General features: G+C 40.7%; 3 protein-coding genes, 1 non-coding gene and 1 pseudogene across 6 annotated transcripts; 1 reads left to right on the top strand and 4 right to left on the bottom strand.

Annotated features, from left to right (window-relative positions):
- Positions 1 to 11,065: 11,065 nt before the first annotated feature.
- LOC118906719 lies at positions 11,066 to 15,967 on the bottom strand (annotated as a pseudogene).
- Positions 15,968 to 32,583: 16,616 nt separating this feature from the next.
- Positions 32,584 to 32,690, bottom strand: LOC118880424. The gene has a single exon (XR_005016296.1). It is a non-coding gene; the product is annotated as a U6 spliceosomal RNA (small nuclear RNA).
- Positions 32,691 to 45,052: 12,362 nt separating this feature from the next.
- Positions 45,053 to 48,059, bottom strand: LOC118880178 (basic proline-rich protein-like). Of its 2 annotated transcripts, none has more exons than XM_036823674.1 (3): positions 46,638 to 48,059; positions 45,433 to 45,639; positions 45,053 to 45,171 (listed from the first exon to the last, which is right to left on the bottom strand). In XM_036823674.1, exon 1 carries the CDS (start codon positions 48,025 to 48,027, stop codon positions 47,242 to 47,244), a length of 786 nt encoding a protein of 261 aa, XP_036679569.1. In that variant the 5' UTR covers positions 48,028 to 48,059; the 3' UTR covers positions 45,053 to 45,171; positions 45,433 to 45,639; positions 46,638 to 47,241. The 2 variants fall into 2 exon arrangements, with proteins under 2 accessions (XP_036679569.1, XP_036679571.1); XM_036823676.1 differs by having other exon boundaries at positions 47,142 to 48,059.
- A 156-nt stretch (positions 48,060 to 48,215) lies between these two features.
- On the top strand, positions 48,216 to 114,241 carry B4GALT6 (beta-1,4-galactosyltransferase 6). Of its 2 annotated transcripts, XM_036823672.1 has the most exons (9): positions 48,228 to 48,806; positions 66,717 to 66,833; positions 74,147 to 74,260; positions 91,371 to 91,495; positions 99,772 to 99,888; positions 106,334 to 106,521; positions 109,723 to 109,845; positions 110,137 to 110,238; positions 110,763 to 114,241. In XM_036823672.1, exons 1-9 carry the CDS (start codon positions 48,692 to 48,694, stop codon positions 110,908 to 110,910), a joined length of 1,149 nt encoding a protein of 382 aa, XP_036679567.1. In that variant the 5' UTR covers positions 48,228 to 48,691; the 3' UTR covers positions 110,911 to 114,241. The 2 variants fall into 2 exon arrangements, with proteins under 2 accessions (XP_036679568.1, XP_036679567.1); XM_036823673.1 differs by lacking the exon at positions 66,717 to 66,833 and having other exon boundaries at positions 48,216 to 48,806.
- A 13,824-nt stretch (positions 114,242 to 128,065) lies between these two features.
- Positions 128,066 to 136,971, bottom strand: TTR (transthyretin). Its single transcript, XM_036823494.1, has 4 exons — positions 136,856 to 136,971; positions 135,712 to 135,842; positions 129,598 to 129,733; positions 128,066 to 128,328 (listed from the first exon to the last, which is right to left on the bottom strand). The coding sequence occupies exons 1-4, from the start codon at positions 136,922 to 136,924 to the stop codon at positions 128,221 to 128,223; spliced, it is 444 nt and encodes a 147-aa protein (XP_036679389.1). The 5' UTR covers positions 136,925 to 136,971; the 3' UTR covers positions 128,066 to 128,220.
- Between the last annotated feature and the right edge of the window lie 1,565 nt (positions 136,972 to 138,536).

Raw genomic sequence — 138,536 nt, 5'->3', positions numbered from 1 at the left:
CTCTTTGGTCATCAGTCTGCTCCCAAAAATAGCTGGATGAAGCAAGTTGAGAATAATACAGCAGTGTGAATTTGAGGGCCAATGCTACATTTGATAAGTAAACATGGGACTGGATTTTTAGTTCCTATTTTTAAAGGATTGGAAAGTTAGACATGTCCTGGCAACTCAGGCCCTGAATGCCTGGCCTGTCTACTTCTGATCACATCCAGCTGTCCCCATAAAGAAAGAAAGCTCAGTGGCTTGTCTTTCTGGGACAGCCTGTGGTAATAAGACATGGCCCTAGTATGTGCTGTCTTCAGATCTCACCTTTTGAAGAACCTGAGCCTGCTTATAAGCAAAACAGAAAAAGAGATCAAAGGGCTATTTTTAATAATGATGTTATGAACAAGACTATCTGTTGTCAGTAATGAACAGAATCTAAGCCCTCTTTTTGAGGCCAAATTCACTAACAGTTTCAAATCCGCCTGTCCCACGACTTTCACTAGCTTGCACTGCCCCCAGGCAGCGTCTGCAGGCACGAGCCCTTCCATGTGAATTCCAGGTTTGGGGATATAAGCCTTTCCCAGGCTCGAACACGCTCAGGTGGTCTGCAGCGTGCCTTCTGACCCAAGGCCTCTCTATGCCTTCCAGGGCAGCTCCTTCCAGAAGTTCTCAAGGTGTATGAAAATGAAGCCTGACATTTCTTTCCTGCTCTGGCCAGTAACTAGTTCTTTGAATTGAGAATGAGTCACTAGCAATGAAACTATCTGATCAGGAGACTTATGTTCTAAAAACTGCTGTCTGGGGAAAAATGGCCGTGTTAATACACAAGCAAACAAACGTCTTCCCCACAATCACTGAAAATACCCCAAAGAAGCAATAACAGAGCAGAAAATTATAGCAGGGCTGAAGCTAACAAAGACTCAACTGCGGACGATAAACTACAAAGAGGATCTTCCAGGTGAAGCACAATTTGAACTAAAATGAACGAAGACTCTGGGGGTACATTGCTGTGTGATAGACGGTAAGTGGGTGTGATACAGAAGCACCAGCTGATTCCTCACAGCTTAGAGAGCAAGGGCTGGATGCATAGATGGGTTTCAGCAAAGATGGGAAATTCCCTGAAGTCTTCTTCATGAAGGGTTGCCAGGAGTGGCAGAGCTGGAGGGTAAAAAATTTCCCTCAGTTTTACTGAGGCATAATTGACAAATAAAATTGCAATATATTCAGTGTGTACCATGTGATGATTTGACATACATGTACATTGTTAAAGGATTTGGAGGATACATTTATTCACCAAACAGTGTTGGCAGTAAAAAGGGCTCTTCAGCCAAGCAGGGTCAATTTTTTTCTCCTTTCAACCAAGAGAGCAGATAGAAAGAAATGCCCAAAACTTCAGGAATACCAACCAAGGCTTATCGGGTACACGCAGCGCAGAGAACTCTCGGGGGCAGTTCTCTACAGAGGAGAGATGGAGGGAGAATAGGAAGGAGCAAGGCTTCGTGCAGGAAACTCTGATGTATGTGATGTCTGAGCAATGCCTGACCAGCTGCCAATTCCCATGGTCCTCTTTTGGTGGCTCTCAAATTCTGCGGCACAGAAGAATCATCTGGAGAAACTGTTTAAATACACGTTCCTGGCCCCCATCCCAAGAGGATCTTGAAAAAGCCTTAAAAATATGCTTTTTAAAAAAACCTAGTGCCTGATATTCCACCAGCCACATTTGGGAAGCACTCGATTGCTATTTATTCAATTGGGCAATAAATGAAAAATAATGAGATACTTGAGCCAGACTAGCAATCAGAGAGCCAGAAAATTAGAGCAAATGACCACCAAAGAACCAATTTCAGAATCTAGCAAATGAACAACAACCCCAAACCACTAAAAAGTACATTTTAAATGGTAAGTAAAAATTTATTAACTAAGAAGCAAAGCTCTGTGCATGTGAGCGTATGCCTGAAAACACACACACACACTATAGAACTATAAAACCATGGGTTTAATGATATTTAAGCAATAGGCAGGCACCATACTAAGAGCTTTATATGCATTAACTCATTTAATTGTCATCACATCCTATGAGGAAAATTCTTTTGTTACCTCAATATTATAGATGAGGAGTGGAGATTTGAGAGGTGAGATCATTTGTTCAAGGTTATAAAGCTAGAAAGTGCTGGGGCCAGAATTCCAAGCAGATTCAGGGCCTGTTCTAACCACCGCATTATTCTTTGCACCACAGTGTACTTTGAAGAGATCAATTAGAGAGTATAACAAATCTGACTAAGAAAAGAGAGAAGACATCATATTAAGAATGGCAAACTAAAAAAAAAAAAAAAAAGAATGGCAAACTAATTCATTCATTCCTTGAAATCATATATTTATTGTTCTGTGTCTCCTATGCATCTACCATGTGCCATGCCGGGCACCTGGGGTTTCAGCAGGGAAGATGAGGAACAAATCCCTTGCCCCTGTGAGTCTTACATTCTAGTTGAAGAAGCAGAAAAGAAGCAAACAAACATATCTTTCAGGTAAATATATATTTTAAAGAAAAATAAAGCAGAGCAAGGGTGTTGGATGGGAGCCTATTTGAAGTTGGGTTCTCAGCTATGGTGTCATCGGGGGAGGACAAATGTAGCTGTGGGGAGAGTCTAGCAAAAATCTTGGGAAGTGTATTCCGGACAATGGGGGCACACAAAGGTGGACCTGACCTTGGTGTTTTCAAGAAACGCGGTCAGGCTGGAGCAAAGGGGCAAGAGGAGTAACATTAGAAACCGACTTTGGATACAGATCATTGTCTACACTATTCCAATTCTAAGTCTGACCTCAGTGTACCCAATTCCAGGAAAATGGCCCCTCCTGCAAACAGCTGAAAATACACATATTAGTGAAGATGGATATTATATAATAGTTCAAGTGTGCATTGCCTCCAATGGATTTTTAAACATTAACATGATTCATTTATTTGGGCTCAACTATCAGCTGATTACACTCCAAGTGTTCCTTTCTAAATCAGTTAAGCATGCATTTTCCAACAGCCACAGTGCTTATGTAGTAGTGTAATTTTCTAGAATGACCCTTAAAGTCCTATTTAGCACCTCTGTACTTAATTACGGTATTAATAATAGTACATAGCCAGGATGATAGCATTATTTCTGTGAGGAAGTCAATTCTGGGTTCCACTCAGTGGGGTCAGTTCACATCTCCCCACTCTCCAGTTCCCATACAGCCCACTCTGGTTCTGCTGCTTTATAGCCTCAGAAGCAGCGGTTAGCAGTGAGGTTTCTAGGATTCTTGTGGCATCAGAGGGAGTCCTGGGCCATTAAAGAGGGCTCTGATGATCAAAGTGGCAGTAGGGAATCACACAGGCATCCCGAGAAGCAACAGGAGGGGCGAAGATCGCACTTGTCCTCAGCAGTGGAAGGAAATGGGAAGTAAAGGTGATGGGAAAGCAGGCAGCAGAGAAGAGGCTAGAATCCCAGGTGATTCCAGCGCAATAGGGAGAAGACATCCAGTTAGTACCACTCTGTTGCCAACACTAGGGGGCGCCGTTGTCATTGAAGGGGTGCCCCTCACACTGACTTCAATAACCTTGGAGTTGTACAATGGGGAGGCTCTGTTTTCAGCAGGATATTGGAGGAAGTGAACTCCTGAATGAGACATCGTGTCTAGGTAAGAGATGGTTATATGTCAGGCATTTGTAAGTTGAAAACGACCTTACAAACTTTTATTTATATGTTATAAAGTTCTCCATATATTAAAAAAGTATAAATTTAATAAACCAGGAGATACAGTAGGATTATATGGCTTCATGCTTTTTCATAGACCAAGTTGTGTGACCTCAACTGATAATTTCTCTCCAGAAGTGCATTTCGAACGCATCCTTCCGACAGCATTGTGGATGAATGCAGAGAAAGCTAAGAATGAATACAGGAAGGATAATTAGGAAGTGATTTGAAACAATGCAGGTAAGAGATGTTCAGAGCCTAATCTTGGGCAGGAGATTGAGAACACTTAGGCTGTAAAATTGGACAGGCTTGAGAAATCTGACATGAAGGCAAGGAGGGAGAATAGCAAAGGGTGCTCACTGGTTCCTGATTGACTAAGCAGGTGCCAGTGAACGCTGATGAAGGAATAGTTTTGGGGGAACGATGGTGAGTTCACTATTAGACACATTGAGTTAGATGCACCCAGGGAATATACGTATGGAAAGATCCAGCAAGCCTGGTTCAATGGGGAGTCCAGTGTTGGAGATAGTGATCCAGGTGTCACCGGCCTGCAAGTGACAAGTAAACCAGGAGAATGCAAGGAAATGGTGCTAAGAGCTCATAGAGGACACAGGTCCAGGAAAGAATCTTGAGGATCAACAGCATTTAATGGTCAGAGAGAGGAGAGGTCCTGGTAAGAGTTTATATTCTGGAAAATCAAAGGGTGTATCTTTAACTGGGTTTACAAAGCACCTAAACCAACCTATCTGCTCCCTGGCTACTTAATACTGTTCAATGATGATTGTTAAGAACACGTACAATGAACATAAAATAAGTGGCTCCTTCCTCCTTTAAACTCTTACTGAAATATATCATGTAATAATTTGCAAAGAATTTAACATTGATTAAAACAGGGTTAAATAAACAGTCTTTGGTGATATTTTATCTTTTTATTATTTTATTTATTTATTTATTTATTTATTTATTTATTTATTTATTTATTTATTTATTTATTTATTTATTTATGGCTGCGTTGGGTCTTCGTTTCTGTGCGAGGGCTTTCTCCAGTTGCGGCAAGCGGGGGCCACTCTTCATCGCGGTGCGAGGGCCTCTCACTGTCGCGGCCTCTCTTGTTGTGGAGCACAGTCTCCAGACGCGCAGGCTCAGTAGTTGTGGCTCACGGGCCTAGTTGCTCCGCGGCATGTGGGATCTTCCCAGACCACCGTGTCCCCTGCATTAGGGGGCAGATTCTCAGCCACTGCGCCACCAGGGAAGCCCTTTGGTGATCTTTTAGAGGAGACTTTTACAGGTTATAAATATGTGCGTTGACTTGAAAATTTTTATTACAGAACAATAAACTTATTTCTGCCAATTTCATATTGGTTTGGTTAGCCCTAATAACATCGTTAAAGTTTTCATATTTTAACACTGTCAATAATGATTATGTCATCATTTTCTAATTGGAAAATACATCTTAGGTTTTTTTAGGAAGAAATTAGAAGCAAATATGAAAAATATTAACAATGACTGTGTGATGGTAGAAGTATATTGTTGTTATAACACATATTTAAACTTCAAAAGATTAAATAGTTTTAAAAATCCGTTTATTTTCCATACTTTCCAGCTGCAGCCTGCAGTGAGAACATGTGATTACAAAGTTCTTTTTATACATGTTGAGTGTGCCAGGATTTAAAATCTGACCTCACGATTTATTATGTAAGGCATTTTTTATGTAAAAGGCTACATTCATAAATAGAAAAGTCATTCTACGGTTTTATTTTCTAGTTTTATATTTTTGACCATAATAAAGAAGTATCAGTATTTCATTAGTGACTGAAGACCTGCCCTCATTTCTGTTTCAACATGTGTGATTCTAAGAGATTTCAGTAGAGCTATGGTTTTAATCAAGTTCTGATTCCTTCCACTCTAATAGCCATTGACACCACCGTTACAGGCACCACTGCGGCCAGCTGAAATGAAGGCATTGCAGCCAGAGGAAAACCATCCTGTAAGCAGCCATTGCAGGCCTGTGCCCCAGACAGTAACGGTTTTGTCAAGTTCTTCTCAAGGCAGCCTCTAGAGGGCAGAGAAATCACAAGCCCGTGAGCAGTTCTGTGCAGCTACCCAGTATTCTGCACCCCTTCTTTAACAATGTTATGTGGTGTGCTTTTTAAATTTCATTTCAAATTGATTTGTTTTCATAATATATTTGACCAAATTTCAAAGTTATGAAAGAATATTCTTGTTCCCCAGAAACAACCAATACTACCCAACATCACCAATTCCTTATATGTCTTTTCAGAGACAGTGGGGTGTGTGTGTGTGTGTGTGTGTGTGTGTGTGTATCACCCTATCTTCTCCCTTATTTTTATACAAATGGTAGCATCCATACACCTTATTCCATGTCTTGCTTTTTTCACTTAATATTGCTTTGGGTAAAATTCAAAGTAAGGATATAGAGAGCTTTCTTGTTTATGGTTGCAAATGCTAGCTATGGGTGTGCCATAATTTTCCAACTAATAGTTCAGTGAAGGGCATTTAGTTGTTTCTGCAGTACTACTGAGCCTTGGACATGCATAATTTCATTTACACATTGAGTACATCTGTAGCTTAAAAACAGGGAATTGCTTCACACAATTATGGGGGCTGGCGAGTCTGGTGTCTGTAAGGTAGGCTAGCAGGCTGGAAACTCAGGCAACAGGTGATGTTGTAGTCTTGAGTCTGAGCTTCGTAGAGCAGGCCAGCAGGCTGGGAACTCAGAAAGGATTTTTTTTTTTTTTAATTTATGTGGTTAATTCATTCATACTTTCGCTTTGAATTCAGCCAACGAATATTTAATATGTTCCATGCTCTGCACTAGGCATAGGGTACATAATGTGAGCAAACACCATTCTTGAGGTGTTTTCACATGCTTGTGACAAATCTGTCACATTTCTGGCAGTTGCCATATTTTCCCTGCCAGAACCAAGGAGACACTTGCTTCCTCTCTCTTCATCCTCCCCCAAATTGTTTCCCACTGCCCTGCTCCTGCCTGCCAACCTGTTTTGAATGGCTTAGGTGTATCTGTCCCCCTCCACCCCCAAAACACACACACACACACACACACACACACACACACACACACACACATACTTTCATAGATGGGCAGAGCTGCTGGCCAGAATCTCTGCCCAGGCTCTTCTGCAAGCAGGAACACAGTCTGCATAGATCTGAGGTTGTTGTAAGTCCTCTTCTCCTTCTCCATCTCTATCTGATACCCAGTGGTTGAGGCCCACAGATTTCCCCCTGTGATCCCCATGAGGAGAGACCCAAGTGGGCCTCCTGAGAAGTGTCTGAAATGCTGGGGAAGCTGGAGGTCCACCTTGGGCTCTCTTTTTCCCTCTGGGGAAACCATAGACCAAGGGGGGGACCTCTTGGTGCAGTGCTGTGCTGGCCTAGGGGAGGGGCAACAAGCTCCAAGTGAAACTTCTCTTACCCGTCAAAAGTGGTCCTTCTCCATCTCTGTGGTCCAGGGTGAGGCTTAAGCCTCACCTCCTGTCTCCACCCCGGGTTCTGGGATTTTCACAATGGTGTCTCCTCTCTGGATAGTTGCTAGCTGGTCTTCCTTTGAGGGGGCTGAAGTCAGGAATGACCTATGGTGCCATCTTCATGACGTCACCCTCCAGAATGGATTTCTATTTCACCATATTGGAGCAGAACTCCTTTTATTCTTTCTCTCTCTCTTTTTTTTTTTTTTTTTTTTTGCTCTTAAGGTCTTCAACTGATTGGATGGGCTGCACCCACATCACTGAGGGTCATCTCCTTTACTCCTTTAAAGTCAACCAATTGTAGTTGTTAATCATGTCTATAAAATCCTTCACAGCAACATCTAGACTAGTGTTTGATCAGACAAATGGGCACCATAGCCTAACCAAGTTAACACAAAACATTTAACCGTCATATCTAGTTACTCTCTACAGAGGCTGTACCGATTTACTCTCTTACCTAGAACATTTGAGAAGGGCATGCCCAAGGTAGCATTAGAGGATAGTTATCAAAGCATTTTGAAAGAGGTTCTTGTTTACCTCTGTAAACCATCTTATACTATTACACTAGTAATAGCAATAACTCCACTTGAATTATCTCTTACAATGTTTTGGAGGCTGTTCTTAATTTTGCTGGGGAAGGTGGGGAAAATGATATTGAACTGGATTTTTAAAAAATTCTCCTTTAATCTTTAAATTCCCTCTGTAAACAAAGTCTTTCCAAAGAAAATCTCTCTCTCCCCCTAGGACACTGATTCCTCTGCAGGCTTCTCAAAAAGAGTGCTGAGAATCATCCTTGCTCTTGTGTGTCTCTTCCAGGTCATTTCATCTCCTCCCCAAAGCACCCACTCTTGAATCTCAAGTCACCAGGCTTTTCAACCACTTCTCTTCATTGCTGGTGTTCTCCACCAACTCCCAGATCACATTCCTTTGTTTCTCTCTCTCTCTTTTTTCTTTTAGTTCCTGGATCACTGTTATTCTCTTCAACTCTATTTCTGTTCCAATGATTGGCTATTTGAGTATCTACACAGGTGAAGCTTTCACATTCTGCTCTGGTTGAACTGGATTTTTAAGGATGAGTAAAGATCTAGGCAAACAAGGTGCGAAAGGGCTAAAATTAAGGTTTTGTGAATAGGGAACTACAGAGTGAGATTCAAATTAAGTTGGGGCAAGATCATGGCCATATATAATTTTCTTTCTTTCCTCCCTCCCTTCCTCCCTTCCTTCCTTTCTTCCTCCCTTCCTTTCAACTGAAGTATAATCGACATACATTATGTTAGTTTGGGGTGTACAACATAATGATTTGGCATTTGTATGCATTGCAAAATAATTTATTTAGACTCTAGTGAGTATATGATGAAAGTCATGAATATTTTAATTGTAGGAGTAACAGGCTAAAATTTGTGAATGTAAAGATACCTTGGATTGTAATGTAGAAGATCAGTTGGAGAGAATTGTTGCCAGGGATTCTACCAGGCTAAAGAGGTGTGTCTCTTGGTGTCATATTATTTCTTAGGTGATATTTTTGTTCATTTTGCCACATCCTGGATTTCGGAGGCCAAGGTAAATATATCCTGATTGGCAATGTCACCCCGTCACCCGGCTAGAGTTGGGCTCACTGGTGAAACATCTTCAGGGTACCCAAAAGAAGTTAGGTACTTGGGATACCATAGCCTTATTGGTCCTGTCCTTTAAGCTGAGTAGGACAAGGGGGGGATTTTACTTTAATTTCTCTGAAGATGGATGGGAGTAGAAAAATGTAATTTAGTGGATAAGTGTGTAATTTTGGAGCCAGGAAACCTGGGGTCGAATCTAAGGTCTGTTTTGCAATTGGTTATGTGATCTAGAGAGGCCACTTAATCCCTAAATGCCCTTTTCCTTACATAAAATGTAGCAATGAAAATAAAAATAGTACCTTTGCCACAGAATTATCATCCAAAGTACACATAGGGCAGTGCCTAGCACATACTAAATCTTAATAAATGTTAACTATTATTGTATTTGTTTATATTACTTTGTAGCAAGCTAACTCTTTGGGAAAAGTCCTTTATTTAGCGTTTCAAACTCCCATTTGCAAAGCAGGGGTAAAGAAATAATCTTAGTAGGTTAGAGACACATAGAATATAATGTTGCAATTAAATAATCATAAAATCACATTTATATTAGCTTTGTTGCTTTTTAACTGTATCATATGGAGTAAGGGTATTACTTGATAAAATGTTATTTGTGTCAATATGTGTGCTGTGTGTGTGTGTACTGGATCACCATGTAAAATGTATTTTTACTCTAGCTCACAATAAAAATATTTTTAACAGTTTGAAAAGAAGCAGTGAGGCTAGAGCCCTGAGGCACTGTCAAGACCTGAGACCCCCAAATGTTGCAATTGTTCTACCCTAGGAAGAGGAAAATTCAAAACACCTAAGCTTCTACCATGTTCCTGTAGGACCTTCCTGGGATCCTTGGTTGGTAAGAGAATGCAAAGGGGAGATCCTTAGCTTATTACTGTCTGCCCTTCTAGACACGCCTGGATTCCCAAGATCCAGCAGAGGTCCAAGTTGCACTATTAAACAAAACAAAAACAAAAACAGAAGCACAAAATGAAAAAAAGCCCTATATAATATATCCTTCACTCTAGCCAGTGTTTGCCTCTTTTCTTCTGGGTCCCTGGGAAGCCTGAGAACTGCCTGAAAGGGTGGTCAACCTCCTGGTATATAAATGGGTGGGAAGTAGCACCAGGCTACTGTGAAAGGGCACCAGAAACCTGCTATCTATTGAATATCTATTGAGAACTATTGAGAAGTTCAATACCACCAGGAGGCATGTGGCATGGTAGAAATTCCATACTATAATAAAGTGTGAATAATGAATAAGACTTTCTAGAAAATTGTCTTGTGGCCCAAAAATAATGTAGGAGGTTGAGAAGAAAATTTCCATTCTCTCCTTTTAGCACTTTGACCCTTTCTGCTGCTGCATGCCCCTGTTTTTTCAACTTGGCCATATAAAGATGGAAAAAAGGATTTGGGGGAAGAGTATAAAAATTAAGAATTTAAATAAATAAGTCTAATAGATATTATGACAATAAATAAAAATTTAAAATAGATTTAAAAACTGAAAGCCTAACAGGTAAAAGATAAAAGGTAGAACTAGAAAGATAAATTTTAAGATGAAAGCACAGCCTGTGAGATTATAAAGTTAAAAAAGTAAGGTGACCAAGGTTAAGAACAGGAAAAAAGAAAAGAAATACAGGACAAGAATTTTTTTTTTTTATCATAGTAAGTCAGTGCAATTTATTATTGTAGTTAGAAGCATAGCCTACCATGTTCTCATAAAACAGAGTACTAGTGAAGTACGAGAAAACAGTTCACAGAGATGATAGCCCTTTAGTCTTTTGTGACTTCAGAACTTAAAAAGACAAAGGCCAACTAGACTTCTATTTGACATTCAGATAGTTACTTGCTCAACACAAACTGAGTTAGGAGATAGCTAAACATCTCATTCTTATCTACTTATGGTGTTCTCAGAAAGTTCCTATTTGGACATGGATAGTTCTCAACTGGCTGCACATCGGAGTTTTATCTAAGAAGCTTTAAAAAATTACCAAATGCCCAGACCAATTAAATCTGGAGGGTGGAGCCCAGAACATTAGTCTTTATGTTTTCCCAGGTGATTCCAACTTGCAGCCAGGCTGCACACCACTGATGTATTCCTTTCAGAAAGCCGTTGCATGAAAGCCATGTCGTATCTAGATAGTACTGTTTATTCTAAATTTCACCAGGAAAATGGACTTTTAGAAGAAGACCCAGCTGCGCTTCTACTAAAGGCGCAGCTTCCTGTTTCAGAAGCGCTGGTCCTTGGAGGTTATCTGGAGCGCTGCTTGAAGAGGAGGGAGCCCTAGTCTTGGCAGAGGAGGCAGACTTTCAGGCTCCGGCAGAAACGAAGAATGTCCAGACACCCATGAGCACCAGGATGATGTATGCAGACACCAGCTTTAATCCACAACGAGGATTTATGAAGCTCAGGGCTGACATCAGCAGATAGGGGAGAAGAACTACAAGGAGGGCGGACCACTTTGTCTTCTCACAGGCATCCAAACACACAGTGCCCCAGAACACGTGCAGCAATATGATCACCAGCGTCATGAAAGCTGAATTTAGGAAGCACTGGGGAGGGTCTCCATGAATGCCCACCGTGCCCGGCCCCAAAGAGTCTGACAGGGTATTTACAAAGGAAAATTCCACTCATGATTCCAAAGCTCAAGCCAGAAACATAAGCCATTAATCCCACAGAGGGTGCTGTCCCACCTGGGTTTATACTCTTCAAGCCCACACGGGCTTTAAAAAAAAAAAAGTTTATAATATGCAAAACGGCACATTTCTTGGATAAGGACTGAGACTAACTCTCCAAAGATGAGCAGATATTTCTGTATTGGTCCATCTTAGGACAAGAATTTTTCATTGGTAAGATTTTGTGTGGTTTTTTTTAATTAAAACATTTTCTAGAGTTGTTTTATTCCTTTCAAACTAACCATTTTAAAACAAAAGCTTTAATTGTGTGTGTGTGTGTACATGCGTGTGAGTGTATAAAACAAAAGAAAGACACGGGGGATGAGCGCTACCAGCTCCCTCCTCTGGCTTCTGGCTAAAGTCAGAGTTACTCCTTCCGACAAAGCCCAGACACAAGTGGGGACATCTCATTCTGATTCAGTTTCTGAGGAAACCCCGAAAAGGTGCAACACATTTACAAACCACTGCTCAGATATGGAAGCAAACGTAGGCTTCTCAAATATTCAATCACGGACTTAACGGAAAGTGGGCAGGGGGACACACGCATGTCAGTTCACTGATTTCAGTCCTTTTCAATTCAAATCGTCTCTTTCAACTCCATCTTCAAATTTCTTCTTCTCTCCCCATCTCCAAGATGGCATCTATGGGGTTGGGTTGGGGGAGCTTTAAGGGTTCTCATGGTGACAAGGAATTGAGGGACTTCTTATCCACATAGGAGAGGAACAGTCCTTCTGAGCCCTCTCTGGTTCCTGCTCTGGGGTTTGGTGTCCTCTGAAGGGTTAGTGGCTGGTGATACCTGGTGGTGTTTGGTACTGTGATGGTGTCCATAGCCAAAGCCCACCATTTGCCCATCAGTTTTGAAATGCTTGACATCTCTCTATCCCGGGCCTCAGAAAGTCCACTGGTCATCTCAGTGTTTCTTTGCGACTTCCTAGGGCACACACGAGTGTCTGGAGGCACTGCACCCTCCACTCAGGCATGGGCAACCAGGCGTGGTATTTCAGCTTCATCTACCTGTTCTCTTCCTGTCACATATGATACAACCTCTTCTTGGAGGCTCTCAGCTTTCCCAGGTTCTGTATGGTGAAGGAAGCAACTAGCTCCAAGTTTCCCTCATATTTGTCTAGATACATCTACTTCTTTGTTCCCTCTGGAACTTGGTCTGGAGCAAGTTGCCAGAACACATATATCTTTTGCTCCCCTTTTCTCCTTTCCCTTTCCACCTTCTCTGGGAATGAAAAGTATAGTCTTTAACCTTCCTTTTCCCATGGCAGGGATCCCCCTTACAGCATAGCCTTGCTTCTCCCTATCCCTGGCTTAATGGTAAAGTCGGCCAAGTCTGAATCTTGATGTACTAACTGAAGCTTAAAGAATTTAGAAAACCATTTCTCTTCCAATAAACCTTATCTTAGTAATCTCTTGCTAGGGACTCAAAAAAAGGTACTTTGGTCATCAAAAGCCCAACATCTAGCTCTATCTTCTGGGAAGCCATTGGTTATGAGGGTCCACAGGGAGGTTACAACTGATCTCCCCCATAAGCAGTGCATTCCCACAGGCAGGAATGGAGAGGAGCAGAGTGGAAGGTCACACCCACCCTCCTGGCCATTCACCTCTATCTAGGAGGATTCTGCCTGTACAGCTGTGCTCTCCTGACTTGGAAGTTAGGGTTGCCTCTCAGTGGTTTTGCAAGGCTGATTCTACAAGCATCACCCTTCCAGCTCTGTGGAGGCCACGGGGTTAGGTGCAGTACGATGCTGGTTCCCACAGGGATATATGGAGATGTGAATGTGAGGCAACTTCCGAACAGTTTGAAATAGTTCCTTGAGATTTCTGATGTGGGCTAATCATAAGACATTAAGTCAACACAGCATCTTTTCACTACTTCTTTCTTACAAATAGGTCCTGTCTTATTTCCATCTAGGTCAGAGTTTCTCAGTCTCAGCACTATTAACATTTTAGGTCAGATGGTTCTTTTCTGTGAGAGGCTGTCCTGTGCGTTGTAAGATATTAAGCAGTGTCTCTGGCCTCTATCCGCTGTTCGCCAATATCAGTTCTTACCAGTTGTGACGACCAGGAATGTCTGCAGACATTGCTGAATGTGCCCTGGCGAAGCAAAGCAGCCCTGTTGAGAAACACTAATTTAAACCTTGGTCTTATTTTGATGTTGTTGCGATGTTTTGATTGTGTGCTTTTAAAAAATGTAGAAATATTTTACTTATTTCTGATTCCTGAAGTAGTAAAACTCATCATAAAATATTTTCCACATTAGTTTTAACATTTTGACAGTTTCATCCATGCGTGGCTTTTCCCCCCCCATTTGTACCCATACAAATGTTTAAATAATTTTCTTTATAAAAATGGCATTTGCCATTCTGTTTTGAATTTTTCTTTTTTATTTAGTAATACTTGTGTTTCTTATTTTTGACTTGCCTGTTCATATCCTTTGACTTTTTTATGTTGAGGTGTTATATGTTTCTTATTAACTTGTAAAATATATGTGTGTGGCTAAAGAATATCAACTTTTGTTTGTTATGTATGTTTCAAATGTTTCCCAGAATTTAATTTATGTTTTTCTCATATACATAAATTTTAATTTTAATATAATCAAATTCATTGATACTTTCCTTATTGTTTTAACTTTTTTGGGGACATGTTTAGGAAAACCTTTCTGATCCCAAGATTCTAAAAATATTCACCTATATTTTCCTCTATCTCCATTTTAGTGTGTTTAAATTTTTTTGATTATTATTTTATTCTCCTTTAAATTTTTCTTCATTTCTGTAAATTTTTTGTCTTCTGCTTCTTCTAGCTCATTTTTTATTAAATTATGGTAATTAATTTATTTATTAAATTATTTTACATCTCTGAGCTTTTGCAGTTTCTGCTTTGTAGTGTTTCTTCATAGAGGCGCTTCTCTAAGTTTAAAAATTCATGTTAAATGTTTGCTCACAAATTTCAAGTGCTTCATAGTCATAGTTTTCTGACAAGTGCACTCATCTATTATTGTTTTGTTGTTGTTTTTCACAATTTTTTTCCTGTATTAGCTTTGTGTCAATGCTGTGCCCATCCTTCACCCAATAAAAATGGGCTATTTTAGGGCTTCCCTGGTGGCACAGTGGTTAAAAATCCGCCTGCCAATGCAGGGAACACGCATTCGAGCCCTGGTCCAGGAGGATGCCACATGCCGCAGAGCAACCGAGCCTGTGCACCACAACTACTGAGCCTGTGCTCTAGAGCCCGTGAGCCACAACTACTGAAGCCCGCGCGCCTAGAGCTCGTGCTCCACAACAGGAGAAGCCACCGCAATGAGAAGCCCGTGCACCACAAGGAAGAGTAGCCTCCGCTTGCTGCAGCTAGAGAAAGCCCGCGCACAGCACCGAAGACCCAACGCAGCCATAAATAAATAAATAAATAAATAAAATTTATTACAAAACAAACAAAACAACAAAAAAAGGGTTATTTTATGACCCATCAGTAAATGATTTGAGTTTTCCTAGAAGAGAAGTTCCTGGGGGGTAGAGATTGGGCAGAAAGATCAGGCTAGTTGAAGGACTTCTTTGCAGCCTCAGAGAGAGTCCACCTCCTGTAGAGGGGGCCTGTGTGCCCCCATTTGCTGTGCAGCCCTACCCCCTTTCCTTCTTTGGACGAGACATGGTTCAGGGAGACTCGTCTGCCCCCTTACCCCATCCTCCCCCTTTCTCAACCCATTTCTTCCACTTGTTGATGCATGGGCTTTTGCCTCTAAGAGGAACTCCCCATTTTCAAGAAACGTGTTTTTGCTATGCCCTGTAGCATTCTCCATGCTCTCTTCCCCAACACAGGCATGAGTTCTGACTGATCTCTGTTGATTTTGGCAGATCTTATATGTTTTAGAGTCTGCATAGTATATCTGACTCCTGGTTTTGCTGAAAATGGAGTTTGTGGAATTTTATTCATTCTCCTTTTTGCTTTCATGTGACTTCCACAAAGTGAACAGGGAAAAAGCCTAACTTAGGTAGCTATGTTTATCCTGGAAGTCCTGAGTTTAGTTTCTGGCAATTTTAAAAAGCTGTTATTCAGTCTAGTAGTTGTTAGTACTACTTCCAGATTTTAGAGGAAGCAGTATGTCATCTGCAAATAAAGATAATTTTTTTTTAATCAGAATTTTTTCTTTGGAGTATAGTTGCTTTACAATGTTGTGTTAGTTTCTGCTGTACTGCAAATCATTTTTGTCACTGCCTCTTCAATGTTTATAGCACTTAATTCTTTTCCTTGGTCTGTTGTTTGGCCAAAACATTTTGGAAAATATTGAGCAGTATTGGTGATAATTTCCTTCTTTTTCTTATTCCTCACTATAAAAAGAATGCCTTGGGATTTCACCATTAAGTGCATGTTATGTACTAGATGCTTTGTTACCTTCATGTTTGACCTTATTCTGCGTTCCAGCTCTCTCCCCTCCACAACCATGACAGAGGCACTCATCCATCATGGCACTCATTCCTGCTGAACCTGATGGGACTTCATATGTGACACAAAATCTGTTTGCCATCCTTGTTCTAAACAATAAGGCATTTGCATTTCATTTGAAGTAGGTCACCTGACTAAGACAAGGTTCATGCTTCTAGAAGAAATAACAGTTGGCGAGAAGACTATTACAGCCAATCCCAACACGTATATTCTTCTTCATCAGCATAGAGTTGGTATCATGACAGTAGACAAAATCACACTGGGCAGTGATTTTTATAAAGAGAGAAGTAAGTATTAAAGCTTGGGAGAAAATAAGTAAGCATGAGTTGTGCCAACCTAAAGACTAGCATTTATCTCCAGCAATTATTGGGGCATCTATGCCCAGAGGTTTCTTAGAAGCCCTCCCTCCTTGCCCTTCTGCCTCAGTTCCTGATGCCTACCTCCCATGGCAGGCTATGTCCTCTGTCAGTCCTGTAGGTCTGACCTCTCGCCTGCCTGAGCACACGCTCTGTTACCTGGCAGCTTTGACTGCCACCCCTGAGACTAGCTGGTGACCAGTCGTCGGCATCATTATTATTCTTGGCACAATATCAGAATGGACATAGAGGGAAATTGTCCTCAAAAGAGATAACACATTCGTTATTTTCTTTCATCTCCCGTTTATGCTGATTTAGCGGTAGGAACACATATTTGTTGTTTAAATGTTTTATTTTGGTAAGTGTACATTTGCTCATGTAATATGGATCTGGAAATGAGTCTGGAAATAACCTCTGAAGCTATCTGATCTCTAACCCTTTGATTTCCATGGAAGACTACTGTTAAATCAACTAGCACATAAGCTCATGGACCTATTTTTACCAACTCTGATGGCTTATTAAAAGAAGAGCATGATGTTTTAAGCCTCAGTCAAAACAGAGAAAATAAGTTTTAAGTTGTTCTCCCTGTTTTTGGAGGAGGTCATTGAGAGGACATGACCATCGGTTGACTGGCAAGCTGGACCTGGGCAATCAGAGGCTTCTCACCCCCTCCCCATCTTTGGAATGAATGTTCAGCACACTGTTCCCACAGGGGTAGCTGTTCTGAGGGCACAAATGTGAGAGAGGAAGGTGTTGTTGAGACCATGTGGATGGTATACATCACAGAACCCCATAAAGCCCGCTACATAAACTTCTAAGATTCTGGTGGGCAGGTGTGGAGATCTACTCATCTTGCAGTGCCCAAGACAGGCCACATCAGTAAGTTCCCTTGCTTATGAAACCTGCCACCTGCCAGTCTGGATGGTCTGTCTCTCCTTGCCCTCTGTGTACGGGGGCCAGTTTGCAAGCCAACACTTGTCAGGTGCAGAAAACGATGCTTTTAGGCTTCTTGTGCCTCAAACTCTTGGCATGCTTAGAAATTCTCAATCTCATCACCGTGAGGGAGTGAAAAAGAAAGCTGATTGCAAATCTAAGTATGTGGTGCCTTTTGCCATGTGCAGTATCCATAGTATTATATATAATTCAGGAGCACTGTTTGAGTGCTTTGGAGGTTAATAGAGAAAGGCACTTCCAAAATGATTCTATGTCTGAGCTTTTCTCATGAGGGTCACATGTCTATAATAATAACTCATTCACTCTGCTACAACCTAATAAGGATGAATTGTTTAGTTATTAAGAATATTAATTGAGTTACAACATGGTCCTGAGCGTATGATCTCATCCCATGCTTGGTGTACTGATGGAGCACGATATCCAGCCTTACGTGTCTGTAGTGGGGACCTTTCAATCAAGTGTCAGTATTCAGGGATATTACAAGATTCAGTATATTAATAGCTCATAGAAAAGATTAAACACGAGGCATGTACTAAAATGGATAGATGCTGCTTCAACTCCTCTAATTCTTTTGGAAGTTCACTTTACCAATTGTATTTCTTAGAACTGAATGGATCTCTTCTGGTAGCACATTAATGTTGGATGTCATTGTGGATGTGTGATGACTTGCGGTACCTCCAAGGAATCGTTCTCAACGGCAGAGAGCTCAAGGAGATGCTCTGGAAGCAGCTCAGTTTCCGCCATCCCCTCTGCGCATTTATTGGGGATGGGGCAGTTATCTCTCCTATGTTGCCTAAGAGCCTAGGTTCATGGTGTCTCTCTACTTCCTCTCCTTCCCCAGTGGTAACCCCTCTCTGACCCTGTTTATGGCAGTGCAGCCCATAGGGTCAGATCAGGTGCAGAGCTAATCATTACGTTACTGTGAGGAAATTCTAGGGTATGAACTAGGTGGCTGAGGTTAATTACAAGCTGAGTATCTCATTACTCAGTTCAACAATGGTACTGAGCATAAAACATTCTTTCAGGCATTCTCTGTAATCACTCTCATTACTAGTCCCAAAGCCAATTTCTAGACCATTTTGATTGTTTTACCCAGTTCTGAATTCTCTCTGAGACCCCTAGATTCCTGGAGACTTGGGACCTTTTGAACTCTGGGTCCCAGGTCTGCCCCTTCAGCCTCCTAGTTGACTGGTGGTTAAGAGAACTGTGAGTTAACAGTGGTAACTGGTTAGTTAGCCATACTTTTGATGAAACGTTTTCAGAAGCTTCTGTCTGAATTCCTTTCTCTCTCCGTGTCTTGTATTATTCCCACCCCCTTTCACTCACAGCACTGATGAGTTGAATGAGCGTTGAAATTGGACCCAGAAGACTTGAGGTTGGGTCCTAGGTTTGCCATTTACTAGCAGTTGTGCCTGGGAAATTTCTTTAAGTCTCTGAGCGTCAGTTTTCTCATTGACAAAATGGAGAAACTTTTGCCTTTCTTACTTTACAGGGCTGTTGTGAGGTCAGATTAGCATAATGAAGGCCACAGTCATGTGTAGTTTGATATTTCACCATAGGAGGCTGTGATTCCATTAAAAAGACAGTTCTAAACATGACAGAGATTTGGCTAAGAAACGAAACACTACTGAGGGTCAAGTGAATTGACTATGATTAATGGTTCCTATATCTGAGTGACTTAGAATTAGTGGGGTCAGAAAAACAGTATTTTTATAAGAGTGCCATAGGATTTCCAGATAAAACACGCAATGCATGGCACATGGGACATCCTTATACTAAAAAGTTGGTCATTGTTTATCTGAATCTCAATTTAACTGGGGATCTTGTATTTTACTTGCTAAAGCTGGTGATCCTACACGGGTAATTCTCATGAGCAAGCTGCTTTTGAAACTACTGACCCACATCCTGCGTAGGGCTTGATTGAAAGCGAGGGAAATGAGCTGACTGCCTCCATGGAGGATTTCAGATGCTCCCTGGAGAAGATCATGGTCTTTTCTCATGAGAATAAAAAATCCTGCCTCACCACCTCCTCTAGGCTTGACATTTTATTCTTAGAATTGTGTACATTGCAAATGTAACTATCCGAGGGAAGGGGAGAAACTTCAGGTAAGTATCCATTATTTACATGTTACTGTAGTTGAACAACCTAAAAATAATTTTTGAGAGTAAGTGAAGAATATGAGGCCCTGAATTTCTCTGGAAAGGGGAGGATGGTGGCCTGATTTTAGTCCCAGAACCGGGATGTGGGAAAGACTAAAGACACACATTGCCTAATCCCCAGGCCTGCCCTGGATCTGACTTGTTCTCAGTTACAGTGAAGCCCAGCCTCGTAGGTGGCCTGTGTGACCTCTCTCCGTTCAGGCGGAAGGCAAGTGGCAGGAATGGCCTTGGGGGAGCAGTAACTTAAGCATTGTAGTACCAGTGGGAAGATCCTGACAGAGGACAGAAAAACAGCTCGGGTTTTCTTCTTGCTCTAGTTCAGTGTTGTCCAATAGAACTTTCTGCAATGAGGAAAATGTTCTGCACTGTCTGTTACTGTAAGCACAAGCCACAGGTCACTACTGAACACCAGAAATGTTGCTAGTGTCACCGAAGAACTGGATTTTAAATTTTATTTAATTAAAATTAAAATAGTTGTAGGTGGCTAGTGGCTACCATATTGGACATGTGGTTTATGGGTCAATATCAGTCTACATTAGAGTCACTCCTTGGCCGGCAACTTGTGGGCTGTGTAGACACAGTTTGCACAGTTAGAAAAACAAACTAACCTGATTTAGTTGCCAACATTTAATAATTAGAACATTTCCAATGAAAAACTTAATTTCTGGCTTCTTTGGAAAATATCAGGATATCTGAAAACACCAAGCCAACAGTCCTTTAAGGCACCAATTAACTTGAGCTTATCAGCGTTATTTTGTTTTGCTTTGTTTTATTTTACACCCCACCTGTTTTCCTCTTTTATTTTATCTGCCTGGCTGCCACAGGAATTTGATTTGGGGATCCCTGTTTGAGAAACAACATTTCAGTTTCACTTTTATGAAAACGAGTTAATTAAACGCCTAATTTTGAGGTGCCTTTTACAAATATCAATTAGAAGCTGCCTCTCTCAGACTGACTAAAAAAGGGGCCCACGTACAGGAAAGCAGTAGCTTCAAGCTCCGTCAGAGCAGGATTGCAAGCTGGATTCATCATGTTCTAAGTGGACAACTTTGTGACAGTCCTTTTGCCTCTCAGAAACTCAGTTTCTCCCTCTATAACATGAAGCCAATAATGGTAGCTACCTCATAGTGTTGTTATGAGGATTTTCTGCAGTGAGGTGTATAAAGCACTTAATATCCATGATCAGTAATACGCTTAAAATTTAGAAAGTAACATTTTCATTTGAGTTATAATTTTTATACTTAGATAACATCAATTTTGGAAGAAACTGGTGAGAACTAAACAGTGCTTGGGAAAAAATGCACTTTTTTGTTAATAAATGAAAAAATACAGTGCTGCAGCCTACACAGAGGAAATAAAATGTTCTTTTCATACGTTTCCTGGGTTAAACTCATTGTCATAATCTAATATATCCCACAAGAAAGTAACTGCATTTTGAGCCTGTCAAGATAAAATTGGCTTATTAACACACTTTTCCTTGCTTAGTGGCATTGTTAATTTGGAATTCGAAAGGAACCAAAAAATAGAAAAAGAAATCGAATTCAGGTGGATTTCAACGTCACCAAAAGCCCTTAAACATGGGACAATGAATATAAATGTGAGCACAACAAAGGAATTTAGGAAGGAAGAAGTGAAAATGGTCTTCCCGAAAGATACTATGTGAGGAAAGCAAAAGGAAAGAACATGTATCAATAGAGGAGCAAAAAACAATGACAACCACAAACTTTTGCAGAAATCCAGTGGTAAATAAGAAAAAGACTGTATGTTATAGACTAGTGTCTACACCATCAGGAGAAGCAATGGTCAGCAGAACTTTTCAAACTTTTAAGGTTACTGATGTTTGGAAAATGGCAGGAATCTAAACTTAAGTGACTATAATCCTCTCAGGATATTTGGTTATTAAAAATTACTCAGGAAACAAACATTTGAGCATGAGCTGAATGCAGGGCGGTGGGAACAACCAGTCAGGGCTCTGCTGTCAAAGAGTTATCATCAAGTTGGGAGAGGTAGGAGAGAACAGAGGCTAGTATATGGGAGATAGAGGATGACTGGTGAATTCAGAGGGGCATTGCATAGTCTTTACTTTTTAATAATCCCATGTCTTTCATTTTGAAATGGGGTTTGAAAGATGAATAGATGAGTAAGAGTTTACCAGGTGGACAATGGGAGAAAGTGATCCCAAGCATAGGGACCAGCATGTTCAAAGGCTCAGAGACTTAAAATACTGAATAAAACATGGAGAAAATTTTATTCTCCATAATATGGTGCACAGAGAAGGTTGGTGGGATGGCTTACATTACTAGCAAAATCGTGTGTAAGGATTTTGGGATTTTGGAAAGGAGAGGGGACCATGAAGGGAAAACTGAGCATGATGTTGAAATTGTGTGGTATGTGATGTAGTTTTTCCTCTGTGCTACCCCCAATCTAGTAATCCTAGTAGGCTTAAGAGATGCTTGATGTTTGGGAATTATTTGTGGATACCAGTCTTGGGAAAGAGCCAAGGTCATGGGACCAGGGGCAAGAGGGCAGACACAAAGAACCACCAAGACCACTGCTGATGTTATGTCATTCTTGTGCAAATTTTACAAAGAAACCTCTTTGGGACTGGGTGGTGGCTTTGTGCAAAAATAAGGCATTTGCAGCCCCACAGCACGTGCACAGCTTTGAGGGAAAATCGCCAATGTATTGCAGTTCCCACTCATCTCCCTGGTTGCACACCCTTCTGCAGTGCACAGCCTGCTCAACCCTATGTGGCAAGCCCCATCATGAGAAAGTATGCATAGGGGAGGGTTTTTGACTGTCACAGGTCATGGAAGTGGGGTTTAGGCCAAGGTCACCTAATCCCTAACATGTGCACGTGTACAATTTGTTCAGGGAACTCTGAGCAGATCAGTATTTTTGGAAACTGTTTTTAAAGGAGTGTATTTGTTTCTTGGGGCTGCCGTGACATGTTACCAAACCTGGATGGTTTAAAAAAACAAAAATTAATTCTGTCACAGTTCTGGAGGCCATAAATCCAGAAGTCTGAAATCAAGGTATCAGCAGGGTTGGTTTCCCCGGTGGCTCTAAGGGAGTTTTCATTCCATGTCTCTCTCCTGGCTCTGGTGGGTACGGGCAATCCTTGGCGATCCTCAGCTTATAGATGCCATTCAATCTGTGCCTCTGTCTTCACATCATCTGTTCCTCTGTTATAAGGACACTTATCATTGGATTTAGGGCTATGCCTATTACATTTCCAAAGACCTTTTAGCACATTAGGTCACAATCACAAGTCCTGGGTGGACTTATCTTTTGGGGTCCACCATTCAACACACTACAAGGGGAGTCATGGGAAGCCATTAGGCCAGCAAACAGGCAGAAATCTCCCATCTGATATTGTGTGATCACCGCATCGCTTATTCATACAGTAAGTCCCCTACATATGAACGAGTACCTTTCCGAGAGCACGTTCGTTAAGTCCAATTTGTTTGTTAAGTCCAGCAAAGTTAGCCTAGGTACCCAACTAACACAATCAGCTATGTAGTACTGTCTGTAATAGGTTTATAATACTTTTCACACAAATAATACATAAAAACAAACACAAAAAATAAAGAAAACATTTTTAATCTTACAGTACAGTACCTTGAAAAGTACAGTAGTACAGTACAACAGCTGGCATACAGGGGCACGTTTGCATCTTTGAAAGCTCTCAACTAGAAGGTTCATATGTAGGGGACTTACTGTATCAGCTTATGTCTCACTGATATTAAAATATTTGTCACTTACTTGATGTTTATTTCAGCCTAGGCCGTCTTTCTTCATTTTATACTGTGTGGCTTGGTTTTACCCTGACAAGGCAATTGTTTCAATCAGAAAAACATAGTTTACATTTTTGCATTTCTTATTTCTGAAAGATGAAAACTCTCTGAGTTGTTGCTGGGTAGTCTTTGAGTTTAAGCCTAAATTTTCTATTTGCCTAGATCTTGTTTTAAATTGTTGGTATCCTAGAGACATCATTTCCCTACTTATTAGTCTTTGTGGATTGATTTCCATTGAAGTATTAAAACTTTCCCACAATTGATGAATTCTCTTTGGCCCTCTGTGTTTCAGAATGCTCATAGTCACATGAGCATTCTGAAACACAGAGGCCCATGGGTTTTAAAATTGGAATAAAGAAAAGGCTCTTTTTCTGAAATGGGTTTAATCGCAAAACAAAATAAATTCCTCTCTCATGGAATTAAAGAACGTTAGACGCAAAAGGTGCTTGTAGATTAATCTAATCTAGCTCACACATTTTACAGACAAAGAAACTGATGCAAGAGAGCTTGGCTTGTCAAAGATCACACAGCCAGAGGGTGAAAGAGAACCCATTTACTTTTACTGCTTACATTTGTAACAGTTGTGAAAATTGAATGCATAGGTAGATGCTCTAATGAAATGAAAACTAATTTGAAACAGGCATTTCTATTTCACAAGGATGCATCTAGAATAACCCACCTGGTCTCATGTTGTTTCAGTCACTTAATTCCAAAACCTGAAGATGGTCTCTCTCCTATATTACATCACTATTTTGCATCTTTCTAATTAAATATATCAGTTGAATTAATGAATGCTTTGCTTTTTTGACATTATTTTCTTTCCTTCTGACAATATCTTCCAGTATCTTCTGTTGAACTCCCCTTTATTTGTCCTAGCTTCCGTCAGCTCTTTATTTTCTCCTAAAATCTACCTAATCTTTTACTATTTTTCCTTCCATGGAATAAATGGGAAGGTCAGAGGCCGGGGGTAGGGGGAAACAAGGAGGAAAGATGGAAGGGAATAAACGGAGGGAGAGAGAAATCAGATTCTTCCTAACTTTCTACTTCTTCTGTTTTCAGATGTCAATATTCTTACAATGTTATGAATTTAAAAAATGAAACTAAATGTCCACCAACAAGAAAGTTGTTAACTAAGTGGTTCTCAAATTTTGGTCTGTATTAGAATCTCCTCTGAACACTCTTAAAAATATGGATGTTTGAGCCAAACACTAGATCTTCTGAATCTAAATATGTATAGGTTTGGACACTGGCAGCAGGACAATCACCAAACTTCACAGGTGATCCTAATGTAAACTGCAATTTGTTAATTAATGCATTAAATTACTTCATGATACAGTCATGCAGAAGAATACTAGGCAGCCATCAAAAAAGATAATGTAGATCTATATGAATTGACAGTGATAAATGTCCATAATATGTGAGTGAAAAGGTCAGGTTAAAGAATAATACGTTTAAGATGATTTCATTTATTTTTGTAATATATATCATACGTGTAATATTTGCAATATATAGTATATTATGTAATATGTATGTATATAAGTATAATATCTAAAAAAATATAGAGCCAGTGTTCTATGGTGGTATTAAGAGACTTCTACTCTTTGTTCAATATATTTCTGTTTTCAAATTTTTATAATGAGTCTATTATGCTCCATGGATAATTGGGGGAGAATATCAAAATAAGAAACTGCCTAGATGCTCCTGTCCTTAAATGACAATGTCAGGGAGCCTTCTGCAAAGGATTAAGTTAATTAATACCATTTAAATAATTTACTACTGTGAAAAATGTTTTATTCATCTCTTTCCCGGCTTACTCTTTTCAAATATTCTAAATCACGGATAGCACATGTTTAACTTATCCTGTAAATTAACCCTTTCATCTAGAACAGGGAAGAATACAAAATTCTCTGCCCATCTTACTCATTGTAGTAAAAGCAAAAACTCTTAATGAGGTCAGTTGATCAGCTTCTATGAGTGAGAAAACAATAAAATGGTCATCTTTCAAGGCAGATACACTGGGCCACAGGCACTAGTGAAGTATTTTACCATGTACTAACACTATAGTATCTTGGAACATGAGTGAATATTTTATTGAAGAGGGAGAAATAGATTCTGTTTTCCTAGGTGGCATTGAATGTTTAAAAAAGTTTTTTAATAAATCAATTGATCATTTCTCATAGATAGATAGAGGTACAGTTAATCATTTTGGGTGCCTGAGTAAAAAGTTTAGGAAAAGTTGACCTACATATTTTTATTTGCAAAGTAAATAGCTTCCCAGACACTTTTCTGTGTTGCCACTCCTGTGAAGAGAGAAAAAGTATGGACTAGTAGTGCTTATTTATGTTTCTCTGTGCTGTTTCCTCCTGCCTTTTATCCATCTCCCCTACACACACCAGGGCCACATGAATAAATGTCTGTTCAAGATGGAAGTTCATAAATAAGCGACTCTCGCAATTTACTCATGTCACATGGTTAGTATTTCTCATGGAGCAGTCAGTGAGCGCCTCTTGCTGAATTAGTACAGTTCTCAGGGTTACCTTTATGGTACTGCTATTGTTTCTGATTTGTTCTGTTTAAGCACTTTCAGCTCAGGGATATTGAGCCAAAGACAGGCTTGAGTATATTGTTATTGGTTATTAACATTAATATTTTCTAAAAAACATTAAAGTCAATTATAGGAATATGGAAATATGGAGGTTTCTTAAAAGTTATATAAGGTTCCTGATAGTAAATGTTTTATGTATATGATATATATAATAATATAATAGATGTATAGTATGGATGTATATATACACATACAACACATTTATACACACCATATGTATGTATATTTATTCCCTCTGTGAATAGTGTTACATTTTTCTTTTACAGGGTATGAAACTTAATAATATCTAATACTTATTGAGCACTTACTATGTTCTAGGTATGTTGTCTCATTTAACCATCATAAATAACTGTCTAAATATAATTTTCAAGAAGCTAAAGACATGATTATCATTCCAATATAGTATGAACACATGCTAAAAGATTTATTAACTCATTAATGAGAGAGTCAGCAAGATAATAAAGCTGTTCAAGGAGTATTTTGAAGAACTGGGTATTTATAGGCATTTAAGAGGAATGTTAGAATAAGATCGATCAATAGGGCAATTTAAAAACCAAAAAAACCTTTGGGGCCATCTTTTCTACCCAACAGAAATTACTTGTGGTTCTGCTGTACCTACCTTCAAGTTAGCACTTATCTCCAAAGAGTCTAAGATCTTTTTTTTGGTTTGTTTGTTTACAATGACAGATAATTTATTATTTAACAAAAACTGAGGCATAAGGACTCAAGTAAAGAAATTAACAGAAAATATTTTACAAGGGACCTTGAAGACAGAGCCCAACCAAAACAAAACTAATGCTTTACCATATACTACAATAGGGATTGAAAAAACAAATTTTTCCATTCCACAAGGAGTCTAAGATCTTAATTCATGTAAAAATCATGCAAAAAGGGCTGTGCAAAAGTCAAACAAAGGAATGTTACCGTAGATAATGAAATAATCCGTGAGTGGGCTGATTAAACAGTGCCCCAGTATGACACTGAAAGCACATGCTGAACTCTTTGCCTTACAGACAAGTTTTAGATAATATCTTTTAACACACCCCGTTGTGTAAGTACTTTTATTATCCTCATTAATTTGGTAGAGTTAAGAAGATAAATCAGATTCAAATATGCTAAATCACATCTAATTTATAAGGCAGTAAAACAATCTGTTTGTTTTTTGGTTTTTTTTTTGATTGCGTTGGGTCTTCGCTGCTGCACTCGGGCTTTCTCTAGTTGCAGCGAGTGGGGGCTACTCTTTGTTGCAGTGCGCAGGCTTCTTCTTGCAGTGGCTTCTCTTGCTGCAGAGCATGGGCTCTGGGCGTGGGCTTCAGTAGTTGTAGCGCTTGGGCTCAGTAGTTGTGGCGCCTGTGCTTAGTTGCTCTGCAGCATGTGGGATCTTCCTGGACCAGGGTTCAAACCTGTGTCCCCTGCATTGTCAGGTGGCTTATTAACCACTGTACCACCAGGGAAGCCCACAATCTGAGTCTGAGCAGGTCCGCTCTATTCTATATTCCCATCAATAAATTGAGAATAGCTATAGTCATAGAGTTTCATATTTATTATTTAGCTTTTGTCTTGTTTGAGTGATTTTGCATTGTTGTATCTGTGATTTTTTTTTAACAGAATTGCTTAAACAATGTCATTTATTTATTTATTTATTCATTCATTCATTCATTTATTTATTTATTCATTTATTTATTTGCTGTGCCACACAGCATGCGGGATCTTAGTTCCCTGACCAGGGATGGAACCTGTGCTCCCTGAAGCAGAAGCCCGGAGTTTTAACCACTGGACCGCCAGGGAAGTCCCTATCTGTGACTTTTAAATGACGGGCCATGCCAAATTCTTTTGGTGGTTAAACAGAATATTAATATAGAGTTATAGCTATAAAGATTTAACTTTGTATGCCTATGTACATTTCTCTAAATATCTCTTTCAAATTGTAAATTAATTACAAATCATGGGGCTCTTTTCACTTCGCCAAAACCCTGGGTCACTTAGCCCAGTTGATTATTTAATGTATTGTATAAATGAGGTCGATATGGATTGCTTGACTTTAACATGAACAAACTCTTCAATGACCATTGCCTGTATCCCTAAACCGATTGGTTAATTCACAAATATGTATTAGTGGTGAGAAGAGAGCAAAAGCCTACATATAATGTTTTCTAAAGATGCAACCCATCATCACTCTTAGAAAAACAAATCCAGATACCTGACTTTATCAGATTTTATGTATTTGGGATAAGGCATGTCAAAAACTATACTAAGGATGGATACAGGCCATTTTTGATATGAAAAAGCTCTCTTATGTCCCTTTATAAAAGATCTTGGTTGTGCTTATCCACTTCTATGATTCCTATATATCTTAAAGTCCTCAGGGTTCTTCAGATTATTAATTAATTATAAAATTATTATTGATGATGACTATTATTTGTATCTGATGTTCTGATTTACCATTTACTGCAAAACTTGTAGGACTAGATTTTCACATTCAGTTTTTGTTGTCATTAATGTTGTTTTTGTTGAAAATAGAGAAATCAAAGAAGGATTAAAGTCCCAGGCCTGGGTACATGATTTATTATGACAGAAAAGTTTGATAGTTAGTTGTCCTGAATCATAAAGCACTGATTCTGAACTCTCAGAAGAGTATTTAAATCTCTTAACCCTGCTGATACGCAAAAAAGCCAGTGCAAATTAGTTGCTCAGAGCTTTACATATTTCTCCATATGGATTCTTAGACATTTGCGGAACATACCTGAGTCAGGTCTGTCCTCAAATACATTTATTTGGCTCTTGTCTAATTCTATTTATATCACACAGCTTCCCCAGGTGTCCTCAGAGCTCTAGCTATTTAGACTCCCTCTTTTCTTAATACTGGCGTGATCTCCGACCTCAAATATGGCGAAAATCAGCATTCCTCCTACACCGCTGAAGACTTTCTAGGGGCTTATGCTTTTCAAAGTCAGGTTCTGTCCCAATTTGTGGTTTAGGATGCAATTTGTTTTTATGTCTGTCCAACTGTAACTCTTCTTTACTCTCAGGCCTAACAGGAAGCAGGAAGCAGAGCTCCTGCTCCTTTAATCTCTCCCTCCCACTCTATCCAGTAGCATAAGCACAAGTTTTTCTGAAGGATTGGGGTAACACAGAACTGTGTGTACAGAGCCCATTCTTCAATTCTGCGTCGTCCTCGTCTTCTTTCTCCTCAAGGCTCAGCTACCCAGCCTTTTCTGGGCCCCTGTATCTCTTCTCAAATTTTTCACTTCTCCCCACTTTCTACCCATTCCTGGGTTCCCTCGCCCTCTCCATTATTCTTAGTTTGTTATGAAAACAATTTTTTCTTTTGCTTTAAATCCTTTTTCTTTCTTTTTTGCTTTTCCAACCCCCTTTTCTTCAGACAGGATGACCTACCAAGAGGCTTTGCTAAACAAGAGTTTTCTGCCTAAATTCTGCCACCAGCTAGTTTTTAAATAATTAAAAAAAAAATATATATATATATATATATACACACACATATATAGTTACAAAAATTTCAACAATAAATAAATATAAACATTTATAAATAAATCTATAAATTTATTTGTAAATTTATGAATAAAAGAATAAATAAATAAAAATTAAAATACATAAAAATAAAAATAAAAATAAAATAAATAAAAATAAAAAGAATGCAGAGAAAGTATGATTTCCTTTTATTCCATACTGCAAAGACCCCTATTATATGATTCTCTTTCCCAAAGGCCCCTCATGGCAGATTTTTGGGTGTTTAAGTATGTGTATAACCCCACTTTTCAAAAAATAGAGCGCTGTGTATCTTCCATTTTCTCCTCCAGATCTACTCTCTACTTTCGTTCTCTGATCAGAGTGCCGTAATGGATTTATCCTTGGACTCCCTCACCTCTGGCTTCATGTTGGAAGATCTAAGTGGGAGAAGAGAGAGGTGGGCCTTGGCCTGGCTTCCTAAGGTCCCCCTGGTGTCTCTCTCCAACTACCCTCTCCTTCCAGTTCTGGTAACTGGGCCTTTCCTTCACCTCTTCAGGCCTATTTGTGGTTACTATGCCTTGTAGTACTACCTCTAGAGGTTTCTCCACAACCCACGCAGAACTTATAAACAGTTTCCTTTGAAAACTCCTTAGATATTCAGTTTGAGTGTTGCCTCCTAGAATCCTAAAGATGTAAATGGGAGCACCAAATGCACAATTTTCTGGAGCTTTAGATGTCAGGCTGTATCAACTCATATGAAATTTATCTTAGGCCTTTACAAGCATAATTTTCAATTGCACTGATGTGATTTATCTACCCAATCCCTTATTGTTGGCAGTTAGGTTGTTTCCAGTCTTCCTATGTTTGTAATGTTGCTGCAAACATATAGCCTTGTGTTTATATCTTTGCACATATGTACAAGTAGGATTGCAGGATAATTTTTTGAATTAGTAATTGCTGTACCAAAAACTATATGCATTTAAAACATTAATAAAATGCTGACAATTGCCCCTTTAGAGGTTTGTACAAGTTTATACTGCCACTGATAGTATCTTGCCGATACAGTTTATTCTTTGCCAAACCAGTAAGTGGAATATGGTATCTCATTGCCATTTTAATTCACATTTTTAAAATTTTGAGTAAAAGATAACAACTTTCTGTTTATTTAAAACTATTTTTTTCCATGAGAACTTCCTTTCCCTATATCTCTTATTGATATGTAAGTGCTTTTTAATATACTAATAGAATTAATCCTTTGTTTCTTTTGTGCATTTCAAATATTTGTTTTCAGATTGTCCTTGATTTTTTTTTTTTTTTTAATTTATTTATTTATGGCTGTGTTGGGTCTTCATTTCTGTGTGAGGGCTTTCTCTAGTTGCGGCAAGTGGGGGCCACTTTTCATCGCGGTGCGCGGGCCTCTCACTATCGTGGCCTCTCTTGTTGTGGAGCACAGGCTCCAGACGCGCAGGCTCAGTAATTGCGGCTCACGGGCCCAGCTGCTCCGTGGCATGTGGGATCTTCCCAGACCAGGGCTCGAACTCGTGTCCCCTGCATTGGCAGGCAGACTCTCAACCACTGCGCCACCAGGGAAGCCCCTGTCCTTGATTTTTAACTTTGCTTATGGAACACTCCAATGGACAAAATTGAAATTTTGTTTAGCAACATTTCTCAATCATTTCTTTTAAAGTCTTAGTTAGAAAGACCTTCCTCATTCTGTGACAATCAAAAATTCACCTTTTTTTCTTCTAGTATTTTTTACCGTTTCACTTTTTATATTTTTATGTTTAAAACTTTAAACTCTGGAAATTTTTAGTGTAAAACATTAAGTGGGTCTAGTTTCTTCCAGATGTTAGCATTGTTCCTTCTCCATTTAATGACTAATCTTGTCCATTTTCCATGACTTGAAAAATGCTACTTTTATAGGTATTGAATTTCCACTTTCATTTGAGTCTAATTCTGAATTTCTATTTTGTTCCCTTGTTTTGTTAGCCTAAGTTATTAGTTGTAATAGTTTATGTTATGTTGTAATATAAATTATTCTTGAAATATCAGTTGATTAATAAAACAAAGGTTCATTTCTTGCTCAGACTTCATGTCAGTGTGGTTCGATAGGTTCAGATGGGTGTGGGGTGGAACTTTGCTCCACAAGGTGACTCAGAGATCAAGGCTGATGGATGCACCACCATCTTATGACACCAGAGATAATCTCTGGAGTGTAAAGTATGATCAATTTTATAAATGTCCCATAAGCACTTGAAGCAAAACCATATTCTTTATTACAGAGTATGGAGTTTCATATATATACTTTAGTTAAACCTATATTATTAAGTATATCATTTTGTTCCTCTATATTTCTATTCATGTCTACATGACTATCTTAGGCTTAGAAGAGCAAATTAAAGTATTTTTCTTCTCTTCAATTTTTCTTATTTCTTTAGTTTTGGCTGAATAATTTTTTTTCAATACTTTTTACTTGAAGTATCGTTGATTTACAATGTTGTGTTAACTTCTGCTGTACAGCAAAGTGATTCAGTAAAATAATTTTTTAAACATAACTTCTTTAAATTAAAAAAACTATTGAGTTATACATATAGTAAAGCACACACATATTAGGTGTAGAGACTGATGATTCTTTACATATGTGACCACCAGGATCCCACAAGGCATTTTCTTGACCTCTCTTAATTAGTACCCTGCCAAAAGTAATCCCACAGAAACTAATTTTCCTGACAATCTATCACCACAGATTAATTTTGCCTGTTTTAAAATCTTTATGTAAATGGGATTATATCATTTCTCTTTCTACTTTATCATCTGATTTTGTTTGGCTAAATTATTAATTATTTTAATGATTACCTCTTTTTTGATTATTTTATTTTATTTTTAAAATATTTTTATTGGAGTATAGTTGATTTACAATGTTGTGTTAGTTTCTGCTGTACAGCAAAGTGAATCAGTTATACATATACCTATATCCACTCTTTTTTAGATTCTTTTCCCATATAGGCCATTACAGAGTATTGAGTAGAGTTCCCTGTACTATACAGTAGGTCCTTATTAGTTATCCATTTTATATATAGTAGTGTGTATATGTTAATCTCAATCTCCCAATTTATCCCTTGCCCCCCCTTACCCCCGGTAACCATAAGTTTGCTTTCTACATCTGTAACTATTTCTGTTTTGTAGATAAGTTCATTGTACCCTTTTTTTAAGATTCCATATATAAGCAGTATCATATGATATTTGTCTTTCTCTGTCTGACTTACTTCACTCACTGTGACAATCTGTAGGTCCATCCATGTTGCTGAAAAATATGGAATGCTTCACGAATTTGCATGTCATCCTTGCACAGGGGCCATGCTAATCTTCTCTGCATTGTTCCAATTTTAGTATATGTGCTGCTGAAGTGAGCACAATGATTACCTCTTTATTTTCAAACACATTGGATCTCTATTACTTGATTGAACAGATTTTTTAAAAAATTCCATTTCTTCCCACTGTGAAAGATGGAAAAATGAATATACTTATATAATTACTGCCCATCTTCTCCTTGCTTCCTCCTACCACTTTTATTTAGTTGAGTCATTACAGTATACATCCAGTGGCCATAGTTTCCACAATTGTTTAGCTTTTGTTCTACATTTATATTAATGGTCACATCATTCCTTCCCCAATCATTTCTTCATTCAGCTCTTTGATAGCTAAAGTTCCCTGTACAGCAAATTTTTCAAGAAAGGGCTCATGGGAAGTACATTTCTTGACTTCTTCCATATTTGAAGGTATCTCTGTGTTGCCTTTATGCTAAGCAATAATTTGTATGGGTATAAAATTAGTACATGCCATTTTCTTTCCCTGGTGACTTCTGAAAATTATTGAAGAAGTCAGTGTCCCTGTGGAGAAGCCTGGAGCCATTCTTTGAGCTCTTGTATCTTTCTCTATTTATATTCCAGACGTGTGTGTGTGTGTGTGTGTGTGTGTGTGTGTGTGTGTATAAACATTCTTTTTAATTAAAAAAATCTATATTGATCTTGCATAGTATAATCTTTCTGGTATGTGGTTGTTATCTACCTTTCTCACGCCATGTTCTTTTCCCTCCTGTTTCTCTTGTGTTTTATGCTGACCCCTTCTTGATTAATCCTCTTTTGAGTGGAGTTACTCCCAGTCTAGTAGGGGTGAGGGGGCCAGGGCGCGCACCTGAGGAGGAGCTGCATGATGAGGTGCTGCCTTGTGAAAGCGTTCTTATGGGCACTTTGCCCTGTGGCGTGACTCTAACCCAGGTTAGGAGAAGTTGCGCTGCTTTCTCATGAATCTCCATATAATCTAAGTTCCCCATATCCTTACTTTTGGCTTAGCTTTCACCACCCTTCAGCTTATAAAAATTGGCAGCTCGGGTCTGCAAGGCATCCAAGGTTTTATCTCCACAGGCCACACTGATAGCCTGCTTCTTAGAGAAATGGTGTGTTTGTACTTGGCTGGTTGAACGATTCCCCTGCCACGTTGTGAAAGGAGGTCAGAGAGGTTCTCCAGGCAGCTGGGACACCACCTCTCCTTCTGAAGGAGGCTGTTTTGCCCCTCAGGGCTTCAGGCCTCAGAGAACTTCGAGCTCTGACACCTCTGTCACAAATGTGCTGAGCAGGAATGCTCTACCAGCATTTTCTCTGACGGGGGATCATCTGCCCAGGCTTCCTTCATGTAGGCTTGTTCAGAGTTTTAGGGCTTTTCCAGCAACTGTGAAGATTTTTCTTGTACTCCTTGTTATTTTTGGTTGATTTCAGGCAGGAGAGGTGGCAGAGTGTTTTCATTTTATTGGTTTACACTGGAAACTACTTTCTGCCAGCCTGGCCTTTAATAACAAGTTTTCTTCCTGCTACATGTGTAATGTTTTTATTGTTTCAGCCCCCTTTCTTTGTGGCAGTGGAGAAGGGTTTACCAGAATTTTTTTCTTAAAGATAGGAAAAAAGTCGCCCCCTACCTCATTTTAATGAAATTTAAATTTCATAGTAGTAATATTCCCTCCCCAAAATATAGCGTGGGTCTTGAGACTTGCCATACATGATAAAAGCTCCTAGGAGATTTTAATGTTATTTAAAACAGGGTTGAGTCAAGAACTCAATCAAGAGTGTTTAAAATTAAATGTCTATTTATTAATCACCATGAAATTCATACTGGTAAAATTATTCTACCATTTACAATTTAAAGATATATGAGGTCTGGGGATGACTGGATGTAAAATGTGGAGGGGTACAATTTATTTCAGTTGTTTCAGACTATGAATTTCACAGTTATGCATATTATTGTGGTAATGTGGGATTTGGGGTTAAGCAAAAACAGGGAGATTGTTTTATTGAAATAAGTTATTCTAAAAAAAAACTTATATCAGGACCAGAACCTAAATCAGCTATAACTCAGTAATAATGGCCAGTTGCTGTGCATATCAATGTGAACAAAAACCCTACAGATGCTTATCGTTTGACTAGGGAAGAAGATCTTACAGCTAAGGACTCTGAAGTCACTCAGGTCCTCTCCTTGGTACTTTGGCTCTTTCAACCCATTGGAAAGTTTGGAGAGACCCTGAGCAATCATTCTCTGCCTAGTACTCTACCCTCCTGAAGAGGTTGGTGCGTTTAAAGATGTCCAGTCTTGCTGGGGATGTATCTGTGCTCTGGGTAAGCAAAGGGGAGTTATGTTTAGTGCAAGCAATACTAATGCTTCCACCGAGGAAGGCAAAGTCTTGTTTTCAAGTGCCGATCCTCTCCTCAGACACCTTAGCTGACTAATTTGGAAATGCTTCCTGTTTACCTTACATCTCCCTGGAGGAAAGACTTCATTTATTTAAAGATAGATTAATCGTCTTTCTCACCCTGATGATAACCATATTTTTCATGCCTTGTCAGATGAAAAATACTAGAAACAATTGGTAGTGACTATGAATATTGTTATATTACAGCTAGAGAGTTGTCTCTTGCCTTGGAAGCCTACTTACTGCTGTGTGTCCTGTCTTAAAGCATCTATTTTTGGATAAGTGATTGTAACTCTCTAAGAGCTTGGTCATTCTCTAACATTCATGGTCACATTTAGGGAAAATCCATATCTTTATAATATTGAATTTCCCATCCTTTCCATTTTCAAGCCTTCTATTTGATCTCCATTTTTTGGGAAGTGAATTAATTTTAATAAAACATCTGATTTTCAACATGAATTAAACTTATTTTTAAGTTGGCCCCTTATTTTAAAAGATTTGCTTCTTTTAAAATTGTTTTTTAAGAGCAATTTCAGGTTTGCAGACAAATTGAGATGAAGGTACAGAGACTTCCCCATGTACTTTCAGCTCCCACACCTTCACATCTTCCCCCATCATCAACATCCTCCACCAGAAGTGGTACAATCAACGAACCTACACAATCATTATCACCCAAAGTCCATAGTTTATATTAGGGTTTACTCTTGGTGTTGTAGAGTCTGTGGGTTTGGACAAATGTATAATGACATGTATCCATCATTACAGTATCTTATAGAGTATCTTCACTGCCCTAAAAACCCTCTGTGCTCTGCCTATTCATTCCTTCGCCTCTCCCCACCCCTGACAAGCACTGGTTTTTTCACTGTCTTCATAGTTTTGGAATCATACAGTTTGTAGCCTTTTCAGATTGACTTCTTTCATCTAGTAATATGCATGGAAGTTTCCTCCCTGTCTTTTCATGGTCTGATAACTCACTTCCTTTCAGCCTAGAATAATATTCCACTGTCTGGATGGATCACAGTTCATGTATCCATTCACCTATTGAAGGACATCTTAGTTGCATCTAAGTTTTGGCAATTATAAATAAAGCTGCTGTAAACAGCCGTGTGTTGGTTTTTGTGTTGACATAAGTTTTCAGCTTCTTTGGGTAAATACCAAGGAGTGTGACTGCTGGATCGTATGGTAAAAGTGTGTTTAGTTTTATAAGAAACTGCCCAACTGTCTTCCAAAGTGGCTGTACCATTTTGCATTCCCACCAGCAATGAATTCGAGTTCCTGTTGCTCCACATCCTCATAGGCATTTGGCATTGTCAGTGTTCTGGATTTTGGACATTCTAATAGGTTTGTAGTATTATCTCATTGTTTTTTCAACTTGCATTTCCCTGATGACATATGATGTGGAGCATCTTTGCATATCCTTATTTGCTATCTGTAATCTTCTTTGGAGAGATGTCTGTTAAGGTCTTTGGCCCATTTTTAATTGAGTTGTTTGTTTTCTTATTATTGAGTGTTAAGAGTTCCTTATATAGTTTGGATAACAGTCCTCTATTAGATGTACTTTTGGCAAATATTTTCTCACTGTCTGTGGCTTGTCTCCTCATTCTCTTGACATTGTCTTTTGCAGAGCAGATTTTTTTTAACTTTAATGAAGTCCGGCTTATTATGTCTTTCATGGATCATGCTTTTGGTGTTGTATCTAAAAAGTCATCACCAAATCCAAGGGCATCTAGTTTTTTCCCCTATGTTATCTTCTAGGAGTTTCAGTTTTGCATTTTAATTTTATTTATTTATTTATTTATGGCTGTGTTGGGTCTTCGTTTCTGTGCGAGGGCTTTCTCTAGTTGTGGCAAGCGGGGGCCACTCTTCATCGCGGTGCGCGGGCCTCTCACTATCGCGGCCTCTCTTGTTGCGGAGCACAGGCTCCAGACGCGCAGGCTCAGTAATTGTGGCTCACGGGCCCAGCTGCTCCGCGGCTGTGGGATCTTCCCAGACCAGGGCTCAAACCCGCGTCCCCTGCATTGGCAGGCAGATTATTAACCACTGCGCCACCAGGGAAGCCCCCAGTTTTGCATTTTACATTTAGGTCTCTGATCCATTTTGAGTTAATTTTTGTGAAGGGTGTAAGGTCTGTGTCTAGTTTCATTTTTTTTTTTTCACGTGGATGTCTAGTTATTCCAGCATCATTTGTTGAAAAGACTATTTTTGCTCCATGTTATTGTCTTTGCTCCTTTGTCAAATGTCAGTTTGCCTATTCTTTGGCAATTCTTTTCCTATTCTTCGGCAATTTCAAATTGCCTATTCTTTGGCAATTTCAAACTGTCTTGATTATCATAGCTTTATAGCAAGTGTTGAAGTTGGGGAGTATCAGTTCTCCAATTTTGTTCTTCCCCTTCCATATTGTGTTGGCCATTCTGGGTCTTTTGCCTCTTCATATAAACATTAGAATCAGTTTGTTGATAACCACAAAATAACTTGCTGGGATTCTGATTGGCATTGCATTGAATCTATATATGAAGTTGGGAAGAACTGACATCATAACAATGTTGAGTCTTCCAATCCATGAACAAGAAATATCTCTCCATTTATTTAGTTTTTATATTTCATTCATCAGAGTTTTGTAGTTTTCCTCATTCAGATCTTGTACATATTTTGTTAGATTTTATACCCAAGTATTTCATTTTTGGAGATGCTAATGTAAATAGTATTATGTTTTTAATTGCAAATTCGACTTGTTCATTGCTGATATACAGTAAAGTGATTGATTGACTTTTTTATATTAACCTTGTACCCTGCAAACTTGTTATAATTGCTGATTAGTTCCAGGAATTCTTTTTTTTTTTTTTTGGTAGATTCTTTCAGATTTTTTTACAACAATGATCATGTCATCTGTAAAAAAGACAGTTATATTTCTGCCTTCCAATCTGTATACGTTGTTTCCTTTTTTTGCCTTGTGCTAGGTAGAACTTCCAGTATGATGCTGAAAATGGGTGGTGAGAGGGAACACCTTTGCCTTGTTCCTCATCTTAGTGGGAAAGCTTCGAGTTTCTCACCACTAAGTATGATGCTAGATGTAGGTTTTTTTGTAGATAATCTTTATGAAGTTGAGGAAGTTTTCCTCTATTCTTAGTTTACTATGAGGTTGTTTTTTATTTTTATCATTAATGGGTGTTGGACTTTGTCAAATGCTTTTTCTGTATCTATTGATATCATCAGTAATTTTTATTTTTTAGCCTGTTGATGAGATGGATTACATTAATTTGTTTTAAATATTGAACCAGCCTTGCATATCTGGGATAAATCCCTCTTGGTCATGGTGTATAATTCTCTTTAGACATTGTTGGATTTGATTTGCTAATACTTTGTTGAGGATTTTTGCATCTATGTATGTGAAAGATATTGGTCTGTAATTTTCTTGTTTTGTAATGTCTTTGGTTTTGGTATTAGTATAATGCTGGCCTCATTGTACGAGTTAAGAAGTATTTCCTCTGCTTCTACCCCTTGGAAGAAATTGTACAAAATTGGTGTCATTTCTCCCTTGAAACTTTGGTGGAATTCACCAGTGAACCTATCTGGGCCTGGTGCTTTTTGTTTTGGAAGGTTATTAATTATTAATTCAATTTATTTAATAGATATAAGCTTATTCAGATTGTCTATTTCTTCTTGTGTTTGTTTTGGTAGCAAGTGTCTTTCAAGAAAATGATCCCTTTAATCTAGGTAATCAAATTTGTGGGCATAAAGTTTTTCATAGTATTCTTTTATTATCCTTTTAATGTCCATGTCATTTCTGATATTAGTAATTTGTGTTAACATTTTTTAATGGTTGCCTTATAATTTACCATATACATTTATAACTAATCCAAGTTCACTTTCAGATAACAATATACCACTTCACAGGTTGTGTGAGTACCTTAAAATAATAAAATAATCCTAATTTCTCCCTCCTGTCCCTTGTATCATTGTTGTCATTCATTTCACTTATATATAAGCAATGTAACCAAATACATTGTTGCTATTATTATTTTGAACAAATTTTTATGTGTTAGATCAATTAAGAATAAAAAAACAAAAGTTTTTATTTTACCTTTACTTATTCCTTCTTTGGTGCTCTTCCTTTCTTTATGTATGTATGGGTTTCTGACCTTTATTATTTTTCTTCTTTCTGAAGAACTCCTTTTAACATTTCTTGCAAGGTAGGTCTACTGGAAACTAATTCCCTCAATTTTTGTTTGTCTGAGAAAGTCTATTTTTTCTTCACTTTGGAAAGATAATTTCACAGGGTAGAGAATTCTAAGTTGGTGGGTTTTTTTTTTTTTTTCTCAACATTTTAAATATATCACTCCGCTCTCTTCTTGCTTGCATGGTTTCTGAGCAGAAATCAAATGTGATTCTTAACTTGTTCCTCTATAGGAAAGGTATTTTTATCCTCTGGCTCCTTTCAGGATTTTTTCTTTATCTTTGATTTTCTGTAGTTTGAAAATGATATGCCTAGGTGTATTTTTTTTGGCATTTATCTTGCTTGGTGTTCTCTGAGCTTCCTGGATCTGTGGTTTGGTGTCTGACATTAATTTGGGAGATATTCTCAGTCATTATTGTTTCAAATATTTCTTCTTCTCCTTTCTCTTTTACTTTCCCTTCTGGTATTCTCATTATGTGTATGTTGTCCCACAGTCCTTGGATATTCTGGGTTTTTTCAGTCTTAGTTTTCTTTGCTTTTCAGTTTGGGGGGTTTCTATTGACATATCTTCAAGTCTAGAGATTCTTTCCTCAGCTGTGGCCATCCTACTAATAAGCCCATTAAAGGCATTCTTCATTTTTGTCAAAGTGTTTTTTATCTCTAGCATTTCCTTTTGCTTCTTTCTTCGGATTTCCATCTCTCTGCTGACATTGCCCATCTGTTCCTGCATGCCGTCTACTTTATTCAATAGAGCCCTTAGCATATTAATCATAGTTGTTTTAAATCCCCTGTCTGATCATTCCAACATCCCTGCCATGTCTGTCTCTGACGCTTACTCTGTCTCTTCAAATTGTGTTTCTTACCTTTTAATATGCCTACTAATTTTTTCTTGATAGCTGGACATGATGTACTGCATAAAAGGAACTGCTATAAGTAGGTCTGTAGTAATGTGGTGGTGAGGTGTGGGGGAAGGAGAAGTGTTCTATAGTCCTATGATTAGCTCTCAGCCTTTTAGTGAGCCTATGCCTCTGGACTGTGAACTTCACAAGTGTTTCTCAGGTTTTTTCCTCCCCCTTAGGTGGGACCAGATGACTAGAGCTGACTGGAGTTGGATAGTTCCTTTCCCCAGGTCAGTTCGGCTCTGACAATGACCCAACCAGTTAGGCTCTGGTTAACTAGTTTCTCCTGAGGGCAGGCCTTGTTAAGAACAGAATGCTCTCCTGGAATCATGAGATTTTCCTCTGATATTTATTATGAGAACATGTTTGAGCTCCTGGAGATGAAATTCACAAAAGTGTGGGGTCCTCCATGACTGGGTCCCCTGAAGTTTTTAACTCTCAGACTTGTTCATACTGAGCCTCCAGCAATTTGTCAGTTATGGTTCAGGTTCTCCTACTCCAGCACTGATTCCCTTGGTGGTTTTTGTTCACCACTTTCTGCTCTGGGAAGCCGTGGCTGTTTCTCCAAACTTGGGAACAGCAGCTTGTCCTGTGTCCTCATCTCTCTTAAGGATCCAGTAAGAGTTGTTGACTTTTTTCAGTCTGTTCAATGTTTTACTTGTCTTTGAAGATTAGGAGATTGGTAGAAATCTTTTGACATTTTGAAGGACATCCTAAACATTGTTAGAAGCTGAGATGATTGGGCAATTGCTTAAGTACAATGCTTAAAATACTTCTCCATAGGAACTATAGGACTCTGTATAATTAAGTCCAGTTAGAGCTCTAATTTCTAGGAATGTATCCCCATGCTGAACTATGTATGTATATATATATTTTTGAGTGGCTCTTTATTAATCTCTCCTATTAGATCTAATGTGTTTTCCAGTTAATGCTCTTTATGGTAATCATAAACTTATAAATAACAATAATTTTTTATCACTTTCTTTCCACTATTTTTACCCTTTAATTTTTATTTTCCAAGTGCATTGGCTGATTCCTTCCAATCCATATCTTTTTCATGATTCTAATGAGTATGATTCTACATTAATCATACCGATGCAATTTGCTTGAGATAGCTCTTTACAAAATAGAACATATCCTCAACCCTATTTTATGAAGAGTTTCAACATCAGAAATTGTTTAATTGTATCAAATGCTTTTCCAGCCTCTATGGGAGATACTGTATGCCAATAAATTTATGAAAAATTGCTCAATCCCACTAGCCCTCAGGAAAGTGCAAATTAAAACCAAAATGAGATACCATTATATTCTACCTGAAATGCTAATATTAATAAGGTTGACTATACTAAGTGTTGGTGAGGTGAGCAACTTGAACTCTCAAATGCTGCTGATGAGGTTGTGAACTGGTATAATCATTTTGGGAAATTGTCTGCCATTATCTCTGAAATCTGATCATGCACATATCATAAAACCGAGAATTTTGACTACTAGGTATATAACCAAAATGAAATGCATAATAAGTTTATAATATTTTTATTCATAATTGAGTCAAACTGAAAAGCCATGTCCTTTAACAAATAATAAGATAGGTAAATAAATTGTCCTATATTTATACATTTACCTACTTAAAAAAAGACACTTGTTTTTCTTCTTTGACCTAATACGTTATGCTAATAATTTGCCTAATGTTGCCAGGTTCTTGCATTTCTGGGGCATTCCTTACTGCTCATGGTGAATTGGTATTATTCATACTTTTCAGGCTGAAAATATTTTGGTTTCTTTCTTTTTTTTAGTTAGCTCTGAGGTATCTAAAGTTCTTATGTTTTCATGTCTTGTTACAATAACTTACATCAAGCTTGTGAATATGAACTTGTGGATTTTAGCAAGTCAGGACCTTAGTATTCCAAAATTCCCTTTCCAGACACAGAAACACTGAAATCCTTTGTCAAATTTACCTGAAACCTATTTCTCACTTCAACATTTACCCATTTAAGCTCTGAAACCAGTGTTTTTCCCAGAGTGATTTAGTCACAGACTGAGAAAATCCTATGAGACTTATGTTAAGTATGAAAATAAATGGATAGAAAATGGCCTACCAATGTCCTTCACTAAAAGCTATTCTATATCATAATTCCATTTCTTAAAATGCTTTTGTCTGCCACAGCTATAGGATTCTTAATGTGATAGAAGAACACTGTCATAGGATACTCCTTTCACCTACATATTTTATCCTCTTCTTTTATGAGTCATTCACCTATGAAGATGGCTCTTTTGATAAAATGCTCTGGATGAGATAAGGTGAACTAACTTGTACTCATTGTTACACTAAACCCAAAAGAATATACATAATAGTGTAAAAGTTAAGACTGTGTTAATTAATTCATTCAATAATTATTTACTGCCCTGCTTTTGTACTAAGTTCTGGGAAACGACTATATATCATCAAAATAGAGTCCTGTTCAGGAAATGACTTCTTAAAAAATCCAATGACTGAGGGTAGGCTATTTTGATTGTAACAAGCAGATTCTTTTAACTGAAACCATCAAGTAACAGGAGTTTTTTTCCCTTCTTTTTATTATGGATATGTGTATTAATAAGAAAGATCTGTCTCGGAGTTACCTAGGACTAACTGCTGTTTAGAATTCAAGGCTGCTCTAGGAATGTGGATATTTGTTTTGTCTGTTCAGTAGCCAAGTTTATGGGCCTTCTCTCTAGGGTTGAATAGTCCAGCTGGTGTGCACAACACCCGAGGTGCCTGTGTATCTGCGTTACATATGTGCAGAGACTTTGATTTCCCTCAGCTTTCAGGCAGGCTGGATACAGACGAAGCCTCAAGCAAGTCAAGAGGCAGCCTCTATGCTTAACCTGGTGGGAGCCTGAATACCATCCTCTCCATGTAAGGCACAGGGCACTGCCTGGTATGTGAGTCAACTACTCTTTCAATCTCCTATCTCTCCTTTTTATTGTCTTTTCCTCTACCCTCCAGCCTCATAGTTTTCCGAACAGATTCTCATTCCATCGCCATTGAGCAGGCTTCTTTTTCCAGGGGGCAAGTCAGTGACTAGTGCCCGGCAGCTCAGATTCCCTTGAAGGGGAAACTAGCAATCTGTTGAATATACCTAGCATTAAGCTGAGAAAAAGAATGGATGAAGCAAACACAATCTATTCATTTTCTCATTTTGACTTAACAACTGATGACAAGCAAGAATTAAGACAGTTGGGGTTCTAACTTTATGTACCATGTAGTACAATTTATTTGGTTCCTGATACAGATGTCTGAGACAAAATTGGTAGAGAAAGTTTGAAAAATGGATTGCATATATTTATTTCTGGAAATATTTAAAATATACACTAAATCAAATATTTGCCCTGATAGGCAAAGGAATCCGTGTGAAAATGAGAGCCTGGTGTTGTTTGTGGAAAGGGCACTGAATGCAGCTGATAACATCTTGGCTCTCTCCTCAGCTGTTACTGATCACCATGTGACCTGAGGCCAGATATTGTACCTCACTGCGCTTTAGTTTCCTCATGCCCAAATGATATAATAATACTTGCCATATCTCCCCCAAAGGGATGTTATGAAATGATAGGAAAGTGGTTTGAATACTTGAAAATGCTACAGGGCATTCTTATGATGTGGAAGAATGATCTTGGATTCAGGATGAAAGGATTAAGGCAATTTAAGATGAGTATGAAATTTGGGTCAACTGCTGAACTGAGGATTGTTGGCACTACAGTGGTTTTCTTTTTCAAATTTAACTGTAATAGAATATTATTAAGTTCTGGATTATTTCATATATGTAAGATTATTAAAATCTAGCTTTAAGGTGATTATGTTTGATCTCAAATGTAAGAAATTTAAGATTTCTTTAATATAACTTAAATAAGAGATCAGGACCAATATTTTTTTCTCAGCAGAACTCTATATTTATAATGGAAATCAGTGGGAAAATGGGCTTTATTTAAGGGAAGTTTTTGTACCACAACAATATTTTGGAATACATATTCTATTTTATGAATCATGCCAATGTCTAACTCTTATACAATCTACGTTCCAATTATGTAAGTAAAAAAATTCAACTGTCTAAGCACAATCTATCAACCTAACAATTTTCTTTAACTGAATCTCAGATGCTGAGACCATGTATTTAAAAATATAAAATTACTATATTTAATCAGTGATTATAATATGGAGGTCGGAGCCCTAAGCAATCATAAAAGTGAGATCTACGTGCTCTTTCATTCTCTTTTTTCCCCAATTCACAAGGAAAAAAAGCTTACTGATTTTTATTTTACCAAGGTTACGAGCAAGTCCAAAACACTTAACAGATATTGTTTATCCTAGCCCAGGCCAAGTAAAATGTCATCCATCTCATTAAACAAGTACATTTCTTTTTTTTTAAAAAAATTATTTATTTATTTATTTATTTATGGCTGTGCTGGGTCTTCGTTTCTGTGCGAGGGCTTTGTCTAGTTGCGGCAAGTGGGGGCCGCTCTTCATCGCGGTGCGCGGGCCTCTCACTATCGCGGCCTCTCTTGTTGTGGAGCACAGGCTCTAGACGCGCAGCCTCAGTAATTGTGGCTCACGGGCCTAGTTGCTCCGCGGCATGTGGGTTCCTCCCAGACCAGGGCTCGAACCCGTGTCCCCTGCATCGGCAGGCAGATTCTCAACCACTGCGCCACCAGGGAAGCCCCCATTTCTCTTTTTTTGTGGTAATTACAATCTCAGTAATGTATTTCTTTTTTAAAAATATTATTTATCTATCTATTTTTTAAATGTTTTGTTGCCTTGGGTCTTTGTTGCTGCACGCGGGCTTTCTCTAGTTGCGGCGAGCAGGGGCTACTCTTCGTTGCGGTGCGCGGGCTTCTCACTGCAGTGGTTTCTCTTGTTGCAGAGCACGGGCTCTAGGCACGTGGGCTTCAGTAGTTGTGGCACGCAGGCTCACTAGTTGTGGCGCACGGGCTTAGATGCTCCGCGGCATGTGGGATCTTCCCGGAACAGGGCTCGAACACGTGTCCCCTGTATTGGCAGGTGGATTCTTAACCACTGTGCCACCACGGAAGTCTCTCAGTAATATATTTCTGATTAATATAAATAGAAAACCATTAGTTGTAACTTATTCAGTTTGATACCCACATATTTAAGAGCACGGGGTCTCTAGTGGACAGAAAATAATAAAAGGAATACTTGGTGTTACTAAATGTAGAACAGAGCAGGTAAATGAAATTTACTGTGTTTTGCTACTGTAAGTTACGTCTTATGATTTTATGTTTAAGGTCTCTTTGATATAAAATGAAACTTAGTAGATTTCTGTAAGGTCACTCCTCTGCTGTGGGCCTTACCTGGCTCCTGAGGAAGTATCAGGTGATAATCTGGGCTTGAAAAGGTTTGGCTCTGAGTATTTCATTGACCTTTGCTTTACAAATGAACTGAGACCCCGAGGCATCCTTCAGACCATTAGAGACTGACACTTCATGGCTGAATCAGTAGGAAATTTGGTTTTTAAATAGGAAGAGACCAGCATAACTTGTTAGTTGGCAGAGAGTGATCTAAAGGAGAGATTAAAAAAAAAAAATTAACAAATATTCAAATAGTGCTTACTAGGTACCAGGCTCTCCCAAGCTTTTCAGAAGCATTAACCCATTCAGTTTAATCCTCACAACAACCCTAATAGGCACTATGGTTATCTTCTTTAGCTGATGAGAAAGTGGAGGCACAGGGAGCTTTAAGTAACTTTTGAGGTCACTTGACCTGAGTAACTGGTATCCAACCGCAGGCTGCCTGGCTCTAGAGGTGTAGCTCCCTCTCTCTGTGGCTGGTGAGCAACAATGCTAAAGGGTGCACCGACTAAACTGGTTTTCTGGTACTTGCTTAACTCCAGGGGAGAACTAATCATTTTTAACAAGTACCATGTTAAGAGATACCAATGGCAGTCATCTATGCCAGCCAAGCACATCTGTACACAGACTTCAGATTTCTTAAAATCAGATTAATCATCAATTTCTAAGATGTTAATACTTCCCACTTAGTTTCATAGTAAACTTTATTTTCAAAAAGCCAATTTTTCCTTAGAAGAATTATCCATTGCCAAGCCAGCACGGTGGTATTAGCATTATAAACAACAGTTGAACTGGTGCAAATAGACATAAAAGTCAGCAGGGTCAGAGGGGGAAGTACTACAACTTTGCTTCCTCATCACTCATGGATTTCTTTCTCTTGCATACGTATTTTTTTTTACAAGTGAGTTTTATCTCTTATTTAATATGTTGCTCCATTTTGTATTTCAGCTTTTCCTCAAGCATCTAAAAATGTTACAAAACAGTGTCATTTCCTTTCACATTAAATATCAAATTAGCCAGAGAAGTTCAGTAACTTGTAAGTACTCCAAAAAGCAAAATATTAAGAAATGAAGTTGAACTGGTGATTCCATCCAGTCAACTGTCTAAAGGGAGGTAAGGAAACCTCTTAGGTGCCAGACATCATGTTTAGCATTTTACACAGTTACCCGGTTTAATCCCATAGACTTGAAAGCTGGTATCACACCCACCATTTGAAGGCTGAGAAGAGAGGCTTGCAGAGGGTAGTGGCTTGGCATGAGTTTCACAGTTAATAAAAGGCCTTGGTGGAATTATAAACTCTGGTGTTACAGGCTCCACAAAGCATAATACTATCTCAGAGACGATAGAAGGCATGGGTCTCTTGCTAAGAAGGTACCATATTTGCTGGCAATCAGGTGGTGTTCAGTACCGCTGCATCTGGAAATACTGAGCAAATAATGGCAGTAGGGGACATCCAGCCACTTTCTACATGATTAGCTGCAAAAGAAACAACTGCAAACACACGTTGGAAAAATGCGATATAGCTAAGGACCAGCTAGTAGAAAAAAGTAGCTTTTGAACAAAGGGTAGACCACGATCTAGGAGATGCATTAAAGCAATTTGCCCATTGCAGCTGGCTGGTGCTGCAGCGCTCAAGGGCCTATTGGCTGCACAGAAGTCTTTTCCGCCCCGTCTGAACGGATACAGCTAAAGTAGGGCTACCCAGTGCTCACCTTCAGATGGGAAGGCAAGTCCTATTATAGGAGATATACATAGATCCGTATCACATCCTGACAGTATGTTTCTATAGGAAGTGCGGGATGGGAGGTTCCATTAATCCAGTACTGGAAAACACCTCGTTCCCGGAGCGTGTATTTTGGGAGGAACGCACACCACACCACAGAAGCTTCCTCCTCGAGATACAGACACAGCATCTTTCATTATCGATCCCCAGAGTGGAACGTAACCGAGGCTCAAAACGCGTCCCTCAGCCCCCGGCAGCACTGGGAGCGCCGGGGTCCCCGCCCGGGCGGGGACTGCGGTGACGCAGGAGGCGCCCGGGGCACCGGTCCCGACGCGGGGAGGAGGGGGCCGGTTGTTCGGCGCGGTGCGGCGCGGGCCAATCAGGAGGTGCGGTGTTTCGGACGAGGGGAGGGGAAGGGTGGGCTGGAGCCTCCAGGTTTCCTCGGGGCCGGCGCAGCGCCGCCTGCAGTTCCGAGCTAGCGCGTGGGGCCGCCGGGGGTCTCCGGTCCCGTCCGCGTGCCCGGTGTTTCTTCGCGGCTCCCCCGCCCTCGCAGGTCCGCCTCTTCTGCGACTCAGACGCGGCTCCGACGGCGTCTGGCCTCCCCGTCTTCGGGCTCCTCGGCTCTGCCCGCCGCGCGAGTCGCCCCGCGGCTCTTCGCCTGGTGTCCGCGGGCCGTGCGGGGGCGGCGCCGGCGGGGGCGCCTCACCCCGGGCAGGCGGCGGTAATGCTGCTGCGGTTGCCGCCCTTGCGGCCGGGCGGACAGCTGGCGGAGGCAGGAACCGGAACCGGAGCGCCCTCGCCGCTGGCCGGGACACCGCCCTCGCCTGCGCTCGGCTCCCGCGGCCGCCGCGGGACGCCGGGGCCCGGCGCGGCATGAGGAGGAGGCTGCGCGCTGGCGAGCGCCCAGCTCCTCTGCCCCTAGGGCCCCCGCGGGCCCCGGCGCGTTGCGCGCGCCGGCGGCGGCCCCGGCGCCCACGCTAGCCCCGCGCAGGCACGAGACGCCGCGGCCCCGAGGAGGAGGCGGCGCAGGCCTGCCAAGCGCGGGCTGCCCGGACCCTGAGCGCAGGGGCTTCGCGACCTAGACCCCGGCGGGCGCGGGCAGCCGGAGGCGCGGGGGAGCCCGGCGTGCTGCAGTCGGCCGGCCCTCTCCGCAGGGGGGGCCGCGGCGCGCAGCCCGCACCTCTCCCCACTTAAAGCCCCTCCTCCCGCCGCTACCTGGCGTATCGAACGCGGGTCCTCGCCCTTTCACGGCCTCCTCGGGTCATTTGGTCCCCGGGCCCCCCCCGCTCTGCGTCCCCTCCCCCTTTCCCGCGCGTCCTCCCACTCTTCCCCTCCCCCGGCTCCCCCGCCTCTCATTCATTCCGTCTGCTCCCTCCTCTCTCATCCTTCCCGCTCTGGCCCCTCTATCCCTGATCCTACCCGCGCGGACCCCGCTGCAGTCTCGGGGTTTTTAGCACATTCATGGAAGTTTAGGGCCTGGACGGTGCCCCCAAGTCCGCCTTGAGAGCGCAGCCCGAGCTGCCGGCCGGGAAGAGGAAGATGTCTGTGCTCAGGCGGATGATGCGGGTCTCCAATCGCTCCCTCCTCGCCTTCATCTTCTTCTTCTCCCTCTCCTCGTCTTGCCTCTACTTCATCTATGTGGCTCCGGGCATCGGTAAGCACCGAGACACACCCTCACTTCCCACGGTCACAGTGAAGGAAACGCAGCATGTTACTTACGGGATTTGGAAGCTGTATAAACAGGGGCCCGGCAGAAAGCATTTTATTTGAAATGCGATTTCAGACCTGTCACATAAACTGCTTCGGGGCATGGCTTTGGCATGTGAGTTTTGTCAATGCACGTTTAAACAACTTAAAGACTGCGTTACATGGACAGAGCAAAATAAGGTGTGATGGCCCGAGATACCCTGGTCGCTTTCTTGAGTATTCATGACAGCTTTATCCATTTAATATTAAGTTTTTAAGCTTAAACTTAGTAATCGTAATTTTATTCAAACACTCTGAGCTATATTAACTGGCTGTAAAAATACGATGGAGAAATCCACAGTAGGGAATGTGATTGAGTTCACGACTGTACTGTTCTAGTGTTCTAGGTCGCTTTTTTAGAATGGGGTCAATGAACATTTGTGCCACACTTCAGGAATTTTTAGGCGATGAGTTGTCTAGTAAAAACAATGCTCCATTATTTAGTGTGCTTGGGTCTGCTTTTCAAGGGTAGGTAGCCTCTGCTACCTGTTAGGATGAATTCTGAGATAAAATGATTGAATTAACAATTATGCAAGATAGTTTACAAATTGAACCTATTTACCATTTTTTCTTTTGGTTTCTAGTCCAGAATACACTTTTGTATAATCGGCTTGAATTAGCCTCTTTAGTAAACATCCTGGTTTCTCAGCCCCTCTGGTTGAAAAGGTGCCAGTATGGCATTCTCATGACCGAAAAATCTGAACTTCATATGGATATTAAAACGTTGTATTTCCAGAACTTTTCTGAGTTCTTCCGGGTTATTATGTATTTAATGTTAAATTAGTTAGTAACATTGTGTATCTCCTATCATTTCTTCTTAGACATTAGTAGTTTTTTGAACCAGTACCATTTCTCCCCTGAGTGAGCTAAAAATGTATGTATGGCCTCTTACAGAGTGAAAACACCTGCAGAATTTTAAGATGGAATTATTATCAGGGCATTGTCTCACATGGTAGTAGATTATTGCAGTGGATTGCAGGGGGGAGGGAAGAAACAGACCTCACCAAACCTCATCAAGACTGTTGTGTTTCCTAAAAATTATGTGACTTTTCTTGATTAAATTTTCAGGTTCAAGTAAGACGTATAAGCTCAGAATGATGCTTGAGAAGGCATAAATTGTTGAAACCTTGATATCCCAAAATAGAAGTTTGGGGTTAAAGTTTGAAAAAAATATGAATATTTTAACATATTATTTTCTTTTAATGCAGTTTTTTTCTTTGGGCTAAATTGGATACCTCTTGAAGCCTGTAGTAGAAATGACAGTGATAGCTCGGTGGATCTGAGAGTAGTTAGCCAAAATATTCAGCAAGCTTTTTCTTAAAATTCTCTGCCATTTTGGAAGTCTTATCAATTAACTTCTCATTCTATAGCAATTTTTACTGTCTCATGTAACTCTTTAAAGGTTGGACATCTTTGGGGGATGTTATTTTATCAGATATTTTAACTTTGAGAGATTCTGGAGAAGTTTTTTTTGCACTTAGATAACAATTTTCTTACTTTCTTGGTATTTTGAGTAACATATTAAAATTACGTTACTCTAAAAGCTAACCAAAGGAAATCAGAATTCCAGCTTTCACTTGATAGCCATTTTTTGTTATTGCATTAATATATTATCTATAGATTCTTAAAGTTCAATTGATGTGAGATAGTAATATATCTTTCTTATTTCTATACTTAATGTTTGCCATAGAACAATCACTGACATGGCATAAAAATTTTGGCAGTTGTCTTCTAGGCAATTAGGTTGACATGATTTAAACTACTCTGTTCTTTTGGGTCTTCTAATTTATAACTTAAAAAAATTGATTGAAGCCAGTAAGAAGAATGAAAACCAAAACTTGTGAAGTGTTAACAATTTGTTAAACTGAATCTGTTTCTCAAACTAGCATTATTTAGCAGCAAAAAAACCTCCTTACTTTCCTTTTAATTATTGAGAAGCAGTTTTCCAAAACTCAAATCTTTGCTTGAAAGCTTGAGTTTTGTCATTGGTAACACATACTGTCAGTTTTTCTTGAAGCGTCAGGCTCATTTTGCTCTTTTTTGGGGAAATGTAGGTCAAATACAGAAGTCTAAATGACCATAGTTTTTCAGTTGTACCTTTAAGTAAAAATGATGTTCTGTGAAAAAAATGTGGCTAGTTCAGCTCACAATGCAATGATCTGTTGCACAATTTGATTTTCAAGACAACCACAGTACTTTGGTATGCGGCAGAAATGCCTTATGCATACTTCTCATTTCATCACAGATTTCTTTTTTTTCTTTTTTTAATTAATTTTTATTGGAGTATAGTTGATTTACAATGTTGTTTTACTTCTTAGTTATACATATACATTTATCCACTCTTTTTTAGATTCTTTTCCCATATAGGTCATTACAGAGTATTGAGTAGAGTTCCCTGTGCTGTACAGTAGGCTTTTATTATCTGTTTTATATATATTAGTGTGTATGTGTCCATCCCAGTCTCCCAGTTTATCCCTCCTCCTGCTTCCCGCTTGGTAACCATAAGTTTTGTTTTCTACCTCTGCATCACAGATTTCTTATGAATGAGACATACCCCAAACTAATTAGGTTCTTATAACTAGTTTACATTAGATATACATAGAATCTTTTTGAAATAATTCATATTTCAGCCTGAATTACATCTTGGGGCAGAATTTTCTTATGACTAAAATACATGTTGTGTAAGAGAGCATTTTTTAGTTGATCTTAAATAAATGTTTCAAATCTCTTCTGTTAAAAAATCCATATTGATCCTATCCACATCAACCTGTTTAGTAGACATCGATTGTATTTTCCTACGTTTTTTGCCCGGAGACCTATTTTTGTCGTGTGTCTTCCCCCAGGCAGTCAGTCCTGTCATTTTAGTTACTCGTTAGTCTCCTTTCTCAGTGTCTCCTCTCCCTCTCTTCCTTCTGAGAAGATAGTACCACACAGTTGTAGATAGCATAATATGTTTAGTTTCCAATGTTTTCTCATGTGGCTCAACAACTTTTTGACTCTTTGGATTTTAATCTGCAATGAATTCCAGCAAACTCAAAGCTCATTATTTTAAGAATAATTTGAAACACTTTCCTTGAAATTTCTAATTCATGCAAGAAACACAGGAACTTTCTTTATATTAGGAACTTTAGTACTAAGGGAAATTGGTCTGCAGACCACCCTCCACCCTGGAAATCCATGGACACATTGCTCTAGCCCACCCAGTAGAGGCTGGTGCACTGAATTTTTTCTCATTCTCTTTCTACTTTTGTGCATGATTGCAAAAAGGTGAGTGCAGTCTTCCCCTAAGGTCTTGCCTTGGCTGAATTGAAAATGGAGTTCCATTTAGTGTGAAACTGTTTTCAATATAACACAACATAGTCATTTACCTGCTGTTGTATCAAAGGAGTAGGTGAACTGACTTATAGATTCATTCAGCAGACACGAATAGAACACCTCAGATAGGCTAGACATTGTTTGAGGAAAATAGATGACCAAGACAGAGTTCCTTCCCTCATACGATGGGATGAGCGCCGTGAAGGGGCTGCATCAGGTCCTCAGAAGGCACGCCGTGGGGAGTGAGGGCTGGTTAAGGGTTTCCAGAGGAGGTGATGGATAGGATTTATCTGGACTGAGCAAAGGGGCTCTAGTCAGAGGGAACAGCATGAGCAAAGGTGGGTTCCAGAAAATAGGAGTATTTCTATCTGGCTACCATCAAGGGCGTGGGTTGGTAGATGGGCCAGGTTGGGAAGAGTCTCGGGTCTCCCCTGCCCAGCCTCGTGTTCTGGCACTTGGGGTCCCTGAACTTCCTGGCCGAGAGAAACTGGCCTTGGTTCACACAGCTTTATTAAAGCTGTCTGTGGTTAAGAGAGAAGTTGATGAGCCTTTAATCAGCGGGGCAGTACTGTGGGGGAGATTGCACAGCTCCCCTGGCAGTGGGAGATTTCACTGTCCATTTGACTCACCGACGGTCCTGACCTTTGCTAGACTTGCTCTCAGGCTGTTTTATTCTTTGCGCAGAGGTGGAGTCCGGTTGGGCCACTTTGGCGTGAATTCCTGTGGGCCCGTTGAGGAATCACCTGGCCATGTGCTTTGCTTTTTTGGGCCTCAAGGAGGTTGGTGCCCTGCTGGGTCAGGTGGAGCTGGGGATGGGCGGGCAGGGCGTGGGGGTGAGTTGTGGGAGCGGGTGGCTTGCTCAAAGTCCCCCCGACGTTCTGACTGGGTTTCTCTCAGTTTGCTCAGAGCGTAGCTTGTTAGTTGCCTGCAGCTTTCTTATTGCAGCCCTTTAGCCTCCTGGCTGGGTGAGTCTGGCTGTGCTCTTCTGAGCTGTTACAGTTTGCTTTGTGTTTCAAAGGTCCTTCTGGTTTCTTTCCTCGCCAAGTTCTCTGGTCACCATGGCTCTTTTGGGGGGTTCTTTTGGTTTGGGCCACCGTGTCGGGTATTTCTTTTTTCTGGGCCTCTCTTACTGGTCAGGCTTCCCATGCTAATATTTTTGTCTTGTGAGTAGCAGGAAACATCAGAAGTTTTGAAAAGGGGGATGCTGGAATCCTTTGTTTCAGAGCAATTCTTCTGCATGGAGTGTGGGTTACAGAGGACAGAGCCAGTGGCTGGGAGACCAGGTGGGAAGTTTTTTCAGTAGCTCAGGTGATAGAAGATTCGAACCTGATCAAGGTTGTAGTTGGATCAGGGCAGAGTGGAGAGGGCGTGAATAGTGGGATTGAAGGAAAGGGAGAAGCTTGAAGACAATGCTTGTATTCTGGCTTAGGCAACCAGGCTGTGGGTCGTAGGGACTATAGAAAGGCAAGTGCCTTGAGGGGGCGATTTTGGTTTTAGAGATACAGAGTTGGGATGCTTATAGGATAGCCAGGAAGAACTTGTCAGTAGGTAGGCAGATGGACATAAGGGCTTAGAGCCCAGGAGAAATGTCTAACTGGAGAGAGACTTGGGTGTCTTTGGCATATAGGTGAATGGTACATGTCTATTTTTCCCCTGACACACCTGAGTTAATAAAACTAACTTGTGCAAGCAGAAGTGACTCACTAAGTTAGTTACTCTTAAATGTGGAATGATAGGGGTTAAGTTGGAATATGAAGGAGGCCCAAGTGTAGTTTGAAGGGTTTCCCATGAGGCTCTGTTCCCTTTTTCACTCCCCAGCCCTAAATGGGAAGCAGTGTGATTGACACTGTGGAAAGTTTAGATGGCTACCCAAGGAGAGCTGGTGGAAGCTGAAGACAAGGTAGCCACAGATGAAATCCGTCAGCCTAGGGCAAGTGGAGAAATAGGAATAGGAAAATGAAGGGAGAGAGAGAGATCATGAAAGTGAAGAGAGACCTTCGCAAAAATAAGTAAATAAATAAAACTGATGATCAGCAAAACGAGCATTGCCGTGGGATATATAGTTCAGTGGGGTAAAGTCTGGAAGGAGAATCATGGATTTGGTAAGTAGGAGCTCTGTGACAGCCACTACAAGAGCTGTTTCTGTGGTGTCATAGGGCACCAGCCTTGGATTGGATTGCCTTGGATTGGATTGCCTATCAGAGGTCAGATGAAAGTGGATCAAAGGAGCCTTATAAGATGGGAAGACCTGAGCTTATGTGGATGCTTAGGGAGTGAGGGCACGGTTTGAAGATTTGAGGTAAGGGAACAAATGACAACGTGTGATCTAGGAAGACTTAATTCATTTGCTTATTCATACATGTTTGTCTGTCTGTGGTTCTGCACTGAGCAGGAGCCGCATGGTCCCTGCCCTCGTAGAGCTCGTAGCCGGTGGGAAACTCGCATAGTTGCAGAGCAACTATTTTGGAAAATAGTGTGGAGTGCAGTTTGCTATGGGGCACCGGATGGGTGGATGGGGGCACTAGACTAGGCGTCAGGGAGAAGAGGGAGGATAAGCTGAGGCCAGAAGCTTAAGTTAGGTGATTAAAGGGTGGGCCTGGGGAAGAGTACTTCAGGTAGGAATGGAATATTTGAAGGCTAAGAGATAAGAGAGAAATGGAAAGTTTAACAAAAAAGAAAAAGGGTAGGGGGCTAAAGCATAGAAATCAGAGAGGAGTGTGGGCCGAAGTCAGAGAGAGAAATACGGGTCCGGTCATAGAGAACCTTGTAAGCTGGGTTTGAGAACTTGGACTTCAGCCTGAGGACAATGTCAGACCACTGAGCTTAAATTTTAAGTAGGAGAGTGACATGATCCGGTTTGCATTTTAGAAGTACTTAGGCTGTACTGGTGTGGATGGATTAAAGTCAGCAATTCTGGAATCAGGGAGACCAGGTAGAGGGAGTGGGATCAAGTGTATGGGTAGATTAGTCTTGGAGATGGGAGAGGAGATAAAGACGTTCATGATAGCAAAAATTAGATGCATGTGGAGAGGGAGGTTGAGGACATGCATATCTAATAAGGTGGGTGACTGAGCTCTTAGAGTGAGCGGCTCTGTTTTACGTGAACAAATGTTAGTGTAGACTGTTTCCTAGACTAGGTTAAGAGATTTGGTTTCTACCTTGGCGCATACTAGAGGCTTAGTGAAGAGTTGTTGAGTGACTGTTTCCGATTAAATCACTTCTCTTGGTATGACAGCTCCAGTTCGTTCTCTTCCCTGCCCACTCATCAGTACCATTCTAGTGTTGGATGTTAGACCCCTTGAAGAGTGTGGAGGGGCTGGCAGGGGATGAGGAAGAGTGGAGAAAATGCCAGGATCGGTCAGTGTATTAGTTATCTATTACTTTGTAACAAATTACTTCCAAACTTAGGGGCTTAAACCAACAAGCATGTATTATCTCATGGTTTCTGTGGCCAGGAATCTGGACACGGTTTGGCTGGATGCCTCTGGTTCAAGGTCTCTTACTCGGCTACAGAGTGCAGGTCAGGGCTGTGGCTGGAGGCTCCACTGGGGGAGGATCCGCTTCCAAGTTCACCCACATGCATCTGGGCAGGATTCTGTTCCCTGAGGGTTGTTGGACTGAGGACTTTGGTTCTTCGCAGGTTATTGGCTGGAGGCCTCACTCATTCCTTGCCCTGGCGCCTCTCCATTGGGCAGCTCCCAGCCCCATCGCTTTCGCCATATTTTCTTTGTCAGAAAAGAGTCTCTAGGTCCAGTGCGCACTCAAGGGGCAGGGGAGCCTTCTCAGAGACTGCTTACTGCCGTCAGGTTGCCATTCTTTTATTTTTATTATTTTATTCTCTGGTTGCCATTCTTAAGCGTATATGTTAACTTAGCTATATTGTTTCAGCATGAGTGAATCTAAATCCTATGACCTTGTGGGAAATTAGGTATTTTTGAAGGGGATATTGATTCATTGAAATCTGACAATGCTAAATACCATTCTCCATGTTACTATTTTATAAGTAAATTTGACGTCTGTTAAACAACGTGGCAGAATGAGGTAGTGACGCATTTATTCTGCAGCATTGTTTATCATTACTGCTTTTTAATGTTTATTAAGGGTAAAAATAGCCGTGTCTGTGGATACCTTAAAAAGAGAAATGCCTAATCTAGGTTTGTCTAGGTTTTAAATACTATTTGGAATTTGGTTGGGAACAGAATGCATTTTCCTCTCGGGGCAGTGTTACACGTATAGAGGGTGAGTAATTTCCTTACCCATCTTGTGACCAGCCTGTTTATCACAGGATGTACTGTGAAGCTTCTCGGGACACATACGCTTGTGCACATGGCGTTAGGCTCTGGTGGTTGCAGCTGTGGCTAAGCCTCTCCCCAACGGAGCCCCTCTGTCTGAGGGCCCCGGGCCATGGGAACTTTGGACACAGAGGCATTGGCTCTGGAGCCAGAGCTGTGTGCAGAGAAGCCCCAGGAGCAAGATCCCAGAGGTCTGCTCTTGGAGCTCCACACCCCCTGCCCCATGCTAGGAGAAAGGCCTTGTTGTAAAGAAAGAGAAGGAAAGGCTCCTAAAGATCACCACTTGCCCAGAGTCTCACGCATTGTTGTTAGAAGAACTGAAGTGGATGATTTTTGGAAAAGCTGAACTGTGCCCCTTGGGATTTCTGTGCCTGAGTTGCCCTGGAACATTGAAGATTTGGGGGACATATGACCTCTGTCTTCTTCAGCTTTAAGGAATACCCCATAGAGAAGAGAGGAAACTCTTCTGGATAGTGTGAGAGCAGTGAGCGTAATTACGGGGCAGGTTTTCCGCTCTTTGTAAAGAAGCCAAACCAGACCATTCTAACTGAGCTGTAAACAACGTAATAAACGGCCTGATAAGCGTTCCTTTCATTACCTGTTCTCCAGCCGAGAGTAGATGACCACTTGTTAAGGCTGGAGAAGGTGCTTTGCTTGGGGGACTGGACAGGCTTCTCACAGCCCCTTGCACTTGTTTTCTCGGTGCTGTGTTCATCTCTGCAGCCCTCTCGCTCTTCCCACTTCTACCCACCTGCCTTTGTGACTCCTTTTCCCTTTCAAGCCTGCCCCTCATGTTTGTCTTAACCTGAGTGAAAATGTGGAGGTGGTGAGAAGGAGGTGCGTTGTGGAGAGATTTTTCTAGAACTTGGATTTCCTAGGTCCTATTTGGGAGTTCTGGCGAATGGAGAGCCCCTCCGGCTTTGTCTGTTTACAGTTTTCTCCTTCCGGTCCATTTTCCTGGCCGCCTTAGACCATGCTGGCTCTTGTCACCACTGCTTGGACTGCACTTTTTTTTTTACCAGTTTAATCAGAGCAGCCTGCCCCCAGCTCTTTCCCCATTGTCTTCTCTTTTTTTCTCCTTTTCCGTCTGAATCTCTTTCTTTTTCTTTTTTTGATTCCCAGAGGCTCCAGTGATTGAATATTTATAAAGTCTTTTCTTTCCACTTCTGCCTTTTGTCAGGATAATAACAAAGAGAATAATATATGAGTAATATTGTGATTCGAGTTGAAGATTGGGTCCATTGAAGGTTAAAAGGTTTTCTGAGGATACCTACAATGCCATGGAAAATTGTTTACTCTAGTTATTACTAGGTATTTTTACTCATGTCTTGGGCCCACTGGAGAGTTTCAGGTAGCACCCCAATTTTATTTCTCTCTAGCATGTATATCCTATACTGGGCCGACTTAATTTGTTCTGTTTCATGGGCATATTTGTTTTCCGTCATAGCAGAACTTGACAGAGTTCAGTTTAAACTACAGCAAAAACCCTCCTCAGTTAAAATAGGAAAGATAGCTTAAAGGATGTTTGTCAGTTTTATTTTTGGCTATGTGGCACAGCAAAACGTTTAGGAAAACATAACTTAGTGATTTTAAATCTCAAATTTGTAATTATTTGTTTTCATGATTAACTCTCTCGAGTTAGTAAAAGTCTTTGGCTCTACGAGGTCTTTGTGTTGTATGTTCGTTAGGGATGAGAAACATAGATTCTTTGTTGTCTGAATGAATTGTTCATAAATTAGAAAGCTATATAAAAGAGGATGTATTTGGTATAAGTTAAACTAATTATGAAAGGAAGCTTCTACTTTTTTGCTTGTTACAAATGTTAATGATGTTTAGAGAATGGTTTTTCAATTTTCAAACATGAAGGTGCTTAAGCCTTACCTAAGGCAACCCAGGTCTTATCACCAGAGATTCTGATTGTGATCCTGGTTGATTTTTAATTAATACTTCAGGTAGTTCTGGACCCTGGGAACTTATTTCTTTTCTTTCTTTTCTTTTTAAATTTATTTATCTTATTTATTTTGTTTTTGGCTGCATTGGGTCTTCATTGCTGCACGCAGGCTTTCTCTAGTTGCAGTGAACGGGCGCTACTCTTCCTTGCGGTGCACGGGCTTCTCGTTGCAGTGGCTTCTCTTGTTGTGGAGCATGGGCTCTAGGTGCGTGGGCTTCAGTAGTTGTGGCACGTGGGCTCAGTAGTTGTGGCTCACAGGCTCTAGAGCACAGGCTCAGTAGTTGTGGTGCACCGACTTAGTTGCTCTGCGGCATGTGGGATCTTCCTGGACCAGGGCTCGAACCCGTGTCCCCTGCATTGGCAGGTAGATTCTTAAACACTGTGCCACCAGGGAAGCCCCTGGGAACTTATTTCTGACAAACACCCCAAATGGTTGGGAAATAATTTAGTGCTAAATAGTTTTACTTTTTAGACCGGTTATCTCATATCATTTGATCTTTCATAGAACTAATCTTACCTGTTAAAAAATGGATTAATTTGTTTATAGCATCATGTTTTACTGGAGACAGAAATGGCTATCGCGGGGAAGAATTTTTTTCCTCCAGAATGGAAATGGGCAGAATGGACAGACAGGTTGTTTAAGACAACCAGGATCATGTGTTTCTTTATGAGTCTGCACTGACTATGTGATTGAGTTATAGGTTGATCCTAAATTTGTTATTTAGTATTTTTAATTATTAGAAAGATACACTGTAATTCACTTAACAAGGTCAGTAAAAGTTATTAAAGCACGTGGCCTTACATGTTAGCCAATGGAAGTAATTTCAAAACAAAATACTTATAAAAGTCTTTATAATATTTTCATAGCTAAGCAGCTCTGTGAGGTTTGTTACTATACCATGATATCTTAATTGAAATATTATCTCTTTATTTTTAAATATTTGGAGCTTGCTAGTGTTAATAATTCTTTACTGAAATCATGTTATATATGTTGCCTTCTTGGTAATTAAGTTAACGGCTTAGATATTATGACTTCTAATAATAGTGCAATTTCCAGTTTGACTTGGAGGAAGAGAACTTGGACTTCATTTTCATTTGAATCAAGAGACCAATGGTAGGGACTTCCCTGGCAGTCCAGTGGGTAAGACTCTGCACTCCCAACGCAGGGGGCCTGGGTTCGATCCCTGGTCGGGGAGCTAGATCCTGAATGCCACAACTAAGAAGTCTGCATGCAGTGACTAAAAGATCCTGCGTGCTGCAGCTAAGACCCGGCGCAGCCAAAAAATAAAATAAATAAATAAAAATAAATCTTTAGAAAGAGACCAATGGTAGAGAATGAGAAGATGCCTTGTTTTTTGATTTGAACATATGCTCTAGCTTTGGAAATCTTTGAAATTCATTTCCCATGCTGTGTCCCCTTTCTCCTGCCTGTTATACTTACTTTCATGATTAAGTAAATTGAAATTATGAAAGGTATTTTAATTGTGAAAACACAGGGAAATCGGGGATGGTTGTAAAACATAGTTCAAATAGGTCTCCCTTTTATTTTTTCTCAAGATAGCATTCTTAAGTGGGTAGAGGTTCATTTCGCATTCACTTTAAATGTATTCTGAAATCATTCATTTTCAGCAGATTTATAATGTTTCCAGGATGTGTTTATTTATGGTTTCATCTTTTAGTCTGTAATTTCATTAGGTAAGTTTCCTTACTGATTAGATTAAAAATGTAATTGTCTGCATTTTTCCTTCCCTGATTCCCTCATTTCCTCCTGATTCTACTTTTCTCTAATGTGGTTTATAGCTCAACTCTTCAGGCTCCTGTCACGCTTTAAAGAGGCTCTGTGTTTAAGTGAATAACAGTGAATTAACAAATGACGGTGCTGAGAGCTATCGTGTGTTAGATCATGTGTTCAGAGTCTAGTTTTTGAATTTTCAGCTGTGTTTAAACTAGGCTGAACTGATGATTTGGTTGTTGTAATTCCGATGTTTTAGGCAGTTTATTCTTTTTCAGGATTTTGGTTTTTACAGAGGAACCCCCATGGCTTCTTAGTTTCTGGTACTGCTTGGCAGTTGTTAGTTATTCAACAAATATTTATTGAATAAACACATCTCTACCCTGAACATCTTTAATAAGACTGTTGGAAAAGTCAAATTTTATTCAAAAATATTTAACTTTGATCAGTATTCAAACACAAGTAATACCCTCAAGGAACTTAAAACTGTTGAACTGCAGAGTGGAAGTGGTAAAAGTACCTGTTGGAAAGAATTTTTTGTTAATTTTTGCTGTCTACATCAGCAAAGCTTGAGCTGTTGGCTAAGATCTGAAATAGATCTGTACTGTATGTGATCATTGTATTCATTATTGCTTGATAAAGTGGATTCTGACCACAGAATTCTTTCATTCTATTTATTAGTCAGCCTGTGACTTACTGGAAAGATAGGGAGGAGGATATTATAGGCTAGTAATTATTTGCTCTGCAGATTTTCTTGAGCCCATACCTGACTTTGAATTATTATCACCATGGTAAGATACTCTGTTTAAATAGTGCTTTGACATAAAGGGAGTCATTTGTTTTACAGCCTGGCACAGCCTAGAAGTCTGTTTTTTTTTGTTTTTAACTCAAGCAATACTTTGGTCCTAGGCAAAGTATGAACTATATTTCACATGTCGTGTGGCCTCATCCGGGAGTTTACAGCATTATTATTAGAGATAATATATTTAGCTTTTACAAACTTGCATGAGTAATGTCTGGAAACTTGTTGCACAAGGGGCTAGATGTGGAAAGAAAAACACTTACAAGCATGTGAAATAGATTATTGTTAGTTCTTAGAAATTCAGAGAATACCTGATTCAGGTATCTGTGGTTACTGTCAAGGGATGTCTATATGCAGTGTTTTGCCTTTTTTCCATATTGTTTATTTCCTTACATGTTCTGTAGATTATATGGGAAACTGTTTTCTCTCCTGTGACTTTGAAGTACCCCTCTGACTTCCTCCTCGCATTAGTTGAAATCTGTTTATCCCTCCTATTGTCACTTCCCTCATAACTTTTTACATTGAAGATTTTTCTTTTTCTTAGCCCCTCTCTCTCCTCTAGGACTTTCAGCCATTGCTTCTTCCAAATAGCTGCCCCTCAGAGTCATTCAGACCAGTGCTTGAATCTTGATTTTTAAAAATTCCAGCTGTGTAACTTCTGAGTTTGTTTTCTGATCTCATAATGGGGAAAGTTGTACCTGTATCCTGGGGTGGTGTATTCGTTTCCTAGGGCTGCCGTACACATTACCACACTCTGAGTGGCTTAAAGCAGAAATTTATCACCTCACAGTTCAGTTGGCCGGAAATTTGAAATCAAGGAGTTGGCAGGGCTGTGCGCCCTCTGGAGGCTCTAGGGGAGAATCCTTCCTTGTCTCCAGCTTTGGGTGCCTGTTGGCATTCCTTGGCTTCCTAGGCTGGTGGCCAGATCACTCCAATCTCTGCCTCCATCCTCACATTGCTTTCTCGTGTGTGTGTGTGTGTGTGTGTGTGTGTGTGTGTGTGTAAAAATCTCCCTCTGCCTTTCTCTTGTATGTGCACTTGCCGTTGGATTTAGGGCCAACCCAGATAATCCAGGGTGATCTCCTCATCTCGAGATCCTTAACTTAATTACCTCTGCAAAGACTCCTTTTCCAAATAAGATAACATTGACAGGTTCTGGGAATTAGGATGTGCACACATCTTTTGGGGGCCTCCATTCAACCTGCTACATAAGAATTAAATGTAATTATGTGTGTGTTTAAGTATATGTATATATGGCATTTAGCTCAGTGCCTGAGGAATGTAGTTACTCAGTCAATGTTAATTCATTTCCCTTCCCTTTAGAAATCTATGCTCTCCAACATTCTGTCCCCCGGGATGCTTTCAGCAGTTATGCTCAATTCAGAGCGCTCCTGTTCCACTTTGCCGCCACTGACGTCCTGTGGTGACCATCAGGAAGTCTGCTCCTCGTCTTCCATCTTTCCTTGCTTGGCCATGCCTGGGTGTCCTCATGTCTGTGCTGTGCTCTCTCTCCCGACCCCAGTCTTTCTAACCTTCCATATCTGGCACTTTCTCACCTTCATTAATGTTACTTCTCATCTTCACAATGAGCTCTAGTCCCCTCATCTCCTTTCTGTTTTTTCACCCCATTTGTCCATTTGGACCTTTACAACTTATTTTCCATTGCTGCCAACACTGTTCAAGTTGGATCACTTATCCCTGTATATCCTTTGCAGCTGTGCACCTCAGAGCCTCTGCTTATACTGTCCCATCGATGGAAATGTTCTTCTCCCTCCTTCCTCCACCTTCTCTCAGTGCCTTCGCTTTAAATTTCATCTTTCCTCCTTCCACTCAGGCCACAGTCATGCTCAGGTCCCTCCTGTTACAAGAAAACTTCCCTTGACCTTGCTCTCACTTACCTGTTCTAAAACTGGACTGCTTCCACTTTATCCACTCAACTCCTTACTAGTTTCCTTTTGTTTCCATTATTTGGGTGAAACTGCTCTCTTGAAGGTTGACCATGATCTAATAGCATTTTTAAAGGCTAACTGGGATGGCGGGAAAGAGCTGGGTTGCTGGAGCTGACTGCAGGGGGTGAATTCTAGCTCCACTACTTGCTAATAACTGTGTGACCTTGAGCAAGTCCCTTAACTCCATGCTTCAATTTCCTTATCTGTAAGATGGGAATATTAGTACCTACCTTATAGGGTTGCTTGTAAGGGTTGAATAGATTAGTTTATGTAGAGAACTTCTAAGGATGCCCAGTAGAGTATGCACTAGGTATTAGTTTTTTTTATTTTCTAAGCTATTGTGTTTTAGTCTTTCTTGTTAGCCTCTGTGGTGACATTTGACATGGTTGACCGTTCCCTTTTCTTCTGTCCAGTGACTTCTTCACCATGTTCAAGCTCAGATTAATTCATCTCGAGGGTCTTTTATCTTTGTGTCTCCTATTTGTGGTCTGAGCTTCACCTTCTTATCTCCTTTCTAGATAACTTTTCCTGTGGTAATTCACCACCATGGTTCCTACTTTTACTTTTGTGTGAGTGTCTCCCCAAGTTGTATGTGTACCTTGTCTTTCTTAGCTCCAGCGCTGCGTTTATAGCTGCGTGTGAGAATGACTAACCAACACAATCTCCCTCACAATCAGCTCTGTAGTTGACTTCCTTTTGTTAAAGGGCCTGGAGATTGTGGCGATTAGAAGCATGGATGTCGGGATCAGAGGGAAGTTGTATTTGAGTCCTTCAGTACTCAGGAAGCCTTTCCAGATCACTGCAGACTGCACAGTCTCCTTGGCTTGAATACATAGCGTGCTTTCAATGAGCGAAGCTGCGTGTGGAAAGAGGTAGAGAGACACAGCTTTATGGCAAATGTACTCCTTAGTTTTATTAAGTTGAGAATGAGGCACGTTCATAAATCTTTCCTCACAAACCCAGGGTAGGATGCCTGGAAGCTGTTGTAAACTGTTGATTTTTGAAGTTTTTTTTCCTTAAGTTGTAGCTTTTCCCCCGTGGAAAACAGACTACGTAAAGAAGTTAAATTTATGTCTCACAATGCAGAGGCAAATAGCAAATGAACTAAATTAGAGAACATGGCATCATTTTAATTAACCAGTGGTAGTTTTTAGTGTGTTTCTGAGTTGTCTTGAGACCAAAGGGCAAGGATGGGAAAGATTTCCCTATTTGTTTTCTGAAATGTAGTCTCTTGTAAGTTGGAATAGAAATTTTAGACAAGGATTTCCTGGCTTGCCAATAAGATATTATATTTTATAGTCGTGATAATTAGCAGGCAAGTATAGTTATTTGACTGTGGGTTACTGTACTTTTATGATGTTTGGTAATCAGACAGTCTGGACCATTCAGTGCTGGTTTCTTGTGCCTTGAAACACTGACACATGGCCTTCCTCCTGTTAACAATGCCTCTGTTTAAACACAGCTTCATTCCTTAATGGGTTTTGATCTTTAGGGACTAAACCCGTGAGGACTATTAACCTAAGGAATGTAACTCAATTAGCTGTGAATGATTTAAAATAAACTAATAGATTTCCATTTGGAGAGCTTGGTGTCTCACTTTCCTTTATTTTTTCTCCATCCATCTAATGAATAGTAAATGCAGTCTTTTGGTAAATGATTCACCTTTGTCACAGGTGCCATCAGTAATACATTTTCTTAACAGTTTTGTTACCTGATATTTTGAAAGTTTTTAGGAAAATTTGGCTTTGATTATCCTTTTCTATACTGGATATTTTCCTTGTTTCTTAAATTTGACTTGGTTTCAAGATTCAAACCATTTTCTTTATAAGAGTAGATGTGTTAATTAAAAGTAAAAGCTATATAGTTTTTAAAAGTTCTGTTTCCAGGACAGACAGTGAGGCACATGTGTTCTCACCTAGTATATCCTTGCTTAGGCCAGTACTGTTTCTTCCAAGTCTGGGAATCAGTACTGGTCTTGGCTTAATAACCCTTGGCTCAGTCCTGCTTCTCCATGACAGGTCTTTTTTTTTATTTTTTCAGTTTGGTGCATAACAAATATTTAGGATATTTACACCACTGATAACAGATTTCCTGTATAACTTTAGGATTAAATGATCCGAGAGATTGTAAATCAGTTGGCATTCATAATCTACTTCATTTTTTTTTCCCTGCATCATTTCACTTGAACTTGAGATCTTGGTTTAGGTAGAGTTGCTAATGTTACTTTGGCTTTTCTTGAACATTTTCCCACATTTTTGGTTGGCTGTTCTCTATGTTTTCATTCTTCACTTGTCTTGTTTGTCTTTTAAAGTCCATTAGAAAGCAAAAATGTAATAAAAACTTGTGGGGCTTGTAACCCTGGTATAATAAATTCAAGCCTAAACGAGTTAAATCTAATTATAGGGCTGCTTTCTAGAGAGGATGTGGACAGTCTCCTAAATATGATTGAGGTAAAGCTTATGTGAAACCTGGATTTCTGTTTCTCTCTGTTTTATGGCTTGAAGGTGAGAGAGTGTTAATTCACTCTGCTTCTCTGCTCTCGTTATCTATTTTCTGTTCATTTGTACTTAGAGCAAGTTCAAATTTCAAAAAAATGGGAGAGGAGGTAGCAAACGTTTTGCTCATCTCTCTGTACCATCGAAGAAGCAGAACTGCGCCCAGAAAATGAGTCGGCATTTTTGATTTTTTCATTCGGCATTCATTTTTCGAGAGTGTCATTACTGTGTTGGGAGACAAGCTTATCTTAAAATTGAAAGAGCCATTAACCGAGCCTTGCAGTTTCTTGGTTTTGCCATGAAAATGAGCTTCCTCCTCTTGTCTGAATGGAGTTTATGATTTTTAGCTTCATGCTTGGAGAAGTTAGAGTAGAAGGGCCTTTAGAGAAACCTAGTGCAGTACTGCCAGTTTTAGGTGAGGAAACTGAGATCCAGTGAGCTGCCCATGGTAGCAGAATCAGGACCAAAAAAGAAAAGGTCTTTTGACTTGACTTCTGTGCCTGAGGAGGCTTGCCATCTCAAAAGCCAGGGATTTTTGTAATCTTTGTCAAATTACCAGTTTCTCCCAAAGGAGGAGATTAGAAATTATTTTTGAAGCACTTACTCTGGAGAATTAAATTAACAGCTTGAAAATGCCGCATTGATTTTGATTTTATCTGCTTTTACAGCCCTGGTAGGTAGATTTGTGATTGAAAGGGAGTGTAAAAGTTCAGGTATTTAAGAGAAATTACCAAAAGTGATATTGATTCTAGATCATTTTACACTATGCCCCACCAACGCCTTGAGAATTTGCAAGATCCATACCCATCCTAGATACGGTGATTTATGATATATTTATGATTCAAGAAGGAATCCTCACCTTTGTGGAGTCTTTGGTTTGAGGGAATTAATATAGAATTAGAGAAAGTGAATTTTAGGAGTATGTGGTTGAATACTTATAAAAAAAATGCCTCTTCGAAATTTCTAAGTATATTTTATAGTAGAAAATCATTTATGGATAAAGGAATTAGGATATTTCAGTTTGTTCATTTAGTCTCATTCTGTTTGATGGATGGATGTTACTACTTTAATTTTTTCATTTTATTGTGTTTTTAAAAGAGTTTGTTTTTGTAAGTTTTTGATAATGGGAAATAGTCATTTTATATTTCTGTTTTCCCTTTGGACGTACTAATTGAGTCAGTTTGGGTCTATTGGGCAGTTCCTCAATTCTGAATATTATTTTAAAAAATTTTAAAAAAGGTTATTGAGTCATGACATTCTCTCTTTTTTTTTTCTTTTATAGCCAACACATATCTCTTTATGGTACAAGCTCGAGGAATAATGTTGAGAGAGAATGTAAAAACAATAGGACATATGATCAGGCTGTACACAAATAAAAACACTACACTCAATGGTACAGGTAAGACTGCATCCTTTTTAATTTTGCTTTGCTTCCACTTCTTACCCTTAGAGTCATAAATCAGTAAACCAAATCTCTTCAGCTCTGGTTCTGCCTCCAAGTAACTTCCTGTTAAAGATGAAGGTCTCCTACTAAGTGCACTGGGAGGGTCTTTCACTGCTTGAGTTGGGACTGTCATGTATTCTAGGATATATAAGGGTATGATCACCAAGGTGATGAGGGTTTTGTATAAAGATACTTAAGTTAATTCTTGCAAACATAACTTAAACAAAATATGAAACACAGCTTGTACTTTTGCAATTTCCCTACTGTGTTGAAAAGAAATTAACCACAAAGAGAGTAATTTATTCATCTTAGCCATACTGCCATCTTCTTTATGCCCATTCTCATTCCTAAGATGGTTTTCCAGCTATGTCTAGAAAATACTTGTTTTTAGTTATAGAAGAGTCTTAATAATTGTATGGCCTTTTTAGGGGCTAACGGTGAGAAATCATATAAAATTGGAAATCAATAGCTGCTCTTGTCTTTTCAAAATATAATCTGGAAGAAGAATCTCCATCAGAATCACATGAGGTTAAAACCTATGTAATAGGCCAAACTAATGATTTAATGATGTAAATAGATTCAACTTCTGTGGGAGGAGGCTTAGTGCTCCTCTCTGGCAGTGTTTTCCACATTGTCTTCCTGAAGTAGAATTGGGTGTTATTTTAAAGGGTTCAGTGGCTGATTATCAGTTGTTGCATCCACTGTATTCTCATTTTAAACAGTTAAAATGAAAGACTTATGTCAACAGTTCTTCCTTCACTGTGCCACTGTAAATCACACACACATATCCCCACACCCTAATAGGAAGTCCCTATCTCCCAACCATAGGTATATTTTCTTAAAATGGGTGTTAAGATGGGTAATACTTTTAGACCCTTCTAAAAATTCAAGACTGTGACATATTGATTCTTAATTTAATGTCACACATGCTTCTGCAAAATCTGTCCTAGGCATTCGCCTAATTTGTGTTATGATGCCGCCAATCAAACACTCTTAATTTTCTTCTTCCTTTTAACTTTAAAGAAATTGCCTTTAGAAAGACTGTCTCATCTGAGCTGATATTTTAATAGTACGGTAAAAGTCTCATGAACTGATCTTCTGCATTAATTGGTCTTCTGAACAGTAGGTCAATTTTAGGAGAAGTTTAAACATTTTAAAAGCTTTGCTAGGACTTGTCCTGGTTGAATAAGTTGATGTGAAGGTATTCATTAAAAGTTCATTCAGCTGAAGTATTAAGCATCTTTAAGTTACTGTATTTGTATAAGTGAGTGCTAATAAAATCTGTGCCTAATCAGGTTCTTTTCCTGGAGTATGAATAAGTTATATGTGTGAATGTTGCGTTTTTGATTAGGAGAACTGGTTACTTGGGCAAGACAGCCCTGCCCTCAACCCCACTGCAGCATCCCACAGCTGAAAAAAAGGAAATCCTCTCTTCCCCTCACCAAGTCATAGTTTCAGTGAAGATCGAACAACCAGTGCATCCTTTGATGAAAGTTTGCTTTTTATGAACCTTTGGAAGTTTTTCACATGGTTCCTTTACTGATGGTGCAAGTCTTCTCAGGAGACCGTCGGTTATTGTATCAGTTAGGAATTAGGTTTGGTTGTAAGAGAAACCTGCCTGCAGTGGTTTAAACCCATGAGGCTTCTTGTACAAAAGAAGTCTGGATGGAGGACTGTTTCTGTTGTGGAGAAAGTCTTCACACGCTTTCCCACTTCTGCTCTGTCATGTAGCTTCACAGGCTAAGATAGCTGTGGGTCTCCAGTCTCTATGTTTGCCCTTGGGTCATTAGAAGGAGCGATGGAAGGGAGGGAAGAAGAAGAAATAGAGTGCCCCCTTTGTAAGGACCCTTCCCGGAAGTCCCACGTAGTAGTTCCGCTTACGTCTCATTAGCCAGAACTTAGTTGTAAGGGCACCTGGGAATGATAGTCTTTGAGCTGGGCTCCCTGCTGCCCTGAATGAAATTGTGGTTCTGTTACCGAGGAAGAGAGGGAAAATGGAGTTTGAATAGGCAACTGTGAGGTTCTGCCGTGTTCATTTATCTTGAGTAGTTAGTGTAGGTATACTTAGCTAGATATTAGAGATACAAGATGAAGAAAAACATCCTCCTGAAACTGTGCCTTTAAACAGCATAGTCTTTCTTCCACGTTGTCACATTACCTTTTTTTAGGGAAAATAATCTTGGAACTTTAGAACTAGAAGGACCATTAGAGATCACCTACTTCAACCCCGTTATTATACAGCTGGGAAAACTGAGGGCCCAGACGAAGTGATTGACCCACGGCTGCACAGCTAGGAACTAGTCAGCCAGGACTAGAGCTTGTCTTTCAGACTTCTGATGATCTCTGGTTTAGGGGTCAGAAGACTCTGGGTCTAGTACTTGTTCTTACACCAGCTAGCTATTGTATATTTAAAAGATTCAGCAAGCTCTTTATGACCCGCTTTTTCATCTACCCTGTTTCCTAGAATTATTAGAATAAAATGAAGATCTGGCATTTAGCATTCATTGTAAAAGGCAAATAGTACTATTCAAAAATAAAGGATTCCTACCAAAAGAAAAAAAAAATCCTCCCTTTACATGGAGATCTCTAGGTTTCTGAGAGAGATGGAAATGTAAATAGCTACTTATAATGCAGTGATTTATTTCTGCACAGACTTGTACAGATGAAATCTGCCAAAAAGGAGATAATGGACACTAAGGTTTACAAAGAGCTAATTGAGCTCCAGGGGAGAGTTGATGAACATGTATTGACTCATTTAAAATTTATCACTTGGACTTCCCTGGCAGTCCAGTGGTTGAGACTCTGTACTTCCAGTGCAGGGGGCGTGAGTTCGATCCCTTGTCGGGGAACTAGGATCCCAGATGCCACTTGGCACGGCCAAAAAAAAAAAGAAAACTATCACTTAGATTAGATCTTAAAAATTCTCATCACAAGAAAAAAAACTAACCGTGTGAAGTGATGGATGTTAATTAGCCTTGTGGTAATCATTTCACAATATATACATGTATCAAATCATTATGTTGTACACCTTAAACTAATACAGTGTTATATGCCAATGAAAATAGTTTGCAAAAACATAATATTTAACACTTAGTGGCAAATTGTGATATTTCTAAGTACATTTGATTCCAAAAAGGAGTTTTTAACCCTGTGCCTGAACGTTCTGAAGCACCAAGTGTAAAGAGATGTATGTAAAATTTTTGTAAAGAAACCGTGTTCTTTTATAATCAAATGGTGCCTTGCCTTGTAGCCCATGGAGTCAGTCAAATTAAGAAAACAAAATGTATTCAGTGAGCAGTTACCAAAACAGATGACAAGGGTCACGCAGTGTTAGAGCTGGTAGGTTTGTTAGAAATAACCCAGCACACTTCCTCATTTGGTGGATGCATGGTCGGAGGCCGTCAGACATCGCCAGACTGACACGACAGGCTAGCAGTAAATAGACTGGAACGCTCATTGAGTTTCTATTACCTGCTTTAAGCCGCCTTTTGCAGGGAAACCAAAGCCCTGGAGAGGTCTCCTTTGGTCCTCTTCTCCTAAGGTCCAGTGAGAGCTGAAGAGGGGACTTGTCCAGCAGTTTTCATTCTGTGTTTCCTTTTCGTTTGGTGTGGCTCTGGAAGGAAGAAGGCAGGGGCCAGGTCTCACTGTGTTTTCATCCATTCTCTAGATGAAATAATGTCTACGTTTTACAGCAGTTGTGGTGGATCAGCCTTCAGTGAATCTGTCATGCATCACCTTTTAAAACTCCTGATTTTGAAAGCAGTGGGTTATACTCCATGGGCCTCACCACTTTTGTAGGAATAACGATTTTGTGGGTTTATTACATCAGAGTCTCCAAAAGTTTAAATCATTGTTGGCTATATTATCAGTTGTGAAATGTTTATTTGCAGTAAGTTTCTACTATGTTGTAGGTCCTTTATTAGATGCTAGAAATCAAAGGCAATTTGATTTCAATTAAAAGAGGTTTATAGACTAATGGCAAGGGGGTGGATAGCCTTATATACATAATACTTTGGGATGACGTAACTACCACGGGACACAGTACTCAAGGGATACAGATGTTTTTATTAGTCTGGCAATAAGTTGAGATCCTATGATCATTTGTAATGATGTAGCCAAGAATAACATGTTTAGCTCCAAAACTTCGTATTTAAAGGACATGAATATACTGGTACTGCCTGTCTTTAAGTTTTGTTTTGTTTTTTTAACATTAGTTCTTTGAAAACTGATGAAAGTGATCCATGGGTTCTTTTGTAAAAAAAAATTCAATCATTTTAGCATGAGAATAAAAAGTGAAACAGTCCTCCAGCCCTCCTGTTGCCATGAGACTCCCCAAAGGGAGCTGCTGTTAACAGTTTGTGTTGCAGAGATGTCTGGAGAGCTTAAAATCTCTGTGAGTTAGGTGTGGATTTATAGAGTCATAGTGTGTGGCTAAGAGAAGGGGCCCAAGCTTTAATGACAAGAATTAATAAATTATGTACAGTAAGAAAATACGCTTATTTAAATTTAACTACGTGACATCAAGAAATTAGGAATGCGTGAGTGTTAATGTTTATCTTCTTCAGGATTATATGAAAATGAGCACACACACTGCCTTTGGAACACACAAAGGCAGTGCACTCCCAGGGACAAGCTTATCTATCTTCTATTTTCAGCTCCTGCAAATGCATTGTGTAGAGTAGATGCTTGGCTAACATAGTGGGAATCCCCATAAAAGCAGAACTTTTTTTTTTTTTTTACTATAACTTGAAATTTGATATATATCTAGATATATATATATATATATTTTTTTAAATTTTATTTATTTATTTATGGCTGTGTTGGGTCTTCGTTTCTGTGTGAGGGCTTTCTCTAGTTGTGGCAAGCGGGGGCCACTCTTCATCGCGGTGCGCGGGCCTCTCACTATCGCGGCCTCTCTTGTTGCGGAGCACAGGCTCCAGACGCGCAGGCTCAGTAATTGTGGCTCACGGGCCCAGTTGCTCAGCGGCATGTGGGATCTTCCCAGACCAGGGCTCGAACCCGTGTCCCCTGCATTGGCAGGCAGATTCTCAACCACTGCGCCACCAGGGAAGCCCTAGATATATATTTTTAAAGGGATTTTGAAAAAAGAACCAGAACTTTATTGGACTTCCTTACACTTATTTTATGTTTAGTATCTTTAAATCTTTCAGATATCTATGGGTGAGATACGGAGTATGGGCTCCTAGAGGGGTTTCCGTGGTCTTAGTCCATCCCTGTGTGTCTTGGCATACAAAACAGCTAATGTCCACTGAATTCCTCCCCCTCCTTTATCTTAGAGGATTTTCCTTATCAAAGGCTTTCCAGGGCTCCTCTGGCGAAAGGCATTGGGGAGGATTCTGTTACTGGGGCGTTCTCACTTGCTGGTGGAATAGGCCTTAGCCATTGTACCATCATTGGTTCCTATTTATCATGTTGGGGTTTTCTGGTAACACACTTACCTTAAAGCCTTACTGATGCCTTTCCAAATTCATAAGGTGTTTCCACTTATTCATAAGGGGTTCCGCTCTGCAAGGCCCCTTCCAGAAGGTGGGCCTGAAGGTGGGGTGTTGTCTCTTTGCTCCAAAGTGCCATCCTGACTCCCAGGCTGCATCCCCATCTACTGTATTTTTTTTTTTTTAAAGAATTTCTTCAGTTTACTTTATTATTTATTTATTTGTTTGTCACACCACGTGGCTTGCAGGATCTTAGTTCCCCGACCAGGGACTGAACCCAGGCCCTTCGCAGTGGAAGTGTGGAGGCCTAACCACTGGACTGCTAGGGAATTCCTGTCATCTACTGTATTTTGATGATGAGTGAATATTTATGTTAGGCCAAGCCATGGACGGGAGGTGTTTAGTTTTCTTTGACTCTTCTCACATGCTTCATATTCAATTTCCAGGATTCTGCGGTGAGAGGGTTTAGCTCTTACAGTTCAGTAAGGCTGTGATTTTGACCTTCAGCCTTTTGCTTGCTGGTCTCTGGCTGACAGGCCTCTCTTTTAAGTCATATGCCCGTTCTCCCCTTTTCTAACTCTGCATGCAGGCCAGTTCTGATAGGAATACCTCTCTTATCAGAGCAGATTACTGAAGACTGAAAGTCTTCACATTTTCCTAAAGTGTCTACTAGAACTTCATTTCCTGTGGGTACAGGGTTTGTGATCCAGAAGACAGACGGTAGTTTAATCAGCGGTTTCCATTTCTCATCTCTTACTCACCACATGTTGGTCTCATTCTCTCAGACCAGCTTCCTCTTACATAGCAGGAAGCTGGCAGGTCATGGTTCCCAGATTTGCATCTCAGAACTTTGTTCCAGAAAGGGACTGAAATGTGAGCTCCTTGGTTCCAAGTTTAAAATTCCCAAGGCTCTGACTGTTCCAGGTTGAGTCAGGGGCTCATTTCTAAAGCAGTCACTCATAGCTGAAGTTCCTGAATATGCATATGGGGTAGGGATTGTTCTGAGCACTTTGTACACTTCTCTTTCTGAAATCTGAAAACGACAGCGTGAGGTAGGCGCAGATGAGAAACTTTGTTCTCTTGCTTTGTACCACAAAGCTAGTGCGTGTTGGGGCAGGATTTGAACTCAGCACTTGACTTTGGCGCTCTAAACCGTACCCTCGGTGTTCCATAATTTGCTGACTCTAAAGATAATGGACCTAATGTAATAACAGCTCCAGGGCTCTCCAGAAACTGCAGCCCACGGGTTGGGAATGACTAATTTCAGGATTTTAAATGGGCTGTATTACAAAAGTCAGTTGAGTGGGTAAATCGCAGTTTCTCAAGTGTGAGGTGGTGAGAAAACATTACTCCCACCCTCTGCTCTGTGGATGTGGAAGCAGTGTGCTGTGGCTCTGTGGCTGTCCAGAACACCTTGGGCTGCTTGATACTGGCGAGGATTCCCTGGTGTACTTTCACTACCTCTTTCGAAGTGGCTCAGCTGGGGGAAGGGTGGGAGCACCTGTTCTCTTACAGTCGCAAATGGGCCTGCTCTGTGTGTACGCACAGATCAGGCCTTGCCGCTCCCCAAACTTGTCCCAGGTTCCCCCTGGGGAAATCATGCTGAGAGGTCCTGTCTGGCAGCGGTGAAGGGTGAATGGGAGAGTAGTCACGGCAGCTGTATTTTGCTTTTCTCTAGTTCTTTATAGATAATTGCTTTTAAGTACTGCTGCAGATTGCAGATTGTAGTCTTTACACACTGACGGTGACACATTTCATACCAGGAGCAAAGCAAAAGGCAATTTTTTGGTTGTAACTTTTCTCTCTCTCTCTAAGATTATCCTGAAGGCAATAATTCAAGTGATTATCTTGTTCAAGCAACAACGTATCTTCCAGGAAACTTCACATATTCGCCATACCTCCCCTGCCCAGAAAAGCTGCCTTACATGCGTAAGTTTCATCTACTTTTGACTTAACTATTTGCTTGTATTATAATAAAATAAAATCGCATAGTTTGAGCACATCACCCTCAGGCCATTATTGGGGGTGCTCATATTCATATCACGTAACATGTTATTTGACTTGTTTTTGAGCGGGGTGCAAAGCAGTTTTTTGGGAGGGGGAGGAGGATTGAAAAGCTAAAGAGAAAGCTTATGCCTTACCAGGAAGTAACCTCACCTCTATTGTGAGTTTGATGTGTATTCTTAAAATTATCCTTAAAATGATTTTAACATTATCTTTTACATAGATAGGAAATTAGAACGTTTCAAAGGTTTTAAGAAATTATATAAATGATTTTAAAATTACATTTCATTCTGTAACTTGCTTTCTTAATTATTTTCTGAGAACTGTCCATGCTGGTACATAGAGATCAGTTTATTTCCCTTAACTGTTCTATAGTGTATCTTTGAATAATTGAACAAATGTACCACATTTCATTTACCTTTTTCTCTGCTGATGGAAATTTAGGTTGTTTCCACTCTTTTGTTACCACAAAGCAGTGCTGTAAGGAACAACATCATACAGATTTCCCTGTGCACGTGTGCTTGAGGGTTCATGCCTAAAAGTGGAATTGCTAGGTAGGCTGGCGTGATTGCACTCCACAGCAGCGGTACCAGTTTATATCCCCAGGGGCAAAGCATGAATGCACCACTTTGATATTGATGGACTTTAAAAATTTTGCTATTCTTATAGATAAAACACTTTTTGCTCTTATGACAAATCAAAAAAAGTATCTTGTTTCAGTTCTTACTTTCTTCATTACTGGTGGGTTTGAGTGACTTTTCCTGTGTTTGTGAGTAGTTTTGAGTTTTCTCTCCTGTGACTCAGTTACCGTTTTATCGGTTCCTTACTGGTTAATTAGATTTTTGTATTGATCAGTGGGAGTTCTTTATATATATTCCAGCAGTGACCTATTGTCTGCAATATGTGTTGCAATTGGCTAGTCTTTTCATTTTGTTTATGGAGTCTTTTATTTTATAGACGTTTAAAATTATGTTTCTAAATGTATCAATCACATTATTTAAGGTTTTTGCTTGTTTTGGTCTTAAGAAAGCTTTCCTTATTACCCAAAAGCCATACGAATACTATTTTATTTCCTTCCAATAATTTTACAATTTTGTTTTGAATTTTTGTGTATAATATGAGGAAGGGATCAAGATACTGTATTTTAAACATATTTTTTTCAAAATTATGAAGATAATACATTATCGTTTAAAAAAACCTCTATAATCACTCAGAAGCCACACGGCTGTTATTTTGCAGTTTTTTATTGTTTGTGTCTCCCTCCTCTGATTTTAAGCATACTTTGTACATATAAGTTAGTATCTTGATTTTTATGTAATTAAAATTCAAATATACGTTATTTTGAATTGCTTTATTTATCCACGTGTCTTAATGTCCTCAGTGTCTAAGGTGTGTTTTTTATGTCTATGTAACTTTTCTCTATTGAGGAAGTTCGTCTTTGCCTGTCATGTTTGTAGGATTTTTTCAGTATGTTGTTGATAGATATATCTGTAATAAAAAGTACAATTCACCTTTTATTATCACCTAAGGCCATGGTTCTCACGCTTTAGGGTACATCGGAATCACTGGACAGCCTTATAAAGCACACATTGCTGGACCCACCTTCAGAGTTTCAGAGTCAGTAGATGTGGAGTGGGGTCTGAGAATTTTCATCTCTGACAAGTTCCCAGGTCATGCCAATGTTGGTGATCCCTGGGCCACAGACCCACTGATCTAGAATTGATCCTGGCTGCACCATAGCTTTCATCATTCTTGGACCCAACCGCTAAGTTTCTGATTTTATTAATTGGATGCAGGGCCTGAGTATTTAAAAAAAAAAAAAATCCTCAGCTGATTCTAATATTGTTATCTCCTTGCTGTCCCATAATAGAGAATGAAGCTATGGTTTTTGTGGCTATGTATTTGTCGTTACTTTGTCATTGCAGCCTTGGCTTTCTAAAAATGAATGTTTTTGTCTGTGTAGTACTGAAACCATTGGGTGTAATGTTCTGTTGAAATATTGATTGCAGTAGTTTCATTTTCATAATTTGCATATTCAAGGATTTATAGTTTTAGGAAATCTTTCTGTTCTTGGTTTAGTTGCCATTTTCTTAATTAGTGCTTTGTGGGTACTAATTAAAGTCTGTTTCAGAGCATCTTGCCTGCCGGGCCTTCCTGCTTGCCCTCCTCTCCCCCAGCCCCGTAACTCGTAAATGCTCCCGTCACATGCTTGAGAGATTGTGTCACGGCTGCTCCGCACTGCCTTTCGCTGAATGTCTTGGTTCTCCTGCTTCTTCTCTCTGCTTCCATCAGTCTTGCATTCTTCTGCAAGAGAGGATCACACCCGTTTGGCCAGCTACCTTTTCACAGAAGGCCTCGTCACAGCTCTGCCGGCTTTGGGCCCAGCACCAATCCCTTGTCCAATTAGCTGTGGCCAACCTGATGAGATTGTTTAGTGGAAAATATGCCCACATACAGATAACTCCTTAGGAAGGGGCCTGGCACGAGCCATCCTGGAGAGCCCCCCCCCCACTAGTCCTGTGACCACTGCAGAGTAGAGCCTCAGTTTGCCTATCTGTAAAATCTGGGATTACATGCCAGCGTCACAGTGTTGCGAGGATAAAGAGAAGCACAGCGCTGGAAGCTTGGTAGACGTTAATTTGCTGTTCCCTTTCCTTTTCCTCACTTCTTTGAATGATGGAGCCAGATTTTACAATGATCAAGGGAGTGAGAAACCCAGGAGAAATGTGTGGAGTTAAGGCATTTTTTACTTAGCTACGCATCCTTAATTTGTTTTTAATTAACAGAATTATTTCCCATTGATGAAAGAGAACAGCATAGTAAAATACCTAAGTATAAAAATCTTATTGTCCTGTCACACAAAATAATTGAATACCATACCTCCCCAAATAATAGTCAAGGAGAGTCTGTGTAAGAAGATGATCTACTTAGATGAAAACCATTCAAGTATGTATGATACTGAATTCCTATAATCACCAGAAGTGAAGTTAAGGCTTAAAATTGTTGTTTGATTATCTAGCTGTAACTTCTTTTTGATTTTTGCTGGCACTGGATTACCATAAAGATGAAGTTTGAACTTCTCCAGTTGGAATTCACATAAAGTTGATTTCATGGATTTCAGCATTATTTCACATTCAATCAATTACAGTATAAAATCTATTTTAAATGTTATTTGTACAATATGAGTGAATACTTCTTTGTTACTGTTAGTATTTATAGATTCTCTGGAGGGCAAATCCACTTTCAGTCTTATTATATTTATGTGACACTCTCCGTGCTAACAGTTCACTTTATCTAGAGCTGAAAAATAATAAGTGCTTAGCATGGATGTTTTGATTTTCTGGATGAGGTTAGAGATGGAAAATGTCAGTTGTGCACTTTGCATTAAAATGAAGATGGACTTACCCGTAGATTTCCTATCTTTTAATTCCTATTCAAATAGAGTGCACTTGTAATAACTTTTATATATTTTGTCCTTAGCATTTTTGGAGTAGTTGCCTTTGCGGTTTAACCCTGATAGTTTCTATAGTTGCTAGCCTTAGGAGCATAACAAAAGCTACAAGGACTTTTTGAGATGAATTTATAAACTTCAGAGAAGCTCAGGTAATGCTTAATGTAACAAACCATCATGCCCACATTCATTGTAGAAAAGAGTGATGGGGGCCATTGTAGAGTAACGGAGCAGTCGTGACCCGCCTTCTGCTGCCCCTGTGTTGTTCGCAGGGGCAGGTGGGGAGAAACACAGCTGAGTACGTGCCTGCCGGCTGGAGCGGGTGACACATTCGGAGGAAGGGTTGTTATGTGACGAAAGGGAGACAGCAGTTCCTTCTGGAAGGAAAGAGAGACTTCAGAGAGAGGGGACATTGGAAGTGGGTCTTGCAGGATGGTTCAGCAGGTAGCTGAGGGGGCAGTGTCCTAGCACAGGAGGCCCTGTGTTCTGAGAATGGGGAGTGGTCTGCTGTGACCGGGGTGGGTGTGTAGTGGGATGTGTGCTGCATAGGGAGGTGAAGGGCCCTGTGTAAAGGACTCACCAGTCCGAGGGCTGCCTGGGTTCCATGAATCTGTCGGCAGCTGTGAGGTGGGCATCAGAGGGGACGGAGCCCCTGAGAGTGTGTGCAGAGGGTTGATTTACAGCCCGGTGTGTATCTCTCTAAGATAAGGGCACATGGTTTTCCAAGGGTCTAGGGACAAAAAAGGGTAAAAACAAAAACAGAAAACACTGCTTTTTTAAAAAAAATAATTTATTTTGGGCTGCGTTGGGTCTTCGTTGCTGCGTACGGGCTTTCTCTAGTTGCGGCGAGCGGGGGCTACTCTTCGTTGCAGTGCTCGTGCTTCTCATTGTGGGGGCTTCTTTTGTTGTGGAGCACGGGCTCTAGGCACGCAAGCTTCAGTAGTTGTGGCACATGGGCTCAGTAGTTGTGGCTCGCGGGCTCTAGAGCGCAGGCTCAGTAGTTGTGGTGCACGGACTTAGTTGCTCCGTGGCATGTGGGATCTTCCCGGACCAGGGCTCGAACCCGTGTCCCCTGCATTGGTAGGCGGATTCTTTACCGCTGCGCCACCAGGGAAGCCCCAGAAAACACTGCTTTAGGGAATGTAACCTTCATCTGCTTTAGGTAGATACATGGTGTGACGAGGACGGTAGTTTGGAAAGACGATCCTGATGAGAAGTTGAGAATGGATGAGCATGGGGAAGTGCCGGGATCTGGAGGGGCCGTGAGGAGCTTCCTGCACGGGCCCCAGAGGAACAACGGGCACGTGCCGGGGCTGTGGCGCCGAAGAGGAGAGACGTGGTGACCAGCTGAGGGATCAGGGTTGCTTTCCAGGTTTCTGGCTCGGTGGCCGTTAACTGAAACATGTAATGCGGGGTAAACCTCACATTTGGAGAACGGGGAAGTGAATGAGTTCAGTGTTGGACCTGTTCTGTTTAAAGCTCAGGAGAGTTCTTTTGGCATCCGAATTTCTTCAGAGGGTTCTGGGCTGGAGATGAGAGGAGGTGAGGTCCTACGAGTGGACCCCTGGAGAACATCCGTGTCCGAGGGGCGAGGGGTGGTCAGCAAAGAAGGGAAGGCAGCCAGGGACATAGGGGAGTCGGGACGGTGTTCCAGAGGACAGCAAGGAGAGACCTCCACCTTGTCACGTACCTCAGAGCCGGTAGAATGAGGGACTGTGAAAGGCCATTGAATTGGGCACGAAGAACACTCACGGAACCACAGTCGGCACAATTCCAGTGGGGCGGCAGCGTGAGAAGCAAGGTATACTGTCCTGAGAAGTGACTCAGAAGTCTGTAAAAACTAGTTGGTTTAAAACAAGGACGTTTGGGACTTCCCTGGTTGTCCAGTGGTTAGGACTCCGCCTTCCACTGCAGGGGGCCCAGGTTCCATCCCTGGTCGGGGAACTAAGATCCCTGCAAGCTGCGTGGCGTGGCCAAATAATAATAATAACTGAATAAAACAAAGAAGTTTGGTGGGAAAGGGAAGGAGACTGGGGGGAAGGAATCTGTGGAGGAGGTGGGGTTAAGGGGAGAACGTTTTAGGAAGAGATGGACTTCAGTGAACTTTAAGCGCTGCGGGCGTGGAGGGGAAGACTCTGGACGGATGGGGAGTGAAGGGAGGAGAATGGAAGCATCCAGGGAGCCTGGATCCTGGAGGAAGTGACAGGATACAGAATGTGCTCAGGTCGAAGAACTGGCCTTGGAAAGTAGTAGGGACACATCCTGCCCTGAGGCAGGAGGGACGTTCATTTGGAGATGAGGGGGTGGGGGAGGTTAAGGGGGTTCAGGCCTGTTGCTTCTGTGTTCCTAATAAAGTAGGAGAGGCCACAGACGTGTGAGGGGGCGGCCAAGAAGGATGGAGCAGCTTGTAAAGGAGGAGTAGATATTTTAAACGTTGTAGGGCATGCAAAGTGGAGTCAAGCAATCATACATGAAAAGGTGCTCGCTAACCAGTTAGCCAAGAGAGCCCTCTCCCTACCCCGTGGGGGTCAAAATGTACAAAGAATATAACGCTTGTTTCTGCTGAAAGCTTACTATGTTTAAGGCAGTAAATTAGGTACTGTCACCTCAGTGGTGGGATTATGTGCTTATGTGATTTTCTTCAGTGGTATTTCTTGGGTGAAGAATTTGAGCATGGAAAATTGTTGATCAGGTGTGGCAGGTCAGGAAGGGAGGGAAAATAACAGTGTGTGTGAGTATATGGGTGTGTCTTAGTCTGTTCGGGCTGCTATAGCAAAAATACCATAGACTGGATGGCTTAAGCAGCAAATATTTATTTCTTACAGTTCTGGTGGATGGACATCTCAGATTGTGCCAGCAGATTTGGTATTTGGTGAGGGCCTGATTCCTGCTTCATAGATGGCTGTCTTCTTGCTGTATCCTCACATGGTGGAAGGGGTGAGGGATCTCTCTGGGGTCTCAAGGGCACTAATCCCATTCATGAGGGCTTCGTCCTCATGATGTAATCACTCCCCAAAGGCCCCACCTCCTAAAACCATCACATTTGGGGTTAAGATTTCAAAATATGAATTTAGGGGGTGGGGGGAACAAACATTCAGTCAGTTGCTGTGATTGGGTGAAACTCGTGGAGCTGGGTTTCTCTAAGTGTGGTCCAGAGATGATCTACACCAGAAGCCACGGGGATGCTGGTTAAAAAAACCTGGGTGGTCACAGAGGTTGGTTCAGAGGCTGAGCCACCAGAGCAAGGCCCAGACCACTCTGGACAGCATCTCCTGTTGCCACTTGGCAGAGATCACAACTCCGACCAGCCATGCCCAGAGGTGCCACTCCTTAATGCCAGAAGCTTCTGCCAGCACTTTTACTGAAAGGCAGTTTTGCAGAGTGCCCACGTCCTCATGTTCACTTCTGTTTCAGAGTCACCTTCGGGTGCATCTTGTCACTTGACTGTTTCTCTTTGCTGGAGAGGTTGGGAGAGTGAAGAAGTAGCTTCTTCCTCTGGGAGGCAGGACTCAGTGGCGGGCAGTTCAAGCCCCTGAAATGTGTTCATGTAAAGCTGGGTGCCCACAAACATGACCCACGCATGTGAACTGACACAGGGGCTCTGAGAATGGGCCCGGGACTTCCATTCTCAACAGGCAGGCCCGGTGATTCTTAGCCACTCCACCAAAATTAATCAGCTGCTTTATTCGGAGACCATAGAGACAGGAAAAATGTGGAGACAGCAGAGAGAAGCTGAAGCCAGAACTGACTGGCCTTCAGCTCTGACACTGCCACTCATTCTAGGTGACGGTGGTGCTAAGGGTGTGAATATGGAGCTGGGTGTTACATGCAGGATGTCCAGGGAGAGGAGGGCACCTCTCGGTGAATGTGGTTCGGCTGAAAGTCGTACACTTCAAAGGAGGTAAATTTATGAAAGAAGGGAGTAATTATTTTTTGTGAGGTGTAGGTATAAGTCTGCAGAGTACCTTCTTATATGCTTCACCCTCAAGATTGTGGACCTCAGAAAGTAAGCACTGAGCACAGTTTGAAAGGACGAATAGTGTTTCACTTAAGATGAGGAGTGGAGGTGGTATTCTAGAAAAGACACTGAGATACAGTATATGGAAACTTCTTGGCAACTGAATGGTTCGAGAGAACACATTTGAAAAGGCCAGAGGGGTATGTGATATACCATATTTTCTTGACAAACCACATCATTAATTTCATAATGGCTTCTTGGAAACAAGAAAGAAGCAGTACGTTAAATGCACACACTGTAGGGTATGTCCCTAGGTCAGAATGCTAAAACATGAATGACACGTGTCTCAGAACTGAGGAAATATAGTAAGAGTGGTGGTGGGTTGTGACATTAAAGGAGATTGTCATTTTTTCAATAATCAGGGACTAGAGAACAATTTGGAAAAGTATAATAAAGGGTATGAGGCCTACAGGTGTGGACCAGAGGCTCATTGGAGGGAGTACAAGGCAAAGCTGGGAGCAGATAGCAAAGACTGTTAACTAGAGGTTACAGATAGTCATTCGGAGTAAAGCAGGAGAAAACAGTGAGCCAGGGAGGAAACTGGGTGTTAGAACTGTGTGTTGTGGCCAAGATTAGGCGATGAGAACTTGGACTGTCCAGGAGGCTGGGTCATCTACACGTGGGACTTCTTTTGTACGAATGTCTTAAAGGCATATTTTAGCACCTGATGGAGCCAAGGATTGGAAATGCAGGGAGGAAGGAAGCAGAGAGAGAGGTGAGACGGGATTCGACATGGCCAGCTCTGCCATTCCTACTCATCTATTCATGCATCCATTCGTTCATCCATCCACCCATTTATTCATTCACCCATCCTGTGTCCAGGCATTGCCCTTGGCATTGGAGATGTGTGACTAAAAAACCACTCTGTTTAGAATACTAGGATTTGGGTCACTTCAAGAATAATTGAGTGAGAAGTTGTTTGTGTAGGTAGACGTTATACAGTTCCAGACGTTGAGAAGCCAAAGGAAAGCACTGGACGTGGGCAGTTTCTAGTGGCGGCTTCAAAGGCGGCTCTGTGTGACCGGGGGCAAGATGACTCATGGAACCTTTCAGCCTCTGAGCTGCCCTCGGTCAGCCGCCCAGAGGGTGGGGGAAGGGAGGTGCCACCTTATCGTAAAAGTCGTTTTCTGACTTTGGAAAAGAATTCACCTGAAGGGATATTTCTAGAGGAAATTCAGGGGTTTCTCTGACAACGTCATCAGGTCTTTGGGCTGTGCACGCTGGGAACCCTGAGGGTAAAGCACTGACAAGAGCCGGAGTATCCAGAATTAGGCTTTAGATACCAAAAAATACAGGTAGGCCCCAAACTGAGTGAAGTAGTCATTGAAACTTGTTGATTTATGGAGAAAACAGCTCTTTGGCTAGAGGTGATATGCCTTACATTTTTTTCTTACATTTCAAGTAAAATTTAAATGCAGGTAATTCATATGTATTGAATATTTGCTATTTTAAGAATTATACTTTAATAGAAAAAAATAATATCCTAAACCATGTCATGTGACATGTTGTAACCTACACAACCGTAAACTTTTGATTTGGGCCTGTGCTGTTCCAAACGGATCCCAGGCCACTCAGGTCCCGCTTCCCAAAGCAGGAGGCATTGTTGCACGTCTTGCCAATTCACGCTGAACTGGCATTAGAGTGAATGTGCCGTGTAACCAGTGGTACAACCAAGTTATTCCCTCCCACACAACACAGAAGGGGTTGGCACCCAGGCTTTGGTGCGCAGCCTGAGAGGTAGCTCACCGCTGACTGTCTTCTTCCACTTTCCTTCTAGCCAAGTGGCAGCCTCTGGTCTCTTAGGCGTCCAATTTTCCTGCTCTCTCCTTTCTAACCCTGGTCCCACCTTCCAAAGAGTGAAAATCACTGTTTACATTGTTTATATTTGTGTGCTGAATGATTGCACTGCTGGGTAGATAGATTTCAGCCAATAGATAATGTTTTCTGACCTTTTAATTTCTAACTGGGGAGAGAGAGCGTGTGTCCCCACTGGAAAACCTCAGGTGCAGCACAGAGTGGAGGTGGGGATCTGTCCCTGGAGCTCACTGGGTCCTTCCTCTTCAGTTGCCCTTGAAATCTCAGCAGGTGAAGTAAAGGGGGCTGGCCTGGCTGATTGCTTACTTCTTTGCAAGTAAAGCAGGATGCCTCCTCTCCTGGCTTTAGAGCGCTGGAATGCTTCCTTTTTTTTTTTTTCTTTTTAAAATTTTTATTTTATATTGGAGTATAGTTGATTTACAATGTTGTGTTAGTTTCAGGTGTACAGCAAAGTGATTCACTTATAAATATACATATGTCCATTATTTTTCAGATTCTTTTCCCATGTATGTTAATACAGAATATTGAGCAGAGTTCCCTGTGCTATACAGTGGGTCCTTGTTGATTTTCTATTTTATATATAGTAGTGTGTAAATGTTAATCCCAAACTCATTTATCCTTCCCCCCACCTTTCCCCTTTGGTAACCATAAGTTTGTTTTCTAAGTCTGTGAATCTGTTTCTGTTTTGTAAATAAGTTCATTTGTATCTTTTTTTTTTTTTTTTTTTTTTTTAGATTTCACATATAAGTGATGTCATATGATAGTTGTCTTTCTCTGTCTGACTTACTTTACTTAGTATGATAATCTCTGGGTCCATTCATGTTGCTGCAAATGGCATTATTTCATTCTTTTTTATGGCTGAGTAGTATTCCATTGTGTATATATACCACATCTTCTTTATCCATTCCTCTGTCGATGGGCAATAAGATCGTTTCCATGTCTTGGCTGTTGTAAATAGTACTGCAGTAAACATTGGGGTGCATAAGTATCTTTTCAAATTATGTTTTTCTCTGGATACATGCCCAGGAGTGGGATTGCTGGATCATATGATAGCTCTATGTTTAGTTTTTTAAGGAACCTCCATACTGTCCTCCATAATGGTGGTTTACATTCCCACCAACAGTGTAGGAAGGTGAAACACTTTCTTGAGTGAAACCTGGAGGGGACACCTGGTAGGTAAAGGAGATGAGAGTAGCCTTAGTGGGTGCAGTAGGGAGGAAGGACTTGAGGTCCTGACCACAGGCTCACCTCGAGAGGTTCTTTCCACTGAGGGTAGTTTGGAAACCGTGTCACCACTAGTTCATCTTCTCCGTGCCTCTTCCTGGCCACTCTCTATAATGTGCCCCTTTCCCTTCACTTCCTATGCACAGGAAATAAGTATTCTTTCTAATAGCATGTGTTGACTAGCTGGAGCTGGTGTATTAAATTAAGAATATGCAGATTATGACCTGTTTGAATAAAGGGGCATGAGCCCCCCACACGTGGTTGGCAGGTAGCTAGTTCCCTCAGCATCTGAGCTCCCGCTTTGGGGAAGTGGAACCCACAGGGTTGTTTTGATGGAAGGTGCAGTTTCAATACACCCACGCCAAGGAAGTAGAGTCGTAAGCTTTCTTACTTACGGATCCTGGGAGCTGGGGAGGAGGGTGCAGAGAGCTGGCGGGAAGGGCAGTCTTCTGTCCCCGGAGATGAGAGCAGGGTACCAAGCATCTGTTTCTTATAAGGTGGTTGGGGCAGAGGTCACAAAGTTTTCTTGGCCTTAATTCTAAGCGGTTGTTTTAAAAGGTGCCTCTGGAAAAGCAAGGTGGGAACTTACGGCGGGAATCCTAAACTCAAGCCCTTATCTAAATGTCCAGACACTGGATGTGAGCAGGGATATCGCACCGTGAAATGCCTAGGCGGCAACTCAGAAAAACAAAAGTTGTTTTTCTCATCACAGTTGATCCCGTGATGCCTCAGCATTAATCTTTAGGGAAAATCATAGGCACCATCTGGACGGTGGAGATAGTAAAAGCCCCTGGCAGGGTTTTGATCACCCAGCACACGAAACATTTGAGCAAAGCAGAAATGCCATCAGCAATATCACTAGACAAATGACAATTTGAAATCCCGTCTGTAACCACTCTCCCCTCATTAGCTGGGGTCTAGCCAAGAAGATAAATCAAAGCCCTTGGATAAGGTTAAGATAGGTATTTGATTTAAAACTTAGGTGAGATTGTGGAATACTAGTACCACATCTCGGGCCATCTTTTGTACATTTGTCTGAGTTTGTCCAGAACTATTAATGTACACACAGCAGGTGGTGCCCCTTACAGCACGTACACCTCCTTCCTGGGCCAGTGAGTAATCTAGAGCTAAACGGTTACCCACGCTGTCTGTGCTGAAGAATCACACTGCTGCTGCTGCGCTAAGGCTGGGCTTTGGTCTAACAGCCCAGAGTGCTCGGCCGGGGTGGCTCACAGGTTGGGGTTTGCTGTAATGTTGTTTTATGCTCAGTGCAGGGTCACCTCGAGGCGCCTCAGTCCTGTTGAGGGTAGTAGCAGACCTACTCCCAGTATAATGGGGGTGAATATGGCAGGCTTCGACATGAGGGGGCAGAGAGCTGAATTGGGAGGGTCTGTTCAGTGTTGTGGGTGTTCTCAGGGAGACTGAAGTGCCCTGGTGTGAGCAGACAGGGCTCCGGGGTGCGGGGAGGTGGAGGGAAGGAGAAACGCGTGGAGAACCACGTGCGTGACGACACCAGGGCCTGGGACCCACAGTGGGCACAGGCTACGGGATCAGGGAAGCCAGAGGAGTCAGGGTTCCCCCCCGGGTGGCAGAGCTGCAAGGCCCAAGATGGTGGGGATTATACTCCTTGGGACCAGGTGTGGGTCCGGTTCCTCCATGTATGTGGTCAGGGCACCCATACCCATGTCAGGAAAAGGTAAGGTGAAGGGGCCACCACTAAAAGATTTCTAAGAAAGGTTGTTCCAGTAGTGACTTCTGCTATCCTACTCGCTATGCCTTGTAATTTACAGGGTGCCCTTCATTTATGTTTGGAGGGGTTCGGGGAAGCAACGTAATTTGGGCTCCAGTGTCAATGAGAGCATCCCAGTGGATAATTAGAGGAGTGAGCAGGTGATTGTCCCCAAGGGGAGGGACAAGCTCAGGGAACTGCAGGGTCCCTAGGACAGGGGCCTTGGTGGCTGTCACTCTCACCGATCAGGATGTGGGATGCTGGGTTCTGCTGCTGGGGCGGGAACGTCCTGAGAGGCGACAGCACCATCCTTTGGGATGGGACCACCGTCTCCTGAAGAGCCTGCAGCACCTGAACAAAGGCTTCTAATTTGCGTTCAGCTGTCCCGAGATTAAGTCATCAGGGACCCTGATGTCTGGAGCTGCCAGTGTGGAGAGCTTGTTGCTCATCTTGTGAGGGAGGCTGAGCTTCTTCCTTCTGTCTCTGTGGGCTCGGAGGCTTGGAGGGGTCTCTTTCTCTGTAAACAAAGCTCGGAACCAGTTCCAAAGACCCCTAAGAGCCAATCAGTGCCCTTCTCCCTCTTCTTTTGAACGAATTTTTCTAAAAAACCTTGCATTTCTATCATGGTATAGTTAGGTGTCTCTGTTCCTCATTTCACACTGGCCATCGTTGGATGTTTTGGTATGATGGATTGTAACAGGGAAGGCCTGGGACAGAGGTCGCCTCTTCCCCAACTCCTGTGCTGCCACCTCCCATTCTAGGGGGTCCCAGTCAACTGCTGAGGGTCAGGGTCCACCTCCGCCTGCACCGGTGCAACATTAGCAGATGTATTTGGGCAAACTCCAGGCCCCGAGAACGCAGCCTTCACGACTTGCCATGTAGATATGCCACTGTGCTCCGTAACGCCCAAGCCGTGGGGGTCTCACAGGCTTCTGGTAGTTTTCTAACCTCCTGTGGGGACGTGGGAGGAGCCGGTCCCAAGCGCGTGGGGCCCCACTTTTAGCAGCATGTGATGCACTTGCATTGCAGCGCTTTGCCTCCCGGCTGCCACGATGGCCCTGCTAGCGCTGCCTCCTCAGGGGTTAGGCCGGCTCCCCAGGTTCAGCACCCGGTCCTGACCCGATGCAGTGGGGCCAGCAGCCGGCCTGCCCCTCTGGCTCCGGGGCCCTGGGGAGCTCTCCTTGGCTCCCAGTACGTCACAGCCTGCCCCCCAGCCCCGTCCCTGCGTGGGGGAAAGAGGCAGAGCCTGACCGTCCAGGTTAGCTCGCCTTGGCCCAGTGCCCAGACTTGCATATGCGATGGTAGCCCATCACCTCCCCACCTGACACCGAGTGGGGTCTCCTTTGGAGAATAATGGGAGACAGGGCTGCTTCCGACTGGGGCCTGCTGGCTCGTCTCTGCAGCGGAGTCTGACCTTTTACAGCACCAGCAGTTTAGGGTGGGGATTCTCAGCAGAGCCGGGCGGCACGACACACAACAGCAGCGCAGCGGCACTGACTGCCAGCCAGCCGTGGACCCTCCCAGGGACACTGAGCGGTCTGGAGGGGGAGGAGAGCCACCCGCAGCTCCAAGGCGTCGGATGGGCGTACGGACTGCGCCCACGATCCCATCCTCCTCTTCAGCTGTACTGAGCAGCTGGAGCTGGTGTGCTGAGTTAAGAACATGCGGATTATGACCTGCTGTGTGAGGGGGCACCAGCCACCCTTACTGGTTGGCAGGTAGCTCCCTGGGCATCCGAGCTCCCACTTTGGGGAAGTGGAGCCCAGTGGGTCATTCTGATGCAAGGTGCAGTTTCAGTACACCCACACAAAGGAAGTAGAGTCTCAGGATTTACTCATGGATCCCAGAGGGGGGCCAGGGCACAGTGAGTGGGGGGAGTGCCATCCTCTATCCCCCGTCACCAGCCAGCAGGAGATGGAGAGCAGGACAGCAAGCACCTAGGACTTACAAGGTTGCCGGGGTGGGCAGGTCACTGACTTTCTGAGGGCTTAACTCTGTTTATTTTAAAAGGTTCCCCGGGAGAAGCAGAGCAGGTACTTAAATGGTGGGAATCCTAAACTCAAGTTCTTTCTTTCTTTATTTTTTAAAAATAAATTTATTTATTTATTTTTGGCTGCGTTGGGTCTTTGTTGCTGCGCGCGGGCTTTCTCTAGTTGTGGCGAGCCTGGAGCTGCTCCCCACTGAGGTGCGTGAGCCTCTCACTGCGGCAGCCTCTCCCGCTGCGGAGCACGGGCTCTAGGCGCACGGGCTTCAGTAGCTGTGGCTCACGGGCTCCAGAGTGCAGGCTCAGTAGTTGTGGCGCACGGGCTTAGTTGCTCCGCGGTATGTGGGATCTTCCCGGACCAGGGCTTGAACCCGCGTCCCCCGCACTGGCAGGTGGATTCTTAACCACTGCACCACCGGGGAAGTCCCTAAACTCAGGTTCTTATCTAAATATCCAGACCCTGGGTGTGAGCAGGGTTATCACACTGTGAAATGCACAGGCAGCAACTCGGAAATAAGTGGTTGTTTTTTCAGAGAAACAAAAGTTGTTTTTCTCATCACACCACCCCGCCGCCACCTCCACCTCCACTAATTAGTGTTTATTTTTCTTTCTCTCTCTTTCTGATCACACACTTGCTGTTTCCAGCGGTGGCGCTGCCTGTCCTGGAGCCTGTCCCCCATCCCTTCATACCCACCCCCAGTAGTGATGTTGCTATTACTCCTGGCATGACAGCCTCATGCCACTGGGTTGTCTTTGGCCTTCAGCCAGTAAGATATTAAGATTTCAGATCAAAGAGCAATAAGCACATAGAAAAGCTGCTAAGGGTCTCTGAGGAATGTGACTGGGGGGGCCGATGGAGAGGGAGGTGAGCTTCGGGTGCCTTGGGCATCAGGGATTGTAAGTGATGGACACCAGAGGCCCTGTTTATTGAGGAGAAAGGTATAAGGCCTGCCTCTTAATTTGCTGGCACATGTGTGTTCAAGATGAAAATTAAACTGCAAATGATACTGGAGAAAACTGCTGACAATAATGTTGGTTACAGCTGTTGAAGCTATAAGGCTGGAAAAAGGCAAAGAAATTGGTTTAAAAGTGCATAAGGAATACCAACTTCAGTTCCTTATATGAATGGCTTATTATTTAGCCTAATTACTATCATTTTAGGAATTATGCATACCATTAAATGCATCAGATTTATTTGTGTGAATTTTGTCTTATTACAGTGCTAGATTCTGTTTTGTCAGCTGAGTCATGGTAGTCCGTACTCACATTGACCGATGGGTCTTACATTTGATCTATCCTTTCTCTGTAAGTTCCTAGGTTACTCTTTAGGTAAATCTGACCTTTCTAAGATTAGCTACTTTGCATATCTTGTCACACTAAAGGATGGGTATTTGGTTATAAAAGGCAGCAAACATTGTCAGGAGAACAGGCAGACATTAGAAGATCGCAGATTTTTTCCTAGCTTACTCTGTGAAACCTAGGCATTTACATTTTGAAATACTTCTCTCTAGTATGCCTAAGTGCTTAGTGGAAGCCACTGACGGACGTTCCTGCCTACTTAGGATGAAGAGTGGGGATGGGAAGACGAGTGGCTGTGAAACCTTATAGAATATAGAATAGCAGGAAGAGAGGAAAGGAAAGAGGCTCCCTCGAAGAGGAACTGAGTGTTTTACAGTCATCGCTCAGTATCCAAGGGGGATTGGTTCAGGGGCCCCCAGGGTACCAAAATCTGAGGATGCTCAAGTCCCTTTCAGTCAGCCCGCCGTATGTGGGCTCTGCATCCACAGATGTCAGCCAACCTTGTGGATATGGAGGGCTGACTGTACGTGTGGAATCATGGCCACTGAGCTCAGAAGACTTGAAATGGGAAACCTCAATAGTTGTTGGTTTGTATTTCATGAGACAAGGAGGTGAAAGAACTTAGTTCTGTTAGTCCTTAGTTCTCTTTTAATTCTTAGTTGGTTTTGATTGAGGTAATGGAAATGGTTTTCCATCCAAGAGTCATTCCTGTTTCCATGGTATACGTTAGAAAAACTGTTAGTAAAAACATTTCTAGGAATATCAAATATTTGTTAATTTGGAGAGTGAGTGCTTAGTAGACCAGGAACATCTTAGAAGTTTATAGTTTTCCAGTTTTGCCTGTCAAGGGGATGCATGGTAGGTACTCAAAATAAATTTGTTGAATTGTGTTTGTGAATTCTCTCTCTGAAGAAATGTCAGTAAAGTAGATGACAGTAATAGTAGCTAAATTTACTGAATGTGTACCTTTGTGCCCGGCGTTGTTTCATCTAATGGATACAACCACAGCGGGAGGCAGGTATTACCATCTATTTTTACAGATAAGGAAACTGAGGCACAGAGAAGTTAGATAATTTCCCCAATACATAGAAGCTAAAATTCAGCTCCCTGTTAAACTTAACTGCTTAATTAACTCTTACGTACTGTGTGTTCATTGTCTCCTGTGTTGATTATGTTGAAATTAAAAAATAGTTTTTAAATACTTGAATAAATTGGAATGATAAGCTACATTGTAATGACATGCAAACATTTCCCAAAGAATATTATAATATTCACCATATTACTCAAAAGCAAAAAGTTTAAGTGTTTTGATTTTCTTTGGCTGATTTACCAAAGATAGTAGGATGACCATATAATTTATCATCCAAACTAAAACTGAAAGGTGATATTAACAATTATATGGTGATAACAGGAATAAATGGTACTGTCCCAGCAACTACATTATGCCATCACCCTACTGATTGTTGTTTGTCTGACTTCATATTAAAACAATTCTTCACATTTTTGACCTTCTAGGGGGATTCCTCAATGTCAATGTAAGTGAAGTCAGTTTTGATGAAATTCATCACCTCTTCTCCAAGGATTTAGATATTGAGCCAGGAGGTCACTGGAGGCCTAAAGACTGTAAACCCAGGTGGAAGGTGAGGTCCATTTTTTCATAAGTAGTCTGACTGTTACTATGCATTTGAGGAAAAGTGTGTTTGATTCAGAATATAGAGTCAAATCCCTTTGTCTTGGTAAATTTAAGACATCAAAATGTTTGTGTTTAATGTGTAAGTATTCCCAGTCCAAATGTGAGTTAATCGTGTTACCTGTGAAGATGAACGGCACCTGTGCATATACAGATACCTGCTCCTATGTTCAGTCTCTTGGAGATCCTGGTGATAGGTACCTCGCTTGAGATTGGCTTGGAAAACAGATGATTTTTCCTGTTCTGTTTGGAAGAGAGGCTGTGATTTCTTTGCTTCCCGCTGCTGTCCCTAGTGGTTACTGACACCTGCAGGCGTAGCCCCACCAAGGCCTGGAAACAGTGGTTTCCAGTTGGGCCCAGCATTGGGGTTCCTGAGTCCTAGCATTCTAAAGACGCTGCTCGGCGGTCACTGCTGGACTGAAAAAGAAGAACTTTGGGCTCTTCTTTGCCTCTGTTTCAGAAGGCAGGGCACAGGCTTTTAATCTTTTTGATATATCAGAATCCTACTTTTAATGTTTTGTTTGAAAAACTATAAGGAAGTAGGCCTGCCCCTGCTGCTTAAAAAAAATTGAAAACCATGGTTTAAATCAGAGTTGTTCTCAATACTGTGAAATTGGTTAATAAGCGCGTGTTCATGTAATGTTACGTTTGAATAGGAAACAGCATTTATGTAATTCAAGTGAAAACTACATATGATTAAATCAGATATTACATCCTGAAGGATTGTGCTGTACCCTTAATCTGGAAACAGTTTTCAGTTCCTCTTTTAAATATCAGTATTTTGCTAAAATATTTGTCTTTTGGTACCAAAAAATGTCACTCCTGGGAAGGAGAATTGTATGCTGTTAAGCTTATGATAAAAGCCCTCTGACTTAAATGGCCTTGAACTCTTTGTGTTTGGAGATGTTGGGGATGTGTATTGTTTACGTCTGCATCCCTAACGTAGAGCTTACCCTCTCTTGTATAAAAGGGAAGCGCTAAACCCAGTTTTGTTGAGTTGAGTTTATGAGACAGATACATGTCTTGTTACAAATTATTAAATAAATGTTTGGGTTTTTTTCCCTCAAACAAGTTGTAAAGCTGCTGAAATGGATTCCAGTACAGATTTTGGCAACACATTCTATATTGCAGTTGTTTTATACTATTTCCCAGATCAAATTCGGATAATAAATGAATCTTTTCCTATTTCATGATTGAGTTTCCTCACATTTGTATATAAAATATGGCCCAATTTACATAATGTTACTTTAAAAAATGTCCTGGGCAAAATAAATTCTTTTTCTTACTTGGGTGATGAGTATATATGTTGAACGCTAACGGAAGAAAAAGCATACTCAATTAATCACAAAGGCTGTGGGGTAGAATGGAGGTTGGTTCTCAGATGTATATTAATACACGTGGTGTATACCTCTCACGTGTGCACTGTGTAGTATAGCAGTAGGATAAGTTGGGATCAGGAAAATTAAGTCTTCTTGTCCTTTCTCCAGTGGTCTATATCAGATGTTGGATTTTAAATTTTAGCGTTTGTTTTCGTCTCATTTTTTAGGGGAGAGGTATATCACACATAAGTAGTTTCTACTTACAGATTTTAGTAGACTGTAAACTCCAGTGAATCAGTAGGTAACAGTATTGAAAGGGAAGTTTCAGGAGCCAGCTAATTCAGGAATCTAAAAATTGGCTTATTTTATTTAGGAACTATATATGGTACTGTTGCTCTTATTTCAGTTATGCCCAAACCCTTCTCAGAATATAGTCTCTAGTTCTGAGCTACGCAGCTCAAGGTATGAGAGGGAATTTGGAGATCATTCAGAGGTGACCTATACCTGCTATACTTAATCAAATAATCTTCCCCCCCACCTCACCCCTGCCACCTGTTTACATTCTAATAATGCTGCATTCTAATCTTGGAACTGAGCTGAGAAGGAAACAAGAAGTAACGAGATTTATGTGAAACATCTGCTATCAACTTGATTCTTAATATTTGAGGATCTTTTTCTTTTTAAAAAAATACCAACTAAATTCATCGAAGACCAATTAAGTGGAATTAATCTTCTAAAATAAGTGATTTCACCAATTCCTAGGTATTTTGAACATCGCGGATCGCAGTGGAAGATTGAGCACAGGTCGGATGCCTTGTAGAGGCAAGATTATTTCTAAAAGGGAGGTTGGGATAGGAGGAAAGTGATGCTTTTCAGGTCATTAAAGTGAAGTGTTTACCTGTGATGTTGCCTGTGTTCCATTCAGAGTTCAGATGGAGGCCTGAACCACTTTGGTCTAAAACCTAAGGCTTTAAAGAGTCAGGCAACTGCTTGATGGGGTTATCTGCTCGGAGCCCTGGAGTCCTGTTTCTAGTCCAAGGTTCCTCAAAGATGGGTCTTAGTCACCTGTTTCAGAGGTACCTGGGGTGTTTGGTAAAAAAGAAGATTCTTGAACTCAGTCCTCAGACATTCTGATGCTGTTGGTGGAAAGGGACGCGAACTTGCAGTTTTTTTTTTTTTTTTTAAACATCTTTATTGAAGTATAATTGCTTTACAATGGTGTGTTAGTTTCTGCTTTACAACAAAGTGAATCAGTTATACATATACATATGTTCCCATATCTCTTCCCTCTTGCATCTCCCTCCCTCCCACCCTCCCTATCCCACCCCTCTAGGTGGTCACAAATCACCGAGCTGATCTCCCTGTGCTATGCGGCTGCTTCCCACTAGCTATCTATTTTACGTTTGGTAGTGTATATATGTCCATGACACTCTCTCACCCTGTCACATCTCACCCCTCCCCCTCCCCATATCCTCAAGTCCATTCTCTAGTAGGTCTGTGTCTTTATTCCCCGTCTTGCCACTAGGTTCTTCATGACCTTTTTTTTTTTCCTTAGATTCCATATATATGTGTTAGCATACGGTATTTGTTTTTCTCTTTCTGACTTACTTCACTCTGTATGACAGACTCTAACTCCATCCACCTCATTACAAATACCTCCATTTCATTTCTTTTTATGGCTGAGTAATATTCCATTGTATATATGTGCCACATCTTCTTTATCCATTCATCCGATGATGGACACTTAGGTTGCTTCCATGTCCTGGCTATTGTAAATAGAGCTGCAATGAACATTTTGGTACATGACTCTTTTTGAATTATGGTTTTCTCAGGGTATATGCCCAGTAGTGGGATTGCTGGGTCGTATGGTAGTTCTATTTGTAGTTTTTTAAGGAACCTCCATACTGTTCTCCATAGTGGCTGTATCAATTTACATTCCCACCAACAGGGCAAGAGGGTTCCCTTTTCTCCACACCCTCTCCAGCATTTATTGTTTCTAGATTTTTTGATGATGGCCATTCTAACCGGTGTGAGATGATACCTCATTGTAGTTTTGATGTGCATTTCTCTAATGATTAATGATGTTGAGCATTCTTTCATGTGTCTGTTGGCCATCTGTATATCTTCTTTGGAGAAATGTCTATTTAGGTCTTCTGCCCATTTTTGGATTGGGTTGTTTGTGTTTTTGTTATTGAGCTGCATGAGCTGCTTGTAAATCTTGGAGATTAATCCTTTGTCAGTTGCTTCATTTGTAAATATTTTCTCCCATTCTGAGGGTTGTCTTTTGGTCTTGTTTATGGTTTCCTTTGCTGTGCAAAAGCTTTTAAGTTTCATTAGGTCCCATTTGTTTATTTGTGTTTTTATTTCCATTTCTCTAGGGGCTGGGTCAAAAAGGATCTTGCTGTGATTTATGTCATAGAGTGTTCTGCCTATGTTTTCCTCTAAGAGTTTGATAGTGTCTGGCCTTACACTTAGGTCTTTAATCCATTTTGAGTTTATTTTTGTGTATGGTGTCAGGGAGTTTTCTAATTTCATACTTTTACATGTACCTGTCCAATTTTCCCAGCACCACTTATCGAACCTGCAATTTTTATCGCGTGCCTCCTGTTTGAGAAGCTCCTGTACGCACTGGAAGTGAGGGGGAGGGGAGGAGGGACCTGAAACACTGCAGGAGAATGAAGGCTTGGCAGCTTCTACTCTGTTCTGTCTTAGTCAGTGGCAGACAGCTCGTGCACCCTTAAAGGTAGGCAAGTCTGAAGCCATGTCATTTAGGGACATCGTAGCGGTGGTGTGCTTCAAGTTTGAAACTAGGACAAAATCTTGGTGGGGAAAATTTATGTAGTCAACATTTTTCTTGCTTATCTCTTCATGGTGACTATAGGAGAAAATGAGCAAGGATGAAAAATAGGTGCATAAATTCAGTAAGATTAGTGGTTTTGAAGTGGGAGCAAAGTGCGTGTGGATAATTTTGCTTGAACAAGGGGTGGCGAGGAGAGATTCATGAAGATGACTCTTGTTTTTCCGAAGGTAATGACCAGATGTTTAGTTCTGTCTCCAGTGGAGATGCTTCAACAGGAGAGTGGCTCCAACAGCAAATTAGGGCACATGTAAGAAAGAATGTCCTGAAACAAAGGCTCTTAACCCTTGAGATAAATTACCACAGAATACTGAGATCTTCTCTTCCTAGGCAATAAATTGTAAACTGTTGACAGTGACATTCCACAGCCAAAGGAAGGGACATGCCAAATGAATTTTTAGATGCTATTTAGCTTTGTTTTAATAAAAACTTTACTTTAGGCATATTCAAAACCTTTGATAACTGTCTCATTAATATGTGGACACGCATTTGTTGTAAAAACGACAGTTTAGCTTCTTTGAACTTGCCATGACACTGGTCATTTCTTTCTCTTATAATACTCTCAGTTTCCATACAGTATTAAGGAAAAATCAACTCAATATTTTAAATGTTTTATTGAAGAAATTACTGTATTAGGGGCCATGACTACCTTCATTTATTCTTATATGTTCAACTGATTACTCAGCCTCATTGTATTCAATTAATATGGGCTGTCTTTAATATGGACTCTGCAGCTTTTTAATAGCTTCTTTCCTTATATATCTATAATTCGTCTTAACTGCTTTTATAACCCATTTACATCATAGGCAGCCAACTTGTGGCCAAATTCAAAACCAAGAAGGGCAAGCTCGATCCTAATTTTGCTAGAAGTTATCACACTGATACACTTCAGATAAGGTCAGTGGTAGGGATTTGTACTTGCCATGTAACTCCTTTTTCTCCTTTCACTTTCATAGCAGTTTCCTATCCCAAGAGTAAACTTAGGGGTTCCTGAGCTGCTTTGGGAGTTGTATAGATGTGGGAATTCTGTGGAGATGCCAACAGCGGATACTGAGGCCTGTCAGCAAGTCTCCTCAGTCGGAAGGGAGTGCTCAGCACCAACCGTGGCCATTGTGTAGGGTACAGGAGGGACTCTTAGATGTGGGTTCCGTGTTGTTCTGTAGCCTCGTGGTCCTCAGGCTCATAAGCCAAGAGGCACCTTATGGAGCAAACCAAAGAAGAATGGGGCCCAGAGTGGGGCTGGCAGAGGCACCAGAGCCTCTTTGGTTCCCACCACTTACCAAATGTGAATCAATGTAGACATGAAAATATCAGCCTCGTAACAACCATTGTCTCTTTCTCTTTTCCACTATCTCATCATCATTAAGGGAAAATTAGTGGTGGAGCTTTTAGTTTAGACATCTTCAATTTTATGAAACCATGTATTGTTCTCTTTTAAAATAAAACTATTTTAATAATTTAAAATTTTCTCTCATGTATGATCCTGGTAATGTAAAATACACAGGTAAATGTTACTATTTTCTATTGACTACTTCTAATGGCATGTCCTGATTTTACAAGTAGGATCAGATCCTAAACCTATGCATTGTCAATTATTTGCATTTATTCATTCATTAGTAAAATTTATTTGGTATAGTTGAAATTTTAATAAGTCCTATGTTTAATGTTGTTACATAATTTTCTGTTTAACCAGTTTATTAGGCTGTATTTAAAAATCCAAAATATAGAATGACACATAGACATTGTTATTAGACATATTTTGATTCTTATGTTCTTTGAAAATCTAATGATTTTGGAATTTATTATTTTTTTGGCATTTTTTAATTGAACTATATTTGATTTACAACATTATGTTAGTTTCAGGTATACAGCAAAGTGATTCATTCAGGTGTACAGCAAAGTGAATATATATATATATTCCTTTTCAGATTCTTTTCCATTATAGGTTATTAAAAGATACTGAATATAGTTCCCTGCGCTATACAGTAAATCCTTGTTGCTTGTCTATTTTATATATAGTAGTGTGAATCTGTTAATCCCATACTCCTAATTTATCCCTCTCCTCCCCTTTCCCCTTTGGTAACCATAAGTTTCTTTTCTACATCTGTGAGCCTGTTTCTATTTTGTATATAGATTCATTTGTATCATTTTTTAGAATCTACATGTAAGTAATATCATATAATATCTGTTTTTGTCTGTCTGATTTACTTCACTTAGTATGATAATCTCTAGGTCCATCCATGTTGCTGCAAATGGCAAATATTTCATTCTTTTCTATGGCTAATATTCAATTGTATATATATGCCACATCTTCTTTATCCATTCATCTGTTGATGGACACTTAGGTTGCTTCCATGTCTTGGTTATTGTAAATAGTGCTTCTATGAACATTGGGGTGCATGTATCTTTTTGAATTAGAGTTTTCATCTTTTCCAGATATATATGCCCAGGAATGGGATTGCAGGATCATGTGGTAGCTCTATTTTTAGTGTTTTAAGGAACCTCCATACTGTTTTCCATAGTGGCTGCACCAATTTCCATTCCCACCAACAGTGTAGGAGGGGTCCCTTTTCTCCACACCCTCTCAAGCATTTGTTATTTGTAAACTTTTTGATCATGGCTATTCTGACTGGTGTGAGGTGATACCTCATTGTAGTTTTGATTTGCATTTCTCTAATAATTAGTGATGTTGAGCATCTTTTTATGTGCCTGTTGGCCATCTGTATGTCTTCTTTAGAGAAATGCCTATTTAGGTCTTCTGATTTTGGAATTTATAATCTGTAGAAAACTTATTTGTTTTAATTTCAGTTTTTAGAAAATTCACAATTATAATAAGGCTAGCTTAGCTCAGAAATTGCTAAGAAAAGCAATGGTTAGAAAACATTTTAGCTTTTTCAAGGGCAAAATCTGAATTGTAGGGTCACTTGACTTGTATGATGAAGTTTGGATCCAGGAAAGAGGACTTGAGTAAGTGATGATTGATCATTATTCATTTATTCCCATATCATAGGACACACTTTGTAAACAGTTATTTTTAGTCTTGATTTTGAGAGTCTCGATCATTTTTTTTCTTATTAGAAGATTGATCTACTGAGAAACCATTTTAATTCCCATAAACGTGGTTTATTTTTTTTTTTTTTTGATTACATAAGAAACACCTTTCTTTGGTTTATTTAAGGGATGAATTTCTCTGATGCTTGTGCTTGTTTACCTTATCTTTTTTGTTGAGCTTAACATTTTAACATAATTGTATTATCAATTTTAAACTGAATATTATCCTACCACTGAAATAAACATGCAGTGTATCAAAAATTTAATTGTGCATTTTGATTAGATGAAAAATATTATATTAATATAATTATCAAACTTCATTTATATTCCATGATATATCTGTTATATTTTTCAAAAATATCTCTAGACCAGGTGAGCCATGTTAGATACTGGATATTCAGGTGGAATCTCTTTTAAATTCAATTTAAAACCCATAAACTTATTATTTATGATCTACTTTAAAACCTAGAAATCAGTCTCGACGCATCCCTCTCCCTCACTCCTTATATCCATTCCAGGAACAAATCCTGTTCATTTACCTCTTCAATGTTTCAAAAATTCATGTACTTCTCTTCTTGTCCTCCACCCCGCCTCTGTTCAAGCTACCATTACCTCTTGTCTTGACTTTGCATTAATTTCTAACCAGCTCCCTGAGCCCACTTTTGGTTTTCTCCAACCTGCTTTACCCTGCTCTTCATAGTAGTGTTTGCCATCACCAAAGCTGATTTTATCACTCTTCTAAAATCTTTCCACGACTTTCATGGTTTTCATAGGATAAGGACCACAATCCCTAGAACGACCTTCAGAGCCCATTTATACCTCTCCAGGTTCACAAGAGCATAACTAGCACAAAGGCAAGGGCCTTGTCTGTTTTCGCTCACTGTTGGATCTCTGGTGAGAAAATTCATGAGTAAGAGAATCTCAAGGGTCAGTTTTTATCTTTTACCTCTAGGGCTTGCTGCTGTATTTATTTACATATGTGACTCTTTTGTTTTAAAGGTGGCAGTTCTCATTCCTTTCCGTAATCGCCATGAACATCTTCCAATTTTTTTCTTGCATCTGATTCCAATGCTCCAAAAACAGCGGCTGGAATTTGCCTTTTATGTCATTGAACAGGTGAGAATATTTTTCAAAATGGTAACTAGGTATACTAGAACGTAGTAAACTCTTAGATACTGTGTGATTAAAAGCATGTAGTTTAAGGTTAATCCTTGGTTTTATATTTGGGTAAAATTCCATTTTGGATTGAGCCTGTTAATTGTGTGTACCACATTTTGTTAATCCTTTTATCAGTTGATGTGTTCCTATCATTTTAAATCATCTAATGTCTTACCTATTAAAGTGAAATATATATATAATTATTCATATTATCAGCTAATTTTTTCTCTGTAAATACTTTAATATCAGTATTCCGTATGTACAGTTTCTTTCAGACTTATTTAAACCCTTTGGAGATATTTTCTGTACTTCTATGTTTTTCTACTTCTGTCATCACCTGCTTTTGTACTTAAGGTGTCATCTTGGATTTCTTCCTTGGTCTCTCCCCAACCCCATTTCCCAAACACTAGGGTCCTTGCTGAATTTTGTCACTGATTGCTATATAGTATTTCTAAAGTGCATTTTGTTCATGTTTAGAATACACTGAAATTTGGATACTTTTGGTTTTGACATTGGTGACCTCATTTTATCCTGATCGGTCCTTCTTTTTACTAAATCTGACTAAAAATGTATTTCTTTATTTATCAGTAGACAGAAAGTGACCTAGCTTATATTAGATGCCTCTGGGATTTATTTTGTTTGTTTTTGAAATATTAGAAAATATTCAAATTCTCTTCCTAAGATTGTTACAGTTAGTGTGTTTTCCCAAGTCCTTTGTGGCTGATTTTACCTTTTTTTTTTTTTTTTAATTTTATTTTCTCACTCTTAGCTTTTTTGCCTCTATTTTTCCCCCTGGAAGTACTGGGTATTTAATGTAACTTATAGTTCTCTGTGTGTAAATCACCCTTTTAAGGTCTGTTTCCTGTTCATATAATGATGTATATAGGGCATATGTGCTTTTTAATGCAATCACCTATATTATGAAAAGTAACTTTTTTTAACCTGATAGTAAATAAAAAATTTTAGCTACTTTCATGATAGCCATAGTTATAAACTTCTAGATCCGTTTTACCAACTGCTAGTTTCCTTTTTTGAAACTTCAGTCTTCATAATGTGTTGGGGGATGAGATATCTGCCTTTGTGTTTTTGAAGGCATTTTCTCCTGAGAGTCCGACACCATTGAATTGTTTTGTGTATGTGAAGAAGAAGTCTGCAAGGCAGCTAAGGTCCATATTTTATAAACGTCTTAAGTCTGAATCTTAGCCTTGATCAGTATTAATTCAAGCCTGTATGTTTGATAGTGTGTTGTGGTTTTGAGCTAGTAACATCTTTACCACATATGAAATAGAAGAGTCATTTTCCTGCTGGACTGGTGCCAGAAGGGCTAAGCCTTTGACGAGCAGCTCAGAACTCCCAGTTAAATATGGAAGGGGGTACAACATGTTTCCCTCTTTTCCTTTCCAGACTCCTAAAATGAATGAAAGAAAAAAACTTGTAATGAGTTATTAAACTATAAAGACAAAGAGATGGAAGTAGTTGAGCGATTTCAGCCCATCTCTGGGAGTCAAGAGGCAGGTGGAGGGCTTCCCTGGTGGCGCAGTGGTTGAGAATCTGCCTGCCAATGCAGGGGACACGGGTTCGAGCCCTGGTCTGGGAAGATACCACATGCCGCGGGGCAACTAAGCCCGTGCGCCACAGCTACTGAGCCTGCGCGTCTGGAGCCTGTGCTCCGCAACGGGAGGGGCCGCGATAATGAGAGGCCCGCGCACCGCGATGAAGAGTGGCCCCCGCTCGCCGCAACTAGAGAAAGCCCTCGCACAGAAACGAAGACCCAACACAGCCATAAATAAATAAATAAATAACTTAAAAAGAGGCAGGTGGAGCCCTGGCACGCCCTCCCTTAGCCCAGCACAGGGGGCTCAGACCCACGTGCTGTCGAGGGGGATGGTGACAAGGACTGAGTCAGTCTGCTGGACAAAGGCCCCCCTGCACATCTCAGCCCTTGAAAGACGAACTGAAGCACTGGGCTAAACTAAGGGATTGTTTAAAAGTTTGATTGCAGAGGAGCCGGATCCCTAGTTTCTTAACTTGGCTCATGCTGCCAGGTGATTACTCTGTTGTATCTTGTAGAAAATGAAAAGTTTCTCCTCGGAGAAACCAGCGCGGGTCCTGCCGGTGCTGACGCAGCCGAACTCTGGCACCTCAGAGCAGAGGCTTGAGTCGGGTTGCCTGCCGACCCCAAGCGCCCTCTGTCCTTCTCCTTGTCTGGCTGTTTGAAGCCAGTCGTTCGGTGTGAATCCCCCCAACCCCTTCACCTGAGGCAGGGCGTGAGCGGCCTCTTCACTAGAGAAGTAGCTTCGCCCCAGGGAGACGATGCCTGGTCTCATGTTGGGAAGTCTCCAGAGCAGGAGGCCAGTCCCTCACTTTATCACCTCCATGAAGCCCGCTTTCATTCATTCAACAAAGGGGAGACAGCAGGGGACAAGCCAGCTGAGGCCTCTCGTTCTCGTGAGGGAAGGAGGGCAGTAAATAATCGTGTGGCATGTCAGGTGGTGCCCGGAGCTAAGAGTCGGGGCAGAGAGAGCGGTAGGGGCAGGGAGATGTGCTCCTTCCTTCAGAGTGTTTACGGAGGGCTCTCGGAGGAGGTGAGGCGGGAGCGGCCCTGAACAAAGGAGCAGCCCGTGCTGACGTTCGGGGATGCGTGTTCCAGGCAGGGCAGGAGAGCGTGTGTCTGCAAAGTGGTCAGTGTTGCTGGAGCGACGAGCGAAGAAACACGTGAGGGAGGAGATCATAGGCGGGAGAGACGCAGGTAATGAAGAACCTGGGGGAGGACTCGGGTTGTCCCGCGTAAGGTGAGAAGGTGCTGGAGGCTTTTGAGTAGAGGAATGGCGTGATCTAATGGACTTTGGAGAAGATGACCGTGCGGACAGTAGATTGAGTGGGAGCTTCTGCCGCGGGCCGGGTAGGAGAAGGTGCTGACTCGGGCTGCAGTGGTGTTGGAGGGAGGAGGTGAGCAGTGGCTGGGTTCGGGCCACATTGGGTTTAGAAGTCAAATTATTTGCTGTTGAAGTGGACGTACGTTGTGAGCAACGGAGAACGGTCAACCAGGACGCAGGGTTTTTGTCTTGAAGGAGGGTGTCGCCATTTTCTGAGCTATGGCACACAGAGCGCCGGCGAGGAGGATGGGGGCTTCTGTTTCTGTTGCAGTTTGGCTTAGGGATTTGCTCGTGCCCATGCGTGTGCGTGTGTGGTGTGTGTGGAGCCATGAGTGCTGTGCCACAACCTCACATACGTACATGGAGGTTCCCCTCAGCTTTTTAGTGCCTTACTCTCAACCGTGAATGGGCGGCGAAGGGTTCCCACAAAAGGAGACAGAACCAATCCAACAAAAGGGATTATAGAAAATATAGACAGTGGAGGGAACAGAGAACATTTTTTTAAAAAAGAAAAGAAATTAACAGTAATAAAAACTCATAATCACTATCCACAGAGAGTGAAGGAAAGATAATGCATCTGTGAAATGAAAACATCATAAAGAACAATCAGAATAAGAAAGTTATCCTAAAAGAAAATGTGATAAGTAAAACAAAACTTTCAATAGAATGGCTGGAAGATAAACTTAAGAAGATAACTCTTAAACTAGAACCAAAGCAGGAGAAATTAAGAAGTATCAATGCCTCACAGGGGTAACCACCTCCAAGATGGTCCCCAAGGATCCTTGCCTCCTTGTATGGTCTCCTGCCACAATGAATAAGGGCTGACTTGTGTGGACAACCACACTGCAGAGTGACAGTGTGTGATGTTTGAAGCTAGGTCATCAAAGACACTGCCGCTTCTGCTTTGGTCTGTTGGATCACTTGCTCTTGGGGAAACCAGCTGCCATGTCATGAGGACGCTCAAGCAGCCCTGTGGAGAAGAAGTGACTTGCCAGCGTCATCTTGCTGGCTGTGTGACTGAGTCCTCTTGGAAGTGGATCTGCCAGCTGATGCCCAGACATCATGGAGCAGTGATCAGGGATCTTTGCCGTGCTGTCAGAATTTCCTATCACAGGTCCTTTGAGCATAATAAATGACTATGGTTTTATTAGCCACAAGTTTTGCTGTGATTTGTTACACATCAGTAGATAACAAATACACTTACTAATCAGAGTTCTGAAAAAATATAGCAGGAAAAAAACGGGGTTGGGGTGGAGTAAAATGACCAAAGAAATAATATAAGAATATTTCCCAGAAGCAAAGACATGAGTCTTCAGATTAAAAGGGTCCACATGTACACATGAATAAAATACAGAGCTTTAAAGCATATTATTTTGAAACTTTAGAATGCAAATTAAAAAGGGAAGGGATCAAAAAGGTTCTGTAGGAAAAATTACCAGTGATTATGTATCAGAATCATATGAACCTTCTCAGCAGTGCTGATACCTAGAAGATTGTGGAGCCACATGCCTTTAAAATTCTAGGGGAAAGGAATTCTTACGTAGAATTTTTTACCCAGTCAGAATGTCAGTCAAGTGTGAGGGTAGATTGATGGCATTTTCAGTCATTCATTGGCTAAAATATATATATATATATATATATATATATATATATATATATATATGTATAATATCTATGTGTGTGTGTGTATATATATATATATATATATATATTTTTTTTTTTTTTTTCTCCCATGGATCCTGAGATAGGAAACTTCTGAAGGATGTTCCTCAGCAAATTGAGAGAGCCAAGTAAAGGACACAGATGATGTAGGGAATGAAAGAGGAGGCCCAGGATGATAGTTGCACATGGTCAGACCAGTCAAGACTGGAGCAAGACGTGAGGGCAGTGGCAGTGGCAGCTGGAGTTGGGCTTGGGGGGCGGCTGGAGGAGGAATCGATAAATGGTTTGATGTGTTTCAATGATTGCATCAGTTATTAAAAAATACAGGGCATGCCTGCTGGGGCTTTTGTACAAAGTAATAATAGTTATATAGAAAAGTAAGAAAACAGAAGACAGTTATGAATCTCAGTTTGAGAAAGAAAACAGAATCATAATTTACTCAACAATCATATGTATACAGTCACAATAATGCAAATACCGTGGACTTAACAAAAAATTATGACATAACTCTGTTGGGAGAATGGATGGAGGGGCAGTGAATGGGGGGGTATAAATCCTCAGTGACCATGGTAAGAAATCAATAGTGTCTAAAAAGTTAATGAAGCAAGGGGATATCAAAACTCTCATTACCTTGAAATGAGGAGATAAGTACCAGAATAAACTACTAGAGGTGTGTAAATGTACTGCTTTTGGAAGATGAAGGTGAGTTAGACATAAAACTTCGTATTTTTATTATAAGCCATTAAGTATGATGTCCACATTTAATGAAAACAGTTTTTTAAATCTTAAAGGAAAGTCATTTGTTCAAGCTGATGATGTACCAGTAATAATATTATAATTTAGCTGCCTTTCCTTTTTATTCTCCCCATTTCATTGGTGAGGAAAAGCTGTAAAAAGTAAAGTGATTTCTATTACCTCAAGTTAGTGCAGGACCCAGGACTAAAAATTAGTGATTTTTCACTTTTGAGGGAGCACTCTGGTGACGGCTGCACTGTGCATCTCATCCACTTCTTTCATAATCCTTTGTTGTTTTATGTTTTGGAGATGATTTTGAGAAATATTGCCAAGGCATAGGTAAATTGCTCTTTAATTTTCTTTAGCTGTAGCATGAAACCTTTTATTGCCCATGCACCTTAATATAATTTTCCTTATAAGTAAAGGGAAGTGGTCATTATATAGGAAGTTGGGTTCTGTGTAATAAGTTCCCACTTTTTTTGTCCCTTCAAATGCTCTTGGTCTTTATCATAAACAAAAATAATAAAAATAGAAACTGTTGTCTGGACACTTTGTTTTCCCTAGTAATAAAGGAAAATGGTTATAATAAAGGAAATTGGGTTTTGTGTAATAAGTTCCAATTGTTTTTGTCTCTGAAAATGCCTTTGTCTCTATTATAAGCATTAGTAATACAAAGTTAGCCCTCCCTGGCCTTGTTATGTAAGAGAAGGGTTACTGCTTCTTGAGTCACTTTGTTTCCTGCTTCTTTTAGTCTGGACACCATATGGAAAGCTTTGCTAAAAAATACAACCTATATTATTTTCAATGGCTTTATTCTTTTTCCTGGTCATAAATAATCTATATCCTGATACATTTGAAGTAAAACAGAAACATGAATTATATCATTATATAAATTTGATGATCTACCAGTGGCCCTGATAATAACAGTGTTTTCTTGTGTGTTACCAAAGTATAAAATTATGTAATAATTTAAATAGTATATTTGAAAATCCTGAAACATGTTTATTATTTTATCAATTTGGTTTGTATGTATTTATTATTAGTATTTGACCATGATTCAACAAGTTATAAAGGTATAGAAAAAAGTCATGGCAAAGCCTGAGTACCTTTCTGTTTTTCTCTTTGAGAAGACTGGCACACAGCCTTTTAACCGTGCAATGCTCTTCAATGTGGGCTTCAAAGAGGCCATGAAAGACAGTGTCTGGGACTGTGTAATCTTCCACGATGTGGATCATCTACCTGAAAATGACCGAAACTATTACGGATGTGGAGAAATGCCACGTCACTTTGCAGCCAAGCTGGATAAATACATGTATATGTAAGTAATGTACACTCTTCTTTTGCAGCACACCTGCAAAATCATGTCATTGAAATGGTAGCAGCGTTATGTGCCTGGATCTGAGAGGGCTCAAGAGCCTAGAGAGTATCTTTAACTCCAGCCCGTCCTCGCAGGGAGCCGGGATGTAGAGTCGCTTGTGGTCCATCCAGTTGCTTCCTCACATACGGGTTTCAGCGTGGGGTGGTGGGAAAGAGAGCCTGGTTTCTACGGTCCAGGAGATGTGGACCTAACTTCTGATCTTCACGCTTAGCAGTTAGAGGGCTTGGATTTGCATCTTAGGACTTGGCTCTCTGAACATTGGTTTCCTTGTTCAGGGAGCACTAGAGCCCATCCACGGGTTCTGCGAGATCCCAGGCGCTGGGCTGCCCCAGGTAGGAACACAGCACAGGCTGGCTCCCCTCTCTTCCCTTCCCCCCGGGGTTGTTCCCGTGCAGTGAAGGCCCGCTCTTCTGCAGTGTATTTTCTTCCTCCTAAGCTATGGATTCTTGACCTGCCTTTAATAATAAGAAACAGTTTTTCGTTCTCTGACTGGAGATGCCTTGAAATGATACTGTCATCGGAGCTGTGACAGTGACTTAAACTGACATTAAAGGTACGATTTGGGAAAGAGATCACAGTTTCCATTGACTCATGGAAGTGGAGAGGAGAGAAAATAGCCTGGAGCAGGGGAGGTGTTGCCTTCATCACTGTTCTGCCTGCTGCCTGACCTGTCAAGTTAGAGAAGCAGAAAGTCTCAGTGATGAGACCAGGTGAATTAACGCTGAAACAGGGAGAGTGCCTTTTTTTTGTTTTTTTTTTTTTACACTGGTTGTTGTCATCATTGGAAAACCTTTTCCTTATTGCCATGGTATCTGAAATCCAAGTCTGGCGTTACCTTGGGAAGGTCATCCAGGTTCAGGATCTGATTCTTAGCACTTCTGGAAACTCAATTTTAGTCAGCCCACTAGAGTCAGATTAAATTTAGCGTAATTGATTTTTTACTAAAAGATGATCATAAATGTCATATAAACTAGGAATTCTAAATTAATTTTTTATTTGAAAATATTAATTTCTAATTAGTAAAATATTCATATCTACCTAGACTAATCCCAGGGTGCATAGGGTATCTTGGAAGTTGGAATAGAAATTAGAGAGGATGGCAGCAGAGCAGGGAACGGGCTGGACAGTGCATGGGCTGAAGTGTGATGAAGTGTCCCTGCCCACAGTGGTGCCCACGCTGCGAAGGCTGCTGACCAGAAAGCTCAGGTCCCCAGAGCAGTGTCTCTCTCCCTTTGGACAGTGTCAGGTCAACACTACTAGATTTGTGATTGTCAAGCTTCCGTTTTCTGTTCTTTATCTATTACACCTTCCTTTTATCTAATCTTTTTCTGTGCTGGGTATAGTGCAGTTGATTGTTTCTGCATTTAAGCAGAACACTAAATGGAATTAACGTGCTTGGCAACTTATACATGTCAGTGAACACACACACACACTTATCCATTTTTACCTATCTACTGATTTCAGGTTTCTCCCAAACCACTAGCCTGGGCAAGCATAATGCAACTGGTGTGGGAAACACAATGGTGCCATGAGCGCTTATTGGCCCTATTGGACCCCAACTGGTATCACAACTAGAATCTAACTTCCCCAGTGCAAGCCTCGTGAGGTACCCTGGGACACCGTGGTAGACTTTGGGGTCAGTATTGCTGTTACTGTCTTGGGGTGCCTTTGGCCCAGTGTGGGACCAGGATTGCTTTGTCCCGCAGCCTAGAGTTCTCTGTGGGAGCTGCCTCTCTCATCTTCCGTGGCCACACAAGGTCCCAGCTGGCACACAGCACTTCCTCCCTGCAGAGAGTGAATCCAGAGTCCTTCCAAAAAAAAAAAGTGAAATCTGCCCCCTCTCTTCCTCTGAGGCAGCTTTGCTTTAGTCCTGGCCAGACTTCCCTCAGTGTGATTTTCAGAGGCTGCGTGTGGTCGTGTTTTCTCTGCTATTCCTCCACATTGGCCTTGTCTATTCAGGGGCTCTGGCACGTGGCTCCGCAGTAGCACATGTGGGGCCACAGGAATTTACGCAGGACTGCAAGTCTAGGGATGCTGCCTCAACATCAGAAAACCAGTCTGTTTCTAAACAAACGACTTCGACAAATTCCATGGAGGATGAGTTAGAGAAAAGTAAGGAAAATAAAACCCAGATTTAAAAATATAGTCATTTCTCAGAGAAAGGCAAGTACTGTATGATCTCACTTATATGCAGAATCGAAAAAAAAAAAAAAACCCAGAACTTGTAGATAAAGAGAACAGATTTTGGTTGCCAGAGGCAGGGGCTGGGGGTGGGTGAAATGGGTGAAGGGGATCGACAGGTACAAAATTCTAGTTGTAAGGCAAGTCCTGGGGATGTAATGTGTAACGAGGTGACTCTAGTTAACAAATACCGTACTGTATACTTGAGAGTTGCTAAGAGAGTAGTTCTTAAAAGCTCTCATCACGAGAAAAAAGTAGCTATGCGTGGTGATGGATGTTAACCAGACATATTGTGGTAATCGTTTTGCAATATATACATATATCAAATCATTATGTTGTACACCTGAAACTAATACAGGGTCAATTACATCTCAAAATATTGTCATTCTTCTAAATATTAGTGCATTAAAAATAAATATATTTGTAAATATCCATGAATATTTTGGGAGTGTAGTCCAAACAGAGAAGATCATTACAGGAATAGGCAGCTAGTTTTTTCAAAATTAAATGCTAGACTTGTTTTTACTAATTTATATTTATCCTAGTCTATATGATAAATAATGTATTTAATAAATTAAGATCAATTAATTTAGGAAATCAGCTTAGTAACATCTAACATTGCCTTAGCAGCTATTGATCAACTCTACTTTTGGTGTGAAAGTAGACCATTTTTGAACACTAGGTCTTGAGTCTTATAAAGTAACAATACTAAATATTAAATTTCAATTACCACAAGTGTTTTGCATAACACAGTTAGATGTACTTGTTTCACTAGAATGTAAAGATGTTTTGTTTCTTGGTGTACTTTACATTTCCCAGAATATGATTTAATCAACATAATTGTTTATATGGAAGTAGGGGTATATTTTGCAAAGCATGTAGAAGACTGAAAACTCGATTTCATATGGCAAACAGTTTTGATTTCATTTTTAGAATGCTATATTCTGCTTTCTTTTTTAGTCTCCCTTATAAAGAGTTTTTTGGCGGTGTAAGTGGACTGACAGTGGAACAGTTCAGAAAGATCAATGGTTTTCCTAATGCCTTCTGGGGATGGGGAGGAGAAGACGATGACCTTTGGAATAGGTATGTTGAGGTACAAATTGCTTAATAATGGAATTTCTATAAATTTCCTTTCTATTAAGTAAACTATACTTTTCTATTCCAGGAAAGGTTTCTTCGGGGTGGAAAATTTTTGAGGTTCCTAAATCCTATGTTGTGTTTCTCCCTTTTTTATTGAGAGTAGTACCCTTTTGAAATTACTGGCAGCGCATACATTAGAGCATTCTTTTGCATTTTAAATTGAACTCACATAATCTATTTTTATGTTAGATTTTATTTCTTAATGTATTTTCATTTCTGTATGTTGTATTGTAGGGTTCACTATGCTGGATATAATGTAACAAGACCAGAGGGGGACCTGGGAAAATACAAGTCTATTCCTCATCACCATCGAGGTGAAGTCCAGTTCTTAGGACGGTAAGTTTAATATCATCTTTAGATATCAAGGTTTCAAAATTATTTAATTATGAAAGAATTTTTTAAAATGCATTGCACTCCCCACAAAAAACTTCTGAAGGGAATTTTCTGTCGATATCATTTTTGTTTATAAAAGGAAAGCATTTTGTGCTTGTTTTGAAGAGATATACATATGCATATACCTACATACACACACACATATATGTATTCATGTTATATTGAAGAGCCCAGTTAATTATTTATGTAAAAATGTTTCCTTAACATAAAGCATAATGCATTTTATTTCTTAAGCATATCTAATGTGTAAGAGTGCAAAATAATTTTTCTCAGGTAGCATTTTAAGACTAGTGAAAATGTTAATTTAGAATAATGATCTAGAAAGATTTTTAATTATGCGTAAGAACCAAAAATTGTAAAGAGCTTTAAGTGCTTTAATGATAAGAATGACCTTGCGCATATTCCTCATCAATTTTTCTTTTCAAACATGTTTCTGTTACTTTTAATTTTTTTCTCTAATGCTATAGGTATAAATTACTAAGATACTCAAAAGAGCGCCAGTACATCGATGGGTTGAACAATTTAGTATATACGCCAAAAATACTGGTTGATAGGTTGTATACAAATATATCTGTAAACCTCATGCCAGAGTTAGCTCCAATTGAAGACTATTAAAAGAAGTAGCTCTCATGGCAAGATAGACCACAATGCTGGATCGGGAACTTGGAGTGCACTGTTAATGGAGGTCAGTGAATGGATGTGTCACAGTGCCCTGGGTGGTGAGAAGAAGAGCCTGTGTTCTCAGTGTTTACTTGTGGGATTGTATACAGTCAGCCTTCTTCCACCCACCCATCCTCTATCCTGAGACACACCCCATGGCGAGCACTGCAGAGACCAGATGCTGTCGCTTAAGTCTGGCAGTCAAGAGAGCTCCCTACAAAGAGAAAATTTTTATACTAAAATCTATAATTTAATTCAAGAGAATGCTTTATTTCCATTTAAACATATTTTGTACATATGTGACATAAATTAATGTGTTCAAATTGTTGAAAAACAGGATGTGTTGCATTTTTGCATGTAATGGGTTATGCCTTTATGGGACTTTTATAAACATTTTTTTATTTGCATGGAATAAAACAATGTAAATTTATGTCACTAAACAAAGGTTAACCTTGTGTGAAATGAAGGAACTGTCAATTGACAGCCAACTAATACAGTACACTGTTATACTAGTTTTGAGCTTTATACCTTCAGCTTTTTGTGTGGAAGAAGTCACAGCTTCCTTAGGGTTTTAAAGGGTAAGAAGAAAGGACTTAGCTTTTCTTCCTACGGAGGATTACCTATTTTTTTTTTCCTTGCTTGCAGTCTCATCAGATTTTGCTAAATCACAACCATATTGTTTATGTATATTGCATGAGTATTACCAAGAAAATCTTAAAAGTTATGATGTGACATGATATAAAGGACCTCTTTATGTTAAACGTCTCTCATGTACCTCTGGTGTAAGTGTCAGGGATTTTGTGCCTCAAAAAATGTTCCCAAGGTTGCGTGTGGTTGTACACTATATTTTTTTAATTCATAGTGAGCAGCGCTTTTATTATTTCCAGTTCAGAAGAGCCAAAAAAAAAATCTTCATTTAAAAAAAGCAAAACAATTTTTTAAAAGACTGAGTTATGGAAAACCCAGTAGTACTTAAAATATACAAATGAATTATACTATTAGGTAAGAAATTAAATGTTCTATTTTTATGAAGATAAATGCTTAGTAGATAAAAACAAATTTTAAGTTTGATTATTAGACTCATAGGATTTCAAGTTTGGAAGGGATCCTTTTTAATGTCGGCCAATTTCATTCAAACTACATGTATTTTTTTCACTTTTAAGATATCACATCTCTGGTGTTAATTTCCTCACAAAAGCATAAATTAATAGAATTATATTAAAATACATTATCAGTTATTTAAATGCATTGGTGTTATTAAGACACTTCTCTAAAAACAGGTTCCTCTACCTGACATCAAGTATATTACTTAATCTTAAATTTGGATGGCATTTTCATAGCAAAACCAAACAGTATCCTTACTTTGAAAATTATCAATTATGGTTAACCAAAGATTCTTTAAAATATCTTAAGATATTTTCACAAATTTAAAACAAAAAATTATATATCTATAAAGTGAATCTTCAACAACATGAGGAACAATAGAAATGGATTATTCACCTAACACAGAAATACGGTTATTTATCTCTCAGGTTGTAAATTTAATTTTGAAGTTGTCATTTTCTATGGCAAATATTGGTAACACAAATGACCGCAAACCAAATCATAAAATAACTGAAATTCTTACACTTTGAGAAAACTGATAGCTCTCTGTTATGATACCAAACAGAATTTTTCTACATTTATTTCTTAGAAATATTTCCAAAATATTTGTTTTTCATTTTTTTGCTGGTACTCAGAATAAAGAAAAATCAAACCTTCTGAAAAGCAAGGTATTTGTTCTTAAATTGTGTATCTATTCACTTTCTGTTTCTCATAGCCAATGTAGTTTTTTAATTTGATGAAATGAAAGAAAGTAGGCTGGGAAAGTTAACATTTGATCACTAACAAGATAGTAGGGGCATAGGAGCATAGTTAACCCAATAATACTTAAATATTTTAGTCATGGGGGAAATTAGGGCTGTTTCTGAGTCTTATTAGGAAAACATATTTTTCTCTTTAATATGGAGCTGCCCACATTTTGGAATCTTCTCATTTTGATACACATTTTTATAGTTTCAAGAGAACTCCATTGTACTAGTATTTGTCTTATTTTCTTGGATTAAGTCTAGTAGTAATTTTTGTTTTAGGAGTGGGGCCATGAATATTCTGCTTTTTTCAGTTTTGAATACGGTGTGTCATCCTGTGAAAGCCATCTCAGTAGTTTGCTTTATGTCTTTTGTTTGTTTTTGTTTTCTTTTTAAGTGCAGACCTCAAATTGGTTGTTGCCTATAAATAGTAACTTTTATATGTTTGCGTATAAGTGACATAGCTTTGCCCAGTTATCTTCATTGTACAAAAGTAACTGTATTCCATAAAAATTAACAAACACATTGCAAATGCAAACTATCTTTATAGTTTGGTTGATTTATTAGTGAACATGTATTGATTACCTACTCTATCAGGTGCAATGCTAGGTATGTCTACAGAAAAAATATTATTTCATTTCTAAACAAATCAAGTCAAGCAAGTTGAAACCTTTCTAAAATTATGAAAACATCCTCTGATAACTTATGTGTTGTATTTCTTAGTCTCAAAGTCAAGAAACGTATATATGTGGACATAGTTATGAGCTCCTTATGGCCCTACTGGGAAACTTATATAGTGCCTTTCAACTAGAGAAAGTAATAATGATTAATGGGCCTGTTTGTAGAAAAGAAAAGGAAAAAGTGTACACATTTGCTGTAACATTATGTCTCATTCACAGTGGAGATGGTCATTTAAGTCTTTGCCAAAACTGGGGTTTAATGAATATTTTTTTAAGTCTAATTATAAATTTCTGCCTGTATTTTGTGAAAAGGTGTTCAGTAAGAAAACCTGATTTGCAATATTATGTAAATACAAAAGTATGTATTAAAACTTGCTTATTCTCCTTTCCCAGCCAAGATGTTGATATCCATTTAAAACAAAATGGGAAAATATCCAATACAATATTCTCCTTCTTTTGGAGGCTCTGTACACGTGAAAGCAGACTTTGTGTCATTTTATTTGGCCTTTGCTTATCTCTGTTGTATTTTGTTGTGTACTTTTCAGACAAATACTGGTACTCTAGATGTATTATCTTTTATTTGCAAATATGCCAATGAGAGAACTAAAATGGTCATAGTGTTTATCAGAAAAAGGAAGTGTACTTAAGATTATTTTATTTATTAAGATCTGAAAGGCTTCTATATAAATGCACTGAAATAAATGCTAGTAATTTCTTGTACTCTCATTTTTTTTTTTTTTTTTTTTTTTGCTTCTCATGGAAATGTTTGTACTTTTTTATCATTGTCTTTTATGAAATATAATGTTCTAAAGACCTGGTGTGATGATGTAATTATTTTCTCTCGGAAACTTTTTTTGGGTTATCTGGGGTTTTGTTGTGTTTGTGTTCCTGAATTCCAGGTGAATTGCTGGTGAATACCTTGGTTGCACTAGGATTACACCATGAGTATAAGGTGATCACATATGCCTTTGCAACAGTGTCTGTTAAATACATTTAGAGATCACCTCATAGCTTGGGCCTCAGAAGAGACACCGTGACATTTAAATATTTTTCATCAATGCAATTAGTAATCTACTGTATCAAAATGAATATTTAAGAAGTCATTTTTAGCATAACTTTCTTCTCCCTACACAACTTCAGTAAACTAAGCTGGTGTGTTGTGGGCAATTCCCTTCTTGTTTTTCAGGTATTAGGAGTCTGAAGATCTTTAAGGCAAATAGTCAAATCTCAAAAATACCTCAAGACTAGATTTGCATTTGGGACTAGATGGTGAGATCATGACTTTTATCAACTTTAATTATTTGCGTAATGAATTCTCAGTATTATTAATTTGTATGCATAGTACGAGCTACCAGAATATTGTCCACTATATATCACAAATAAAGCCAATCATTAAGTCATAATCATGTAGTCATTCAAATCATGCAAAGCCATAAAATGGAGTTCGCTTAGTCTGCCCCAGGTTCCTACCTATGGTATTAAGGTATCCTCTGATGAATCATGCCATGCCAACTTAATTTAATGGTTTTATAATTTTTTTGTTGTCTTTATTTTTTTCTTCCAGTTTGATTGAGATACAATTGACATACAGCACTGTCTGAGTTTAAGGTGTACAGCATAATGATATGATTAAACACCCATCATTTCATAAAGATGCAAAAGAAAAGAAAAAAAAAGTATTTCCTTGTATGGATTTAAAGCTGTGGAGATATCCTGGACCAAAATTGTTTTATTTAGAAAAGGCGTTTCTTAAGGAGTACTCTATTGCTATTGATTTAAGTGACTTCAGAAAAGATAGTGCTATATCACTCAAAATTATACTACAGTTAAAAGAAAAATATATGGGTTGAAAATAAAACTTGTATTTTTCTCAGCACATTCCTACAACGTATTTTGGTGGGCCTGAATTCCATTGCTAATTTAATCTTCCCAACTCCATTAGTTGAAGTCTGTGCTCTGGAGAATCTCCAAGGAGCATCAGACATTACCTACCCTCAAGGAGTTTACTGTCCTCTGTGTGTAAAACTGAGAGTGGAAGCACCTGAAAACCCACATCCTATCAAATGAGGTGCTCCTTTGTGCCCTCTGCAAACTCAGTTTTATATTTCACTCATGCAATATTAAAGAGCCAACAGAGCATCTTGAAGGAGCAGCTTTTCTCCACGTGCAGAATATTTCTCAGCTGGAAACACTACACTTCAGAAGGATAGTTGAGATCAGTGCTTTTCTGCAACAGACCTTGAGTATTTGCAGTTAATTCTTAGTAGAACTGTGTGGAAGGTGGTAGTTATAAGCAAAGACTCTGGAGTCAGACTGATCTGAGTTTGAATTCACAGATTCCCTATTATTGGCTGTGAAATTATAGCAAAATTTTAAACCTCTGTGGTCCTCAATTTCTTGGTCTCTCAATGGAGGACGACAGGAGCTACCTGAGGATTGTTCAAATGATTAAAGCAACTAATTCTAATAGAGCACTTAGCACAGTGCTGGATTCTGAGCAGAAGCTTGGCTTATATCAAGTCAGTTTTCAGCTTTAGAATGACAAGTTTTTCTTTCATGCAAATTATCTTGGGTAATATGTTAAGAATGATACCACAAAATAAATGTTGTCACAAGGCACAGCTACTGTGATGAAAGAGTTTGAGAGCAGATCCTGAAAACACCTGCTTGATTTATCAAGGAGAAGGTGTTAATTTACCTCTGGGACATCATTTCCATCTGAGGTCGTTTTTAAAGCATATTTAATTTCCAAGGATTCAACTTCTTTTACACAGTCCTTCCTCCCCTTCTTCCATTCCTTCGCCTGCTCTTCCTTCTCCTTTCTTCTTCTGCCACCACCATTGTGAGAATCAGGAACCATCGTGGTGGCTGTTAGTTTCCCTGGAGTCTTAATGAAATCCTATGAGTGCTTTTGTTCAGGCAGAACAGGGTCACTGTGGGTAACCAGATTTGCCCCACATTATTCCATTATCCCTTGACCTTGTATAAATGTCATTTTGTATAGGATAATTATGCAGTCTTTCAGCCTGTCCAGCAGCTTCTGGCAGGCTGGTCTCTAGTCTCTCCAACCCCAATATTTTAGGGCATTTATTTATTTATTTATTTATTTTTATTTTTGGCTGTGTTGGGTCTTCGTTTCTGTGCGGGGGCTTTCTCTAGTTGCGGCAAGCGGGGGCCACTCTTCATCGCGGTGCGCGGGCCTCTCACTATCGTGGCCTCTCCTGTTGCGGAGCACAGGCTCCAGACGCGCAGGCTCAGTAGTTGTGGCTCACGGGCCTAGTTGCTCTGCGGCATGTGGGATCTTCCCAGACCAGGGCTCAAACCCGTGTCCCCTGCATTGGCAGGCAGATTCTCAACCACTGCGCCACCAGGGAAGCCCCTAGGGCATTTATTAAGCACCTGCTGTGTCTCAGGCACTGGGCTGTTCTGGTGGCATGAGAGTGACTAAGACATGGTTCCTTCCCCCAAGGAGGCTACAGCCAAGTAAGGGAGCTGCTCGCCAAGGGCTTCTCATGGGAGCCAACCTCTTTTCCTCTGTCTTATAACCTACTTGGAAACCCAATAGAAAAAGCGGCAGACGTCTCAGCACATAGGAGAGGGGAGCCCCCAGAATTCCACCCACAGTCTCATCACCACAGAGGAGGTGGGGGCGGGGAGTGGGTGGGGCGATAGGGTTTGGCCACCACTGCTCCTCAGTGGGGGTGGGAAAGGCCCTGGCTCTTCTTAGGGCGCCCTTCTGGAGAATAGACAGTGTGGTTGAACGGTGCCTGCTGGTCTGCGCACCCTTCTAGGTTCTCAGGATGTGGAGAGCAGGCATTTCTTGAGGGGCTTTTTCTCTTTGGGTCAGTTATGGGCATTTCTGGTTGCTGACCTCTCTAGCACCCAGGCTGGGATATCAAAGAGGCAAGAAAAGAACTCCCGGGACTCATGGCTGGGTTGTTCCTCGAGTCTCTGTGTCCCTGGGCAGTTGGTCTTCCTTACCCCACCTTTCGGAATCTTCTGGTAGGCTTCGTTGGTTGCTGTTGTTGTTTGGTAATTAGTGGGAGAAGTTAATGGAATGCGTTTACCTGGTCACGTCCAACTCACATAAAAATGTCACATAAAAAGAAAGATAAGGAACTGTTCTGTACTTGACTGTGTGGATGTCAATTTAGTGGTTGTGACATTGCACTATAACTTTGTACCGTGTGACCACAGGGAGGAGGGCTGGGTAAAGGGTCCAGGGATCTCTCTCTGTTATTTCTTACAACTGCATGAGCGTCTACAATGACTTCAAAATTTAAAAATTAATTTAAAAAGGTCAAAGGTCCTATATGAAAGATAATCAACCCCACTCACAATAAGAGAGATGCAGATTCAAATTACATCAAAGTACCAGTTCTGACCTATCAGATTGGCAAAAATCCAGAGGTTTCACCAGCACTATTGGTGAGACAGTGGAGAATCAGGCACTTTCATACATAGGATGCAAAAGGTCACAACCTCTGCGGAGTGGAATTTAGCAATATCTAGCGAAATGACCCTTTGTCCCAGAAATCCTTTTTTAGGCATCTACACTAAAGACACATCTCTACAGCTATGAAACCAACATATGTACAAGTTTATTCATTGAGGCATGAGAGTAGCAAACGTTTGGGAGCACCTGAATGGCTGCAGAGGGACAGCTGGTTGAATTGGCCCTGGTCACCATGCCCTGGGGCCCTCCACAGATATATAAAAGAGGAGGCACAAATGCTGTGTTCTGATATGTACTGATTTCCAGACTAATAGTATCCTGTGGGAAAAAATAATAAGGTTCACACATATCTAAAATGCTACCTTTTGTGAATGAAAGAAAGGGAAGTAAAAAAAAAAAAAAAAAATATATATATATATATATATATATATATATTTTAAACAAAGCAGTGACTAGCAGGAAAAACCAGAAACTAATAAAATGGCCTGGGGGGGAGAGGCTGGCAAGGGGTGGAGGGAACAGGGCTGGCAGTGAGACTGATTCTTTATGATTTTTACATAGTTAGGAACTGGAACCATGTCAATGTTTTTATATAATCAAAAAAGACAATTTAAAAAGCAAACCCTAAAGTCCAACAACTTATTAAAGTTAAAAAAACAAAAAAACAAAAAACTAAACAGCAAACATTGCTTGTTCTTCCAAGTCTTCAGTTTGAGGGGTTTTGCTGCTTCGAAGTTACAAAAAATACGGCATTGCTTTTATAGTGTGCTTTCGTAAGGGAAAAAACTATTCAAAGGCTTGTTAGTATACATCAGAGGAAATAATTGAGTAATTGTTTAATAAAAAAATGTTAGTAGCTATTTATCTAAAAACTTCTTTTATGAGTCATTTACTGGGAGTACAGCAAATAGATATTTTTATTCTGAGCCTAGTAGCTAAAGTATTATAATTCCTAATCCCACTGGGAGAACAAGTTGAATAAGAATCATGATACCACAGAACTTTAGATCAGGAAGGGAACTTTAAAATCATCTAGTTCTGGGCTTCCCTGGTGGCGCAGTGGTTAAGAATCCGCCTGCTGCAGAAGTTGTAAGGCATGGTGTTGGAGGGAGTGAGGTGCCCGGCTGAAGACAGAGTCCAAGTTCTTCAAGGAGCTAGTGAGTCTCCGGCCTCTGGGGAGCATTTATACCCCATCCCCAGAGGGTGTGGACACAGTAGGTAATGTCTTTTTTCTTTTTACTTTTTCACTGCTTTTCAAATGGCCTTCCCTTCAATCTGTTATTGGCCTTCCTCAGAAGAGTCCCTTGTCCCATAAATTTTTTTACTTGGCTTCTTGTTAAGTCAGGACTCCTCTTCAGGCTGTGCATACCTGAAATAAGAGTTCTGTGGTAGACCTTCAAAGAGGCCACACGGTCTAGCACAAGTATCTGCCCTTGTTAATTGGGAGTTAGTCCACCTAATGACATTCTTTTGTGTCACGTGATCCGGTAAAACCATAATCAGACTCATCTCCTGGCCCACCTGGTGTTTCCAGGGAGGCACTAGGATTGAATCAAGGAACAAGTTGCATTAAGGGGCAGCAGTAGACTCCCTTTCCATCTGCTTTGAGAAGAGAATCCTTCAATGATTTAGCGTCCCAAGCCTTGAAAGACTTGAGCTGAATAAGGACTGACTTGGGCCATGGCTGAGAAGGATGGACAGCTGTTTGTGTAATGTCACCTGCCTATTACTTAAAAGGACTGTAATGGGAAAAGAATGTAAAAAAGAGTGGAGATATGTATATGAGTCACTTTGCTGTAGAGTAGAAACTAACACAACATTGTAAATCAACTATACTCCAATAAAAGCTAATATTAAAAAACCAAAATTTTTAAAAAGGAAAAAAAAAAGAATCCACCTGCCAATGCAGGGGACACGGGTTTGAGCCCTGGTCCAGGAAGATCCCACATGCTGTGGAGCACCTAAGCCCATGCGCCACAACTACTGAGCCCACATGCCACAACTACTGAAGCCCGTGCGCCTAGAGCCCATGCTCCGCAACAAGAGAAGCCACCGCAATGAGAAGCCCACGCACCGCAACAAAGAGTAGCTCCCGCTCGCCACAACTAGAGAAAGCCCGCGTGCAGCAATGAAGACCCAACACAGCCAAAAATAAATAAACAAAAATCATCTAGTTCTCTTCTTTCCATTTCTTTTACTAGCTATCAATTTAAAAAAAGAAATATAAATGGAATTTACCACCCCTCACTGGATAACTGTGACAGCCTTCAGGCTCCCCGCATTCAGTCCACCCCAGACACAAGACTGGACTCTGAAAAAGCTGGGTCAGAGCAGATCATTTACCTTCACTAGCTTCCCCATTGCCTACTGGTCTTCAACTTTTTAGCATAGCCCTTCAGTCTTTTGCTACTTTGATATGAAACCTCCTAGCCTCTAACTAAACCAAATTGCTTGCCTTTCTCTGCATATTTAATGCACTCTCAAATCTTTGTCCCTCTGCGATTCAGCCTTCTCTCCAGAAATGGCTTTTTCCTCCTTATTTGCCTGGTGCCTCCTACTTAGCTTCTAAGGAGTAGCTCATCTGTCCTCTCCTCTGTGAGGCCTCCAGGCCCCCAGGAATCAGAACAAGTTTTTTTTTCTATTATGCTACCATAGCATTTTAATATTTTTATGGCAATACTGACTTTCTTCCCTCCATCCTTCCTCCCTCCCTTCCTCCCTTCCTCCCTTCCTTTCCTCCTTCCCTCCCTTCCTCCCTCCTTCCTTCCCTCCTCCCTCCTTTCCCTCCTCCCTTCCCTCCTTCCCTCCCTCCCTCCTTCCTTTCCTCCCTCCCTCCCTCTCTCCCTCCCTCCCTTCCTCCCTTCCCTCCCTCCTTTCCTTCTCTCCCTCCCTCCTTTCCTTCCCTCCCTCCTTCTCTCCCACCCTTCCTTCCCTCCCTCCCTTCCCTTCCTTCCTCCCTCCCTCCCTTGCTTCCTCCCTTCCCACCCTTCCTCCCTCCCTCCCTTCCTCCTTCCCTCCCTCCTTCCTTCCCTCCTTCCCTCCCTCCATCCCTTCCTTCCCTCCTTCCTTCTCTGTCTCTTTCATGCCTGTCTCCATTGCTAACAATGTGAGTTCCTTGCAGGCAAACCCTGTGTCTTAATGCATCCTTGTAGCTCCAGCACCAGGTCTCAATCAATGTGTGTTGGGTACATCAATACCCGTATGGTGTCACAGATTGAATAATGGCCACCCAAAGATGTCCACATGCTAATTCCCGGAACCTGTGCAAGGAACTTTGCAGGTGTGATTAAATTAAGGCTCTTGAGATGGATACATTTTCCTGGATTATGTGAGAGACCCAATGTAACCAAAAGCTTCCTTATAAGAAGGGGTGAGGCGCCAAGGAGGCAAGTGGCCTCCAGAAGTTTAAACAAGGAATGAGAACCACTTCTTGAGGCCAAGTACCCAGAGCAACACACCTCTGCCAACACCTTGATTTTGGACTTCTGGCCTCCGGAAGTGTAAGAGAGTAAATCTGCGTTGTTTTAAGCCACTGAATTTGTGGTATTTATTGCAGTGGCAAGGGGAAAGTAATACATGTGTCTATATGAATTAATAAGTCACAGACATTTTAGACTATTAGACATACTTTAAAAACTTGTGTATTCATGGATGCAACGTAAATGTCCATCGACAGATGAATGGATAAAGAAGATGTGGTACACATATACGATGAAATATTACTCAGCCATAAAAAAGAATGAAATAATGCCATTTGCAGCAACATGGTTGGACCTAGAGATTATCATACTAAGTGAAGTAAGTCAGAAAGAGAAAAACAAGTACCGTATGATATCACTTGTATGTGGAATCTAAAATATGGCACAAATGAACGTATCTACGAAGCAGAAACAAACTCACAGACATAGAGAACAGACTTGTGGTTGCCAAGGTGGGGAGGGAGGGATGGACTGGGAGTTTGGGATTAGCAGATGCAAACTATTATATATAGAATAGATAAACAACAAGGTCCTACTGTATAACACAGGGAACTATATTCAATATCCTGTGATAAACCATAATGGAAATGAATATGAAAAAGAATGTATATATATATGTATAACTGAATCACTTTGCTGTACAGCAGAAATTAACACATCGTAAATCAACTATACTTGAATAAAATAAAATTTTTAAAAACTTATCTATTAAAGGGAATAGACAATACACATAAATAAGTACAGGGGAAATGTTCACCCTTAGTAATCAAAGAAATAAAAAGTAAAGTAATCATGAGATATAATAATATATATATTAAAGTGGCAAAACATTTTTAATAAGCAGAACTAGTAAGGCTTCGGTGAGATAGAATTTATGACATTAATGTGTTCATATTCTATTATTCCAAATAATAATATCTGCAGTTACAGTTCTTGAGAACTTAATATGTACTGTGCATTGTTTTAAGCCCCTTTACATGTCTTATGACAATTAGTCTCTAAAATAACTCTGGAGGCAGTGCTATGATTATTCCCATTTTACAAAAAAAAGAAAAAAAAAAACCAAGGCAAAGAAAGTTTATGTAATCTGTCCAAGATCAAACAGCTTGTAATGGTGGAGCCAGGACTCTTTCCCAGGAGGTTTGATGCCCAAGGCCCCACTCAGCCTAAGAATTATAAATGCCTAGAAATGTTAGGTCATTCACTTAATTCAACAGAAGCAAAAACCTGCGTGCTTCATAAAGATGTTCTTTACAGCACTAGCTACAAGTGCAAAAATTGAGACTAAGTATAATCACATTATGGGCGTGGTGTGATTAAACTGTAGTATATAAGGTGATAAATTTTTCAAAAAATAAACATTATAAAGATCACATAGAAATATGAGAAAATGTTCATGGGAAAATAATTAGAGCATGAAAATAATTTCACATTATGGTTGCAACTTTAAATATGTTTATCATATTCTATTAATAACATTCTATTGTACAACTAGGGGTTACTATAATTTTACTTTCTTGGACATTATTACAATATCTTTGGAAAAACTGCCAATTTTATTCTTAACAAACCATAGGGTGAATTCTTTCAATTTAATGATATATATGAGAAAGCCTATTTTAGAACCATTCCTGACTTTCTTGTACTCTTTTATCAAGGGAAGGTGAATATTTCTACAGCTGTATCAACTGAGACATTCTTGGTCACCAGTAACAAAATAGCTAAATTAGTCAATCTAAAACTGTCCTAAAATTAAAGTTTGTTTTAAAAAAACAGTTTTCAAAAAGTTTGTTTTAACAAAGTATATATAATTTTAAAAAGTCATTGTTCTAAATAAAAATTGATTTATAGAAACTGAATCAAACTGTTGAAAACTAAGGAAACTACTGGTTAATGCCGTGAAAATTTGAGAAATATTAACTGCTTCAGCTGCTCCAGCTTGTCACCAAGGCTGACCGGCCACATTTCTGGAACTGGCTCTCTCCTGAGGATCGCTCCCCTCGTGGTCATAGATGGTTGCCAGCACCTCCCAGGGCTGCATTCTTCCAGGGAGGCACCTCATTTGATCTCACCATAAAAGAGAAGTCCCGGGTTTCCCTCTGATTGGGTCCCGAGTGGCCCTGGCTAAACACCAGGACAAAAATGATGAGGTTTCACTGATTGATTTAGGTGGAGAAGCTCCCACTCCCCTTCTCCAGGGACTAAGGGTGAGAGCTTTTCCATTGCTACCCAGTGGAAGAGGGATGGATGGAATGGTTGCTGGCAGTGTGGCTGGAATATTCATTGTAGAGCATTCGTGGATTTTGCTGAGTATTTGCATCTGCACAGAAGAAGTCCAGACAGGAAGGGTCTTGACTCCTGGCAAGGCCCCAACTTCCATGCAGGGCTCCGACCCCCCTGCAGTGCTGGCCCCAGGCAGGACCCCCATCCCATGCTGCTTCTCTGTGGGGAGGCCTGGAATAGCAGAGCTTCTCTGCCTTTCAGGACAATGAGGCAAAATCCACTCAGTAGGCTTTAGTTGTAGTTTTGAGTAAAGGAACCCTTTTTTCTTTTGGCCCTGGGCCTAGGCAGTGGCAACTTTAAGAGTCTCACGTTATACCAGCTGAGCTAGCCAGGCACCCAATGGGACATTTTAAATCGACTGATTTTATGGTAGACATTCTCGGTGACTAAGTTCTTGAAATCCGTCCAAGGATGCAGATCCTGACACTGAATATTTGAACGAGGTTACTCCCAGGAGCTGGTAGTCTTTTAGTGTTTCCCAACAAACTGGTCCATTCCATGGTGCCATTTCTCACACGTCTGTATGAGAGGGAAAAACACCCTGGTAAAACCCAAGGGACTTTAAGGGTTCAGATGAGAGCTATTTGCCTACCTGGATCCACCCTTTCCATTCATTCCTTTGGCAAATATTTACTGAGCACTGACTATGTGCTAGGGACTGTCCTCCACATACTTGGAAATATATTGCAGGGTATTTTCCAAATCTCTCTCCTGAGGAAGGCTGTCGAGTCGTGTCCACTCAGCTCAGCGTGAGTCCTCATTTGGGCAGCTGCAGGTCTTGCGTGCCAGCCCCAGTGTTCTCTCCCAAGCCCACCGTTGCATTCCTGCCTTATACGCAGTTTCCCAACCTTCAGCCTCCCGGGGAGTGACATTAGTGGCAGCTGCAGTGGGTGGGTGACTGCTGAGCCCCTGGGGAAGCTCCACATCTCAGTGTTTGTTTAAGCAGCTGCAGGTAAGCCCTCTCTCCTTGCTGACTGACAGTGATTCTGGAACAGACCTTCAGCATTTGCACTGATTGCCAAAGATGAATTACCATCTGCCTTGGCTTTAAATTAACTGGGGCAGTTCTAACCCACAGAGAATGGGAAGCTAGGAAAATGGAATTGATTCTGAGCTTATTTCCATTTTGAAAGGCAGGAAGAAGAAGTCATGGGGCTGAAGCAGGGGCGGGAGTGTTGTGTTCTCTGAACTGAGAAGTAAAAGGAAGGAATGGTCATAAGACTGAGGGTTTGGGTGAGAAATAAAAGTTCTTAGAAGTGTCACCTTTGTGAACAAAATACAGGTTAAGGCATCAACACCCTAAATTTCCTTGTTTGGCAGGTGCTATCCAAATGTTTCAGGAGGTATTTTAATATTAGTGAGTTTTCTTTTCTGCCTGTATGTGTACACACAATGCTGACTTCCAAGGTATGAGACTGAAAACTGGCTTGAGGACTTCAAGCTCACCGTGGCTGAAATCGAACTCACCCATCACTGACTACAAATCTTCCCTCTGCCCACATTCCCGAGCTCAGTGACTGGGTGGTCCGTTCAATCTGCTGGCCAGGGCCAATTGCTGCCTGACACTTCATGGACTCCTCTAGTTCTCTCCCCTTTCACAGCAAAGCTGTCACCACTATTTTCTGATTTTTTTGTTCTCAACAGCTCTATAGACATTGAGGAAGAGGGTGGGAAAGCAGCTCCTGGCATTCGGGAACTGGCCTCATGTTTATTACAAGCTAGTTTGGGCCACTGTTTCTCTGTTGGATACGACAATCTCACAGAACATCAAACAAGGTCGGTCTAAGACCACGACAAAGCAAGAAAAAAAAGGAAATGGCTGAAACCCACAAAATCCCAAACCTCCCTTTTCACTAAAAGGAGTCACTATTTCTGCTTTACCAGTCACAGCTTTGTGTCTGCTCTGGTCTGCCTTCCCTACAGATGAACTGTTGAGATACTCAGTCATAGAATTGTCCCCAATTTCTGATGGTGTCCAATCTAGAGAGTGGAGTCCCACTTTCTTAGACTCTCCCCCAAGTCACACAAGCAAAGCCCAAACCCTGTGATAGGGTCTGTCTAATACTGTCTTAGTGAGAGTGTTGTGTGTATCTTGCCGGGATGAGTAGTAAGTCCAGCTGGTTCAGCTACACACAGTTCCTGGTGGATTTGGGCCGGAGAGTACTGACACACTGTCCTCTCTCCATTTGTTGAATCTTGTTTTCATCACCAGCCTATAAAGCTACAACAACGACATCATGGCTGTGTTTCCAGGTTCCAGGGTTCTTCCTCTCTGTCTCCTCTTTCTCGCTGCCATGAGATTTCCTTCCCACCCACACCAGCACAATGTGTGAGACTTTCTGTTGATCAAAAACAGGGCATAGAATATGACGTATTGACAACATCAACTCCTAACTATAACGCACTCAGATGGACACTGATATCACTTCTGTGGTATTCTTACCAAAAACAATAATTTCAGTCCAATCCTGAAAAAATGCCAGGTGAGTCCAGACTGAGGGTGGTCCTCCAAAATAACGGATATCAGTACTGTTCAAAAGTGTCAATGTCATGGAAGACAAGTGTTATGAGTTAAATTGTGTCCCCCTCAAAATATATGTTTAAGTCCTAACCTCCGGTACCTCAGAATGTGATTTTATTTTGAAATGGGGTCATGGGAGATGTAATTGGTTAAGATGAGGTCACACCTGTCACAAAAAGACAAATACTGTTTGATTCTACTTATATGAGGATCTAAAGTAGTCAAATTCATAGACACAGAAGATAGAATGGTAGTCCCCAGGGGCCATGTGGAGGGGGCAAAGGGGAGTTGTTGTTTAATGGGTATAGAGTTTCAGATTTGCAAGATGAAAAAGTTCTGGAGATCTGTTTCACAATAATGTGAAAATACTTAGCACTACAAACTGAACACTTAAAAATAGTTAAGATGATAAATTTTATGCGTTTTTTTACCACAATAAAATGTATATTTAAAAAATAAAAGATGAGATTATAATCCAGTAAGAAGGCAGCCATATGAAGGCAGAGACACATGGTTCTCTCTCTCAGTTCTGGAGGGTAGAAGCCCCAAATCAAGGTGACATCAGGGCCATCAGCCTCCACTCCAGCCTCATTTCCTGCCACTCCCAGCTCTACTGTGACAGAGATGGTTGTTGACCAACACAGATTAGTGCTTTTTTCCAGACTGTAGAGTTGTTCTGGGAAATGACTCTCACCTGGGGACCATATTGCTCAGTGCATCTGAATGGGACCGTGTAACTAGTTCTGGCCCATGAAATGTCAGGGAGAATCATGTGTGACACTTCAGTGCAGAGGCATAATTTCTTCCTCCAGTCTGCTGACTAGGTGTCCCTTGAAGCCACAAAATAAATCAAACTGGGGCCCTGAGTCACCATGTGGAGGAAAGCCACCTTGAGGGTCACCAGAACATGAACTTCTGCATTGGACTTAGCACTCATGAGAAATAAACTTTGTGTTCAGGCACAGAGATTTGGGGTTGTTTGTTACAGCAGCACAACCTAGTGCACCTCAATACCCTCTACGATCCAATATTCTAATCCCCCATCTGTTCTCTCAATTTATCAAGCTCTTTCCCTTGGCCTGCTCTTGCAATCTCTGCTCTCTTTACTTAGAATACCTCCTCCTTTTCTACCCGATAAATGACTAAGAGTCAAATTTCAAACAAGTGCAATTTATTCTGACTCCCTCTCTGACTTCTCCAGGCTGTTTGCTACTCCCTGTTTCCCACCCTCCCACCAAGGTATGGTGCCTTGGGCCATAGCCCTTGTCAAATCACGTTGACATAGTTATCTTCTTAAAAGAATGTGAGCTCTTTATATGCAAGCACTGGATCTTATTCTTTAGGTTCAAAGTATCTAAAGGAATGCTTGGCGTACAGCAGTCTCTCAGTACATGAATTTCGGGTTAGTCCAAGTGAGTTGGGGGTGCGAGGGTTCTCTGATCACATCCCCTAGTCAGCTGCCTGTGGGCTGTGGTCATTCTGAACCGGATTAGAGGGCTTGAGTCACTGTAAGTCTGTCCCAGTGGAGCTGGGCTACTCTTGAAATCTGCGAAGCACTTAAAGGAAATGCACATAATAAAGAAGAGGACCCTTAGAATTTGCCTTTTGCCATTCACCAAAGGTGAGAGGAAAAGAAAGCTCTCTCATTTTCAGAATGTGTGTTTTTAATAGCTGCGGATGAGGTCGAATATGTGCTTAGCTTGGAAAACATTGGAAATTTGGATTTCCCCCCAGAGTTCAGCCAGAGATGTTCTTTGAGTTCCTTTGCATTTCTGTCAAATTTGGATTCTTTGTTTTATTCGAGAGGACAACAGGGGAATAGAAAAAAGCAAGTTCAAATGGTGAAATGGGAAGTGCTTCAATAGGAGTGTTTTATTGTCTCTGCCCGAGTTTCTAACATAGCCTATAAAGTGAAAGCACTGCTTTAATAAAAATGGAATGCTGTTGGTTACATGAAGTCCTGTCCCTCATCCTTCAAGTCCACCGAAGCAGGTGCCCCTCACTCCTTGGGGCTGCTGATTAGGGCCGTGGTGGAGTAGGTGTAGGGGCTGAGCAGGGCCATGATGGTATAGTGGCGGTGGCCAGACTCGTTGGCTGTGAACACCACCTAGGAGGGAACACAGACAGGATTGCTTTTCAGTAGAGCCTCCAAATGTGAGTCACAGACAGAGAGACCACTCCAAGTCCAAAGAAATTATTTTTACTTTCTTATTTTGTTTTCTGGAACAGTGTGAGCAAAAGACAAAACTCCAAATATGCTGGCCAGCTAAGCCGCTGGAGACTTGCGCAGCCCTTTCAACCAGATTCTTTACTCCCACCTGTATAATCAGGTCTCTCTCTTTTTTTGGCAAATTTATACTAAAAATCAGGGTGGCCCTAACCTGACCGAGGGAAATCACAGAGCTCTTAATTGCTCATGCAATTAGTTGATCTTTAACGCTGACCGACATGCCTGGATTCTATTTCCACGGCAGCCATCTGTTTTACATGACTTAAGGAATTACTACAGACAAGGAAGACGCAAGGAGATTGGGCCCATGGATAACTCTGAGGTTCCCACTACCTCCTAAGCAGAGGAGTAGAGTGTGAACCAAGGGTTACAAATGTGGCTTTATTTTTATTATTATTTTATTTTTTTAGCGTGACTTCTCACAGGAAGAAAGCTGAGGCACACCTTGAGGCTAAACCCAGCCTGGGACCTGGTGGTAAATATTACTGCTCCTCCCCTTACTGGCCCCGTGACCTTGACAAGTTATTTAACTTCCCTGTGCCTTACTTTCTTCACCTGTAAAATAAGGGCAATAATAGGAATGGCTCCAATGGGTTGTTTACAAAGATTAAATAGGTTAAATATAGAAAACAGTGGTAGTATATGCTTGAAAAGTGTTATCTATTGTGTTGCTATTATTATTATGAATTTACTGTCTCTGTATGCATTGTCCGAAATCACTTATCCAAACCTCTGGAAGCCAGATGTGTTTTGGAATGAAAAAATTGTCAGATTTTAGAGACGTAAAATGATGCACTTATTTTTTGCTGTATAACACCCTAAGTGGGGTCTGGAGGGTTGCCTAATAATCCAACATATAAATATTTCTTCAGCAGACAAACAATAGGGTTCAGTGGAAGGAATGAAGTCTCTAAAGAGCATCTTGTAAGTTCAGGTCATGTTACTAAATGAGTTATCATCAAACAGAGAACAAGTTTGCATTTCAGAGTTTTGTGGATTTCTGATTGTAGAAATGGTAAAGGGAAGCTGTGCTAGTTCAGTACGTTCCTTCCGACTTTTCCAAGGTGTGCAAAGTGCAAACGGTGCATTTTCTGGGATTGAAAACAAACAAAAAATGTAAAACAACACAAGCATCCATACACTCACCTCTGCATATTCATGGAAAGGGGAAAAGCCAAGTGACTTCCAGTAGGATTTGGTGTCTAATTCTACTTTGTATATTCCTTCTACAAGTTTTTCATCTGTTGTGAGCCCATGGAGCTCCCCAAAGTCACTGGTTTTCCTAGAAGGTGCAAAAGTCCACGTTAAGTTAGGCATTGAGGGAATAAATGCCATTTTGAGGTGACACCACACACACACACACACGCACGCACACACACAAGTGCAGTTTGTGTATGTGATTATATATATATATATATATATTTTTTTTTTTTTTTTCTCAACTAGCTCAGGACAGGGAAAATTCTAGTAACTGTCTAAAATTAACTGACAGGAAATTTGTCAGGAATATTTCAAAACGCTCATTGTAGATTTTTTCTCTTATGAGGTTTCACTTCAAAAAAGTTATTACGCAAAAATACACTACCATGTGTCATAAATACACTGCCATGTGTAAAATAGATAGCTGGTGGGAACCTGCTGTATAGCACAGGGAGCTCAGCTCGGTGCCCTGTGACGACCTAGGTGGGTGGGATGGGGGGGTGGGAGGGAGGTCCAAGAGGGAGGGGAAACAAATTGAAGGAGAAAAACCATATGATCATCTCAATAGATGCAGAGAAAGCTTTCGACAAAATTCAACACCCATTTATGATAAAAGCCCTGCAGAAAGTAGGCATAGAGGGAACTTTCCTCAACATAATAAAGGCCATATATGAAAAACCCACAGCCAACATCGTCCTCAATGGTGAAAAACTGAAACCATTTCCACTAAGATCAGGAACAAGACAAGGTTGCCCACTCTCACCACTATTATTTAACATTGTTTTGGAAGTTTTAGCCACAGCAATCAGAGAATAAAAAGAAATAAAAGGAATCCAAATCAGAAAAGAAGAAGTAAAGCTGTCACTGTTTGCAGATGACATGATACTATACATAGAGACTCCTAAAGATGCTACCAGAAAACTACTAGAGCTAATCAATGAATTTAGTAAAGTAGCAGGATACAAAATTAATGCACAGAAATCTCTTGCATTCCTATACACTAATGATGAAAAATCTGAAAGTGAAATTAAGAAAACACTCCCATTTACCATTGCAACAAAAAGAATAAAATATCTAGGAATAAACCTACCTAAGGAGACAAAAGACCTGTATGCAGAAAATTATAAGACACTGATGAAAGAAATTAAAGATGATACAAATAGATGGAGAGATATACCATGTTCTTGGATTGGAAGAATCAACATTGTGAAAATGACTCTACTCCCCAAAGCAATCTACAGATTCAATGCAATCCCTATCAAACTACCACTGGCATTTTTCACAGAACTAGAACAAAAAATTTCACAATTTGTATGGAAACACAAAAGACCCCGAATAGCCAAAGCAATCTTGAGAATGAAAAATGGAGCTGGAGGAATCAGGGTCACTGACTTCTGACTATACTACAAAGCTACAGTAATCAAGACAGTATAGTACTGGCACAAAAACAGAAACATAGATCAATGGAACAAGATAGAAAGCCCAGAGATAAACCCACGCACATATGGTCACCTTATCTTTGATAAAGGAGGCAAGCATATACAGTGGAGAAAAGACAGCCTCTTCAATAAGTGGTGCTGGGAAAACTGGACAGGTACATGTAAAATATGAAATCTGAACACTCCCTAACACCATACACAAAATTAAACCTAAAATGGATTAAAGACCTAAATGTAAGGCCAGACACTATCAAACTCTTAGAGGAAAACATAGGCAGAACACTGTATGACATAAATCACAGCAAGATCCTTTATGGCCCACCTCCTAGAGAAATGCAAATAAAAACAAAAATAAACAAATGGGACCTAATGAAACTTAAAAGCTTTTGCACAGCAAAGGAAACCTTAAACAAGACCAAAAGACAACCCTCAGAATGGGAGAAAATATTTGCAAATGAAGCAGCTGACAAAGGATTAATCTCCAAAATTTACAAGCAGCTCATGCAGCTCAATAAAAAAAAACGAACAACCCAATCCAAAAATGGGCAGAAGACCTAAATAGACATTTCTCCAAAGAAGATATACAGATTGCGAAAAAACACATGAAAGAATGCTCAACATCATTAATCATTAGAGAAATGCACATCAAAACTACAATGAGATATCATCTTGCACCGGTCAGAATGGCCATCATCAAAAAATCCAGAAACAATAAATGCTGAAGAGGGTGTAGAGAAAAGGGAACACTCTTGCACTGTTGGTGGGAATGTAAATTGATACAGCCACTATGAAGAACAGTATGGAGGTTCCTTAAAAAACTAAAAATAGAACTACCATACGTCCCAGCAATCCCACTACTGGGCATATACCCTGAGAAAACCATAATTCAAAAAGAGTCATGTACCAAAATGTTCATTGCAGCTCTATTTACAATAGCCAGGACATGGAAGCAACCTAAGTGTCCATCATTGGATGAATGGATAAAGAAGATGTGGCACATATATACAATGGCATATTACTCAGCCGTAAAAAGAAACGAAATTGAGCTATTTGTAGTGAGGTGGATGGACCTAGAGTCTGTCATACAGAGTGAAGTAAGTCAGAAAGAGAAAAACAAATACAGTATGCTAACACATATATATGGAATCTAAGGGAAAAAAAAAAAGTCATGAAGAACCTAGTGGCAAAATGGGAATAAAGACACAGACCTACTAGAGAATGGACTTGAGGATATGGGGAGGGGGAAAGGTAAGCTGTGACAAAGTGAGAGAGTGGCATGGACATATATACACTGCCAAACGTAAAATAGATAGCTAGTGGGAAGCAACCTCATAGCACAGGGAGATCAGCTCATTGCTTTGTGACCACCTAGAGGGGTAGGATAGGGAGGGTGGGAGGGAGGGAGATGCAAGAGGGAAGAGATATGGGAACATATGTATATGTATAACTGATTCACTTTGTTATAAAGCAGAAACTAACACACCATTGTAAAGCAATTATACTCCAATAAAGGTGTTAAAAAAAAAAAAGAGGGAGGGGATATAGGTATACATATAGCTGATTCACTTCATTGTACAGCAGAAACTAACACAACATTGTAAACCAATTTTACTCCAATAAAAAAAAAGAAAAGAAAAACCACACTGACGTTTTCTAGAGAGGTACACTTTTAACGTGGGATCCTTCATTGCATTCATTATCACCTATTTACACTCCTGTAAACTGATGCTCCCAGAGTAACCAAACTTTAAAACATTAATATAAACACGATACCTCTTTTAATTGCAATAGACACATTCTTAAGTCATTCAATCCAACAGGACCCATTACTAATAAAAATAAAACACATTTTTGGCCACTTCCCCATACAGTACAAACTAAGGAGGAAGTAAACGGTTTCCTCAGCAAGGGGCCTTGTCCCCTCGGTGTTTTGAGGGGGAAATTGTAGATGAAAACCCTGGTTCCAGGCCAATGGCAGGAGATAGAGGAACATCTAGAAAATCAGGGAACCGTTTGAACTGGGCTAACTTGGGGCTTGTGGGTGAGGCGTGGGAAGGTCAAAGAAGCTCTAACCATCATGGTGGGGGAGGAGGGACAGCCCAGGCCACTCAGGAAGGCAGTTACTGAACCTGTGACCTCCCTGGGGCCCACCTGGCACCCAGGTAGCCTGCAGCAGAGCCAGCCTGACTGACGGGTCCATAGTCCCCAGGAACCACCAAGTGCAGATTGAGCTGACTGCCGCTAATTTGGAGGACTTAAATGATGTGCAGTTTCAGGAAAATTTGTTTTTATTAACTTGTTGGATAATTTGATGTGACTGGATTTTGTTCATACGTAGAAAACTGAGGGGAGTTCTTGCTGTCAGTTGAAAAGACTGTTTGATGTTTTATTGCAATGGGTTTCCTTTCCCGAAAGCTAAAAATCTTTTCAACGTACTTCTGTGTCTACATGTTCCAATTTAGGTTTTAGTAAACTAATTACCAGACAGTTACCATTAAAAAAAAAAAAAAAAGAGTCATTACGATTCAGGTTTGGTGTTTGGGCAAAGGTTCGTAACTACCCTTGGAAGTGGCCATGAGCTTCTCTGACTGAGGTTCCCTTGACCCTGGGGCCTCACTTCTCTCCCCTGTTGTGTGAGGGTATCTACCAGAGGAGGTATCATTTGTACACATAATGGGAACCCCAAAATACAAGGAGAAACCCATATCTGACTTTTTCATTGTTTATATGATTAAGCTCCTTGGTAACTCTTTGCCATCAACAAATACTAGGCAACTCCTTTTTGTTTTTAAACTAGGCAGTTTCTGTTTCCATGTAAGTACCTGCTCAATGGCTGGTGTTAGAAATCACTCTCCATTAGATAGCAAAAACTAAGACAGGTAAAAATGGAAGTTGTCTTTACTGACTCTGTTCATTACCCTCCCACCTTTCTTCCTTTCCAGGAAGAAAATACTGGATTTCCCTTTTTTGTCTTATCATCAGAAAAAAAATTCCCACAAACATCTGAATGTTGTTGGGTTTTTTCTGCCTTTTTATTTATTTATTTATTTATTTATTTATTTATATTCATCTGAATGTTTTTGGCGTCCGTTCTGTCTCGTGCTTAGAATATTCTCTTAACTTGGCATTTCCACAGTGTTCTTGGCATTTTATAGAAATATAAATGAACTAACAAATAAAAACTCAGTTGAAACCACACTAAAGAAAATGACTTTCCCAATGATGGATGAAGAATCATCATGTGATTCTTGGGATTCAATGAAAACCCACAGAAACTCTCTTCTCAGGAGACAGAAACGCTTAGCAGTATCACTTGGTACTGAGCGTTTCTTTGTTGTTCATTCTTTTAGTTGGTTGGTTTAGATTTTACTAATGTGCATTTTCTTTGAAACTCTTGCTAGTGGAGGTGGAAGAACTCTGTGAAAGTTATAGAGCATCTGGTGAAGGTGAGAAGTCATTTGGGCTCCCAGCAGTGGGGCATGGTGAGGCTGGTCTGTGGCTGTGCTTGCTATCATGTGTCTTTCTCTTCTGTGTCTTTTCTTATGGAGCTCGATAGCCCCAGCCTCACAGAGTAGATGCTCCACCAGGGTTTGCTAGACAACAGCCCTGGACTCTGGATGATCCAGATACACTACAGAGAGCCACCTCCTCCATGCAGCCCCTCGATTCCATTCCTTTCATTAATAAATCAACACAAATTCTACATCTTTCCTAACATTCCAAGATAAGGAGTGTTATGCAAGGGCATCAAGGAATCTGGAATTCCTGAAATTATATACACATTTTTGTATGTGTGTATATGTGTATTTTTCTGGGCATGGAGTTCATAGTTTTCATCACCCTTTTCTTGTGGTTCATGACCCGAAAATGTGGTGAAGTGTAGTGGGGAGTAGGAAGCAGCCCGGAATGCTGTTCAGGATCCTGGTCACTTGCAGCTGAGCAAGGCAAGAGGGCATCCTTCTCAGAATCCACTTTCCCTCTGCCCACATTTTCAGTTTACTTGGTGGACCTTTAGTGAATGATGTTGTTAGGGACCCTTTGACCGAAACCGCCCGCCTTGGCCAGGTACGATAACAACTGCTTGCATGAGTTGTCTCACAACAGGAGGTCCCGATAAGGACCACGGCACTGCCTCAGAAAACTAATCGGGAGAACCCGAGGGGGGCCAAAAGGAGGGAGGAGACGCCAGCCCATAGGTCCTGCCGACCTCCCAGAAACCCTCGAGCTAGAATCCATCTTGGCAGAGAGATGTGCCTGCCACCAGGAAGGACCCTGAGTCACACCAAATATGGGCACAAGTAAGATGATTGGCCAGAGACAGCCGGAAACTAACCCCATTATCATAAGCCCTGAGACTGCGAGGCACGTGGCAGAGCAGTCCTCCTGGGTTCCCTTACCCTCTTGCTCTCCACCCGGGTGCCCCTTCCCAGTAAAGTCTCTTGCTTTGTCAGCACGTGCCTCTCCTCGGACAATTCATTTCCGAGTGTTAGACAAGAGCCCACTCTCGGGCCCTGGAAGGGGCCCCCCTTCTGGTAACAATGTGAGCCCCTCTCTCTAACAAGTGGCGGGGGAACAGGAAGGTATAACCAAGTCCTCCGTCTGGGTTCCCCGGGCAGCTCACCCCGAGGCAAAGGGCTCCCAGGTCTCGTCAGCAGCCTTTTTGAACACTTTCACGCCCACGTTCACAGCAGGAATGCCCTGGACGACATCTAGGACTTTGACCATCAGAGGACACTTGGATTCACCAGAGCCCTGGGCAGAGAGGAGACAAGTGACAAGTCAACAAAGTTGGTCAGAGTGACAGGATACGTCCTTTGTGGTCTTCGATTTGGAACAAGGCAGAAAGGACACGCGAATCCCATTTCCAGCTACGTACGGAAGTGTTGATGGTTAATGAGCTTCCCTCACTCAGTGTAGCACAGACGTGATTGTCTCCAAAGAAGGAATGGTTTCTGCCTCTGGACATGCTGCGCTCCAGCGGGGGCGTGTATAATGAACTTGAAGAGAGAAAATAGGCCCTCTGAGAACAGTTGCTTCAGTAAGCCTCGTCATTTGAGTGGAATTACTGCAAAGATGTACTGTGCCATAGGACTAAATAGTTTTTCCTGAGAGCATTTTACTCAGTTGTTGCTGTAGTGATTCCCTCTTACTAGTTGCTGTAAAATAATGTCAGATGATTTCATGACCCTTTTTATAGTTTTAGTTAATTCTCCGAGGGGATTTAAGAATTTTTTTTTTTTCTTTTTGGCCGCACTGCATAGCTTGGGGGATCTTAGTTCCCCAACCAGGGGTCAAACCGGGACCTGCAGCAGTGAAAGGGCTGGGGTCTAACCACTGGACCACCAGGGAATTCTCAGGATTTAAGAGTTAGATATCTGACTAGAACGTTGTCTGCCAAGCCTTTCAAAGATTAATCACTACATACTTTTTGATTAGCTAAAGGGAAATCAACTTTATCAAATGTCAAGCTTCTGAAAACTCAATAGTAACAGCTTCTGGAATATCGGATCTTTATTTCTACCATTTATCTGAGGAAATTGAGGCACCATTGCAAAGCCATAGAGGAGAGCGCCCAGGAGCCAAGCCCCAGTTCAATGAGCTCTGCAGAATTTCATTCTTTTTGAAGTTTGAATCAATGATGTTTAAAAATAGATGCTGGGTGCCCTGGCCCTACTAACAAAAGCTGGTTGGCAAAGCAGGAAGGAGTCACTTCTACGTCATCCACAGGAGACATATGAAAGGACTTCAAAGAGTCAAACACTCACCACAGGGCTAGCCTCAGACACAAGTCCCAGTCCAGCGAGGCAGAGGAGGAACAGATGGGAAGAAGCCATTCTGCCAAGGACCGGTGGGTCTCTGAGAAGGCTGCTCCCAGCTTCGGGCTTTTATACTCACTTCTCCCCAGCCAGCCTCCTGAGCCCTGCCAACCTGTCTCCAAACCTGCTGATTCTGATTACTGACTTAGTCAACAAAGGGAGAATAAGTAACCCACGCAAATATGAAACTTGCCTAGACAGATTAGAGCGTCAGAACATTAGCTCCATGAAATATTCTTAACAGGTCATTTGACCAGCTAGATCACCAAAACGAAACAATCAAAACAAACAAAAATACTCTTCTCCATGCGTGGCTGGATGCAGCAACATTCTTGGAGATTTTATTCCTCCCTACCTATTATTTCTATGCACGTTCTCCATTTTCTGTACATTTTATCATTCGTTTTAAAATGATAGATGCAAATTGTAATAACTTATTTCACATGGAATGACATTTGGCTGCACAGGCTTAAATATAGTGCATCAGAAAGCATCGTGGCACTCGAGCTATATCCATGAGTCAACGAGGAAAAACCTTTGGCAGTGCTTACATTTGAAAAACCTATGTTTCAGCCAAACTAAGTCATTTGGGAGCTTAACTTAGTCAGCAATTTCTCCATGATTTTTGTGTTCTTCTGAGACAAGGTTCTCGACCCAAGGAATAATGACACATTTCAAACTGGCATCCACGAGCCTGAAATACAAAGAACCAGATATTTTTTATGACCTCTCCTGCACTGAATGTGCAGAAACAAGACTACCCAGCTGGCTTTTGTCAGAATCAAAGTTTCTGGAAGGAAGTAGAAATGGCTGTGAGAACTAGAAGCCATGGTTGACAAAAGATTCTCTTTCTCCTGACCAGTTTACAAGTCCAGCAATTATAATCATTGGATGATTCATTGATCAAGTACCAGCTCTTGTGTGTATGTGTGTGCACATATGTGCACGTGGCTTTGTTATGGGTTAAGACAGGTTTTGTCCTGATAAAGACGTATACGTAGAAGATGCAAAGAAGATAGACAAAAATTTTGGAGAATCACATGTCAAGGGTGAGTCCAGTTTGGAGCACAGAGAGTTGGGGGAGCATTCCTTTAGGTGACAGCTTGGAAGAAACTGAACAAGAGGTGGTGAAGGATAAGAGCTTTCAGGGGGTAGTGGAAGGGGCAGGAAGGCATTCCAGAAATATGGAAATGTGCAGGGGAGGAAACTGACCACAGGAAAACAACAAAGGAGCAAATCCAGTTCAGAGCATAGCTAGGAAGGGAATCTCATAACCTTAGAGTCTGACTCTGAAGTAGCACTGGAAAGAGTTTTGAATTTGAAGTTCGATGACCTGAGTCCTAATTCTCTTGCCCGGTTTCCAGGATGACCTTCTGTGAATTATGTAATATCTCAAATACTCAGCTCATGCATTTGTAAAACAGAAATTCCTACTTTTCTACTTCAAAGAACTATTCTAATAACTTTTTACATGAGATAATACAAAAGCTCTTGATAACCTGTAAGCCACTATTCTGGTATAAAGTCTAATTATAATTTAGTTCAACATCTCTGCTAAGGAGAAAATTCTTTCCTTATATCTTTCATATATTGTCATCTAATATTCTCTGGACTGTTTCCCAATGCTCAG

This window comes from Balaenoptera musculus, chromosome 14 (genome assembly GCF_009873245.2).
Source record: "Balaenoptera musculus isolate JJ_BM4_2016_0621 chromosome 14, mBalMus1.pri.v3, whole genome shotgun sequence".
NCBI lineage: Eukaryota > Metazoa > Chordata > Mammalia > Artiodactyla > Balaenopteridae > Balaenoptera > Balaenoptera musculus.
This window is presented reverse-complemented; position numbering and strand designations above follow the sequence as displayed.

Bases quoted from the DNA above. Each gene is read 5' to 3' on its own strand.
- B4GALT6 (XM_036823672.1), top strand. From the start codon at position 48,692: ATGTCTGTGCTCAGGCGGATGATGCGGGTCTCCAATCGCTCCCTCCTC. The intron at 66,834-74,146 runs GTAAGACTGCAT...TCTCTCTCTAAG, and splicing joins CACTACACTCAATGGTACAG to ATTATCCTGAAGGCAATAAT. The intron at 74,261-91,370 runs GTAAGTTTCATC...TTGACCTTCTAG, and splicing joins AGAAAAGCTGCCTTACATGC to GGGGATTCCTCAATGTCAAT.
- LOC118880178 (XM_036823674.1), bottom strand. From the start codon at position 48,027: ATGCCGCGCCGGGCCCCGGCGTCCCGCGGCGGCCGCGGGAGCCGAGCG.
- TTR (XM_036823494.1), bottom strand. From the start codon at position 136,924: ATGGCTTCTTCCCATCTGTTCCTCCTCTGCCTCGCTGGACTGGGACTT. The intron at 135,843-136,855 runs GTGAGTGTTTGA...CTCTCTGCCCAG, and splicing joins TGTCTGAGGCTAGCCCTGTG to GGCTCTGGTGAATCCAAGTG. The intron at 128,329-129,597 runs GTGAGTGTATGG...GTTCCCTCCTAG, and splicing joins CTTTCCATGAATATGCAGAG to GTGGTGTTCACAGCCAACGA.